The 144,179-nt window shown below is 38.0% G+C and overlaps 1 protein-coding gene and 1 pseudogene across 2 annotated transcripts; one reads left to right on the top strand and one right to left on the bottom strand.

The window, feature by feature from the left end:
- Positions 1-71,271: 71,271 nt before the first annotated feature.
- LOC309815988 (vacuolar protein sorting-associated protein 45-like) lies at positions 71,272-84,618 on the bottom strand (annotated as a pseudogene). The gene is made up of 2 exons: positions 84,610-84,618; positions 71,272-72,821 (listed from the first exon to the last, which is right to left on the bottom strand). The product of its transcript is annotated as a vacuolar protein sorting-associated protein 45-like (transcript).
- A 10,423-nt stretch (positions 84,619-95,041) lies between these two features.
- On the top strand, positions 95,042-143,702 carry LOC309808941 (transmembrane protease serine 11E-like; the record flags this gene model as incomplete). The annotated part of the gene is given in 11 exon segments (XM_082629503.1): positions 95,042-95,098; positions 95,102-95,124; positions 100,290-100,414; positions 112,798-112,919; positions 115,368-115,435; positions 118,923-119,086; positions 134,177-134,215; positions 135,711-135,888; positions 136,732-136,991; positions 137,598-137,740; positions 143,541-143,702. Coding segments are annotated over 11 exon segments (1,341 nt in total).
- Between the last annotated feature and the right edge of the window lie 477 nt (positions 143,703-144,179).

Raw genomic sequence — 144,179 nt, 5'->3', positions numbered from 1 at the left:
CCAACATGGTTAGATTTCAAACACATAATGTTAAGTGAAAAAGGAACTTTCAGATTTCTATGGTAATATTGTTTAAATGTTAAACACACACACAAAAAAATACTATGTATTCTTTTATAGAAATAGATATATATGTATGAAAAATACAAAATTATAGACCAGAAGTAATCTTCAAAACAGTGTTTATTTCTAGGAAGGGAGGAAGGAATAGAACTCAGAAGGGGTACAAAGAGGATTAAATGCTCATCAGATATGCTTTATTTATTTAAAGACAAGAAAGACCTGAAATACCTGGTAAAGCAATAACACTAGTGAGCACATGAGGATTACATTACTGTCGTCAGTGTCTGAAATATTTCATTTAAAAAAATTACACGAGAATTTCAGGCAAATTTTTAAATGGAACTTGTTGCATTATGCAATTGTGTTTAAAATAGTTGCTCAAAGCTGTAGAGAAACTGAGCCTCCTTTGTCTCTTGGCCTTCTCCACTAGAGTCCTTGTTTCTGCTCATTCTAGCTTGATGCAGACTTGACAACATTTCCTATTCCTAACCAAGTATATGTAGGTGAGAGGAGAGCACAAGATAGGACTCGTATCCTTTACTGAAATGGTTATCTGGATCTCCAGATGCATAAAGTCTAGCTTGCCTTCACAGCCCAGCCCCTCTTCTATTTACTGCCTGCCTGAGTGCCTCTGTAAGCTGCTATGTGAGCTAATGTGCTAGGGCCTGATTTGCTGCTCCTGACACTATATTTTCCCATCTTCACCCATGCCTTGTAAGGATGAGGTGTTTTTATAAAATAGCACATCAAGAAGTTTAACATAATAATGGAATACATTATTAAGAGAGCTACAAACTTTCAGCTTTAAGATGACTAAATTCTAGGATCTAACGTACAGCATGGTGACTATAGTTAACAGTACTGTATTGTATACATGCTTGCCATTGCTTAGAGAGTAGATCTTAAGGGTTCTCACCACACCAAAGGAAAAAAAAAAAGGTAATTATAACTATGTGAAGTGACGGATGTGTATATTAACTTGATTGTGGGAATCATTTCACAAATTACATGTACTTTGTACATGTACAATTACAAATACTTTGTATTTCTAAAGTACATTTTAGATCTTAAACATATACAATTTTTACTTGTCCATGATACCTCAATAGAGCTGGGAAAAAAATAAAGTAGAAAAAAAAAAAAAGGAGAGGAGTTGTTTGTACTGTAGCTGCTCCACTTTGAAAAAAAACATTCGTGAAGGACCTAGGCCTTTTAAGGGCAAGTGGGTCTCTCTGGGCTGACAGGAGAAAAAGAGGCCAAAGCGCTCAAAATCCTGAGGAGGAGAGCAGAAGGCTAGAAAAGAGAGTCTGAAGGAAAGCCTTAAAGAAGGGAACTTCCTGAACCCACTTGAAATAGGTTTATAGAGACTTAAAGATACCCCGATAGGAATCATTTAAAATATTTAAATATGTATTCTGTACCACCTTCTGGAATCTGACTGAATTCATGTTTGGCTCCTAGTAAGGACTTGGTCCTTTCTGGTATTGGACTTGCCTGAAGCTCTTCCAGAACTTCCCAAACATGAGGAAAGGTTACATTAAATATACCACAGTAAACATTGCTGAACTATTGAGTATAATGCAGCAGAGTCCTTGATATAGCACTGAACTGCTGCCTGCACAATTTAGTATATTATGTAGTCTTAAAATAAGTAACATTTGACTAGCATATTTACCGAGAACTTCTTTTTCACATATCTTATCCCATTTAAACTTCACAACCAGCTTCTGAGTTAGATTCAATAAACATTTATCTTAACAGCAATTATATTTTTAATTTAAAAAATCAATAAAAATAGGCCTGTTTAAATATTACAGGGTATTTTAAAATTTGGAAATGTATTAATCTTTTGATTTGAAACCAGGTACCTGAAACTGTTCTTCTACACTAAGATGTTAATGTCAAGTTTTCATTTAGTTTTTACATGTACCACAGTAGGCAGCCTTGCATTCTTTAACAGAAATTCTATTGGTTTAAGCCTTTTAATAGGAAATAAATGTTCAAAATATAAGTACTCCCAAAAAAGAATAGAATTTTGCTCAGCTTTTTCAAAAAGTATCTAATTCTGGGATATTTAAAGAATTCTGGAATTTCAAAGTTGTTCTGCTTCCTTTTTAACAACGTTGATAGCTGACATTTACTGAGCACTGACTATTATGGAGTCTGTTCTGAACTCTGCCTCTGTTTTACTTCCCTTAATCCATCTAACACCCCCATGAGACCTTATTGTTATATTTATTTTACTGCGGACGTAAATTTCTTTTGAGTAAACACTTAAGCTTTCAGGGTTTTCCTTCTTTTCTTCTTCTCTTTCCTTGGTAGCACCTTGGCACAGGGGTGTGCTGGATCTCTGTGGCTGCCCTGATCCATTTTTCATACACTCTATCCTGCTCTGTACCTTAGAAAGCTGATCCATAGAGACTGGCCAATTGGCTCCCTTCCTTGGTTTTGTTTGATTGCAGTCAATGGAAGGCACAAACAGAAGACCTGAGAGTAGAGTTGAAACATTTATTTTCATGACTACCTCCATGCAGGGTTACCAGAGGTTGGCTCTGTCCTTTTATCCATGGACCCAGTTCCTAGCAGTCAACACTATCTGTACAGTTATCCTAACTGGGCTCTAGTAAATCCAACCTTCATTTGCTCATCCTGGCTTAGGGTAGTACTCTGGACTGAATTGTGTCTCCCCAGGACCCTTATGTTGAAGCCCAAACTCCCAATGTGACTGTATTTGGAGATAGATCCTGTAGAACCCAGGGACAGCCCCTGAATACCAAGACAGATTTGTTCCAGTGTCACTCTTAGTCTTCTGCTCTTTTGGTGGGGACTGTAATGGGAATCCAGGCTGACAGACTTGGAGCAAGTTGAGGAGGATTCTGGGAGCTCTACAAAATCAGTAACAAGTGCTGTGAAAGGCACAAGCCAAAAAGGTAAAGGGAACCTGAGGCACTGAGTTCCTCTCTGACCTGCTTAGGGCTAGCCCAGTGAAGAAGAAAAACTTAGAAACTTAGAAACTCATGTTTACAGAGTTAAATCTGTCAAGCAGGAAGAACCCAGGGTTTGAAACCAGCTCAGTCCTTCAGGTCTGAGAAGTCCAATGCGCCTGACAGTGCTCTACTTTCTGGTTCTTTAAAGAATGCTGTTTTTGTTCCCTTCTCCCTGTTTGAATGGGTACAAACTTAGTTCTCTTCAGCAGCTGGAAGACATTCCTCCTACGCTTTTCCCTTCTTGGCCCAAGAAAGTACCCACAAGACAATACCACCTGGTTTCTCTGGTGCTGAGGACAGTCAGATCACTGCTTGGACTCTGCTTTGACTAGGGGTGGTAAATATCCTGCCTGAGTGGCTTTCCCCTTCCTTCTCCCCTCCTGTTCCCATGGTGAACTGCTCTGGTTATCACATAGTTTTATTGAACCCAGCTGCAGCTGCCTGGCCATCTGGATGCTGTCTGCTGCATAGCCATAAGATACACTGGAGATTGGAGCCTGTTCGCCTCCCCTCTACAGGATGTTGTGGAAATCAGGGAAGAGAAGGTGGTGAGCCTACCCTTATTTCTCTCTCCACTCCCTCTCTTCAATAATACATTCCCCATCTGTGTCTCTTCTGTTCAAAAGGAGAGGAAGCAGCATTAACGGATGGAGGAGACTATGTGTTACTTATCCACTTCTGAATAAATATTTGTTACTCCTAAAAAAAGGGTGAAAAGGATATACGGTGTTGGGAAAACTGGATATCCACATACAAAAGAATGAAACTGGATCCCTATCTCACATAATACACAAAAATCAACTCAAAATAGATTGAAGTCTTGAACATAAGACCTGAACCATAAAACTCCTAGCAGAAAACATAGGGGCTAAGCTTCTTGACATTGGTCCTGGCAATGATTTTTTGGATTTGGCAACTAAAGCAAAAATAAACAAATGGGACTACATCAAACAACAAAAGAGGGCTTCCCTGGTGGCGCAGTGGCTAAGAATCCACCTGCTAATGCAGGGGACACGGGTTCGAGCCCTGGTCCGGGAAGATCCCACATGCCACAGAGCAACTAAGCCCATGAACCACGACTACTGAGCCTGTGTGCCACAACTACTGAGCCTGTGTGCCTAGAGCACGTGCTCCACAACAAGAGAGGCCACTGCAATGAGAAGCCCGTGCACCACAACGAAGAGTAGCCCCCGCTCTCTGCCCATGCCCAGCAACGAAGACCCAATGCAGCCAAAAATAAAAAAATAAAATAAATTAATTTAAAAAAAACAGCAAAGGAAACCATCAACAAATGAAAAGGTAACCTATGGAATGAGAGAATCATATATCTGATAAGGGGTTAATATTCAAAATATATTTTACAAACTCACAAAAGTCAATAGCAAAAAAACTCAAACGATTCAATTAAAAATAAAGGAAATGAATAGACATTTTTCCAAAAGAGGATGTACAAAAGGCCAATAGGTATATGAAAAATACTCAACATCACTAATCATCAAGGGAAAACAAGTCAAAACCACAATGAGATACCTCAAATCTGTTAGAGTAACTATTATCAGAAAGACAAGAAACAGCATGTGTTAGAGAGGATGCGGTGAAAAGGGAACCCTGGTGCACTGTTGGTGGAAATGTAAATTGGTGCAATCATTATGGAAAAGAGAAGAGTAGAGAGGGGCCTCAAAAAAATAAAAACAGAACTACCATATAATCCAGCAATTCCACTTCTGGGTATTTATCCAAAGGAAACAAAAAACACTATCTTGAAAAGATATCTGCACCCCCATGTTCATTGCAGCATTATTTACAATAGCCAAAACACGGAAACAACTGGAGCGTCCATCAATGGGTGAATGGATAAAGAAAATGTGGTATAAAAAAAAGAAGGAAGGGCTTCCCTGGTGGCACAGTGGTTGAGAGTCCTCCTGCCGTTGCAGGGGACACGGGTTCATGCCCCAGTCCAGGAAGATCCCACATGCCATGAAACGGCTAGGCCCGTGAGCCGTGGCCATAGAGCCTGCGCGTCCGGAGCCTGTGCTCCACAACAGGAGAGGCCACAACAGTGAGAGGCCTGCATATGGCAAAAAAAAACAAAAAAGAAGGAAATTTTGCCATTGGCAAAAATATGTAGGGACCTTGAGAGCATTATGCTAAGTGAAATAAGTCAGACAGAGAAAGACAAATACAATAAGATCTCACTTATATGTGGAATCTAAAAAACAAACAAACAAAAAAAACTCAAAACCCAGAACCAAAACCAAAGAAACTGAGGTCACGGATATGAGGTAGGGAGGGGGGTATGGATGGAGTGGGCAAAATGGGTGAAGGGGGTCAAAAAGTACAAACTTCCAGTTGTAAAAAGAGTAAGTCATGGGGATGTAATGTACAGCATAGTGACTATTGTTAATAATACTGTACTGTATATTTGAAAGTTGCTAAGAAAGCTAAGTTTAAAAGTTTTCATCACAAGAAAAGAAATTTGTAACTATATGTGGTAATAGATGTTAACTAAACTTAATGTGACAATTGTTTCACAATACATACATACATCAAATCATAATGTTGTACACCTAATACTGATACAATGTTATATGTCAATTATGTCTCAATTAAAAAAACAACAACAACAACAATAGCAAGGTAGGCAGAAGTGGAGAGAAACAGGAAGAGAAGCCAGAAGCCATGAATTTTTAAAATCCATAGGGTCAAGAGCAGAAGACTACAGTATGCTGTTAGTGGCATAAAGGGCAAAAATGAATCAAAGCTAACTCACTGTAATGATGGACTGATTGCAGGAGAAGGAAATAAGAAATTCCCACTTCTGAGATGTATTTATTAGTATTGTTATTAGATCAGTATAACTTGTGAAACAATTAGAGCTATTTTTGTATCATAAATTATCTTCCAGTTGTTTATTTTTGGTGGCACTTGCCTAAAAGGCTGTGAATTGGGAAAATGGCTACTCCCTACAAGGGGTCCAACATACTTCCCAAATGTAACATTTTCTTTCTACTTTCCTTTAATAGAATTTAATTTTAATCAATGCTCTATAAGTGTGTACACCTTGTATAAAGGAAAGCTATGTATTTATTTGTATATTTCTTTTTTTTTTGAGATATCATCCAGCCTCAGTTAACCATTCCCTGCTCTGTAGTCCCATGACACTTGTTGTTCTCACTGTGGTTACTTGTAAACATGGCTATCCAAACTGCTATGTAGCTATCCAAACTCACAGTCATCTCTTAGCAGTAACTTATCCTTAAAACTGTCATCCTATATTTTGAACCAACTATACTTCAATTTTAAAAATAATTTAAAAAATTGTAGAAGAAGCAACTGTATTGTTATTGTGTTATAGCTAGTTTAAAGGAACCTATCTTCTAGTACAGTAGAAATAATAGATAGTAGACAAAAGGGTATTTTGACTCCTTTAATAGATAGTGAGATGATAGATATTTAACAACCAGCACTCCAGAAGGAAAAACCATCTTTGTAGCGTTTGACAATTCCTATGGTATAAGTACTTCCATATTATCATGACCTATTTCAAGCTACCAATATGACACCATATCACTGAACAAAGTTAAGAAGTGTCCAGTAACACAAAATTATATAGTATTTTCACCACACAGATGCAATAGATGTAAACGTAAATAACCTCAAGAACATAAATAATATTGGATTGGCTCAAGATGGCGGAGTAGAAGTATGTGCACTCACTCCCTCTTGTGAGCACACTGGAATCACTACTAACTGCTGAACAATCAATGACAGGAAGACACTGGAACTCGCCAAAAAAAAAATCCCACATCCAAAGACAAAGGAGAAGCTGCAATGAGACGGTATGAGGGACACAATCACAATAAAATCAAATCCCATAACCACTGGGTGGGTGACTCACAAACTGGAGAAAAATTATACCACACAAGTCCACCCACTGGACTGAAGGTTCTGAGCCCCAGGTCAGGCTTCCCAACCCGGGGGTCCGGCAACGGGAGGAGGAAACCCCAGAGAATCAAGCTTTGCAGGCTAGTGGGATTTGATTGCGGGACTTTGACAGGACTGGAGGAAACAGAGATTCCACTCTTAGAGGGCACACACAAAGAAGTGTGCTTGTGAGGACCCACAGGGAAGGAGCAATGACCCCAAAGGAGACTAAGCCAGACCTACCTGCTAGTGTTGGAGGGGCTCCTGCAGAGGCGATGGGTGGCTGTGGCTCACTACAGGGAAAAGGACACTGGCAGCAGAAATTATGGGAAGTACTCCTTTGTGTGGGCCCTCCTGGAGTCGGCCATTAGCCCCACCAAAGGCCCTGTAGGCTCCAGGGCTGGGTCAACTCAGGCCAAACAACCAACAGGGAGGGAATTCAGCCACACCCATCAGGAGACAAGAGGATTAAAGTTTTACAGAGCTCTGCCAACCAGACCAACACCCAGCTCTACCCACCACCAGTCCCTCCCATCAGGAAGCCTAAGCCTTTTAGATAGCCTCACCCACCAGAGGGCAGACAGCAGAAGCAAGAAGAACTGCAATCCTGCAGCCTGTGGAACAAAAACCACATTCACAGAAAGAAAAACAAAATGAAAAGGCAGTGGACTATATACCAGATGAAGGAAAAAGATAACATGCCAAAAAAGCAACTAAATGAAGTGGAGATAAGCAACCTTCCAGAAAAAGAATTCAGAATAATGATAGTGAAGATGACGCAGGACCTCCGAAAAAGAATGGAGGCAAAGATAGAGAAGATGAAAGAAATGTTCAACAAAGACCTAGAAGAATTAACGAACAAACACAGATGAACAATACAATAACAGAAATGAAAAATACACTACAAGGAGTCAATAGCAGAATAACTGAGGCAGAAGAATGGATAAGTGACCAGGAAGACAGAATGGTGGAATTCACTGCCACGGAAATGTATAAAGAAAAAAGAATGAAAAGAAATGAAGACAGCCTATGAGACCTCTGGGACAACATTAAACTCACCAACATTCGCATTATAGGGGTTCTAGAAGGAGAAGAGAGAGAGAAAGGACCTGAGAAAATATTTGAAGAGATGACAGTCGAAAACTTCCCTAACATGGGAAAGGAAATAGCCACCCAAATCTAGGAAATGCAGAGTGTTTCAGGCAGGATAAACCCAAGGAGAAACATGCCAAGACACGTAGTAATCAAATTGACAAAAATTAAAGACAAAGAAAAATTATTACAAGCAACAAAGGAAAAACAACAAATAATATAAAAGGGAACTCCCATAAGGTTAACGGCTGATTTCTCAGCAGAAACTCTACAAGCCAGAAGGGAGTGGCACGATATATTTAAAGTGATGAAAGGGAAGAACCTACAACCAAGGATACTATACCCGGCAAGGATCTCATTCAGTTTCAACAGAGAAATCAAAAGTTTCACAGACAAGCAAAAGCTAAGAGAATTCAGTGCCACCAAAACCAGCTCTACAACAAATGCTAAAGAAACTTCTCTAAGTGGAAAATACAAGAGAAGAAAAGGACCTACAAAAACAAACCCAAAACAATTGAGAAAATGGTAATAGGAACATACATATCAATAATTACCTTAAACATGAATGGATTAAAGGCTCCAACCAAAAGACACAGTCGGGCTGAATGGATACAAAACAAGACCCATATATATGCTGTCTATAAGAGACCCACATCAGACGTAGAGACACATACAGCCTGAAAGTGAGGGGATGGAAAAAGATATTGCCTGCAAATGGAAATCAAAAGAAAGTGGAGTAGCAATACTCATATCAGATAAAATAGACTTTAAAATAAAGGATATTACAAGAGATAAGGAAGGACAATACATAATGATCAAGGGATTATACCAAGAAGATATAACAATTACAAATATATATGCACCCAAAATAGGAGCACCACAATACATAAGGCAACTGTTAACAGCTCTAAAAGAAGAAATCGACAGTGACACAATAATAGTGGGGGACTTTAACACCTCACTTACACCAATGGACAGATCATCCAAAATGAAAATTAATAAGGAAACACAAGCTTTAAAAGACAAAAGAGACCAGATAGATTGAATTGATATTTATAGGACATTCCATCCGAAAACAGCAGATTACACTTTCTTCTCAAGTGCACATGGAACATTCTTCAGGATAGATCACATCTTGGGTCACAAATTAAGCTTTGGTAAATTTAAGAAAATTGAAATGATATCAAGCACCTTTTCTGATAATAACGCTATGAGATTAGAAAAAAATTACAGGGAAGAAAAGCAAAAAACACAAACACATAGAGGCTAAAAATACATTACTAAATAACCAAGAGATCACTGAAGAAATCAAAGAGGAAATCAAAAAATACCTAGAAACAAATGACAACAAAAACACGATGATCCAAAACCTATGGGATGTAGCAAAAGCAGTTTTAAGAGGGAAGTTTATAGCAATACAATCCTACCTCAAGAAACAAGAAAAATCTCAAATAAATTATCTAACCTTACACGTAAAGGAACTAGATAAAAAAGAACAAACAAAACTCAAAGTTAGTAGAAAGTAAGAAATCATAAAGATCAGAGCATAACTAAATGAAATAGAAACAAACAAAAAAAAACAATAGCGGGCTTCCCTGGTGGCACAGTGGTTGAGAGTCCGCCTGCCGATGCACAGGACACGGGTTCATGTCCTGGTCCGGGAAGGTCCCACATGCCGCGGAGCGGCTGGGCCCGTGAGCCATGGCCGCTGAGCCTATACGTCCGTAGCCTGTGCTCCACAATGGGAGAGGCCACAACAGTGAGAGGCCCGCGAAACACACACACACACACACACACACACACACACACACAAAACAATAGCAAAGATCAATAAAACTAAAAGCTGGTTCTTTGAGAAGATAAAAAAAATTGATAAACCATTAGCCAGACTCATCAAGAAAAAGAGGGAGAGGACTCAAATAAATAAAATTAGAAATGAAAAAGGAGAAATCACAATGGACACCACAGAAACACAAAGCATCCTAAGAGACTACTACAAGCAACTCTATGCCAATAAAAGGGACAACTTGGAAGAATTGGACAAATTCTTAGAAAGGTATAAACTTCCAAAGTTGAACCAGGAAGAAATAGAAAATATGAACAGACAAATCACAAGAAATGAAATTGAAACTGTGATCAAAAATTGTCCAACAAACAAAAGTCCAGGACCAGATGGCTTCACAGGCGAAGTCAATCAAACATTTAGAGAAAAGCCAACACCCATCCTTCTCAAACTCTTCCAAAAAATTGCAGAAGAAGGAACCCTCCCAAATTCATTCTACGAGGCCACCATCACCCTGATACCAAAACCAGACAAAGATACTACGAAAAAAGAAAACTATAGACCAATATCACTGATGAATATAGATGCAAAAATTCTCAACAAAATACTAGCAAACAGAATTCAACAACACATTAAAAGGATCATACACCATGATCAAGTGGGATTTATCCCAGGGATGCAAGGTTTCTTCAATATATGCAAATCAATCAATGTGGTACACCATAATAACAAACTGAAGAATAAAAAACATATGATCATCTCAATAGATGCAGAAAAAGCTTCTGACAACATTCAACACCCATCTATGACAAAAACTCTCCAGAAAGTGGGTATAGAGGGAAGCTACCTCAACATAATAAGGGCCATATACGACAAACCCACAGCATACATCATTCTCAATGGTGAAAAACTGAAAGCATTTCCTCTAAGATCAGGAACAAGACAAAGATGTCCACTCTCACCACTATTATTCAACATAGTTTTGGAAGTCCTAGCCACGGCAATCAGAGAAGAAAAAGAAATAAAAGGAATATAAATTGGAAAAGAAGAAGTAAAACTGTCACTGTTTGCAGATGACATGATACTATACAAAGAGAATCCTAAAGATGCCACCAGAAAACTACTAGAGCTAATCAATGAATTTAGTAAAGTAGCAGGATACAAAATTACTGCACAGAAATCTCTTGCATTCCTATACAATAACAATGAAATATCAGAAAGAGAAATTAAGGAAACACTCCCATTCACCACTGCAACAAAAAGAATAAAATACCTAGGAATAAACCTACATAAGGAAGTAAAAAACCTGTATGCAGATAACTATAAGACACTGATGAAAGAAATCAAAGATGACACAAACAGATGGAGAGATATAACATGTTCTTGGATTGGAAGAATCAGTGTTGTGAAAATGACTATTCTACCCAAAGCAATCTACAGTTTCAATGCAATCCCTATCAAATTTCCAATGGCAGTTTCTACAGAACTAGAACAAAAAAATCTTAAAATTTATATGGAGACACAAAAGATCCTGAATAGCCAAAGCAATCTTGAGGGAAAAAAACAGAGCCAGAGGAAGTAGACTCCCTGACTTCAGACCATACTACAAAGCTACAGTAATCAAGACAATATGGTACTGGCACAAAAACAGAAATATAGATCAATGGAACAGAATAGAAAGCCCAGAGATAAACCAACGCACCTATGATCAGCTAGTCTATGACAAAGGAGGCAAGGGTATACAATGAACAAAAGACATTCTCTTCAATAAGTGGTGCTGGGAAAACTGGAAAGCTGCATGTAAAAGAATGAAATTAGAACACTCCCTAACACCATACACAAAACTAACCTCAAAACAGATTAAAGACCTAAATGTAAGACCAGACACTATAAAACTCTTAGAGGAAAACATAGGAAGAACACTCTTTGATATAAATTGCAGCAAGATCTTTTTTGATCCACCTCGTAGTGAAATGGAAATAAAAACAAAAATAAACAAATGGGACCGAATGAAACTTAAAAGCTTTTGCACAGCAAAGGAAACTATAAACAGACAAAAAGACAACCCTCTGAATAGGAGAGAATATTTGCCAATGAATCAACAGACAAAGGATTAATCTCCATAATATATAAACAGCTCTTGCAGCTTAATATCAAAAAAAAAAAAAAAAACCCCAGTCAAAAACTGGGCAGAAGATCTAAATAGACATTTCTCCAAAAAAGACATGCAGATGGCCAAGAAGCACATGAAAAGCTGCTCAACATCATTAATTATTAGAGAAATGCAAATCAAACCTACAATGAGGTATCACCTCACACCAATTTGAATAGGCATCATCAGAAAATCTACAAACAGGGCTTCCCTGGTGGTGCAGTGGTTGAGAGTCTGCCTGCCGATGCAGGGGACACGGGTTCGTGCTCCAGTCCGGGAAGATCCCACATGCCACGGAGCGGCTGGGCCCGTGAGCCATGGCCGCTGAGGCTGTGCATCTGGAGCCTGTGCTCCGCAACAGGAGAGGCCACAGCAGTGAGAGGCCTGCGTACCGCAAAAAAAAAAGAGAGAAAATCTACAAACAACAAATGCTGGAGAGGGTGTGGAGAAAAGGGGACCCTCTTGCACTTTTGGTGGGAATGTAAATTGATACAGCCACTATGGAGAACAGTATGGAGGTCCCTTAAAAAACTAAAAATAGAAGTACCATATGACCCAGCAATCCCACTACTGGACATATACTCAGAGAAAATCATAATTCAAAAAGACAAATGCACCCCAATGTTCATTGCAGCACTATTTATAATAGCCAGGTCATGGAAGCAACCTAAGTGCCCACTGACAGACGAATGGATAAAGAAGATTTGGTACATATATAAATGGAATATTACTCAGCCATATAAAGGAACAAAATTGGGTCATTTGTAGAGATGGGGATGGACTTATAGACTGTCATACAGAGTGAATTAAGTCAGAAAAACAAATATATACTAAGGCATATATGTGGAATCTAGAAAAATGGTACAGATGAACTGATTTGCAAGGCAGAAATAGAGACACAGAAGTAGAGAACAAACGTATTGATACCAAGGGGGAAAAGCCGGGGGCAGAGGGTGGTGGTGGTGGTGGGATGAATTGGGAGATTGTCATTGACATATATACACTAATATGTATAAAACAGATAACTAATAAGAACCTGCTGTTGGGACTTCCCTGGTGGCGCAGTGGTTAAGAATCCACCTGCCAAAACAGGGTTCTTGGGTTCAATCCCTGATCCGGAAAGATCCCACATGGCATGGAGCAACTAAGCCTGTGTGCCACAACTACTGAAACCCGTGCACTTAGAGCCTGTGCTCTGCAATGAAGAGTAGCCCCAGCTCACCACAGCTAGAGGAAGCCCAAGCACAGCAACAATGACCCAACACAGTCAAAAATAAATTAAATAAATAAATAAATAAATTTATTTTAAAAAGAACCTGCTGTATAAATAAATAAATTAAATTACATTTAAAAAATAACATAGATAATATTAAATTTTAGTTGAAAGAATTAGAAAGTGTTGAGTTTTGAAATTTATTACTTTTGTTTTTAATATAGCTTACTTAACTACAGTTTCATATAATCCAATTTTTAATAATCCCTGTGTTTAACAACCTGTTTGTAAAATTTCTAAAAATCTCACAATTGACTCTTGTAAGTCATTATAAGCCACTTCCAGCAAACCACTGCCCTCAGATACACTGCTCCCAGTGGTCAAATCTGTACATCATTGTCTTTCCTGGCCACAGCTAATGAGAGTAATGCAGAATTTAAGTGTGAATTAAGACTGAGAATCATTTTCTATGTGTGACTGAAGCTATAACTAACACGTGAATATTTGAGCTAATCACTTTTTGACCATAATGTGGACTGAGTAGCAGATAAGGCTGATCTTCCAGTAAGAAGAAGAAATGCAAAGGGAAAGCAAAGGAAAACACCAATCTTGGTTTTCTTACAGTATTCTATTGTTAATAGTTTTCAGCTGCAATTTTTTCTGAGACTTGGCTGCATTTTATCCCTGGATTTGGACAGATAACCTTACATTCTGTGAAATTAATTAATCAAGGAGGCCATTATACTGAGATGGCTCTAATGCCACAGCAGCTGATGTAAGCAAACCAAAACCTAAGCCTGTAAATGCCTCAAGGCTATGAAATCAAACCACTAAGGACAACCCATCACAAATAGCCAACTAGGCTTGAAGCTATAGCCAGTCAAATATATTCCTTTCTTTGCTTCTGTGCTTTCTTATATAACATCTTTCCCCGGACTCTTGTCAGCAGAGTGCTCCTAACCACTTCCAGTTTGAATCCATTTTTGCTCAAATAAACTAAAAAAATTTAGTATGCCTCAGTTTATCTTTTGACACTGGTGACAATGCAAAATGGTACAGCCATTAGAAGGCAGTTTGGTTATTTCTTACAAATTAGACATACTCTTACTACAGGATCCGCCAATCATCCTTCTTGGTTTTTACCCAAAGGAGTTGAGAATTTATGCCCACAGAAAAACCTGCACATGGATGTTTATAGTAGTTTTATTCATAATTGCCAAAGTTCGAAAGCAACCAAGATATTCCTCAGTAAGTAAATGAATAAATAAACTGTGGTGCATCCAGACAATGGACTATTAATCAGCATTACAAAGAGATGAGCTATTAAGTATGAAAAGATGCAGAGGAATCTTAAATGCATCTTAGTAAGTAAAAGAAGCTAATCCAAAAAGGCTACAAACTGTGTGACTCCAAATATATTCGGGAAAAGAAAACTGTGGAGACAGTAAAAAGATCAGTGGTTGTCATGGGTTGAAAGTGGGGAAAGGATGAATAGGTGGATCACAGAGGATTTTTAAGGCAGTGAAACTACTCTGTATGAAACTGTAATGATGGATACATGTCATTATACATTTGTCCAAACCCAAAGAATGTACAACACCAAAGGATTACCTAAGATAAACTGTGGATTTTGGTTAATTATGATGCGTCAATATAGGTTCATCGATTATAACAAATGTACCACTCTAGTGGGGAATGCTGATAATGGGAAAGCCTATGCATATGTGTGGGCAAGGTTTATAGGGGAAATCTCTATATCTTCCTCTCAATTTTGCTATGAAACTAATACTGTTCTACAAAAATAAATAAAGTCTTAATATCATTAGGACACTTTTTACTTGGGTAAGTTTGGACTTAAATTGTTCCAGACTTTCTGAAACAGCTTTCAGATCAAATTTCCAGGAACATTTTAAAAATTCTGTGGGCTAAGTGGAACACAGATGTGCAGCCACTACTTTTGTGAATGTGTGACTAGGACGTCAACACAAGCTGTGCTCCCATACATCAGTGCTTCCATCTAAAATGACTCATTTGACCAGAACAACAAGTTCACATGCCAGTGCAAGGAGAGAAAGGTATAATAAAAAGAGGAAAAGAATGAAAGGCATTTAAAAGTTGAATAGTTAAAATTACACTTAGTTAATCATTGCATTTGTTTTTCAAGGGCTACAATCTTTTGGAGAAAGAAAAACAAGGCAGAAAATAGATTGAATGTTGGAATTAATATGTGCAGGATTTCTGTAAAGAATCTAGTCTATCTTCCTTATCTCCATCTTAAGCCTTAATTTTATCCAAAACTTAAGTAGCCGAACCTACTTCCTCACCTTCCTCCCCTTCTTGCCTCCTTGGGTTTTTTCCCACAAGTATTTATTGTACATCTATTACATGGTAGATACTGCCCAAGACACTGTTTTTTTTGTGCCAAAATAAGGAGTCTGGACTTGGCCCTCTTGATCTGGAGTTCTCAGAATATACTGTGCATAAGATTCATGAGGAAAATTTATTGAAAATGTAGATTCCTGGTCTTGAACCCAGAAATCAGATTCAGGGGTTTGTTATAAGGCTGGGAACCTGCTAATTTTTTTTTAATTAATTAATTTATTTATTTTTGGCTGCATTGGGTCTTTTGTTACTGCGCCCGGGCTTTCTCTAGTTACAGCGGGGTGGTGGGGGGGCTACTCTTCGGAGCGATGCACGGGCTTCTCATTGCGGAGACTTCTCTTGTTGCAGAGCAAGAGAACGGGCTCTAGGCACACGAGCTCAGTAGTTGTGGTACACAGGCTCAGTAGTTGTGGCACATGGGCTTAGTTGCTCTGCGGCATGTGGGATCTTCCCGGACCAGGGCTCAAACCTGTGTCCCCTGCATTGGCAGGTGGATTCTTAACCACTGCACAAACAGGGAAGTCCCAAACCTGCTATTTTAATAGGCATCTTGAGTGACTGGAAGGAATAACATGATTGGATCGTTTTAATGCGATAACTCTATCAAGTTCTCTATGCATCTAGTAATTTCATTTGCGACAAGCCTGACTCTGCAGGTTTTTGTCTCTCTTTAAGAACTCTGGAATCAGGCTCTCTGTTCTAATCCAGACTCTGCCACTTAGAAGCTATTGATCAAATTAACCTTTTTCAGCTCTGCATCCTAATCTGAGGGTATGTTGGAATCAGAATAGCTGCCTCAAAGAGTTACCTTGCAGATTTAGCAAGTAAAGCATGTATGCCACCTGGTATACAGCAGTAAGCACTTAAAAAATGGAAGTCATTATCGTTGTTGTTAGTGATAGTAGTTTTACCACAGCTTTATTTTTTAAGAGGGAAGAATAGTAGGACATACAGTTTTTGCCCCAATAATTAGTTGGGCTCCTGGGGCATGACTAGACAGATGATTGCTTCAAAAGAGAAAATGGTTCTGACTGATTCTATTATCTAGAAATAAGGCAGAGATTATTGTGTTAGCAAGAATTTTATTTTACACTTTCCACGTATTTACTTATTAAATCCCTGGATAGTATTTTCTACCATTATTGCTGCTCTGAAATTTTCTTCTCATTGTTTAATTTAAAAGAACTGAAATTATACCTAGCCCAGAGAAGGAAATATCATCTGCTCTTGACACACACCTAAAAGATGTCATTAACAGAGATAAGGAATATAAAAGAAGAATCAGGATTGTAAAGAAGATAAGTTCGGTTTGGGTCAACTTCTACACCACGTACATACACCTAAGGTCTTATATTCTTAAATGCTAAATTTAATTGCATACATTATCTTATTGATTCTTCATAATCACCCTATGAGGACAGTACATATGCAGAACATATGGGTGTGTCCTCAGGTTTACAAAAGTGTTTGCAAGTGAAAATATGGTGATTTAGAAGTCTTGCAGAATGGAAAAAGAAAAAATCATTTAAAATTAAAATTGACTCTTCTGCTTTTATGTTCTGTTAAAAGATAAACTGAGGCATAGTAAACATTTTAAGAGTTTATTTCAGCAAAAATCAAATCAGCCAGTACCAATCCAGAAGTAGTTAGGAGAGCTCCATCCACACAAGCTGGGGGAAAGACAGTGAAAGCTGAGTGCAAAGTAAGGAAATAACTGATTGGCTATAGCTTAAGGTCTAATTGGCTATTTGTGACTGACTGTCCTTAGGTTTTGATTTGGTAACCTTGGCATTTACTGGGTTAGGTTTTGGTTTGCTTACATAGACTGACATGGCATTTAGAGCCACCTCAGTCTAATGGCCTCCTTGTTTAATTAATTTAACACAACTAAGGGAACAAGCAGAAAACCACTAGATTAATTGTCCAGAAAAAAGTAAAACCTACCCTCCCACCTTCCCCCTCTTTACCAAGAATTTGCTGAGGAATAGAAACACGGAGGAGGGCAGGATTTCTACCATTTATGTGGGTATGAGCCAAATTTAAACAACACAGAACAGACTACTTTAGTTGATAACCAGATTACACTTAAAAACAAATGCCTTTGAGGGAAACTGGGTAGTGTAGCAACAGAATCGTGGCTTACCTGAAGAGCAGAAGGGAAATCTTTTTTTTTTTTAATCTCAAAATCTGAAGCTAAATTTTTTAAATTTTATTTATTTATTTATTTATTTATACAGTAGGCTCTTATTAGTTATCTATTTTATACATATTAGTGTATAACGGAAATCTTTTTAAGTGCTGTGTTAAAACATCATTTTTAATTTTCTCTACAACCAGGTTGAACTACTCACGTGTTCAATTGTTAGCTCTTAAAGATATAGAGGCTCTTTAAGAGAACAGTTTTTGGCGTAAATGATTAAATTATAAATCAGTGAAAAAATGAGCCAGTAAAAATAAAGTTACAGAATTTACTCCTATATCATTAAATATTCATTTTGACCATGTGATTTTTAAATTGATGTGTCGTATTCCATCGTATAAATGAGCTATTGGCTACGGTTCAGTTGCACACCATTGTATCTAGTTCCAGCAGGAAGGAATTTATTACCCGGTATTAGATGGCTTAAACTCCTTGTAATGGCAGGCGCTAAGGAGCTTCCGAGAACGACTTCCATTCGCCAAAATCACACCGCCAACCCTCACTCCCGAAGCAGCACTGCCACTAGGAAGTCATCATACCAAGAGGTTTCGGCGGACAGAACAATATTGGTTCCGCCTGGGTTCACAGCATCAAAAGCCGCCTCTGCTGATGTCCTGTGTCCACGGATCTCTTGTCCCTGTGTGGTGGAACCCACTCTCAACCCTAACACCTAGGGCATCTGGGAAATGTAGTTTTTACTTTCCAACCTCAAAGGCACAGAAAGAATACTAGAAGCCGACTGGAATGCAAGTAGAACATTGTTATAATTTACTTAACCATTCGTTAGATTTTAGATATTTAGGTTGTTACATATTTTTCTCTATGATACATAAATAAAAGAAATTCCTAAAAGTGGAATCTCAGTCAAACAGTATGAATACTTTTCAAGTTTTTAATAATTATTGCAAAATTCCCCTCTTGAAAACTTACACCAGTTTATATTCTTTCTGGCCATCCTGTTCCATATTGTCAATCATGATTAATGCATTTGCTCATATTTTTAAAAAGGAAAATGACACGTCATTTAAAAACTTCTAATTTCTTTTGCTAGTAAATTTGAACAGTTTAATTCTCACTGTAGGTGAAGTACCATCAAGTCCTTAGACTACCCATTTCCCCAGTATTTCTCAGCAATGCATTCATACATTATCTCAAATGATGGTAATCATCCATATATAATTACTATTAGTTAAATAAATAACTTTAAGATCTAGTGACCCCTTACTACAGCCCTGTGTTGGTAGGTAAACCATCCTCTTTAGGTCTTTCAACTAAACACCAAGGAAACTTTCTTCTTTTACTGTCTCCAAAATTAAATTAATTAAAAAATGAATTAAACTTAATTAAAGCCTGTAGACCATAACTTAGAAGTAAGATTATGTAACTTGATTATGATGCCATCACTTTAATTTAGGTGCAAATACTACACTTGAATCCTAAGCATCTGAATATCTATGGGTATAATTTTATGAGATTTGTGGGTTACACGTGCACGGGTCCAGGCTCTGAATTTCTTGCCACTCACAGTAAGAGCCATGGAAGGAAAGCTGCTCTGTGAGGAAGAGCTCTATAGCTCAGGGAGGTTGAAATGTCCAAACATAGAGTTGTCATTACATCTGCTTGAATCCACTGACAGAATCACTAGGTCTCCCTGATTTAATGCAGCTCCATGAATTCCCAGGGAACCCCTGGGCTGTCAGGATAACAGTTCCCACATCATTTTCTTCTAGTAGGTATCATGTGAAGCATCTACACTGAAATGGTAAGAGATTGATTGATCGATTGATTGATTTTTTACTATTCTTGAGGTTAAAGATCCTCTCTTTTCTTCCCAAAATAAGCATAGGGAGATTTAGGGAAGGCCTTAATGAATAAAGGCTTGTTTTATTCATATTTAGTGATTTAGAGGAGAAAGAACTTGCTCTAAATTCACCTTTGAAACTAGAATATTGATTTTTCACCAGATTAAGACCCCATACATATGTATTATACTTAAACAGCTATCTTTAGAAGCTGAGTTTACCACAAGACCATAAACTGTCATACTCTCCATCTAGTGGCAAGATAGGTTACCTGAAAGCAAGAAAAATTCTGACACTCGAGTACTAGAGCCAAATATTTAAAAATAGAACAGTAAGTATTATAGCATGGAATAAACCTCACCCCTGTTCTGTTAAATTTTGATATAAATAAAAACTCTATGTAAGGGCTTCCCTAGTGGTACAGTGGTTAAGAATCTGCCTGCCAATGCAGGGGAAATGGGTTCGAGCCCTGGTCTGGGAAGATCCCACATGCTGCGGAGCAACTAAGCCCGTACACCACAACTACTGAGCCTGCGCTCTAGAGCCCTCAAGCCACAACTACTGAGCCCGCATGCCACAACTACTGAAGCCCACGGACCTAGAGCCCGTGCTCCGCCACAAGAGAAGCCACCACAATGAGAAGCCTGCACGCCACCATGAAAAGTAGCCCTGTTCGCTACAATTAAAGAAAGCCCGTGAGCAGCAATGAAGACCCAGCGCAGCCAAAAATAAAAAAGTTTTAAAATACTTTATGTAAAATAATCCATGATTGTAATTTGGTATTGTGTCAAATCATCTAATTTGGAAATGAAAACCTTGCTGAATGATAACAACCACAGGCTTTTTCTTGAAAGCATTTCTTCTTAACACTTTAAACATTTTATGATCTTAAAAATCTTATTGTTCTTTAAAAAATGCCAAATTATATTTTAATTGTTGCAAGGAGAAGATTTAGAAAATATGTTGCCAAGCAATTTAGAGCAAATCAGAATCAGAATTGGGTCACTGGCAGGATATTTTTGGTGCAAGAACTTTGTAATCTGGAGGTGTTAATCAGAATATGATAGTACATATAATTAGCAAAGGTAGCTGATAGTCACATTAAGCTGACATTCAATATTGAGCCCATATGGGGTGGTTGCAGTGGGCATCTACTTGCTCCAATGTGTTCAACATTCTATTAGGATTAGTTCATGCCATCTGGTTATTAAATAATTTGGGTATTACTCCAGATCCTAAGGGACACAAGAAAAAATAACAAAGTAGGAGTAATGCAAATTGTATGGAAAGAAAGTAAACAAATTGAGAAATCTTTAGAGGAAACCAAGTAATGGACCAGACCAAACAAGAAATTTTTTTTTTTTTTTTTTTTTTTGTGGTACGCGGGCCTCTCACTGTTGTGGCCTCTCCCGTTGTGGAGCACAAGCTCCAGACGCACAGGCTCAGTGGCCGTGGCTCACGGGCCTAGCCGCTCCACAGCATGTGGGATCTTCCCGGGCCGGGGCACTAACCCATGTCCCCTGCATCGGCAGGCGGACTCTCAACCACTGCGCCACCAGGGAAGCCCCAAACAAGAAGTTTTAAAAGCATAATAAATAACCTTAGAAAGCTAAAGGAGGAAACTGGAAACATGAAATGAAGGACCAATTGGAGATATTGAATATGAAAACTCTACCAGATGAAATAGCATAGTAAGAATTGTATCAGAAACACCTTACTACTGTTTTGAGGATACTGTTTATCAGAATGAATATACTTGAAAAACAAATTAGTAAACTGAAAGATCAGGTTAATGAACATTTCTGAAGGAATTAGGAAGGGACAAAGTGGTACTAAAAAAAACTGAGAGAAAAGTTAAGACATAGTGACAGAATTTTGCAAGATTAAAGAATGATATTAGTATCTAGATGGAAAGAGTGCAGAGAAAGTGTTGAAATAGGAGAAATTTCAAGCTAGCATTTAAAAATCTAATTAATTATATGTAAGGCCCAAATAAGTTATTGTAAGGTGCACAAGGCCTGAGAAGGCTGACACAGAAAGATCCTATTTGAAAACATTGTGGGATGAAGTGTCTGAGCAAGAAAAGGAATGAATCCAAGACGTAACTAGGAGATGTGGAAAGTGTGGGAGAAGAACTTATGCTTGGATCAGAAGCTGCTGGAGCATCTTTAATTCAAATAGCTTCAGGGAGAGAAAAGATTGGACTGCATCCTTTACCCCAGAGATTTCATAGAGTATACATATGTGTGACATACGTCATTGGTATGTGTGTATATTTGCTGGAGGAACAAAGGCCAACAAAACCTCCCATGAGTTTATTTACAAGCTGTACATGTGAATATGTACTATTTCCTATAATCAGAGGTGATATTTAAAATATATAACATGTAATACAGCATGGGGCACTGACCCATTAGAGCAGACATCAGTCAAATGGCTAGAGTAGATTCCAGGAGGCTCCCACTTGGTCCTTCACCTGGGGATTAGGGGTACCTTTGGGACAGGCTGGGGCAGTGGGAGGCACAAGGATGGGGCTCAGGATAGCTTCTATTTACGAACAGATATAGAATTGTTCAAAAATTTAACAATTGGTATGGTCACGTATACTGGCAGAATAGCAATGTGCCTTCATGTTTGATGATCTCATGCAGTTTTCTAAAACACATTTTACTTGTTTTTTAAAACAAATCTTGGGTAGATGTTATATTCCTGAGAGATGAAGACAGTCCCTGAAGTAAAACGATTTGGCATATTGGAGTGCATTATCTTCTTTACATGGCAAGTCAGAAAAAATAAATAGGGGATATTAAGTTATAATAAAGAAGAGAGAATAATCAAATAATCTTACTCAAGATATTTTCCTGGCAAGACAGCTTGCTTGGGTTTTCATTAAGTTTTTCTGGGTTATAAATATCATGTACCATTTTCTTTCCTATATTTTAAAGAAAGGTGACTTAAGACATGAAACCTATTAAGCAAAGCTTTTAAAAAAACCTTTAGGATAGTTTCCTCTCATTGCATACCTAAACCAAACTGCAGACTAGTGCCAAGTCCAGAAGATCTGAGCAGAGTCACAACTTCCTTCAGACCAGTCGGCACACACGAGTGAGAAATAAACGTCGTTTATTCATTGAATTGTTCAGTGGTTTGTTACATAGCAAAAGACATTCCTTTGTCACTTATTAATGTATTCATAATTCATGTGTGCTAGGTATTGCTGTAAAAATCTAAAGCTGGTTTTTCTTGTAAAAGATTGATTAGTCCAGTTTCTGATAAAACTAATGAGGAAAAAGGGAAGAAGATGCAATAAATAACAGCACCCATGAAGTTTACATTCTGCTATTGAAACAGAAAATACACAACTAAACATGGAAACCCAAATGGCTGATAAGCAAATGAAGAGTTATTTACCATTACTAGTAATCAGAGAAATACAAATTAAAGCATCAATTAGAAAGTCTTATATCAAGTAGAGATGAGAATGTTGGGAAATAAGAAATCTCCCAGGGACTTCCCTGATGGCGCAGTGGTTAAGAATCTGCCTGCCAATGCAGGGGACATGCATTTGAGCCCTGGTCTGGGAAGATCCCACACGCTGCGGAGCAACTAAGCCCGTGCACCACAACTACTGAGCCTGCACTCTAGAGCCCATGAACCACAACTACTGAGCCCACGTGCCACAACTACTGAAGCCCTCGCGCCTAGAGCCTGTGCTCCACAACAAGAGAAGCCACCGCAACAAGAAGCCCGCGCACTGCAAGGAAGAGTAGCCCCGATTGCCGCAACTAGAGAAAGCCCACGTACAGCAACGAAGATGCAATTCAGCCACAAAATAAATAAATAAATAAATAAAATAAATTTTTTTAAAAAAAGAAGTCTCCCATAAAGCTTAAAAGAAAGTAAGTGCAACCATTCCAGAGAGCAACTTGGTATGTTAACTCTACTTATATTCTCTATAGGATGTAGCAATTATATCCTAGGTCTTCTGCACATGTCCCTAAAAATATTTTTTACAGCACTGGGTGTGGTAATAAGAATGGAAGAAGCCTAGATGCCCATCAAGAGAGAAATGAGAAGTACAGTGAGAGATAGACACATAATAAAGTTATATGCAGTAATCAGAATTAATGTTCCAGATTAATATATAGCTAGGTGGATCTTAAAATATTTTGGCAAGTACAAAAAAAAGAAACAATATGAGATTTATAAAAGAATATCTTTCAAGGTGATTAAACACACATACTCAGAAAACAACCTTACACTTATTTCTAAGGATACACGTGTATCTAAATAAACATGGAAGAGCATATATTTTAATATATGTATTTTTACACAAGGGTGGAAGAGAGATGAGGATGGTGGATGCATGGAAAAAATAGTAAAATGAAAGGAGGAAAAATAAGAGAAATTGGACAGATGCTGATAATGTACAGTGAAATGGGAGAGAGTGATTAATTCAACTTTGTGCACTCGATCATCTAAAAGTAATAATACATAGTAGAACCTGGAGTATGGGGTCTGGGGTAATTTGAGAGCATATGAAAGTCAGTGCTATCTGAGCGTGAGCATGTTGAATTCTCAGGCTTCTAATGATTCCCTTCTCTTATATTCTGTCTGGGGTAAGGGAAAGATAATAAATATCATAGCAGTTATACTTTAATTCTGTTTTGGCAAATGATAATAATGAGATAAGCTATAAAGCTCTAATTGACACATCTATGTATACTAGCAAACATAAATGTAGAAAATATATTTAAAAAGAAGATGATGTACCATGATCATCAAAAACTTCACCTTTCCATGTGAAAAATATGGTGATTTTTTTCATAGTGGGAATTTTTTTGCAATTATCTCATTAACTGGTATAATGTGAGGCTTAAATTGCATTCTCAGATTTTAATACATTATCATTAGAAATTACTTCAATTGAAGCTACCATTTTATCTTTCTTTAGTTATCATTCATGACCTTGAATGAGGAATATCTTTGGAACTCAGTGCCTCTAAAAATTATTTGTCTTGCACTTACTCTCTGCTCTATATTCTATTTATTGTCTCGCTTCCTTTGAAAAATCACAAAAGGAAAAGAAGGCAGTGGAGTATACAGCACAGCCTGTTCGAGGAAATAGATGAAATAATAGTTTCTTAACTGTTGAATGTGAATATTAAGAGGATATTATGCTTCCACGTAGAACATTTAATTATATTCAGTGTGTTTTAACATCACTGACTGCTCCTTAGTTGATGGTGTAGGGAAGGTTTGTCATGTGGAAAAATGCAAACTTTACATCTCAGGGAATCTGAAGAATGTCCTTGCTTGCTGATTAAAATGCTTCAAAAAGTTTAAAAAGAAGAGTATGTGTGTTTGTTTTTTGCGGTGAGAAATGATAGACATTACCATTTGAGAAAGAAAAAGCTTATTATATCACTCAGAGTTGATGATTACAATTCAGCTGTCATCTGTTTCTTTCATCTAACTAGTGAAGGTTAGGTTACTTAATTCTTTGACTAGGTGAATTGAGAAAGCATAGGTTCAGAAAGATTACCTAAGGAAACTGATAATTGTGGTAAATTGATTTATATTCACTCTGTAAATGGGTGGTGATGTAGCTTTCCTCTTTATTTTCATCATAATTATGCTTTTTTTTCCCGGTTATTTCATGTGAATGTTTATACATATTGCATTTCAAAATGATTTTGTAGTTGGAAAAATGACTATTTTGAAATCTAAAGACAGATGAACATGCTAATCCTTTGGGATCTGACTGTGTTGGAACTATAAGGTCCCGCTTATTTTTCTTAGCATTTGTCTTCTGGTTGTTGATTATTGTTACCATTCCTCATGATTTGCTCCCCAAAGAAGTAGGATCTGTGAGACCTGGTTCCTCCGCTTCTGATTTTGATCCATCCCTACAAAACAGGCTAAGTCACAAACTTCCTGGTTCATTGCCACAATAAGCAGGGTAACTGAGAATGACCTATAGCACTTTCTTTCAGAAGATCAATCATTCAGCTCATTGAACATTAATTAGTAATTTAACCCTGGAGAGGGACATTTCCTTTGTTATTCTCTGTAGGAAGATATATTCTTCAGAGATCCACGGTTCTTTTATATCATAATGTAGAAAAGGTAATATATTCTTTTATGAAACATCTGAAATTCCAGTCTCTACTTATTAATGGAAAATGAATAACATTAGTCTTTATTTCATTTACCCTTTTTTCTAAAATTGTTTGACATGACTCTATATGAAAACAGGTGATCCTTCTGCTAGATCAGGAACCAGAGCTTCAGTAGTTAAAGAGAAATCATAGAAACTCATCCACATGTACTGTATTTTTGTAACTTTGGAGTTGCTATCTGCTGATATTCATCAAAAGCTATTGGTTAAAAATTATACTGTGCATATGAGGTCAGATATCTAGGCTCCTATATCTTTGAATAGAGTCAGGTAAAATACTTTCTTTTATAGCTTTTTAGAGGCAAGAACTATTTCATTGACTTCTTTCCCTGGAACCCAGAAATTACCAGGCATAGCTCAGTAAGCGTCTGAAGTAAATGTTTGTCTTTTGTTGTTCTTTTTGCCCAGAGTACAAACTCTCTTTGTATATTTGGGGAATTCTCCACCATAGGCATCTTTGACAGAAGCCCCAGAGGCCATATACTCTGTATCCCAACTTCCTTTTCAGCTAGGGCGCAGGAACATGACCAGGGCTCAACCAATCTGCTGAACCCACTTGACTTTGCATCGGGAGCTAGTGGAGAATCTACTCTGATAGTGGTAGCAGTATGTAAGCAACAACCTGTGGCAGGGCACCAGTGAAAGTAGAACCGGTATGGCATATGGTGTCTGGTTGCCAAAAGTGAGTGGCTGTCCAAGTGAGTGGGGGTGGGGGGGTGGGGGGGAGTGGAGCTGGAGCCAGGGATGCTTGAAGAGCAAAGGGCTGGGAGACCCAGTACCTGCCTGCCTCTCAGCTCGGTGCCCTGCCCGCAGGTGGTGCTGCATCCACAGAGCTATAGTCCCTGCCAGAGGAGCTGCAAAGACAGTATGAGCTGCAGGTGCAGGAGGATCTAGAGGAGGCTTAGGTAGTGCCTCTAGGACCTGGAAGAGGCCCTGAATGAGTGAGCCTCTGCCACCATCCACCACCGCCCCAGGGGGACTACAGGCTCCTGGGGCATTCTGGCATTTCTGGGTCTCCAGATTCCCCCATGCATGAAATGGGCTATGATTATCAGCACTCCCACCCTGGGGCCCTCTGACCCTCCTTGGTTTTGACATTAGGGGCCCCAATCCCATCAGGGTCCAGGAGCTCCCCACTGCCCCTGCTTGCTGAGGCCCCAGAGCCCTCTGACCCCTTTCTGCCCCTCTCACCTGCAGGCCCTGATCTGTCCATTTGCAGTCGAGGAGGATAACAGACAAGGAGGAGCCTTCCAGAGGTTGAGAACATTGGATAATGGAGTTCTCCCCGGAAAACATAATCGGAGCCTAATCAAGAATTGTCCCTTCCTCAAGGGCCATGTCTGCCCAATGGGATTTCAAAATTGGTTCAAACCAGTGACTGCTTTTTTTTTAATTCTCCTTTGAAATGGAGTATTTATTGTGGTTATCTCATCGCTACTCCACTATTGTAATTAGATATGTTTTTGGGTGAAGATCACTTACTTGTCTCTTTGGTTCATTGGTCTCCAGAGCCTAGGGCCTCACATCTTAATTAGATGAGAAGGACTACATATCAACTGGAGAGCCTGGATTTTGAGTTGATACAGTTAGTGATGAAAGGTTTTGGGTTAGTGATGGGGGTGAAGGTGTTTCCTGTGTGGGAGGATGAATAAAAGGAATAATGAGTGGCCAGAAAGGAGGACTGTGGCAGAGACTGACTAGATGCTCTCTAATCTTATTTCCTCCTCTTGGGAATATGGGAATGCTATAGTTCAAAGTGCCTCCTGCAGTTAGATCAGCTAGATTGAAGCCATAGGACTTGTGAAATGTGAAACAAAACGGATTCACTTACATCAAGGGGTTTTAAAATGGAGCTGGTAGGCCATTAAGGAGATGGACCTTACACAGGTCCTCACTGGGTGGAGCCATGAACTTTTGAACTAGGCCAAACCACAAATATTCCAAGGACTCAGCAAGAATACTTGCAACTTGTCACAGTAACAGACTTTCCCTTCTCCCTAGGGATAGCCTGAGAACTCAGTCATGTTTAGCCAAGACTAGCTTCTGTCTCTAACTCCAACTAAAATTGTTTGTAATGCAAACCTCCCTTCTTTGCCTTTAAAAGCTCCTGATTTTACTCCCTGGCGGACACTGATTGAATTGAGTCTGTGTATCTGTGTGCCGGGAATTGTAATCCTTTGATCCTAAATAAACACTTTTTGCTTGATTATTGTTTCCTAGTTTTATTTAGGTTGACAGACTGGTAAAGAGGCTGTGGACAGAAGCCATTTGTGCCACTTCCAGACCTGGCTCCTTAAATGTCCTTCATAATTTTCTATGCACTCTCTTCATTGCCCCAAGACTGTAAGTGAAGAATTCTGAGAGAGTGGAGCTTCCCTGAATTAACATTTGGAAGATAGCTGCTGAAGAGAGCTGCCAGACCAACTTTGGATTGTGGCTTTGTCAAATCATTAAGATTTTGATATGGCAAATACAGTAACTGTCACATTCAAAGATACAATACAGAAGAAATTATGTAAGCAGAAATCTGAATTTTATCTGTTGGAATGTTAGAAAAGAAAGGGGATCTTATTACAGGGAATTCTTGGATTCTTTGGAATATAGCAGAGTATATTCTAAGCATAGATAGGATCGTTAGTGAAGAAGTAGATACGTGGACGAAGAATGTTGCCTGCCATTCCGGTAACGAGTGAATGTTGCCCTCCATCAAGCCATAAGCCACTGCAGTTGTCCCCGACTATGCACACTGAGGGGAATTCAGGATGGAGAAAAACAGGATACTGGCCCTACATAGTTAAGATGCATATCAAAGGAATAATTTCAATAAGCCCAGACTCTTTCATCTTCGCATATATGGAAAAGCACTAAAATCATTAACTTGAGGTGGTTTTTTTTGGTAATTAGCAGTAATCTTTTGATGTTCGACTACATTTTTTTTTTCCAGCAAAAACTCCTATATATCCTGGCTCTTCTCTTACCTCTTTGGAGCAGTTTCCTCAGAGCTATCTGAGTGGCTGCCTTCTCATGCTATAGTCCTCAGTAATCTCCCCAAATAAAATATAACTCTCAAATTTAAGGTTGTATATTTTTTCTCAATTAACAGAATAGAAAAATGGAAAAAGGTTATTAGCTCTTCAAAACAGAATAAAAGCCAGTAACAAGCAAGGGGAAGATAAGAAGTGGTCTTAGATAGTGATTCCCAGGACTGGGGATGGGATCAAAGGAGGAGATGGGGAGTTGCGTAAGTGACTTAAAAAAATTTTGGGGAGGTTAAGGTACTTTTAGTGAGCCCTATGGATGGGAATTATGTGTTTGCCTTACCCAAGGAACAGCTTCGGTGCCCAGGAGGATAAAAGGCTCAGAATTGCTCATCTAAGACGTGAATGGTTAAGAACTCCAAGGAAAAACTTTATAAGTGCATAAGATGATGGAAGTATGGTTTTAAGAGAAGTGAATTATTGGAGAGTTTGTTAAGGAGAAAGAAGAATCGAATTTTTGAAAAGGAGTCAGATTTGCTGACTTTTTAATCCTTAACAGATTCTGAAATAAATTCCATTTATATTTTAAATTTTACAGCACTTGCTACCCTTCTCTTTTAAATTTACCCTATTCATAAGGAGATAAATTCATCTCTTTATCTATGTTTATTTCTCATTCCTAGTGTGCAGAGCATTCAAAGTACACTGAATACTCTGAGTGTAAAAAGAATAAAGATTTTAGTCTGTAAGGAGTTTACAATTCATTTCAACAAAATCTATTAAGCTCAGCAGTGAGGATATAAGGATGAGAAAGTTATAATACCTACCCTCAAGGAATGAAAGTCAGTTCTTAAGGAGGACTATTATTCTTTACCCAGTTCCATTGTGTGGGTTGTTTCCCCACACCATCCAGCAATTTTCTGTCACCAGCTGGGTGTCCCATGATTCAATTCAGTTCTGACACTATCTATACAGAGATAGCATCAGATTGACAGTTCAGTCCAACAAGACTGCCTTCCACTTCATATGCCAATTGCAAGTCCAGGTTGTCCCCTGTTCTTCTGACCTACTGGCTATAAATCAGAGATTTCCATGCCCACCGCCCTTGGGTTTGACTGATTTGCTAGAGCAGCTCACAGAACTCAGGAAATGAGTATACTCACTAGATTGCCAGTTTGTTACAAAGGATATTTTTTAAAATATGCAGTAACAGTCAGAAGAAGAGATACATAGGGCAAGGTCCTAAACAAAGTAGCTTCTATCCTCATGGAGTTTGGGACCTGGAACAGACGATGTAGAAGTGTTTTGGTTCAGCAACATGGAAGCACTCAGAGCCCTTTCCTTTTCATTACAACAGGCTTGAATGATTAAATCACTGGCCTAGGATGATTGAACTCTATCTCTAGCCCCTCTCCTCTTCTTGGAAGTCAGGAGGTGGGATTAAAGGATCCAAACTTCTAATCATGTGGTTGGTTCCCCTGGCAACCAGACCCCACCCTTAGGTGATCTAGGGGCTTCCCAAAAGTCACTCATTAACATAACAAAAGACACTTTTATGGCTCTAGTCACTTAGGAAATTCCTAGGGTTTTAAGAGCTTTGTACAAGAAATGGGGATGAAGACCAACTATATATTTCTTATTATAAATCATAATATCACAATTACCTACAATGTAAAGAGACTTATAATCCAGTGAAATAGTTAGCATAGTGGTTAAGAGCATAGACTTTTTTTTTTTTTATGGCTGTGTTGGGTCTTCGTTTCTGTGCAAGGGCTTTCTCTAGTTGTGGCAAGCGGGGGCCACACTTCATCGTGGTGCACGGGCCTCTCACTGTCGCGGCCTCTCTTGTTGCGGAGCACAGGCTCCAGACGCGCAGGCTCAGTAATTGTGGCTCACAGACCTAGTTGCTCCTCGGCTTGTGGGATCCTACCAGACCAGGGCTCGAACCCGTGTCCCCTGAATTGGCAGGCAGATTCTCAACCACTACGCCACCAGGAAAGCCCCACGAGCATAGACTTTTAATCCAAATTGCCTGGGTTCCAAATCAGTTATTTCATTTACTGGGTGCATGACCTTTGAAGAATTCCTTAACATTTATTTGCTCAATGGGGAAAATAATAGAACCTTCCTCATAGAGTTACTTTGAAGTTTAAGTGATTTAATAGGTTCTTTTATCTAAAGAACCTAGAAAAATGTCTAGCACATAGTAAACACTATATGTATTAACTATGACTATAACAGAAGAATTGATGCCGAGCAGGGCCCTGTGCAACTCCTGGGCACAGAGGCCTTTTTGTCCCCCATTTCTCATAGGCAAGACTCCAGCCTCCATGACTTTTCCTGAGTTCCAAAGGGCAGATTCGAACAGTTGCTAATCAAGGGAGCAGCAGGCATGAAACCACCTGAGGCAAGATTAAAGGAACCAGAGAAGCTCATCAAGATTAGAAGACCCAGCCTTCCCTGGTGGCGCAGTGGTTGAGAGTCCGCCTGCCGATGCAGGGGACATGGGTTCGGCCCGGGAAGATACCACATGCCGCAGAGCGGCTGGGCCCGTGAGCCATGGCCGCTGAGCCTGCGCGTCCGGAGCGTGTGCTCCGCAACGGGAGAGGCCACAGCAGTGAGAGGTCCACGTACCGCAAAAAAAAATTAAAAGATTAGAAGACCCAACCACTTGAGACCCTGCACACCCCCTAATCTTGCCAGCAACCCCACCCTTTTGAAACTTTGTAGAAGAAAGAAGAACACAAGACTGTTACTCCCTTGATCCTTATCACATACCTCCGACCACAAGTCCTGACTCTATAATCTCTCCCTATTCCTCAGGGAAGTGGGCACAGTTCTTGAGTTGCTGGTTGTGTTCCCTCATTTTCTGGTAAAGAAATAATGCCACTCTTTCTTTCTCCTCCATAACTGTGTCTCATATTTCTGTTCGGTGCACAAAAAGCCAAGATTTTGGCAACAGAATTTGTTACCAAACCTAAGTTTGTGTGCCCAATGCACAGGGAGGCCAAACAAATGGAAACATTGGAGTTTGGAGCAGAGAAAGTTTTATTGCAGGGCCAAGAAAAGAGAACAGGTGGCTCATGCTCAAAAAACCCAAACTCCCTAATGATTTTCGGGGAAGAGATTTTATAGGCAAAATCTGGGGGGAGGGCTGCAGAGTATGTGACTTTCTTCTGGTTGGTTGGTGGTGAGGTAAAAGGGCAGTGTTCTAGGAATCTCAATCTTGAGCCTTCTGGTTCCAAACAGTCTGGGGTCTTAGCATGCAGTTACCATCCTCCAGCTGGGTGGGGGCCTTAGTTCCAGTAGAAGAACTCAAAGGTATATTGTTATGTATATTCCTTGAGGAGGAACTAGGATTCTGCTTTCTTGCTGCACTATTGTTTCTTGACTCCTTTTCCTTTGTTTCTGCATTCCCTTACTTCCCTGACTTGCAGCTGTTTGAATCTGCCCTTTGGAATTCAGGGAAGGTCTAGGAGACTGAAGCCTTTTTCCTACAAACTAGAAAAGGAAAGGCTTTTGTACCCAGGATGACTCCACAGGGTCCTGCTAGGTTTCAAATCTATGATGTACTATGGGGGCAAGGAGAAGGAAAAGGCTAATTTAGTCTCAGGCTGGAGAAGAATCTCAAAAGAGCTGGACTTTGCAGACCAAGGAGGAGATATGTGTATCATATCATATTTGAGAAACTTTACAGACATGTCAGTTTTTAGAGCATATAATCTGGATGAATCCTTTAGCATGAACTCATCATTCAGAGCATGACTCCCTCCCAGGTGAGTATATTTATGCTTGTTGGGGTCTTAAATGAATAGCTAGATCTGACTTGAAGCAGCTGTATTATATCCAGCTTAATGCTTACAACTCGGTTTATAATCCCCCCCTTTTTAGATCACACTTATAATTATTATACAGTTTAAGTCTTTATTCAGAAAAAAGAAGAGGATTGACTCACACTTTAGACATTTTCTCTCCATGTTACTAGTTTTAAAACTTGCTCAACTTAGTAATAACAACCAGTGGTTCCTCACCTGAGGGTTTCATGGTGGTTTCCTCAAACTGAAACCGAGCAGGACCCTGTGGAACCCTCCCACGTACAAAAGCCTTGTTGTGTCCCCACCTTCCCTACCCCTCATTTCTTGTTTGCAGGAAAAAGGCTTCAGCCTCCTAGAACTTCCCTGAGCTCCGAAGTGCAGATTCAAACAGTTTGTGATTAGGGAAATGAAAGAATGCAGAAACAAAGGAAAAGCAGTCAAGAAACAATAGTGCAGCAAGAAAGCAGAATCCTAGTTCCCCGCTCAAGGAATGCACATAACAATACACATTTGAGTTCTTCTAGAACTAAGACACCCCATCCAGGTGGAGAATGGTAAGTACATGCTGAGACTCCAGACCAATTGGAAGCAGAAGGCTCCTGATTGAGGTTGTGGGGACACTGCCTTGTTACCTCACCACCAACCAACCAGAAGAAAGTCACACACGCTGCAGCCCTCCCCCCAGATTCTGCCTACAAAAACTCTTCCCTGAAACCCATAGGAGAGTTCAGGTCTTTTGAGCACCAGCCACCTGTTCCCTTTGCATGGTTCTTTCTCTGCTCCATATTCTGACGTTTGGGTTTATTTGGCCTCACTGTGCATCAGGCATATGAACTTTTGGCAACAAAATGAGTCAACAGCATTAGCTCCAATGGCAGGAAAAAAGATGTCTAAATCACACATCAGTGTTCAGTTGACCAGTTGAGCTAAAAGAATATGAAAGATCAAACAACTTCTAAGAGGCCTTTTTCCAGATAAGAATGAAAGGATTTATTAATCCACTGAAAAATGACTGCCTTTTCTCTATAAGAAAGATTCTTTGCTCTTTGAAAATGAGAAACTGTTAAATTCTCAATTTCATTCCCAGGGATTTTCATAATTTCAGACTTTACTGTGAGTGAGTGTGCGCAGCATTTGGAAGGCTACAAGTAAAGGGAAGAAAGCTGCAGAAAAACACCAGCTTTTGACATTTGCTCCTGGGCTTTGCAACCAAAGTACCACCGCTTATTTTTGGGGTGACTACACCCTCTCTTCTCCAGGCACTGTGGTCTCTTCTGTATATATAAGAGCATTTGTCTCTCTGACAAAGTTTCATTGTCAGGGAGTTTCTAGGTAGGGATCTCTGAGTCAAAATTCTGAATTATATGTATCCACCTACCCTTATAGAATAATTACTCTTTTGGGGCTTTTAAAAAATAACTACAGGGCTTCCCTGGTGGCGCAGAGGTTGAGAGTCCGCCTGCCGATGCAGGGGACACGGGTTCGTGCCCCGGTCCGGGAAGATCCGACATGCCGTGGAGAGGCTGGTCCCGTGAGCTATGGCTGCTGGGCCTGTGCATCCGGAGCCTCTGCTCTGCAACGGGAGGGGCCACCGCAGTGAGAGGCCCGCGTACCGCAAAAGAAATCAAAACCATAAAAAAAGATACAGGCTGAAAATCCTGCACTCCAGCAATATTTACCATAGACAACACTTGGAGGCTACGAAAATGTCCATCAACAGAGGAATGCACCAAGAAGAAGTGGTCCATGTACGCAATGGAATATGACTCCAATAAAAAATATAAATTCAAAAAAAAAAACCTACATACATCAACAGTTTCACAACCGCTTAAGTGAGTGGTAAGATTAGTAGGCAAACTCCTAGAGAAATTATGCAGGTGACAACAGTTATTAATGTACACACTGTTAAAATGTTTGCATGTTGTCATGATGGCACCGAGGGACAAAGTTTGAAGATTTCATCAACATGATGTTATTGGCTTGGCACTTCAGAACAAAAATAAAGGAATTTCTAAGGGTTGTTGCCTTAGCTGAATGATGCCTACTTTGGAGTTTTCCCTCATAAAGAACATTGTGCAGTATTTTGGGTGGACATTAAAGATTTTTTCCTTTAAGAACCACAACTAAAATTACATTCTGATAGCTGCTTTATTATTTCTATGTGATAACTAGTCATCAACATTTTTTTTTCTCTATTAACTTTGAAGCAGGAGATACATAGGCTCTGGCTAGGAATTTAAAACTGCCTCCTGTTTACATTTCTTGGGGCAAGAAAAAGATGGGCTTCAGGCTGGACACTTACAACTAGCCTCCTGTTTGCATTTCTTGAGACAGGAGATACTTGGGCTCCAGGTTAGATATTTACAACCAGACTCCTGTTTACACTTCGAAATAGAAGTAACAACAGAAACAGGGTAAATAGCCAGGTTTGTCTTCTGAGGACACTTTAAGATAACAGTCATGGCAGGAACAGATAGGGACTAAACCTTGTTTTGAGTAAAGGATCAAGAGGTCATATATTTCCCATCCTTGGGGCAAGGGAGACACTGCACATGCACAGAAAGGCTCCTTGGGGGTCAAAAAGGAAGGGGCACCATCCCATAATATGTGATGCCAAGGGCCCCCCCATAGGTCTCTGGGCTGGAATCCATCTTGGAAAAAGTGGCACACCCATGTTGGGAAGGGTCCTAGGGCAGGTCAGGTGTGGAAAAAGAAACCAGATAATTGGCCAAAGGTAAACAAAGACCTGAAAGAACTTCCCTGTATAAATGACTTAATTGGGCTTCCCTGGTGGCACAGTGGTTAAGAATCCGCCTGCCAATGCAGGAAACATGGGTTCGAGCCCTGGTCCGGGAAGATCCCACATGCCGCAGAGCAACTAAGCCCGTGCGCCACAGCTACTGAGCCTGTGCCCTAGAGCCCGCGAGCCACAACTACTGAAGCCTGCGCACCTAGAGCCCATGCTCCGCAACAAGAGAAGCCACCGCAATGAGACGCCCACGCACCGCAACGAAGAATAGCCCCTGCTCGCCACAACTAGAGAAAGCCTGCGCGCAGCAACGAACAGCCAACACAGCCAAAAATAAATAAATAATTAAAAAAAAAATGACTTAACTGCCTCTTTACTGTGTTCCTCCTCATCAGGGAGGATGCCCACACTCTGTCTCTCTGGGTGTGCATCTCTGCCTTGTTTCTGTCTTAGCTAAACGAACTGTTTCTCTGTGTGCTCTCGCACTTGTTGTTGTACTGTGTCTCTAATAATAAACTTTGTACCTATTTTTTACAGTTTTTGCATCCTCGAGAAATACATTTTTCATGGGGGGCAAGAGCCAGGGAAAATTTGCTTCTAGCCTCTGCCCCTGCTGGTCTAGTGGTTAGGATTCCTGGTTTTCATCCAGGCCATCCAGGTTCAATTCCTGGGCAGGGAACTAAGATCTTGCTTCATGCCACTGCTCACTGCTGCCTCTCTGAGATCAATTTCACTTTGGTCAAATATTTCCCAGAATGAAATTAGAGGACAGGAATTTCCTCATATGAGTAAATTCATTTATTATGAAACAATACACATCATAGACTACTAGAATTGAGAAAGACCATAGAAATATTGATTTTACTAATGAATAAACAATTTGGTCCAGGAGATGAAGTGATTTGCACATTCTGGTGATGTAGGGCCTGCAAATTTCCTTAAGCTATTTCTGGGCCTTTTACCTTAATTTCTAACTCAAAATAACATTATATAAGTGATCAGACAGTTCATGGAACAGTACTTGATACTACGAATAAATTGGGCTTGCTATCTCCATTTCAAATGCTTTCTAGTTGTCTATCTTTCTGGCCAGATGGAGGATAGGACTTGGTCTAGCAGCTCACTTTAGTAGAAGTGGTGAATTTGCCTAAGCCTGAACTATAGCTTACCCAGCTGGGCCCAGAACATCCTTCTACACTGGTAAGATAATACTTCTGCCTTTGCTGATTCATCATTTTTAATAGAGTATTTAAGCCTTTGTACTGTGCTGGTCTCCTAAATTCCATCTTTTTATGCTCCCAGCACTCAGGCTAAAAAAATAAACAATTTCAACATGAAAGTCTTTTTAGAAATAAAATAATTATTACTTTTTTCTTATTCTATATATCTATTATAAACATTTGAAAATTTACATTAAAATAGAAAGAAGAAGAAAATCACTTGATATGGGATAATCTTTTTTTTTTTTTTTTTTTTGCGGTACGCGGGCCTCTCACTGTTGTGGCCTCTCCCGTTGCGGAGCACAGGCTCCGGATGCACAGGCTCAGTGGCCATGGCTCACGGGCCCAGCCACTCCGCGGCATGTGGGATCCTCCCGGACCAGGGCACGAACCCGTGTCCCCTGCATCGGCAGGAGGACTCTGAACCACTGTGCCACCAGGGAAGCCCCTGGGATAATCATATTTTTTGGAGGAAAAAGAAATTTTGTGTTTGTTCTTAACCTCCAGATAGTAAATAAATGCCCATTACAGAAACTTCAGACAATACTGATAATCAAAATAAGTTAAAAATTTAGAAGTCCTAGATAGTAGGCTCATGCCTACTACCATACATTAGGCATTGGTTGGGATTCAGGTCTCACAGTCTCTCCTTGGTCTGTAGAATCTATGAGCTGGGTCTCACCATGAGATCAACAAGTGTCTCTTTAACAGGCTACATTTCCCATCCTTTTCACTGTTGGAACTCAATGAGATTATCCATTAAAAGAATGACACTGAACCTGGCACACAGTAAGCTATTTTTCCTACCTTTATTGAGGTGTAATATTTATCTTGCATAACTGAAAAACAAAGAACACTTTACAAATTTATGTGTCATCCTTGGTATAGGCTATGCTAATCTCTGTATGGTTCCAATTTTAGTATATTTGCTGTGGAAACAAGCACTAGGCTTGCTCGGATTTTTATTTGGGGTGTTTGTATTTTTTTTAATTATTATTTTGATATTAGTTAGATCTGAAAAATCATCTGAAAAGTCTACAACTCCAACTAAGTACTAGTTTACAAGGAAAGACATCTGCTTATTTTTTTATTTGCATTTTCTATGTTACCTTTTAGCATAAGATCTTATATATATCATTTTTCAGTAATAAAACAATAAATACGTATTGAACTAAGAAGTCTAATCAAGGGAAAACTTAATTTTGAGACTTGGAGGCAGAAAAAAAATCTTACTGATTATTTCATCCTTAGTTTGAACATTGGCCATAATTTAGTTGAAATATATGCATTTATATAACCAGTATTAAAAAAGGTTATAGAAAGATCCCCCAAATGTCTCAGCTGTCTTTTCTAGGAAGACTGTATACAAGCATTATAGGAAGTATATATTCCTTTTAACCTTGTAATATTTATCCTTCTGCAATGTGAGGGGGAAACTTTTAGATAGTAGGCTGATCTAAGAAAAGTGATTTATTCTTTTGGCAAATATTTCTAAGGCAAATTTACTTTGACATACCTCTCTGGATACAAGTCTCTGTTGTGTGATGTAAATGACTATTTTCAAAGCACTTTTCAGAAGAAATAGCAAAATATATGTACCCGTAGCACTGTTCTTAAGGCAAACTCTCTAGTTGTGTACGTGCTGTGCTAGGCAAGTTTCCTATAATGGCACATGCCACATGTCAGGATTTTTGCCAAAGTTAGTTTCTACATATCATTCTGCATTTGTCATGCCTAATGTGAGCTTGTGTATACACAGGTGGATGTGTCAGGACCATTTGGCAATTAATCCATCAAAAACATTGCTATACTGCTTTTCAAAAAAAAGGAGGTAAGGCATAAATTATTAATGCATACCACTTTCCAGAAGAAATGAAAGAGATATCTTAAATTTTTTTAAAATCCAGGTAAGGATATAAATTGATGAACAAATAGTGGAGAACAGATGAAAGAGTTTTCAGTTAAGGAAGATTTGAATTCTTTATGTATTTTCTTTGGACAAGATTTATTAACTATTTGTCTGGTTCCTCGCTGTGGTTGATTTGAGAACAGAGGACATCTTGCCTTTGACTATTAATGCTTTCCGGTCATCCTACTCCTTTTTTAGTAGATTGAAAGTATCCTGGGATGGCTTTCTGGCTCATCTATTTCTTGGTTGTCATCACCCTCATTAATTTTACCTGTTGTTATTACCTCATAATGCCTCTGCCTCAGGCAGCAACCCTCACTTCAGCTGCCAGGGTCAGCAGACTACAGTTTGCCAAAGAGGGTGGTTCTTCTAGGCCCATACACCAAGTGTATCTAAGGGCCCAGCTGGGCTCTGGTGATAACTGGTAACTTCAAAGTTATCTTGTTTCTTCAGTTTTTCCAGTATGTATATATATATTTTTTTGCATACTCTCTAAATTTATACATGATAATTGGAACAATTTGAGAAGATAAAAACAAAACAAGAAAACTAGAATGTATATCAATTAGTTAAAAAAACAGACTGTAAAGAAAATAAAAAGAGAAAGGAATCATTTCAAAATACCATTGGATTAGTGTTTTCTTCTCCTCGTCCTCTTCCTCTTTCTTTTTCTCACTTCCTCCTCCTCCTTATAGTTCTTCTTTCCCTCTCTTTAAGTAATTTCTAAGATATCCAAGGGCAAGGCTATGCAGTTACAAAATATTCTACTCCTGACTAAGAAGACTATACATTCTCTCTCTCTCTCTCCCTCTCTCCCTCTGTCTCTGTCTCTCTGTCTGTCTCTCTCTCAATAGATAGATCTGTATATCCACACGGTAGCATGCAAATTTTTAAGATACATGTATAACATATTCTAGATTGAGTTCCAGCACAGACCATAGTGTTAGGTTTCTGCATTAGGAATACTTGTAGGAATAAATATTTGTTGCATGAATAAATGAATGAACCAACAGCTTACTGTGTGCCAGGTTCAGTGTCATTCTTTTAATGGATAATCTCATTGAGTTCCAACAGTGAAAAGGATGGGAAATGTAGCCTGTTAAAGAAACACTTGTTGATCTCATGGTGAGACCCAGCTCATAGATTCTACAGACCAAGGAGAGATTGTGAGACCTGAATCCCAACCAGTGCCTACTGTATGGTAGTAGGCATGAACTTGGATTTTGTAGAATAGGACTGATCAAAAATTCTCAATTTAATTCTGCATTCTATATATTTAATGTTTGAGATCTGTTACATTGTATTGATGGTACAAATGCTGTCCAATATTTCAGATATGCCCTATGAGTGCCAGGAAAGGAGTGAAGGTAGTGAATATTTCATTTGTCAATATTCCAAGAAACTATTGATTTAGGGAAATTTGTGAAAAAGCTCATAGTGTCCAGTCTTACAGTAGACAAATGAAGTACATATCTCTGAGTATAGCTAAAGTTCAAGTCCCTCAGTTAAATCAGCAATGCTTTCAGAGATAAGTAAAATTTCCCCCTTCATTAATTGATATTTATGTGCCTATTAAATATGGTTATGCATTGCACATTCTTTGAACTTTTTAGCATCAAATTAAAAATTAATGTGATCCAATTAAAGAATAAAATTTAACCCTATCTCTTCAGTATATAGAGACACTAGGGGATCACAAAGAAACAATGTTATGTTATATCCTTATTATAGGATGCATAGGACACAGATGGAAGACTGCGGACAATGTTATCATTTGCACTGTTTCACCATCATAATATGCTGTGACTGTGTTTTGACTTCCTGATACTGTGTGCCTACTTCTTTGGAAAACATAGTCCTAGCACTGTTGAAGTCAATGAATGTCGAGCCACTACTGTAGGTATTCTTTCTCTCAGAACTTTAGATAAATTTAGAATTCTTTTGTGTTCCCAATATCTGATCATCTTTTGGTTTCCCTTTCCCTTGTCATTGTATTGGAAAATAATCCTTCCTGAAGTAAGTAATACAAGGAAGATGATACAGAAATATCCCATAGACAATAAAGTGTGTGAGGAGGACAATCAATACTAGCAGATTAACTTGGAATAAACACGTCATTGGATTGAACTAAAATTGGGAAGCCACAATTTGGTGTTAAAGATGGCAACCAGGAGTAAATGACTGAATTACAAATCAGGAAAGATTAGACAGAGAAAGGAATGGAATACAAATGATGGCCGTCAGTGAGAAGGTGGCCAGGGTAAAATGAATTATGAACAGGAAAGAAATATTTTAAGATTGACACCATGGATCTTGAACTACAGCCAGAAATATATTGACATCTGTGAACACTGTTGGTCTAGGGCTGAGAATAAAGGCATAGATGGTCTGGCAGACCCACTCTGATTTCTAGCTCTGGGATTTTTTCTAGTTCCACTCAATGCCCCATCCTCCTTAAAGTCCTTTGCATCCTACTATCTTTCCCCCCTAAAAGCCCATAGTTTCTAGGATACTGCCTTCCAGAAACTGGGGTCTTGCCTTCAGAGTTAAGGTTCCCACTGGTAAGAACTCACTGAGGTAGTCACATTGCTGCCTGGATCTCTGCATATTGCCTACTGACAGACTGCCTACCTGCCATGCCTTGGCCATCTTCTGTTACATTTTTCTCACCTGGGATTTGATTGTTTTCTTGCCACTATTCTTTCCAGGTAGTATGTTCTACTTTGCTTCTCTGAGCAGACCCTTGTGTAATGCTGGCTCTGCCCCCACTTGCTTTTGTTGGAGCTGGTGCTGGACCTGTGTTTTGGACTATCCCAATGGTAAACAAACCATGGTCTTCATTTATTCATTCATTCATCAGACATCACTTATCCTCCTACTATGTGTTCAGCATTGTGCTAGGTACTTGAGATATAATGACAGAAATAACCATGGATGGACACAGGAACTCTCACATACTACTGATGGGGATGTAAATTGATAAACTACATTTGGGAGCAATTTGACACTATTTTGTAAAGTTGCACATGGACACTTTCTATTATCCAGCTATTTCCTCTCTCTGTTTACACTTATAAAAACACTTGTTTCTCTGCATGTGCTGCACTATCATTTACAATATACTTATAGATTACACAAAATTTATAATCAGTAGACATTTTGTATAGGTACTTTTCATAATTATAAAATGAATTAAAACCTCGTCACATCAATAGAATGAATTTGTTAAAAATAACCCAACACACAGAAGTCTTGTTATCCTTTGCTTGTTCTTTTCTGACATGTTGTAGTCTGTACAACATTGCACAGCTTGAGTTCACAATGACTCTTTAGTGACTTTCCATCAAAACTAAAATACTTCTTCTCCTTGGATAATGATGCGTAGCTGGAGTTTCACCTCTTGTGTTTAAGCAGTTCCTTCCAAACAGAAGATACCCACCCCACTTCCACATTACATCCAATCCAGATAGTTCACCTCCTGTCAAAATTCTCAGTCTTGAACTGCAGGGCAGCAGATCCTTCCAAATGCAAATACAAACATACAGACCTATACAATGTCAATTTTTTAACATACAGAATTCTCTTCTTCTTTGGCTGCGCCATGCAGCATGCAGGATCTTCCCAGACGAGGGATCAAATTCATGCCCCCTGCATTGGGAGCGTGGAGTCTTAACCACTGGACTGCCAGGGAAGTCCCAGAATTCTCTTCTATACAATTCTATTATACATGTGTGCAAAATATTCATACAGATTAAACATTCATGACAACAGAGGAAAGTATAAGTTTTAAGATGTGTTCTCTGTGAGAAGACGTGACCCATATCTGAATTGGTGGTACCCTGTAGCCATTAATTTTGTTACTGTTTTTATTTTTTTCCTCATTTACTGACTCCAAAGGAAAACTGCTTAATTTCTGTTCTTTTTAAAGCCAAAGCCTAGCAACATGCCTTCTCAAGAAGTTAAGACTGAGTGAAAAACAAGTGAGAAAATGGTTGTAGGTAAATGTGAAGAGGTGACTGTGAGATGACCTCCCCACCTCCTCCCCCAACATGTGCAGCTTCATCAGCTTGTCACTAAAAACGGAGGTTACCTTTTATTTTTGTGTCTGGATAATTATGGGAAAACTCTTAGTTGCACCATGTGGGATCTAGTTCCCTGACCAGGGATCGAACCCAGGCCCCCTGAATTGGGAGCACAGAGTCTTAGCCACTGAACCACTGATGAAGTCCCCAGAAACAAATTCTTAAACAAAAATTATAAACACAACTTCTAAGACCAAAATAATAATTTTCTGGTAGAGGATAGACTAAATTCAGATTTAAGAGAAACTATCTTCAGCTCTGTGGAAGTGGTCTTGCTAGTAAACCAAATTTATATTTTTATATAATTTTATGTTTATATTTATATACACTTAAGCCCAGTGTCAGACCTCTGATGGGGGCTGCTTCCCCACATTCAGGACTCTCCTCAAGAATAATGGAAAGCTACTTGTGTACAAGTGAAAAAGGGCCCACCTAATTTCCACATCAGAATGCGGAAAAGCTGCATGCCACTTTCTAATTGGAAGTTTCTCCTGATTCAAAATTTAAAGTTCACTCTTCATTACATAGTTCCAGAACCTTGATTGAAGGCAAAACAAAAGTAGAGAAAGAACAATTCAGCCACAGAAGCAGAAACAAGTAGAGTCCCAAAGTTGACCTCCCATAGTAAAAAGCAGCATGATGCTAAGGAGAAGGTGAGAGGTCATCTCTAGTTTTTGGATAAGCCAGCTATAGATATCCATTGTAGGGAAGAAACATTGGGTACACTGGAACTACATAACTAATGCCTTTTGTTCTGATTTCATGCTTGCTAGAGAATATTCTGATACTTTTATTTTCTCAGTAGATTTGCCTCCCAGAAGAGGATGTGCTGGTCAGGCCAAACTGAAAAATATATCCCACTTAACTATATTGACAATATTTCTCATTGTAAATTAACAAACAAGTGTTCTGGTTAAATAGTTTAGTTACACAACTATATTATATAACTATATGTATAAATATATTGGGAGTGTTTTATGTATGTTACATACTCAAATATTTGATAATTTGATTTTAAATAGGCATTCACAGATGGCAACATGGGTAAATTAAAATATCATCTTGTGTATTCATTTTAAACTTTATTCATGGACTTGAAAAATGAAATTTTATTTCTATTTCTCAAATTATTTTTCAAGGATAAATAAATTCACATTTCTCTTAACAGCAGAATTTGCACTGCTGTTAAGAGGGAGGAATTAGAGAAAATTCACATTTATTGACAGCCTAATATTGTCTGGCTCCTTAAATATATTATGTCATTAAATATATTATGTCATTTATTCTGCACAATAATCCTGGGGTAAAAAAGGTATTCTCATTTTATAAAAACAGGTTTAGGCACGTTTAGTAAAACTTGCCCTGGGTCACACAGCTAATAAATTGCAAGGTTAACATTTAAATTTAAAGAAATTAAGGATTCTTTTATTTCTTCTGATTTACTATGGACACATTATAGCCTAAAACTCTAAAAGAACATATAATCTTGTGTGTTTTACTAAAAGTTTCAATCTGTCCTAACCAAGGTTTAAGTGGTATTTGAATGAGCCAGATTGGGAGAGGTGGAGACTGAAGTCTGGCAGACATGTGAGGTTGTAGAAGGATAGGCTTTACAGACAGGAGATTCAGGCCAGAGACATTAGCCTTCACGTAAAGTTAAAACTTAGATCATTGTTTGTAAGTTGGTGGGGAAGCACAGGGGAATGGATAGAAAATCACCATATGAGCCAAAGGAACAAACTGAGTGTAGCTCCCAAAGAATCAATTTAGTTGCAAAGAAACAAATATATACATGCATACGTAGTAGGCAATTGGCAGGAGGCTTAACGGTAGGATCAGCTATATATTATATCTGAAATATATAAACTTACTTACATATTTAATGTTAAACCAAACTCATACAGAATTGGAAAACAAGACCATCAAATTCTCAATTACTGTTTTCTCTGAAAATGGCTTTGTTTATCCGTTAATTGGACCAGGTATAGAATTTCAGGTTCAAAGTTTTTTTCACTCAGTGTTTTGTTCTGTTGTGTCATTGCAAGGAGTATGCTGATGAAATCTGTTTTTATTATCCTGTAAGGAATCTGTCTTTTCTCTCTAGTAGCCTCAAGACTTCCCTCTTTAACTTGATATCTAAGATTTCATCGTCTAGTCTTTGTGTTTCTAATTTTGTGTGGCACTCGTGGCCCTTTTGAAGTCTCATGTCTCTGCAAAGTTTTGGAGAATGCTAGGTTGTTACCTCTTGAAATATTTCTTCTACCACATTCTCTCTAAATCTGCTGAAGGGTGTTATGCTTGGTGGTTACAACCAGAAAGACTTGATGAAGGTCTTCTGGGTTAAGAGTGCTCCTCATTCCTCTTAGTGTTACCAGCCCTCTAGCATGCTGCCCTATTTCTCTGCAATAAGTGTCCATATTCATCTTTCCTGAAGGGAGGTAGATACTATTTATCTTACAGGAGCGGAGGAGAGAGCAATGCTAGGGTTGACTTGCCTGGCTCCTCCCTTTGTGGTACTCCAACTAACCATCCTGCCAGTTGCACCTGGGTCTAGCTCTTTTTCCTAGATTTCATCTCGAGGCATGGAGTGCTTGTGCTGCTGGTCTTACCTCCTAGGTTAGAACTTTCCTAAGAGAATCCTGGACTGTGACCTTTCTCTTGTCTGCTTGTATTTTTGAAAGGTCAACTACTATTTCTGTAATTCTTTTTCTGTTTGTTAGTTTTTTACTATGGCTATTTTATTTATTTTTAAAATATATTTTCCTTAATTTCTATGATTTTAGTGTAAAAGGGGAGATCGTATCAAATGTTTACCATTTTGAAACTGGAAGTCTGCCCTCTACCCTTTTTTTTAAATTATTATGTTTGTTTTGTACTTAATAATATGGTCAAATAATTACTAATGGAATTATCTAAAAAAATAAATGAAAAAAACTAATTAGATTTTTCCCTTGTATTCCATATTTATTCCTTATAAACTTATCTCAGTCCTCATTCCCCAGATCTATTTTCCCCCAAACATACACATACACATCATACACTTATCATAATCATATACATTTATTACAGGTAGATCTAACTATAGTTTGAGGACATAACTCTTCACTAAAGGATGATGGAGAAGCAATGAAGGCAAATCTGGTGGGTATGGTTGATAGCATTAAAACAATTGACTTTTAACCTATGGTTAGTCATTACCATGGAACAAAGATGGGTGAAACATTCATTCAGATTTTAAGTTAGTTATTTATAGTTTGATAATATTTTTCCTTTTAATTTTTCCTAATGCCTAAATATTAGGTTTTAGGGGAAGAAATCATTTTCTTCAGTCAAAATAACAGTCCCAAAAGGCAAAGTTTTTCTTGTTTTCAAAAACATTTTTAAAGTTATTAATAGATTAGATCTATTATTAAAATATTTCTTTTTAACTGTAGGTATTTGGCATGGAGAGTTTAACTGTATTCAACCCTGTTGATTTGTTCCTGCATTTGTGTAATTTTATTTCTAAGTTTTCTTCAGGTCTTACATATCAAAAGCAAGTGAGAAATAGACTCTGTATGTGCATGTATTGTGAGTTTTTATTAACTGACTGCAAGAGGCTTTTATTTTAGAAAATAAATAGTATTTGTATTGTATCTATCCTCATAGCTATTATTCTATATCCAAGTAAGTACCTTGTTACAGCTCTTATCTTTTACCTCTCAAAGTAATGAAAATGAAAACGTTTATCATTTGACAACTGTCTCAAATCCTTAAGTATACCATACCCTAGATAAAAGGTCTACTACTGGTAAGAGGAATGAGCTTTTCATGGGTATGATATCAAGAACTGACAAACAATATGGAATAATGGAGAACACACAAAGAGAGTTCCCAGAAAAAGTTCTTAGGGATTTGTATTTTGTGTACTTTGAATATTTTGATAACTAGCCTAAAGGAAAGGATCTCAAATCTCAGACCGGTTTATGGAAGGGACCACTCACTGTCATTATGGCTCCATGAGTATTCATGGAAAGTCCTGTTTGGTGGGACTTATACCATTTTCTTACATACAAGACCAAGTTCAATCATGCTTCTCGTTTACTTAGACCTCTTACTTCGATCCTCCATGGTTTTCAGGAATGCTGCCCTGCTGCATCCTCAGCCATTACTTTCACTAATTTCTCATTTGTTCCCTATGCTCATCCCTGATATAGTGGTTCTGATTTTTTGAACCATGGTTCAAAACCTCCTACTTTTGTCCTCAGCATACTCACCAAACAACCTCTGCCTCACAGATCTTCTGTCTTGAAAGTCACTGCTAATGTTTCTTAGCCTGATCCAGCAATCTCTTTCTGATTCCCTTTATGGACTCAGATCTGTAGCCAGACGGCCTGTGTCCTAATCCAGCTACACTATTTACCAACTGGGAGACTTGTGGTACATTATTTATCTTCTCTAGGCTTCTGTTTCTTTATCTGTAAAATTGGGCTAATACTTGTTGTGAGTGTTAAGTGAGCTAAACATATAAAGAACTAGTATAGTGCTCAGCACACTATAGAAAGTTCTCAGTAATTGGTAACCATTATTGCTGTGGTTGTAAATTTTTCTCATTCATTTATTCAGTAATATTTATTGAATTCCTACTACATGCTAGGCACTGGAGCTATAGAGAAAGGGGTCTAGTCCCTGTGTTAAAGAAGATCATAGTCTAGTTAGGAAAATATACAGGGAAAGAGAAAATAATAATGATGCAAGATGAGAAATACATACAATGAACCACCAAAATTGACATTGGACCTAGATTTACTGATATGGAAAGATATCCATAAAATATTGTTAAATAAAAAATAGATAAAAACCCATTTTTATTACATATTCTATTATTTTTCCTCTAAGCAATGCTGAGCACCTGAAATGTTTCAAGTACATGGTAGGTACTGGGAATACAGAGGTGAGTAAGACAGACATACATATGGAGTTTGTAAATTTGGTGGTGGGGAAACTGATACTGAACACGTAATTCCAAGTAGTATGCCTGTTATGAAGTAGATGTAAGAAATGCTATACCAGCTTTTCCACAGCTAAAGTAGATTAGAAAATCACTTCTCTGAAAATGTAACGTTTAAACTGAGATTTGAATGATAAATACAAGGTACTTCCATGAAACGCTGGAGTAAAAGTGTTCACAGTGGAGCGAATAGAATGACAAAGTCTAAGGTGGACGGAGCATGGTATGTATAAAGAGGTGAGAACTCCAATGTGGCATGAGGAGCAAGAGGTGGGGAGAGTGGCATATAGTAAATATGGAAAGGTAAGTAGAGACCAGATCTTTCCTGGCTTTACAGGTTAGAGTAAGGTTATAAAATCTTTCCCTAAAGGCAATATGATATTTTAAAAGACTATTAAGGAGAGGAAAGGTTTGAATAATCTACAGTTTAAAAAAGATCATTGCCCGCATTGTGCAAAGTAAGAAGGGGCACAAACACACATAGGGAGGAGGATATATAGCAAAATGTGTTCACTTGTGGGCACAAAGTGAATATCTGGGATAGTAACAGATTTGACTAATTTGATTCTCTTTAAGCTTGTTTTCTATATTTTTCTGAAATATCCACAATGGATCAGTATCATTTTTTTAATAATAAAAATCAATAAAACATATATTAAAAATGCTAATACAATATAATAGGTGCTATAGCTAAGGAAAGTACAGATTAGGAAGGACATCTAATCTAGACTAATGGAGAACACCTACCTAGAAAAGGTGAAAGATGAATTAACTGCTGAGGGATGAGTCGTTCAGCCAGACCAAGAAAGGGAAAAGAGATCTTCTTAATCAAAAGAAGAGCATTTATAAAGATATGTTGATTAAAGGGAAGGTAGATCAGAGTGCAAAGTATGCCATGACCAATGATGTGGCTGAAGAGGCAGGCAGGGGAAAGGCATTAGATATTATGCTAATAAATTTAAAATTTATTCTTCAACTGGTAAATAGTAATTGAAGAAATTTTAGCAAGAGAGTGACATGGTGAGATTGGCATTTGAGAATGATCATCCTAGCAAGAAGTGGGATAATGTACTGCATGAGAACAAGATCAGATACAGAAAGACCGATTCGGAGTTTGACTCATGTATTCAATAATAATAGTATCAAATGCCTCATAGGTAATAACTATTAGATCAGGCATTGGAGAAACAGTGGTAAAAAAGGGAGCTCCAAGGTGCAGAATGGTTCATCAAGAATGTTTCCTCTACTTCCAAGAAAGCAAGTTAATGACATTTTATAGTACATGCTCTTAACAAAAGATCCTTTTTTCCCCCTTTCTTCTTTTAAAATAAGATATTTTATTATAGGTACTCTGTCTTTGGTGTGTTTTTATTTGCTCTTCTGAATCCACTGTCCATTCTTCACCCCTCTCTACCTTATTCTTATTCTTCTCTATGCCTTATTCTTATTCTACCTTTGTCCTAGGAGGCAGACCTGTTTAGACAACATTAATAGATTCTTACATCTTCTGACTTCCATTTAGTTTCAGCCAATAGGGAGGCATAGCAGTAAATCAGGGATGCGGGAAAGGATGAGGTAAGGGTACTTACCACCTGGATCCCTCCCTGCAAGTTTGCCTTCTGTGTCCCTCAACTGAAGGTCACTGCTCATCTCAAGCCAAATCACTCTATGTGACTCTTTCTCTCCTTTGACTTCTGGCCTAGGAGCTACAGTTTAGCTGCTACAAAACCTCGGGTTCCTACATTATACCTTATAATTCCCCCACATCCACACCTTAGAAAATAGTCCCTTTATAAACAATTCTCCCTGAAAATAATCTATTTAGTTGTGCCATCTATTTCTTCTTGGGACCCTGATTGAAAAAGAGTTAGTTCATTGTCTAATCCATGACTGATATTTTGAAACTTCACAGTAGAGTCTGACTCAGCTGTACTGAAGGATATCGTACAGAAAGCTTGGACTTGAAGAACACTGAGCTAAAAACATTTTATGAGGGAAGGTCTAAAAGACACGACTTTATGTAGTTTCCCATTGGGCAGGAGGTGGGTGTTTTTGGTGGCACATGAGTTATGCTTGGTGCAGACATCTTTAGAGCTACAAGCATGTCTCTGGATATGTGCTAAGCAATGGAAGAATAGATTGTAGTGAATATCCACTATGGTTCTATTTTATGCCAATAATTTTTCTTTTAATCTTGTATTCATAAAATAATCTGGATTAGGACACTTGCTAATTCAGCAAGACTTTTATTAGAACAAAAGAGTATGATAAGACATAAATTTACCTGTCTGGAGACTTCCCTGGTGGCACAGTGGTTGAGAAGCCACCTGACAATGCAGGGGACAGGGGTTCAAGCCCTGGTCTGGGAAGATCGCACATGCCACAGAGCAACTAAGCCTGTGTGCCACAACTACTGAACCTGCACTCTAGAGCCCACAAGCCACAACTACTGAGCCCATGCACTGCAACTACTGAAGCCTGCATGCCTAGAGCCCATGCTCCACGACAAGAGAAGCCACTGCAATGAGAAGCCTGTGCACTGCAATGAAGAGTAGCCCCAGCTCGCTGCAACTACAGAAAGCCCATGTGCAGAAATGAAGACCCAACACAGCCCTAAATAAATAAATCTATAAAAAATAAAAAAAAAATACCTGTCTGTGCATGAAATCCAAAATGATATGAGTAATTGAGTTGTGGTTTTTTTTTTTTTTTTTTGCAGTACGCGGGCCTCCCACTGCCATGGCCTCTCCCGTTGCGGAGCACAGGCTCTGGACACGCAGGTTCAGCGGCCATGGCTCACGGGCCCAGCCGCTCCACGGCATGTGGGATCCTCCTGGACCAGGGCACGAACCCGTGTCCCCTGCATCGGCAGGCGGACTCTCAACCACTGCACCACCAGGGAAGGCCAATAATTGAGATTTTGACAACACTCACCTTAAATTAAGGCAAGTAACCAGGGAAGTAGCACAGGTGCATTCAAATTTAGTAGAACACCAATATTTGCAATATTTATGGTTTAATCATGTTCTTTTTATCATGATATGGTATTTGATATGACTATTGAAGTAACTATTCATATTTAAACTATTGTCCCTTTTCACATTTTCTTCACCCATACTAGGAGTCCTTAATAATGAATAAGAATGTTAGGGTTAAAAGAGAAATTATTGTCTAGTCTCTTTAGATAATCCTAATCCTAATGTCGTAATACAATATCCTTTTTTTTGCGGTACGCGGGCCTCTCACTATTGTGGCCTCTTCTGCTGCGGAGCACAGGCTCCGGACGCGCAGGCCCAGCAGCCATGGCTCACGGGTCCAGCCGCTCCGCGGCATGTGGGATCCTCCTGGACCGGGGCACGAACCCGTGTCCCCTGCATCGGCAGGCGGACTCTCAACCACTGCGCCACCAGGGAAGCCCAATTTCCTTTTTGAAAAGATTTCACCTAGTCAAAGAATAATTGGTTAACATGACATATCAAGCTTAAAAGACCCTAAATGGGACCTTCTCAATACCTGTCTTTCCCTACAATAAGCAGAGTTTCTTAAGAGGTCACTATTTTCTGACCCTTCTGAATGATGCATGAGTATACCAGGAAGACAGTCATAACAAATCTCTTGGCACTGAACCTTCCTTTTCCTGCAGCTCAGTGAGAAGGAACTTTGCATAGCATCCTATATGACGTGGCAAAATTGTTCTAGTATTGGGTTATAGTAACCTTTTCCCTGATTAAGAGTGGAAAAGAAGACAGTACCATGTAAAACTTCCCACGGATTCATAAGAAATAACTGCTAGGGCTTCCCTGGTGGCGCAGTGGTTGAGACTCTGCCTGCCGAAGCAGGGGACACAGGTTTGTGCCCCTGTCCGGGAAGATACCACATGCCACGGAGCGGCTGGGCCCGCGAGCCATGGCCGCTGAGCCTGTGCGTCCGGAGCCTGTGCTCCACAATGGGAGAGGCCACAACAGTCAGAGGCCCGCATACCTCAAAAAAAAAAAAAAAAACAAAAAACACAAACAAAAAAAACTGCACAATGGAGGGGTAGTCCTGCCTTCAGAAAGGGTACTGATATTTTTTTTTTTTTTTTTTTTTGCGGTATGCGGGCCTCTCACTGTTGTGGCCTCCCCCGTTGCGGAGCACAGGCTCCGGATGCGCAGGCCCAGCGGCCATGGCTCACGGGCCCAGCCGCTCCGCGGCATATGGGATCCTCCCAGACCGGGGCACGAACCCGTATCCCCTGCATCGGCAGGCGGACTCTCAACCACTGCGCCACCAGGGAGGCCCGGTACTGATATTTAGATCATGTCTTTAATGGATTCATTGATAAAGAACTTCATGCATTTGATAGTACAAGAAGATTGCAATTAAACTTTGGAAACGTAGGAAGGGTATAAGTGCACAATAGAATACTGTATGGGTATTCAAAATGATGCTGTAAAAATGAATTTGTTGACATGGGCAGATGTTCATGATATATATACTTAAGTAGACAAAAAGACTAAACTGAATGTGTGAGTTAGGATAGCTTTGGCAGCAAGTAACAGAATATCCAACTCAAAATGAAGTTAAAATGATATATTTATTATTATAATTATTAGATGTTAATCCAATTGATCTAGTCCAGAGATAGGGCAGGCTTTACGGTTGGTTGATTCAGTAACCTAACAATGTTATCAAGGAAACCACAATAGGCAGAGTTTGTTTCTCTTTGCTCTATCACTCAAAATATCTGCTTTATCCTCCAGCTAGCTCCCCAAATAATTGTAAGATGGATTCCAGGTGCCATTTGGTATAACTACTTGATTCCTCATTAACACTCAGATGGCGAAGAAGAGAATGGCTATCACTTGCTGTAAAGACTGAAGAGGAACCTTTTTAGAAGTCTCTAGCAACCACCTCCTCATTTATCATTGGCTAGAATTGCATCATATTCAGATTTCTAAGCTCATAGTTGGCAAAGGGAATGTGACTCTCTTTAGACTAGTCAGGCTCACTCACTGAGCTAATAATGTGATGAAGTATAATGAGAGGGGAGACAAGGAAGGAGTGGCTTGGCTATATTTGAATGAAAACTTACTCTGGTTCAACCACACAGAATGGTTTCTTAGAAGTAAAGGGATAGTCAAAAGTGGCATTCAGCATGGGAAATTGTTTCCAGGGTTGCTTATTACATTGATCCAGCAAGAAGGCACTAGCACAAAGACTTTGATTACTTAAGGGGAGAAATTAGAAAAAACAATTGTATTCCTTTCAGACTGAACTTTTTTTGTTGACATCTTACAAGTGTATAGTGTATTTTATTCAAGTCTCAGAACTATTTACTCGTGCTGTTTCTTCTTCCCGGGATGAATTTTCTTTGTATCTTGGTGAAATCTTAATCATTGGTGAGTCTTTAGCCTTCCATAAAATCTCTGCCAAGCAGAATCAGTTGCTCCATTCTCTTTCCCCTTAACCCTTTGTTTCATAACACAGGCGGAGCTTCCATCCCTATCTGCCTCTCCTCCTATGCCCTCCTGCTTGCAAAAAGCAATTAATCATTCTACCTTCTAACCTCAGAACTCTGTATAGTATATTTTTTTATTTTATTTATTTATTTTTAACATCTTTATTGGAGTATAATTGCTTTACAATGGTGTGTTAGTTTCTTTTTTTTTCTTTTTTTTAAATTTTTTGCCTTATAACAAATTTAATCAGTTATACATATACATATGTTTCCATATCCCCTCCCTTTTGCGTCTCCCTCCCAGCCTCCCTATCCCACCCCTCCAGGCGGTCACAAGGCACCAAGCTGATCTCCCTGTGCTATGCGGCTGCTTCCCACTAGCTATCTACCTTACGTTTGGTAGTGTATATATGTCCATGCCACTCTTTCACTTTGTCACAGCTTACCCTTCCCCCTCCCCATATCCTCAAGTCCATTCTCTAGTAGGTCTGTGTCTTTATTCCTGTCTTACCCCTAGGTTCTTCATGACATTTTTTTTCTTAAATTCCATATATATGTGTTAGCATACAGTATTTGTCTTACTCTTTCTGACTTACTTCACTCTGTATGACAGACTCTAGGTCCATCCACCTCATTACAAATAGCTCAATTTCATTTCTTTTTATGGCTGAGTAATATTCCATTGTATATATGTGCCACATCTTCTTTATCCATTCATCCGATGATGGACACTTAGGTTGTTTCCATCTCCGGGCTATTGTAAATAGGGCTGCTATGAACATTTTGGTACATGTCTCTTTTTGAATTATGGTTTTCTCAGGGTATATGCCCAGTAGTGGGATTGCTGGGTCATATGGTAGTTCTATTTGTAGTTTTTTAAGGAACCTCCATACCGTTCTCCATAGTGGCTGTACCAATTCACATTCCCACCAGCAGTGCAAGAGTGTTCCCTTTTTTACACACCCTCTCCAGCATTTATTGTTTCTAGATTTTTTGATGATGGCCATTCTGACTGGTGTGAGATGATATCTCATTGTAGTTTTGATTTGCATTTCTCTAATGAGTAAAGATGTTGAGCATCCTTTCATGTGTTTGTTGGCAGTCTGTATATCTTCTGTGGAGAAATGTCTATTTAGGTCTTCTGCCCATTTGTGGATTGGGTTGTTTGTTTTTTTGTTATTGAGCTGCATGAGCTGGTTATACATTTTGGAGATTAATCCTTTGTCAGTTGCTTCATTTGCAAATATTTTCTCCCATTCTGAGGGTTGTCTTTTGGTCTTGTTTATGGTTTCCTTTGCTGTGCAAAAGCTTTTAAGTTTCATTAGGTCCCATGTGTTTATTTTTGTCTTTATTTCCATTTCTCTAGGACGTGGGTCCAAAAGGATCTTGCTGTGATTTATGTCATAGAGTGTTCTGCCTATGTGTTCCTCTAAGAGTTTGATAGTGTCTGGCCTTACATTTAGGTCTTTAATCCATTTTGAGCTTATTTTTGTGTATGGTGTTAGGGAGTGATCTAATCTCATACTTTTACATGTCCCTATCCAGTTTTCCCAGCACCACTTATTGAAGAGACTGTCCTTTCTCCACTGTACATTCCTGCCTCCTTTATCAAAGATAAGGTGACCATATGTCCGTGGGTTTAACTCTTGGCTTTCTATCCTGTTCCATTGATCTATCTTTCTGTTTTTGTGCCAGTACCATACTGTCTTGATTACTGTAGCTTTGTAGTATAGTCTGAAGTCAGGGAGCCTGATTCCTCCAGCTCCATTTTTCGTTCTCAAGATTGCTTTGGCTATTCGGGGTCTTTTGTGTTTCCATACAAATTGTGAAATTTTTTGTTCTAGTTCTGTGAAAAATGCCAGTGGTAGTTTGATAGGGATTGCATTGAATCTGTAGATTGCTTTGGGTAGTAGAGTCATTTTCACAATGTTGATTCTTCCAATCCAAGAACATGGTACATCTCTCCATCTATTTGTATCATCTTTAATTTCTTTCATCAGTGTCTTATAATTTTCTGCATACAGGTCTTTTGTCTCCTTAGGTAGGTTTATTCCTAGATATTTTATTCTTTTTGTTGCAATGGTAAATGGGAGTGTTTCCTTGATTTCACTTTCAGATTTTTCATCATTAGTATATAGGAATGCCAGAGATTTCTGTGCATTAATTTTGTATCCTGCAACTTGACCAAATTCATTGATTAACTCTAGTAGTTTTCTGGTAGCATCTTTAGGATTCTCCATGTATAGTATCATGTCATCTGCAAACAGTGACAGCTTTACTTCTTCTTTTCCGATTTGGATTCCTTTTATTTCCTTTTCTTCTCTGATTGCTGTGGCTAAAACTTCCAAAACTAGGTTGAATAAGAGTGGTGAGAGTGGGCAGCCTTGTCTTGTTCCTGATCTTAGTGGAAATGGTTTCAGTTTTTCACCATTGAGGACGATGCTGGCTGTGGGTTTGTCATATATGGCCTTTATTATGTTGAGGAAAGTTCCCTCTATGCCTACTTTCTGCAGGGTTTTTATCATAAATGGGTGTTGAATTTTGTCGAAAGCTTTCTCTGCATCTATTGAGATGATCATATGGTTTTTCTCCTTCAATTTGTTAATATGGTGTATCACGTTGATTGATTTGCGTATATTGAAGAATCCTTGCATTCCTGGAATAAACCCCACTTGATCATGGTGTATGATCCTTTTAATGTGCTGTTGGATTCTGTTTGCTAGTATTTTCTTGAGGATTTTTGCATCTATGTTCATCAGTGATATTGGCCTGTAGTTTTCTTTCTTTGTGACATCTTTGCCTGGTTTTGGTATCAAGGTGATGGTGGCCTCGTAGAATGAGTTTGGGAGTGTTCCTCCCTCTGCTGTATTTTGGAAGAGTTTCAGAAGGATAGGTGTTAGCTCTTTTCTAAATGCTTGATAGAATTCGCCTGTGAAGCCATCTGGTCCTGTGCTTTTGTTTGTTGGAAGATTTTTTATCACAGTCTCAATTTCAGTGCTTGTGATTGGTCTGTTCATATTTTCTATTTCTTCCTGATTCAGTCTTGGCAGGTTGTGCATTTCTAAGAATTTGTCCATTTCTTCCAGGTTGTCCATTTTATTGGCATAGAGTTGCTTGTAGTAATCTCTCATGATCTGTTGTATTTCTGCAGTGTCAGTTGTTACTTCTCCTTTTTCATTTCTAATTCTATTGATTTGAGTCTTCTCCCTTTTTTTCTTGATGAGTCTGGCTAATGGTTTATCAATTTTGTTTATCTTCTCAAAGAACCAGCTTTTAGTTTTATTGATCTTTGCTATCATTTCCTTCATTTCTTTTTCATTTATTTCTGATCTGATTTTTATGATTTCTTTCCTTCTGCTAACTTTGGGATGTTTTTGTTCTTCTTTCTCTAATTGCTTTAGGTGCAAGGTTAGGTTGTTTATTCGAGATGTTTCCTGTTTCTTAAGGTGGGATTGTATTGCTATAAACTTCCCTCTTAGAACTGCTTTTGCTGCATCCCATAGGTTTTGGGTCGTCGTGTCTCCATTGTCATTTGTTTCTAGGTATTTTTTAATTTCCTCTTTGATTTCTTCAGTGATCACTTCGTTATTAAGTAGTGTATTGTTTAGCCTCCATGTGTTTGTATTTTTTACAGATCTTTTCCTGTAATTGATATCTAGTATCATAGCATTGTGGTCGGAAAAGATACTTGATACAATTTCAATTTTCTTAAATTTACCAAGGCTTGATTTGTGACCCAAGATATGATCTATCCTGGAGAATGTTCCATGAGCACTTGAGAAAAATGTGTATTCTGTTGTTTTTGGATGGAATGTCCTATAAATATCAATTAAGTCCATCTTGTTTAATGTATCATTTAAAGCTTGTGTTTCCTTATTTATTTTCATTTTGGATGATCTGTCCATTGGTGAAAGTGGGGTGTTAAAGTCCCCTACTATGAGTGTGTTACTGTCGATTTCTCCTTTTATGCCTGTTAGTATTTGCCTTATGTATTGAGGTGCTCCTATGTTTGGTGCATAAATATTTACAATTGTTATATCTTCTTCTTGGATCGATCCCTTGATCATTATGTAGTGTCCTTCTTTGTCTCTTCTAGTAGTCTTTACTTTAAAGTCTATTTGGTCTGATATGAGAATTGCTACTCCAGCTTTCTTTTGGTTTCCATTTGCATGGAATATGTTTTTCCATCCCCTTACTTTCAGTCTGTATGTGTCTCTAGGTCTGAAGTGGGTCTCTTGTAGACAGCATATATATGGGTCTTGTTTTTGTATCCATTCAGCCAATCTGTGTCTTTTGGTGGGAGCATTTAGTCCATTTACATTTAAGGTAATTATTGATATGTATGTTCCTGTTCCCATTTTCTTAATTGTTTTGGGTTCGTTATTGTAGGTCTTTTACTTCTGTTGTGTTTCTTGCCTAGAGAAGTTCCTTTAGCATTTGTTGTAAAGCTGGTTTGGTGGTGCTGAACTCTCTCAGCTTTTGCTTGTCTGTAAACGTTTTAATTTCTCCATCAAATCTGAATGAGATCCTTGCTGGGTAGAGTAATCTTGGTTGCAGGTTTTTCTCCTTCATCACTTTAATTATGTCCTGCCACTCCCTTCTGGCTTGTAGAGTTTCTGCTGAGAGATCAGCTGTTATCCTAATGGGGATTCCCTTGTGTGTTATTTGTTGTTTTTGCCTTGCTGCTTTTAATATGATTTCTTTGTGTTTAATTTTTTTTTTTTTTTTTTTTTTCGGTATGCGGGCCTCTCACTGTTGTGGCCTCCCCCGTTGCGGAGCACAGGCTCCGGATGCACAGGCCCAGCGGCCATGGCTCACGGGCCCAGCCGCTCCGCGGCATATGGGATCCTCCCAGACCGGGGCACGAACCCGTGTCCCCTGCATCGGCAGGCGGACTCTCAACCACTGCGCCACCAGGGAGGCCCTTTGTGTTTAATTTTTGACAGTTTGATTAATATGTGTCTTGGCGTATTTCTCCTTGGATTTATTCTGTACGGGACTCTCTGTGTCTCCTGGACTTGATTAACTATTTCCTTTCCCATATTAGGGAAGTTTTCAACTATAATCTCTTCAAATATTTTCTCAGTCCCTGTCTTTTTCTCTTCTTCTTCTGGAACCCCTATAATTCGAATGTTGGTGCGTTTAATGTTGTCCCAGAGGTCTCTGAGACTGTCCTCTGTTCTTTTCATTCTTTTTTCTTTATTTTGCCCTGCAGCAGTTATTTCCACTATTTTATCTTCCACCTCACTTATCCGTTCTTCTGCCTCAGTTATTCTGCTATTGATCCCATCTAGAGTATTTTTTATTTCATGTATTGTGTTTTTAATCGATGCTTGATTTATCTTTAGTTCTTCTAGGTCCTTGTTAACTGTTTCTTGCATTTTGTCTATTCTATTTCCAAGATTTTGGATCTGGGAAATAGAATCTTGGATCATCTTTACCATCATTATTCTGAATTCTTTTTCAGGTAGACTGCCTATTACCTCTTCATTTGTTAGATCTGGTGGGTTTTTATCTTGCTCCTTCTCCTGCTGTGTGTTTTTCTGTCTTCTCATTTTGCTTATGTTACTGTGTTTGGGGTCTCCTTTTTGCAGGCTGCAGGTTCGTAGTTCCCGTTGTTTTTGGTGTCTGTCCCCAGTGGCTAAGGTTGGTTTAGTGGGTTGTGTAGGCTTCCTGGTGGAGGGGACTAGTGCCTGTGTTCTGGTGGATGAGGCTGGATCTTGTCTTTCTGGTGGGCAGGTCCACGTCTGGTGGTGTGTTTTGGGGTGTCTGCGGACTTTTTAGGATTTTAGGCCACCTCTCTGCTAATGGGTGGCGTTGTGTTCCTGTCTTGCTAGTTGTTTGGCATAGGGTGTCCAGCACTGTAGCTTTGCTGGTCGTTGACTGAAGCTGGGTGCTGGTGTTGAGATGGAGATCTCTGGAAGATTTTCGCCGTTTGATATTATGTGGAGCTGGGAGGTCTCTTGTGGACCAGTGTCCTGAAGTTGGCTCTCCCACCTCAGAGGCACAGCACTGACTCCTGGCTCCTCAATTTGGGATAATGTGTTGTCTATTCATGTATTCCACAGATGCAGGGTACATCAAGTTGATTGTGGAGCTTTAATCCGCTGCTTCTGAGGCTGCTGGGAGAGGTTTCCCTTTCTCTTCTTTGTTCTCACAGCTCCTGGGTCTCAGCTTTGGATTTGGCCCCGCCTCTGCGTGTAGGTCGCCGGAGGGCGTCTGTTCTTCGCTCAGACAGGACAGGGTAAAAGGAGCAGCCTCTTCGGGGACTCTGGCTCACTCAGGCCGGGCGGGAGGGAGGGGCACAGAGTGCGGGGCGAGCCTGCAGCGGCAGAGGTCGGCGTGACGTTGCAGCGGCCCGAGGCACGCCGTGCGTTCTCCCAGGGAAGCCGCCCCTGGATCCCGGGACCCCGGCAGTGGCAGGCTGCACAGGCTCCCGGAAGGGCGTTGTGGACAGTGACCTGCGCTCGCACACAGGCTTCTTGGCGGCGGCAGCAGCAGCCCCAGCGTCCCACACCCGTCTCTGGGCTCCGCGCTTTCAGCCGCGACTCGCGCCCGTCTGTGGAGCCCCTTTAAGCAGCGCTCTTAATCCCCTCTCCTCGCGCACCAGGAAACCAAGAGGGAAGAAAAAGTCTCTTGCCTCTTCGGCAGCTCCAGAGTTTTCCCGGACTCCCTCCCGGCTAGCTGTGGCACATTAGCCCCCTTCAGGCTGAGTTCTCGCCGCCAGCCCCAGTCCTCTCCCTGCGCTCTGACCGAAGCCCGAGCCTCAGCTTCCAGCGCTGCGCGCCCCAGCGGGCGAGCAGACAAGCCTCTCGGGCTGGTGAGTGCCGCTCGGCACTGATCCTGTGTGGGGATCTCTCCGCTTTGCCCTACCCAGGTATGTGGGGGGTTTCTTGCCTTTTGGGAGGTCTGGGGTCTTCTGCCAGCCTTCAGTAGGTGTTCTGTAGGAGTTGTTCCACGTGTAGCTGTATTTCTGGTGTATCCGTGGGGAGGAAGGTGATCTCCGCGTCTTACTCTTCCGCCATCTTACCCGGAAGTCTGTATAGTATTTAAACATAATAAATGTTTTAAAGAAATATGTGTATTAAATGGATTAAAATTTAGTTTAATTTTCATAGTCAACTGATTATTTTGATGACTCTATCATTAAGACTATACTCTCTCAGTATTCAAAAGTTTTGTTTATTTTTTCTTTCTTGTTTCTCAACAAAAGAATGAGGTAGTGGTTGTGACATTGGCATTTGTTTTGAAATCATCTTGATTAGGTGAATAGGATGTGAGACTAATTTCCCACTGAGTAATTCAGAAACAAACACACCCAAGCAATGGTGAAATCCTCTAAGGCGGAGATAGAGGGATAGGCCTTGTCCACGCAGTTAATCAGGGCTGAGGAATGGAGTCGAATGAGAAAACAAATGAAGAAAGGCCTGTGCCTACCCTTTCCATGTTCTTCTACAGATGTATAGTCCTGCACCTCAAGTTACTTAAGCAAAAGACTGTCCTATATTTGGACTTTTTCTTTTCCACTGTTAGCCCTCCTTTCTCTTCCATTTCAGGTATATATCAGACACAAAAATGCTATAGAGTGACTCTTGATACTGGATGTTACCCCTTAAATCTTTTTTAGACCATGAAAAAGTGGCATAGCAGTTCTGACAGCCTGTTCAGGTGTTCAATTTTTAATAATTTGTATCTCATACTTCCACATATTCCACACAGAGGGCAGATCTCATTATCACTTGTGTATTTTGTTATAACTTTATTAGGCCCAAACAGAGCCACTAATAGGTAGGAAAACATATTACTGTAATAAATTAGGATTTGGGATGGGGACAGGAAGTTGTGGCTTTCAGAGACCAAAATAGCCTTTTTTGTGATCTTAGAGGAAAACCAATAGTTGTTCACTTAGGGCCAGTTTTAAGCAAGCAGAACATTGTATCTTACAACAATATTTCTGGTAATTTTGTAAATGCTTTTGAGTGATCCTGCTGTACTAGGCACTGTGCTAGATGCTTTGCAGAATAAAAGATAAATAAAACAAAGTTATTTCCTTAAAAGAGACTGCAGTATCAATTAACCTTTCCATTCACTGTAATCAAAATCATTTGTAACTTCCAAACAGAGACATATGTGCCAAACACAACCTGCTAGAACTTATTTAAATAGCTATTCTAGATTCCACAGTTCAAGTTCAATTAATTTAGCATCACTTAACCTCATTTAATTTGGACACTTCTAGTATTAGAAAATATCTTCTATGCTATCATCCATCAAATTATTAATATTGTTAAATATCTACTCCTATCTCTTTTTTAGAATGAGGCTTACATAAAATTATAGGTAAATTTTAAAAAGAAACCAACTAAGACTTTGTATCTTTGGATGTTGAATAGTGAACTCCTCCTCTAAGGCAATTTAGATAATTTACATATATAAGTATATGTGTGTGTGTATATATATATATATATATATATATATATATATATATATTCTCCTTATGATTAGCTTTGTAGATTCAAAAATGGCAATACTTTTGGTCTTGAATTTAATGACTTATCAAACATAATTTAAAGCTGGAAAACCACCAATCTAGAAGGTAAAAGTGCACTATTAAATTATGGTAGTTAACTCAGCCTATAAACTAGAACTAGACTCATTTGGCTCAAATCCAAGATTAGACACCAGTGTGTCACCTAGGTTAAGTTACATAAGTCCTGTCAACATAACCAAAAATAAACAAGTGGGACTACATCAAGCTAAAAAGCTTTTGCACAGCAGAAGAAACAATCAGCAGAGTTCAAAGGTATGAGAGAAAATATTTTCAAACCATTTATCTGATACAGGGTTAACCTTCAAAATACATAAGGAACTCCTACAACTCAAAAGCAAAAATACTAGTAACCTGATTATAAAAATGGGCTAAGTATTTGAATACATTTCTCTAAAGACATACAAATGGCCAACAGATATACAAGAAAAAAAATCACCAATCATCAGGGGAAAGCAAATCAAAACCACAATGAGATATTAACTCACACCTACCTGGATGGCTATTACAAGAGAAAAATACATTGATTAGAATGTCAGGAAATTGGAACTCTGTGCACTGTTGTGAGAATGCAAAATGTTAAACTGCTATGGAAAAAAGTATGAGGTTCCTCAAAACATTAAAAATAAAACTACCACATGACCCAGCAATCCCATTTCTGGGTATTTATTCAAAAGAATTAAAATCAGGGTCCCAAAGGGATATGAGCACTCTCATATTCATTGAAGCACCATTCACAGTAACCAAGACATGGAAACAACTTAAGTGTCCATAGTCAGATGAATGGGCAAAGAAAAAGTGGTATATAAATACAACTGAATACTATTCACCCTTAAAAAAGAAGGAAATTCTGAAATGTGTGACAGCACGGGTAAACCTTAAGGACATGATGCTAAGTGAAATAATTCAGTCACGGAAAGACAAATACTTTATTATTCCAATTATATGAGGAATCTAAAATAGTCAAATTCATAGAATCAAAGAGAATAGTGTTTTCCAGGGGCTGGAGGAGATAAGAAGTTACTAATCAATTAGCATAAAGTTTCAGTTAAACAGATGAATAGTCTCTAGAGGTGTGCTGTACAGTATTGTACCTATAGTAAACAATAAGTTATTATACATTTAAAAATTTATTAAGAGGTAAGATCTCACATTAAGTGTTCTTATCATAATAAAATATAATTTCAAAAAATTACATAAATCTTTGTATCTCAGTACCCTTTTCTGCAAAATGGAGATGGTAATAATGCCTATTTTATAGGGTTGTTGTGAAGATTAAATCAATGAATGTGTGAAGTCCTTAGAAGAGGCTATGGCACAGGTAAACATGCCATAAGTGTTACCTGTTACTATTTTTACTTGAGTGTGTGGGCCTGCTCCTTAATTATACCAGTAGTCTCCCACTGTCTCCCACTGTGACACAAAGTGGCTTTGTGTCACTTAGGTGGCTTCCATGTCCTGGCTATTGGAAATAGAGCTGCAATGAATATTGTGGTACATGACTCTTTTTGAATTATGCTTTTCTCAGTGTATATGCCCAGTAGTGGGATTGCTGGATCGTATGGCAGTTCTATTTTTAGATTTTTAAGGAACCTTCATACTGTTCTCCATAGTGGCTGTATCAATTTACATTCCCACCAACAGTGCAAGAGGGTTCCCTTTTCTCGACACTCTCTACAGCTTTTATTGTTTGTAGATTTTTTTGATGATGGCTATTCTGATCAGTGTGAGGTGATACCTCATGGTAGTTTTGATTTGCATTTCTCTAATGATAAGTGATGTTGAGCATCTTTTCATGCGTTTCTTGGAAATCTGTATATCTTGTTTGGAGAAATGTCTACTTAGGTCTTCTGCCCATTTTTGGATTGGGTTGTTTGTTTCTTTTTGTTTTTATTTTTTGCGGTACGTGGGCCTCTCACTGTTGTGGCCTCTCCCGTTGCGGAGCACAGGCTGCGGACGTGCAGGCTCTGTGGCCATGGCTCACGGGCCCAGCTGCTCCGCGGCATGTGGGATCCTCCCGGACCAGGGCACGAACCCGTGTCCCCTGCATCGGCAGGCGGACTCTCAACCACTGCGCCACCAGGGAAGCCCTGTTTGTTTTTTTGATATTGAGCTGCATGAGCTGCTTGTATATTTTGGAGATTAATCCTTTGCAGTTGCTTCATTTGCAAATATTTTCTCGCATTCTGAGGGTTGTCTTTTCATCTTTTTTACGGCTTCCTTTCTTGTGCAAAAGCTTTTAAGGTTTATTAGGTCCCATTTGTCTCTAGGAGGTGGGTCAAAAAGGCACTTGCTGTTATTTATGTCATAGAGTGTTTTGCCTATGTTTTCCTCTGAGTTTTATAGTGTCTGGCCTTATATTTAAGTCTTTAATCCATTTAGAGTTTATTTTTGTGTATGATGTTAGGAAGTGTTCTAATTTCATTCTTTTACATGTAGCTGTCCAGTTTTCCCAGCACCACTTATTGAAGAGGCTGTCTTTTCTCCATTGTATACTCTTGCCTCCTTTATCAAAGATAAGGTGACCATATGTGTGTGGGTTTATCTCTGGGCTTTCTATCTTGTTCCATTGATCTATATTTCTGTTTTTGTGCCACTACCATACATACTGTCTTGACTGTAGCTTTGTAGTATAGTATGAAGTCTGGGAGCCTGATTCCTCTAGCTCCGTTTTTCTTTCTCAGGATTGCTTTGGCTATTCAGGGTCTTTTGTGTTTCCATACAAATTGTGAAATTTTTTGTTCTAGTTCTGTGAAAAATACCATTAGTAGCTTGATAGGGATTGCATTGAATCTGTAGATTGCTTTGGGTAGTATAGTCATTTTCACAATATTGATTCTTCCAATCCAGAAACATGGTATATCTCTCCATCTATTTGTATCATCTTTAATTTCTTTCATCAGTGTGTTAAAATTTTTCTGCATACAGGTCTTTTGTCTCCTTAGGTAGGTTCATTCATAGGTATTTTATTCTTTTTGTTGCAATGGTAAATAGGAGTGTTTCCTTAATTTCTCTTTCAGATTTTTCATCATTAGTGTATAGGAATGCAAGAGATTTCTGTGCATTAATTTTGTATCCTGCTACTCTACCAAATACATTGATTAGCTCTAGTAGTTTTCTGGTAGCATCTTTAGGATTCTCTATGTATAGTATCATGTCATCTGCAAACAGTGACAGGTTTACTTCTTCTTTTCCAATTTGTATTCCTTTTATTTCTTTTTCTTCTCTGATTGCTGTGGTTAAAACTTCCAAATCTATGTTGAATAATAGTGGTGAGAGTGGTTAACCTTGTATTGTTCCTGATCTTAGAGGAAATGGTTTCAGTTTTTCATCATTGAGAGTGATGTTGGCTGTGGGTTTTGTCATATATGGCCTGTGTTATGTTGAGGTAGGTTCCCTCTATGCCTACTTTATGGAGGGTTTTTGTCATAAATGGGTGTTGAATTTTGTCAAAAGTATTCTCTGCATCTATTGAGATGATCATATGGTTTTATCCTTCAATTTGTTAATATGGTGTATCACATTGATTGATTTGCGTATATTGAAGAATCCTTGCATTCCTGGAGTAAACTCCACTTGATCATGGTGTATGATCCTTTTAATGTGTTGTTGGATTCTGTTTGCTAGTATTTTGTTGAGGATTTGTGCATCTATGTTCAGTGGAGATATTGGCCTGTAGTTTTCTTTTTTTTGTGACATCTTTGTCTGGTTTTGGTATCAGGGTGATGGTGGCCTCGTAGAATGAGTTTGGGAGTGTTCCTCCTTCTGCTATATTTTGGAAGAGTTTGAGAAGGATAGGCGTTAGCTCTTCTCTAAATGTTTGATAGAATTCACCTGTGGAGCCATCTGATCCTGGGCTTTTGTTTATTTGAAGATTTTTAATCAGTTTCAATTTCAGTGCTTGTGATTGCTCTGTTTATATTTTCTATTTCTTCCTAGTTCAGTCTCAGAAGTTGTGGTTTTCTAAGAATTTGCCCATTTCTTCCACGTTTTCCATTTTATTGGCTTATAGTTGCCTGTAGTAATTTCTCATTATCCTTTGAATTTCTGCAGTGTAAGTTGTTACTTCTCCTTTTTCATTTCTAATTCTGTTGATTTGAGTCTTCTCCCATTTTTTCTTAGGCTAAAATTAGTCTGGCTAATTTTGTTTATCTTCTCAAAGAAACATCTTTTAGTTTTATTGATCTTTGCTATTGTTTCTTACATTTCTTTTTCATTTATTTCTGATCTGATCTTTATGATTTCTTTCCTTCTGCTAATTTTGGTGGGTTTTTGTTCTTCTTTCTCTACTTGCTTTAGGTGTGATGTTAGGTTGTTTATTTGAGATTTTTCATGTTTCTTGAGGTAGGATTGTATTGCTATAACCTGCCCTCTTAGAACTGCATTTGCTGCATTCCATAGGTTTTGGATCATCGTGTTTTTGTTGTCATTTGTTTTTAGGTATTTTTTGATTTCCTCTTTGATTTCTTCAGGCATCTCTTGGTTATTTAGTAGTCTGCTGTTTAGCCTCCATGTTTTTTTATTTCTTACAGTTTTTTTCCTGTAACTGATATCTAGTCTCATAGCATTGTGGTCAGAAAAGACACTTGATATGATTTCAATTTTCTTAAATTTGCCAAGGCTTGATCTGTGACCCAAGATATGCTCTATCCTGGAGAATGTTCCATGAACAGTTGAGAAGAAAGTGTATTCTGTTGGTTTTGGATGGAATGTCCTATAAATATCAATTAAGTCCATCTTGTTTAATGTGTCATTTAAAGCTTGTGTTTCCTTATTTATTTTCATTTTGGATGATCTCTCCATTGGTGAAAGCAGGGTGTTAAAGTCCCCTACTATTATTATGTTACTGTCGATTTCCCCTTTTATGGCTGTTAGCATTTGCCTTATGTATTGAGGTGTTCCTATGTTGGGTGCATAAATATTTACAATTGTTATATCTTCTTCTAAGATTGATCCCTTGATCATTATGTAGTGTGCTTTTTGTCTCTTGTAATAGTCTTTATTTTAAAGTCTGTTTTATGTGATATGAGAATTGCTACTCCAGCTTTCTTTTGATTTCCATTTGCATGGAATATCTTTTTCCATCCCCTCACTTTTAGTCTGTATATGTCCCTAGGTCTGAAGTGGGTCTCTTGTAGACAGCATATGTACGCTGTTGTTTTTGTATCCGTTCAGCCAGTATATGTCTTTTGGTTGGAGCATATAATTATTCATATGTATGTTCCTATAACCATTTTCTTAATTGTTTTGGACTTGTTATTGTAGGTCTTTTCCTTCTCTTGTGTTTCCTGCCTAGAGGAGTTCCTTTAGCATTTGTTTTAATGCTGGTTTGGTGGTGCTGAATTCTCTTAGCTTTTGCTTCTTTGTAAAGCTTTTAATTTCTCCGTCAAATTTGAACGAGATCCTTGTTGGGTAGAGTAATCTTGGTTGTAGCTTTTTCCTTTTCATCACTTTAGATATGCCCTGCCACTCCCTTCTGGCTTGCAGAGTTTCTGCTGAAAGATCAGCTGTTAACCTTATGGGGATTCCCTTGTGTGTTATTTGTTGCTTTTCCCTTGTTTCTTTCAATCTTTTTTCTTTGTATTTAATTTTTGATAGTTTGGTTAACATGTGTCTCGGCATGTTTCTCTTTGGGTTTATTCTATATGGTACTCTCTGTGCTTCCTGGACTTGATTGACTATTTCCTTTCCCATGTTAGGGAAGTTTTCAACTATAATCTCTTCAAATATCTTCTCAGACCTTTTCTTTTTCTCTTCTTCCTCTGGTACCCCTATAATTCGAATGTTGGTGTGTTTAATGTTGTACCAGAGGTCTCTGAGACTGTCCTCAAGTCTTTTCATTCTTTTTTCTGCTCCCTGGCAGTTATTTCCACCATTTTATCTTCCAGCTCACTTATCTGTTCTTGTTCCTCAGTTATTCTGTTATTGATTCCTTCTAGAATATTTTTAACTTCAGCAATTGTGTTGTTCATCACTGTTTGCTCTTTAGTTCTTCTAGATCCTTGTTAAATGTTTCTTGTATTTTCTCCATTCTTTTTCTGAGATTTTGGATCATCTTTACTATCATTACTCTGAATTCTTTTTCAGGTAGTTTGCCTATTTTGTCTTCATTCATTTGGTCTTATAGGTTTTTACCTTGCTCCTTCATCTGTAATAAATTTTTTTTTTAGTTTTTAGTTTTATTTATTTATTTTACATCTTTATTGGAGTATAATTGCTTAACAATGGTGTGTTAGTTTCTGCCTTATAACAAAATAAATCAGTTATACATATACATATGTTCTTATATCCCCTCCCTCTTGTGTCTCCCTCCCACCCTCCCTATCCCACCCCTCCAGGCGTTCACAAAGCACCTGGCTGATCTCCCTGTGCTATGCGGCTGCTTCCCACTAGCTATCTACCTTACGTTTGGTAGTGTATATATGTCCATGCCTCTCTTTTGCTTTGTCACAGCTTACCCTTCCCCCTCCCCATATCCTCAAGTCCATTCTCTAGTAGGTCTGTTTCTTTATTCCTGTCTTACCCCTAGGTTCTTCATGACATTTTTTTCTTCTTAAATTCCATATATATGTGTTAGCATACGGTATTTGTCTTTCTCTTTGTAACAAATTTTTTTGTGCTTTCATTTTTTTTTTTTTGATGGGTGGTGCTGTATTCCTATCTTACTGGTTGTTTGGCCTGAGACGTCCACCACTGGAGTTTGTAGGCAGTTGGATAGAGCTGGGTCTTGGTGAGATGAGGACCTCCAGGAGATCCAATTGATATTTCCTGGGATCTGAGTTTCTCTGTTAGTCCAGCAGTTTGGACTCAGAGCTCTCACCACAGGAGCTCAAGCCTGACCTCCAGCCTGGGAACAATATCCCACAAGCCAGTCACTGGAGGTTCTCCCCATCACCTTAGGTGTCCGTGGTCCCCTATCGGTGCCTGGTAGGTGCCCTAGTTGTCCAAAAAGTATTTGAGTGCTTATATTTCAGGTGCTCTGTAGGTCCTAGGGATAGAGTCAAAGAGAACAAGATAAAGATTTCAGCTTAAGGGCTTTCATTCTAATGAAAGAAATTGACAATTAAAAAGAAACACATATATAAATAATTTTAACAATTAATAAGTACTTTGAAGAAAAGGCAGGCTAATGGGATGAAGAGTGATGGGGGATATTAATGGGACAGACTGTTCCATATGGAATGGTCAGGACTCTTTTGAGGAGATGATATTTGAGCATAGATATGAGTAAAGTGAGAGAGTAAGTGCTAGGAAAATCAATGAGAAGAAAATTCTAGAAAGTGGGAACAGCAAGTATAAAGGTCATGAGACAGATCTGAATTCAGGGGTTCAAGAGCAAACAGAAGGCCCATGTGGTGGTAATGGGAAATGACATCTATATTTGGAAATGAGGTAGGAGTAGGCAAATAATTTTGGATTAATAATAGATATATTCAATGAATCAACAAAAATGATGGAACATTTTGATAAAAAATACCTCAAGAAGTATAAAATCTTATAGAAATTAAGGGACATAATAGATATACTTGTAAACAAGATTTTAGCTTTTTGAGTAGGACTTTTTCTGTTGCTTATAATTGAAAAGAATAGCTAAGTAATACCCTTTGTATGAAAACCTCCAAAGAGATGCCAAAAATTGGGGTTAGTCACTGCCCTCCACCAAGGGTAGGCACACTGTGAGGTAAAATAACCTGCTCTCCTAACAAGAACCAGCACTCAACTCCTCATATGTATAAGGAGAAAACTAGGGAGAAGAGTGGTAAGAGCCAGCAACTCCTGAAGATCACAGACCTCAGAGGAAAAGGTTTCTCCTCTTCCCAAGGGAAGAAAAGAGATTATTCTCTTCTATTCCTGAAGCCAAATGATGGCTGCCCATTGGGAGAATCATATGTAAAGAATGTTTGTGTGTGTCTTCAAGAAGCAAGAGAGGTCCACCTGGAGCTGTTATGGCAGAGCCCTGTTGTGAAAGTCTTCTTGGGGAAGTTAAGCATTTGCCATCTGATGTTTAAGCACCACCTGTGAACCAAAGACAGCTGCTCACTTCTAGTCTTCAGATTTTTGAAGAGGAGGAGCTCACTGCATTAGCTCACATTAACAAGGAAGTAAGGGACTATGGTCTGGAGTTTGTTCCTGAGAGGGAATACATAGCCCCCTCTATCCCATGCTGGTGTTCTGTGGCTCTTGGAGGGCTCAGAAGATGATGTCAGTGGTTACCTTGACTATGTGGTTATTTACTTTGAAGCAGCATAGACAAAAGGAAAGGGGTAGGATAGCTGCTCAGTGAGGCGAGGGAGTCAGGAGCAGAATCAGTGTCAAAGCCCAAAGTGGACATGGTTACTTTTCCCTGAGGGATTCCTCAGTGATTGGGAGGCTAGGATAAAGCTGAACACCATCCAAAGAAAATCAAGCACATCATCAGCAAAGAACTCTCAATAACAGAATCTATTAGTGGTAGACACAACTGGATTGAACCAGAGAAAGACCTGGGATGCTTTCCCACACTGACACATAGATGATTATGTAAAATTTCTACTACCCTATCTCCCCTGTTTGACCCCAAGCTAGAAGAAATAAGCAGTGAGGAGGAGGAGCCAGACCTCCTTCCAACTTCTTTACTCCAAGCAACCAGCATCATAGTTTATGCTTGTGTTAAGGGGAAAAGGAGGTGATCATATTTATATCAGATTCACTATTGAAGTTTTACACTAGACAAAAGTTTAAAATTAGACTATAATTAATAGAAAATGATCATATGTACCAAGATTTCTTTAAGAAATATGAAAAGGAGATTTGGCACATCATGGATAGAAGCTTTTATTGGAATAAAAATTAACCTATTGTGCATTTATGCACCTATTGAGATACATTATACAATTCATCAAACTATGAGACATAATAATGCAAACTACACAGGAGCTAATAAGGAGTCAAAGTGCACTAATCTAAAATCATAATCTCATGGGGTTTTATGTTACTTAAAAGTAAAGTTTCCTCCTGCTCCTCAGTTTTGATAAAGTATCGATATTGTCAATTGCCTCTTTGGTGTAACAAAGTAAATTAATCTTCCCTCAATCAGCAATGCATAATCCTAACTCTCCAGACCTTTGTCAAGGATATGAACTCAGAATCTCCTTTTCTGTTCCTATAAAGATCTTCTGAGAGAAGTGATATTTAGAAATGTTCATCTAAGGAACATAGTATCCCTAGTTAAGGTAATTCAAGTTCTACCTTTGGATCAAGTTAGACCAAAAAGTTTTTTATTTTCTATAATGAGAATTGTCTAAGTTTCTGTTGTTATCCTTACTGCCAGGAAGTTCAAAGCCAAATTGCCAGCTCTATCAAAGCAAGTATAAACAATATAGAGAGATAGCATATTTGCATTTGTAGTTTTTCTTGAATTTGATCCTTAATTTATCAATATATTTATACATCTTGGGGTGTCTATTTGTAAAGACATAGAGTGTAGATAAATAAATTCATATATCAGGAAGAGTCTGTTCAGAAGACTGAAAGGTGATCCCTCAACATGAAACTGATAAATCTTTTGTGGGTGTGTGTGTGCTATCAAATACAAGGAATACATTTATTTATTTGATAAAGAAAACATGAGAAAAGTAGGTTGGAATGGGCTCAGACTTATTCTCAACTCACCACTGGCGTCTTGGTGTCTGTGCCAACAGTTCAGGAATCAGCAGGCTACCTGGAGATGGTTTATAACAAGAAGCACAAAACCCAAGTCTCTTCTCCAACACCCCTCTGGTCAGTGGAGAAAGCCTGTAGTGAGGCAAGAGGGGAAGTTGCGCCATTCTTCTCACCTCTCCATCACCATTTCATCTTCTGCTTGCTAACCTTGATGTAACTTTAGAGCTGTCCTTGCTTCGGCTGTGCAGTCCAGAAGCCAGAACTTCCTCTAGGAAACTTTTCGTGTTATGCACAGTGGGTCCCCCCAGGACAATCCTCACTCCAGGAGTAGTACGGTTCAGGTTATAAACTGTTAGAGCCTCTTCATAGGTGGCCCCTCCAATTATAAACACAATGATGTCCTGAGGTCTGTCTCTGAGTGTGCTGGGGCCTAGATAAGGATACAGGTTTTCCTTGAGCTTTCCTTTGATGAAATGGTCCAGGGTCTCATGTAAGAAAGGCTGATGCTGAGTATATACATTTTCTACTCCTTTCAATCCTTTGAGGAACTGTTTGGTAATAGCCGCAACATCTTTGGGGCTGAAGAGGTCACTTCCTCTGACCTGTTTACCACCATATTCAACAACTGTAGACACAAGCTTTCGATACTTCTCAGAAACACCTTTATTCCTAAGGTCTATCATAATCCTGGTAGGCTATTGCTGCTGTGTCACTCATAATGTAGAGCATAAAGCATCACCAGGCACACAGCATCAAACTCTGTCACTTTGGGGTTCTGCAGGAGCCTCTTTACATTCTGGAGAGCACTAGAATTGTCATTTTGACAGGCCAGTTCTTGCTCAACCTCCGAAACCTCCAGCAGATTCCACTCACTGAACAAACGAGACAGCTCTCCAACCACTGTCATGTGCTTTGATACAGTCCCAGACATCTTCTTGAATTGTTGGTAATTCGCAACAAAGGTCTTCACATCTGCTATTGATTCTAGTTTTTGCTATTCTTTTGGTTTCTTCTTCTGAAAGTCTTCCATGAGATTCTTTATGTTGCTACCAATCTCAGCAAAGTTCAGGTACATATTGTTAGTGTAGAATTCATCATTTTCAGCAGATAGGAACACCTCTCTCAAGTCTTTACTGATCCCTGGCACTCTGGAAAGATCAATCCAATTGTTGTTTATGCCCAGTAGTTCATGGACCATGGCCTGATATGTCCACTGGTTTAGCAATGGGGTGATGGCATCATCGCAGCGATCTAAAATAAGTAACAGTGGAGGAACCTCAGTCCGCCGGAATTCAAACAGTTCATATTCTTTAGTTATCACTTGCTTAACATATTCTGCAAGTCTCTTTGCTGATGAAAGCTGGTAACGAATCATGGGACATTTCTTCAGAGATAAAAGGAGAGCTGTCAGTCCTTGAGTTGCTCTGGATAGTTGGACTGGATCCCAATTTCGACCCTGACAGCAACCCAGAATATTGAGGGAAAACAAATGTGGATTCACAGCAATGTAATCACCATAAAATTCCTGAACCTCAGCCACAACTTCCTGTTCATCAGGTTCAGCTAATGACTTCACATCACTCTTGCTGATCACATTACTGAAATAAATAAAATATATACTGTATTTGGGTCTTTGGAGCTCCTGAATCAGATAATCCACATTCTCCTGCTAGTGTGGGAGGGTCTCCTGCAGAGGCAGAGGGTGGCTGTGGCTCACCATGGGGGCAAGGACACTGGCAGCCTGATAAATCTTAAAAATGTTTTTAAAAGACTAATTAAAAAAAGTTTTAAAATTAAAATGGGTCCAAAAATGTTATCATCATTCACTCACTAGTTTAACGACATTAACTAGTCTATACTGTATATCCCAATACATTAAACAATAAAGATTGTTTTAGCATTGTTATTGTCTGTTAATTGTAAAAACCATATCTCTGGTTTTTGCTATATGTATCACTATGTATTGTAAAACTTAGCAGATCCTCATGTCAATGGCCAGGAAAACTATCCCTAGCATCATGGAGATAGTTACAGCAGGTGCAAAACATCTTATAGAGGACTTTGTTTTTCATTTTATAAAACTTTATTTGATTAAAAATTTGCCTTTTCTGTGTACACTGGAATGCTTTATTCCCTATGCATTTTACAGAGTTACAATCTCTCATTTTAAGTATTACCCCAAAAGTAATTTCAGAAAAAAAAAGGTTTTGTGAAACTAAACTTGACTTTTAAAAAATCATATGGACAAACAACTCTCAAACAAAACTGGATTAATAATATTTCTTGCCTGTTTAACTACATGACAGATTTCTTGTCCCAGTCCCCTTTCTCAAAAAAAAAAAAAAAATCATGTGGAAACTAATTTAGAGAAAAGATTCTTCCCTAAAGCAGTTAAAGGAAAGGGAAGGGCCAGAAATTTCTTTGGCAAAAAATTCTATCCATAGCCATTTGTGTGTAACTGTTTTGCTTCAAGTACAGTACACTCTTTGGAGGGAAGGCGAGATGTTGTTCAGAGTGAGAGTGGTACTCTCCAACTAGCTGAAGTGCAGGAAGTCATCTACAGCCTCTTCCCCATGCTTGCGGCTGCATCCTGGAACCAACTCTGCCAACCCTATGAGTGCAATACCAGATTAAAAGCCAATGCTAGTTTGGCTGAGATGGTCTCTTCCACTGCAAAACAATGGATAAGATGGGACTGAGAAACAACCACTACATGATGACACTCAATAAAAAAGGTTTAGGGGAGATAAAAAAAGGATTTCAGAGACAGGGACAGATAGGCTGATGAAAAACAAATCACATTTTTGCTAAGAAAATTAGATAAAGGAGAGTGACGGAATGGTGATAGCTTGTTCTTCAGAGGAGCTCTGCATGCTCTCATTTTGCTGAAATAGAGGCCAAAGGTCAATTAATTATATTAAGCTTCTGTTTTCTCAGCTTAAACAAACTAAGGTTCATGGGTACCTTCAAAATAATACATGATAGGAGGAAATGGATCCACAAATGACAATACAGCTATGTTTACTCTGATAACTAGCTCATTCACTAGTTTAACATTGGTCTGTTTGTCATGTACAACCCAATAAACTGGCCAATGAAAGGATTGCTTTAGCATTACAGAGATATAATCTAGGTATAACTTTGAGGGTTTCCATAAATTAATCAGATTACTATCCCTAAGCATCCATGCATTGATATTATCAGGCATAAAAGAACTTGGTTCAAGCCCGGGGACTTGAACCACCCATGACTAGCCACAATGGCACTATACCTCTTTAGCATACTCATCCTTGTGGCCATCAGATGCTTCATTGCTATGACATTGCTAAATATGTAAAGAACTATGGAATAGTTTGTTGGCTGGTAAAAATGCCTGTGGTCTAGTTGCTATTTTACTAGTTATGCATTGTGACATATCTACTGTGGGTTTCTAAGAGACTCGAATCCACAAATATATTCCTCCTGACTCTGCTTCCACATTGCACAGAAGGACACAGGTAAGACAGATTGTCCTATCTCAGAAACAAAGAGGTGGATAACCCTGAATATATTTTCTTCACACCATAGTTTAGGGCAAAGGATTGTAGATAAAATTTATGATTTCAGAAAAACAGTATAAAGAAAATAAATATTTGAATGAAAGACAAAATTTTGCTCTAAGATACTTTTTTTCCCTCTTAGAGATCAATTAATTTAAAACTGATTGACTTTGTTTTTGTATCCCATAACTCTAAGAATAACGTTTTTTCTTTTTTTTTAATTTTGAATTTAATTTATTTTTTTATACAGCAGGTTCTTATTAGTCATCAATTTTATACACATCAGTGTATACATGTCAATCCCAATCGCCCAGTTCAGCACACCACCATCCCCACCCCGCCATGACTTTCTCCCCTTGGTGTACATACATTTATGCTCTACATTTGTGTCTCAACCTCTGCTCTGCAAACCGGTTCATCTGTACCATTTTTCTAGGTTCCACATACATGCGTTAATATACAATATTTATTTTTCTATTTCTGACTTACTTCACTCTGTATGATAGTCTCTAGATCCATTCACATCTCAACAAATAACTCAATTCCGTTCCTTTTTATGGCTGAGTAATATTCCATTGTATATATGTACTACATCTTCTTTATCCATTTGTCTGTCAATGGGCTTTTAGGTTGCTTCCATGACCTGACTATTGTAAATAGTGCTGCAATGAACACTGGGGTGCATGTGTCTTTTAGAATTATGGTTTTCTCTGGATATATGTCAGTAGTGGGGTTCCTGGATCATATGGTAATTCTACTTTTAGTTTTTTAAAGAACCTCCATACTGTTCTCCATAGTGGCTGTATCAATTTACATTCCCACCAACAGTGCAAGAGGGTTCCCTTTTCTCCACACCCTCTCCAGCATTTGTTGTTTGTAGATTTTCTGATGATGCCCATTCTAACTGGTGTGAGGTGATACCTCATTGTAGTTTTGATTTGCATTTCTCTAATAATTAGTGATGTTGAGCAGCTTTTCATGTACTTCTTGGCCATCTGTATGTCTTCTTTGGAGAAATGTCTATTTAGGTCTTCTGCCCATTTTTGGATTGGGTTATTTGTTTCTTTAATATTGAGCTGCATGAGCTGTTTATATATTTTGGAGATTAATCCTTTGTCTGTTGATTCATTTGCAAATATTTTCTCCCATTCTGAGGGTTGTCTTTTCGTTTTGCTTATGGTTTCCTTTGCTGTGCAAAAGCTTTTAAGTTTCATTAGGTCCCATTTGTTTATTTTTGTTTTTATTTCCATTACTCTAGGAGATGGATCAAAAAAGATCTTGCCGTGATTTATGTCGAAGAGTGTTCTTCCTATGTTTTCCTCTAAGAGTTTTATAGTGTCCGGTCTTACATTTAGGTCTTGAGTCCATTTTGAGTTTATTTTTGTGTATGGTGTTAGGGAGTGTTCTAGTTTCTAAGAATGACTATTAAAGAAATACCTTGAGTGCATGAAAGTTTCCATTCAGTGGATAATTTTGTGTAATGTTTCATTCCTCCTTCTTTCCCTGTTATTCTTCAAATTTCTATTAAAAGGTAAGTAATATCATGAAATTTGATGACACACACTGTTAATGCTCTTTGGGTAGGGTGAATGAAGGCCTTTTATATAGGAAGGAAATCGTTATGAAAATATTTTGACTGACATCCACTCATCCTCTATTTACATATCCTTAGTCTCTGGTTTTCTGGGTTTCTATAATTTCTAACTTATATTCATAGGGTTTAAAAAAATTCATGAAAGCCCTCTCATTTTTTTTCATTTACATGTTCAGGTATAAATAAACTTAAGTAACAGGACCATATGAAGGATTTATTTGAGTTTGGAGTCTGGATTTTGGTAAAGAGAAAGAGTTATGGGGTTCTGTTAAAATAAGTCTGACAAGTCTTGGCCCAAAGTCACTCTGAGGAAGAATATGTCTTCCTTTGAAAGCAAGAGTATAATCAACATTTTCATAAAATATCAATATGAAGTAGAATATAGTATGTCAAGCCAGTATTAACATTTCATTAATGAGTATTTCATTTTTTAAAGGCTATATAACAAGAACAGATTAATCTCATAACCTGAAAGTTTTTACTTCATTATTGTTTCTTCTTTATTTCTGGCTAAATTGTACTTTCAAGTGAGTAGACAGAAACATGATGCTATATATTGAATAACTTCAACTAAATATCCATGCTATTCTTCAGTGTTAAGTGATCTCTTAGCTAGAATAAAAAGGGTAGATGTGATGCTCTCTCCAGTCCCAAGTACAGTGTGCCCCAACGTAGAGGTTTCTTGAGTTACTGTTAGAGAATGATTCCAATTCTTAGCAGCCTAATCTCACACTTCAGTATGGATCCCAACTTCTACATCTGTTCAGATGAGCCATTGGCTAAATGGCTGTGTAGTAGTATTCAACAGTATTTATTTGTCTTCTTTATGGTGATTTTTAGGACTGGTCATACATACCCCCTTCCTCCTCCCTCTCTATTTTCCATACATATTTTTGAGAGCCCATATGTCTTAGGAATAAACTTATTGTCTGTTAAGAATTCACAGTCTACTGGGGTTGGGATAAAAATAAAAAATTCTAGTACAATATGGTAAGTGTTATGATACCATGAGAACACAGAGGAGAAACACCTAATCTAGTTTATAGGGATTAGGGGAGGCAATTTAAAGATTATACCTGACACAAATACACAGATATTTGCATATACATGTGTCGGCACACATTTTAAAAAACTAGATTATTATCATTTCAGAAATAAGGTAGTAATGCTTCAGTGCTGGCTGATATGCCTGTCTCTACCATAGTAAAAGAAACACACTGTCTTAATTGGGGGTTAATATTTGCAAACTACTTGACTTTTCTAGTAGAACGGTGGCACATAATTTTGAGGTATTAATGCTTTTCTAATCTCTGCTGTATTTTCAACAGCTGACTTATAGTAAATACCAAAGTAAAACTTTTATAATATGCATGGTAGAGTGGAAAGCATGTCAGATTAGTTTAAAAAAAAATAGATGTTAGTCCTACATAGAGGCATTGACTATGTGATTTTGACCAATTTAACTTAATTAAACCTCAGTTTCTTCATTGGAAACATGAAGAAGCTGAGCAAGATGATTTAAAATAATTTTTTTTCTAGATTTAAACATCTGATTTTATTTTAAAAATCTGGTTTATATTAACATTTTGAAATCATTATAATCAGAAGACAGTAGATTTTAAGTTCCCACTCTTAGGAAGTGTTTGTATTGTTGATGTTCTCTCCCTCCCTATAAAATTTGACTTTATCTTACTAGTCACACCGTTCCCATCATACTAGCCAAGACCTGTCAGACTGGTTCTAGTTAGATCATCAGTGACTTCTTTCTTCACCTCAATTTAGCCTACAAAGTTGCTGATAGAGCCTGGATACACACACTTGGTGGCAGACCTCGGTCTCCACAGGAACATTCCTTGCTGGTCAGCAATGTATCGGTGAGTTTTCTTCTCTTTTCCTTTGTCTTAAGTTAACTTGTTTAAAATGGCATGAACCACACCAAGGAATGTGTAGATCTCCAATTTATTATTTGCTTAATGTGGGAAACTATTTTTTGATATTTAACATTAAATTATGTCAAGAAATAGGTTTCTCTTCTTTCTATACTAGTGTTCCCTGTCCTCTTGTGGCCCATCCCAAATGTTTATGTACTTTCAGAAGAGCTCAACAAAAGATAAAGGCACATGGTGTTTGACAACTGTCTTTTAGTTTGTTTTGTTTTGAGAAAAATAGAATGTGTTTTTAGCTTGGGTTTTTTTTGTCCCAAGTTATATTATATCGTATTATATATTATATTTAATACTCAAAATTATACATGAGAAAAAATTCTAAAACCATGAAGATCAAACTTACACTTCTTTCTGTAAGTAAATAGTATAAACTAAAAAAATTATATATGTTTTAAAAGAACAAGAAACATTTTAAGAAGACAATGTGATTAAATTATTATAGTTGGATTTTTAAAATAAATCCAATGATGTACCTGGCCACAATCAACTTCTCTAATAGAGAAATCATAATTATTCTGAGGTTGTTTTCTTTAAAAGTTAGAAACTAAACAGTAACAAGATTTCAGTGTACCAGTTTGGGCTCTGAAAATAATTTTATCTTCATGTTAAAAATTCATTTTCTCTGATTGAGATATTGGCATGCTCTTTTTTTGTTAATTTCTGTTTTGAGAAGAAAACAGTTTGAAAAGTATAAAGCTTCTAATGGTATCTTAATAGTGAAAAACACTCAGGCTCTGTAGTTGACAGGAAGAAAGTTCTACATAGTTCTCATGAGAAATTTAATACTCTCTATATTTGTTGATGAATCAACTAAGAGCTACAGACATCACAAATTAAATCAGACTTTTCAAGGCTTCCTGCCTTCTGCAAGTACTTCTCTATAATCCATGATGGTTTTGTGTCCTACCCTTTTTACCTGGATTATCTTTAAGAATATTACTATAGAAAACAGTGCTTTTATTTAAACATATAATTTCTATCAAACTCAAGATTCTAAATTGATTTCAGGCTTTGTCTACACTAAATCTGAGTGAGTCTGGAGTTTGTGTAGGAGAGTTATAATTTGGAGATATTGGAATGAATTTTTCTGAGTATAGTCTCTAATTGGAAGCAAAGATGTTTTCAGTCTTGCTTCAGAATAGATGGAAGATACCTCTCAAGGAAAAACAAACAAACAAAAAACTCCTTCCTGATCTAAAAATTGTATACAAAGTGGAGCATATCGATGTTTGAGTCGGCCTAGGAGATGTTCAGAGAATGGGCTAGAGTGAAAAGGGATTAAATTTATTAGCACATTTGCTGGAATAAGTGTACCAACAAGAATGCTTTGAAAAAAGAGGTATATTGAGATATATAGGCAATTTCTTTTTAAGGCCATTTGCTCATAACTGGGAAGGCATATCAGAAACATGTGGAGAGTTTTATCAAATGGCATGTTCCTTCCTCTTTGACCAAATTTTTGATAGCCCCTTCCTCACTCTACCTGTTCTAAATGAAAACCACTATGTTAGAATTTAAAGGTTAGAAGAAATTTGGACCAGGTAAACATTATTCTTCAGATGCTATCGTTTTCTTCACACTCTGATTTTATACTATCCTTTGAATATGAAGAAGTCAACACATTAATTTTATAAAAACACATACAACAGAGGGTTAAAGAAGACTTTTTCCAGTATAAGTTTATAGGGAAGAGATTTGAGAAGAGAAGAATATATTTATTAAATATATTTATTATTGATGGGAATGTCTGCCAACTCTATTCACCAGCAACCACTGAAAACCAGCAACCACTGACAGCAGACCAAATTTGTAGACATTAATATCTACACATGTTTAGATAGATGAAGGTAAACTGAGTAATATTCAAATGAAACAAAATGGACAACTTTAATTTTTAGTTGGTAGGGTAAGCATTATCTCTCAACATGTGACCCATGGACCCCCTCCATTAGATTCACTGGGTACTTATTAAAAACAGAAAAGTCCGGTTCTCATCCAAGGAATTCCCATGAATCTCTGGTTGAGGCATGGGAATTGTATTAAAAGTTACACAAGGTAATTCTTATTTACTGTACAGTTGGAGAAGAACTGATACAGTACAAAGCCATAAAAAAAGGAACTTGTAAGATAGAAAGAAATTAAAGTGGAAATGAAATAGGTCAGTTTTTGAAGTGATAGCTCTTTGTTTTATTTAAACTGGTATAATTATACCTCAATGGGAGGTATTCTCTCGCAGTTTACCTTTTCCTCCAAGGGAGAAGAGTAGTCATTTATGCAACATAGTGATGATTAAGGAAAAGAGGATAATTTCAGAATGTCTGGGAAACTGAAGGGAGGATACAGACATAATTTGGGTAGTTTGTGTCAGACAGGGAGGGTGGTCTTATTTGGATTAAGAATCTATTTGTTTACAGGGAAAAATGTCAATGTAAAATTAATCTATTGTAGCAACCTCTTCCTTTTTGCCCTGAAATTAGTCAATAGATAATGGTACTGAAGGGTCCCTCTACTGAGGTGCAGGTCCAGAGTTGCTTTATGATAGTGCCCCAAGTGTTTAATGCTGTGCCTCACTTCTCCTTCAGCTAAGATCAGTCCTGGTCCATGTAACAACTTTTAATGAGTTCTCATTGTGTACTAAGTTCTGTATGGAAGAAAACTTTGTTGAGCACCTATTATGTATTTTGTAAAATGCTTTCTGATTGAATTTTGGCAATACTTTGAGAAACCATTATTGTTATCTCTCCTTAAAAAGATGAAATAACTGCAGCTCAGATGGTCCAGGGTTAGTAAGTGTTGGATCTAGAACCTGACCTTGGCATTTCTGGCTTTAAAGTCTATGTTCTTTCTACTGTAACACACTGTCTTATCATGTGTGGGAAGCTAAAAGAAGAGTCTTTGGAAAGTTTGCCCTCTAACAGAGAAATGGAAAACGTGCACACATGCATATACACACACAGAGAAAATGTGTATGTATGTGTAGGCATACATGTTTATATAATGTATAGGCAGAGAAACAGGTCAATACAAGTTAATATGAAAGAATGCACTTATGCTGAAGGAGGAAGGGTGGTGGTATAATTTTACTTTCATTGACAGGTCTTTACAAATGTTTTGAAGAATGCACAGACTGCCATTGTTTAATTTTCTCAAAACTGTCTCTGTTTAAACAAGATAAGAACATGACCTAACTTTTCCGCACTATCTCAAAGGTGATCAGTGACTGAGAGTACAGCACTTCAATTTTATCCTCACTGTTTTCTAAAAAAGATTGCAACCTTTGCTATTGTGCGAAAATCAAGTTCATCTTAGTGCAGCATTTCATGGAAGGAATTCATCAGTCTCTAATAGTTACAACTGTCTAGTGAACCTTTGTTATTTTTTCATTATTGTCTGCTTTCCTCCAAAAATATCATTGCTTCAATATAATAAGGGAATAGAGACATTCAAGAAAAAAAGTAACATCATGTGCTTCCTTGTCAGCACTGAGATTTATAATTATGCCTGATGCTTTTGTGCTTGAGGATGGGGCTCTTGGGCAGTTGTGGAGCAGGTCTTCTAAGATGGTCGGTGGTGAAATGAGTGCTCTGTCTGCATTTCATGGCTTTATCAGGGTTAGATTTTAGAGGAACTCCACTAAGTATGTCTCAAAGCACACTCCTCTGGACATATTCTCATCGAAGATAGTGGATAAGAATTGTGAGGAATGTTCTCAGGGTTTCAAGCATAATTTGATAGGTTTGAAATGAGCGGATTAGAGGGTAGGAAAGTTTTAAGAGGTTGAGAAAAAAAAATGGGCTGCAGAGATACCAGGTCATGCCAGAACCTGCAAGCCGAACCTTCTCCCAGGTACATATATGGCCTGCATGGTTGAGCAATTTCTGAGATTTTTAGAATAGTAATTCTGAGATGATAGAACTAAGTTTAGGGGAATCCAAAGTATCAGTCACCATTAAATTCTATCTTGTAGTCTTTCAACCTTTTATCTGAAGATGTCAGATGATGTCTTTTGTTTGAAGCTGCAAAAGCAGATACAGAAGGATTTAGCACTCTGTTTAAAGTTGAGCTATGAGTCAGTGCAGAACAAATAATAATTGCTATCATTTGTTTCACATGTACTGTGTACCAACTACTGTTCTAAAATAACATGTGCATTTAATTTTTATAACAAACAATGGTTATATTATTATACCCATTTCACAGATGAGGAAACTGAGGCTCAGACAGTATTTGCCCAGAGGTGATAATGGCAGAACTGGGAATTAACCCAGGTCTATCTGACTCCCACCCATGCTCTTAATCAATGCTATATCATCCCCACAATTCCTCCTTTATCTACCTAGGTGATGCTACTGCTATGCTGTTTTAACTGTCTTATTGTGTTAAAAGATATAAAAGTTATATTTACAAGGAACAAAGTTATTATTCAATGGATAATCTTCTAAATAGACCTCCGAGGCTTGTAGACAGGAAGTATCTCTGTGTTCTATAAATTAAGGGATACCACAGTCAAAGATTAGGTAGTTTTCATGTGGTCACAGGAATGGGTGAGTCAGTCAATACTAAAGCTCGAATCTGTCCTCCCAGTTCACCTGTGTACCGATTCCAATGTTGTCAAGTAGAAGCGTTAAACCAACACAGGTGTCTACCTGACCCAGGAAATATTATTTTTACTGTTATTACTATTACCGTTTGAATTTGTATAGAATTATATGGACTTTTAAAAATTGGTTATTGCACATTAAAAGCTTAGCAGGTCACAGCAAAATTCAGAGAGGGTATATATAGTAGGATATATATGTATATACACATATATAATGTATGTTCTTTACACATAATTCTAACATATATTCTTATTTGATACCTATCAACAACTGTGAAGCAGACAATTTTAATACTATCATGATTTCACAGATAGGAAAACCAAAGATTAGGAAGACTGAGATTTCTAAACCTCTGAGTAAGTGATTGGTAGAACTGGAGTTTGACATACATTTCTAACTCTGGTCCTGAACTTTCTAATACTTCCTACTGTCTCCATTACATCATGATCCCTGGAATCACAAGTATTCCCCTTGGTTAAGCAGAGATAACTTTCCTTTCTCTTTAAACAGTTAGCTTAACCCTTGTGTCTCATCTTTTCCTAGTCCAGAAAATACCAAAGATAATAAATAATACATCTAAAATATTTCAGACCAATCTTTCAAACCTTAGAGTACATTCAAGTTGTAATTAAGCACTTGGATATATATTACTGGATTCAACAGCAAAGTTAGATTTGGGATTCTTTTTTTTTTATCATCTTTATTGGAGTATAATTGCTTTACAATGGTGTGTTAGTTTCTGCTTTATAACAAAGTGAATCAGTTATACATATACATATGTTCCCATATCTCTTCCCTTTTGCATTTCCCTCCCTCCCACCCTCCCTATCCCACCCCTCTAGGTGGTCACAAACCACCAAGCTGATCTCCCTGTGCTATGCAGCTCCTTCCCACTAGCTAGCTATTTTACGTTTGGTAGTGTATATATGTCCATGCCACTCTCTCACTTTGTTACAGCTTACCCTTCCCACTCCCCATATCCTCAAGTCCATTCTCTAGTAGGTCTATGCCTTTATTCCCATCTTACCCCTAGGTTCTTCATGACCATTTTTTTTCTTCCTTAGATTCCATATATATGTGTTAGCATACGGTATTTGTTTTTCTCTTTCTGACTTACTTCACTCTGTATGGCAGACTCCAGGTCCATCCACCTCACTGCAAATAACTCAATTTCGTTTCTTTTTATGGCTGAGTAATATTCCATTGTATCATCTGACACCAGTCAGAATAGCCATCATCAAAAATTCTAGAAACAATAAATGCTGGAGAGGGTGTGGAGAAAAGGGAACACTCTTGCACTGTTGGTGGGAATCTAAATTGATACAGCCACTATGGAGAACAGTATGGAGGTTCCTTAAAAAACTAAAAATAGAATTACCATACGACCCAGCAATCCCACTACTGAGCATGTACCCTGAGAAAACCATAATTCAAAAAGAGTCATGTACCAAAATGTTCATTGCAGCTCTATTTACAATAGCCAGGACATGGAAGCAACCTAAGTGGCCATCAACAGATGAATGGATAAAGAAGATGTGGCACATATATACAATGGGCTTCTTAAGTAGAGTTCTAAATCCTTGCACAAAACTGTACACATCATGGCTGACCATTGGCTTGATGTATAGATTCTTAGAGCTAGAAAGGTCCAAAGGTGAGTAGTTTTACACATTTTCTTTACCAGTTGAATCCCTTTCACACATAAGGCTAATGCAAACCCCTGCTGTGTGGAGCAGGTTGCTCCGGGTGGAGTGGGAATAAGACTTGGGAGCCTCACCTGTTCCATCTTCTCCTTATCCCCTCAGTCACATGAGGCAATTTGAGGGATTTCTCAACCTGTTTTGAAAACAAATTAATTCCTCATTATGAAGGAGGAATAATGACAAAGTCAACATTTGCTGTGCATGTACTGTGTACTTGGCATAATGCCAATGGCATAATGCCAATTGCTCTATAAGTGTTATTCCATTTAATCCTTAGAAGAAACCTATAGTTAGGTTCTATCATTATCCCCATTTATGGGAGGGGAAACGTAGACTTAGAGAAGGTGAGTAACTTGCTTGGAGCCATCTAGCTAGTAAGAGGTAGAGCCAGGGCGAAACCCAAGCTATTTGACGCAAAAGCCCAGACCTATATCCACTAAGCAAGAAAATAGAAGTCATTTGCTTAAAGTTGTAGAACTTTTTACAATGAGATCCTCGATGAAAACTTGGTCTCCTTATTTATTAGTATCAGATTTATTACTTGTATCTCTAAATTGTGCAGCTAGAAAATATTAAGTAAAAATATTTTATTAAGTAAATATATTTCTTGAATGTCCTCTTCTCCCAAAGGTAGTTACATAAAAAATCACAATTTACCTTGATTGCAACTAATCTGTTTTGCATATTGCAATAGTATCAGCTTAGATATGAGTGACAGGAGGCTTAGGATAAAGTGGCTTACATAAAATGTAACTTTATTTCAGTTTAATGTAAAACAAGTCTGGAGATAGTCAGGTAGGGGCTGATAGGGAGGTTTACCAAGTAATTAGGAATCTAGGCTTCTACTGCTGTGCTGTCCCATCAATATGAACATATATCCTCCCAATCTTGGTTTAGTATGGTTGCCAGAGCTCCAATTAGCACATCAGGATTCTACCCACTGGAATAGAGACTCCATTGGTCAGAACTTATATTCATAGGGAGAGTCATGGATAAAGGACATTATTCTATTTTCCAGGGGGCCATATGCTCAACCAAAAATCAAAGGTTCTATTATTAAGGAAAATATTTGGGACAGGCACCTATGAGTCTGTAGCACAGATATGCTTAGTTTGAATGATGAGAGGTATATCTTGTTGTGATGAACAGTAGGCAGATGAATATATGGGTTGGAAGTTTAGACAAGTGATCTGTATTTATAGATTTGGTAGCCATCAGCATTTAGATATGAATTAAAGACATGGACATTAGTGACTGAAAATATTTAGCCCTTTTAGATAAAATAATACTTTAAAAAATAAATTTATTATTTTTGACTGTGTTGGGTCTTTGTTGCTGCTCATGGGCTTTCTCTAGTTGGGGCGAGAGGGGGCTACTCTTCGTTGCGGTGCGCAGGCTTCTCATTGCGGTGACTTCTCTTGTTGCGGAGCATAGGCTCTAGGCACACGGGCTTTAGTAGATGCTGTGCATGGGTTCAGTAGCTGTGGCTCATGGGCTCTAGAGTGCAGGATCAGTAGTTGTGGTGCATGGGCTTAGTTGCTCCTCGACATGTGGGATCTTCCTGGACCAGGGCTCGAACCCATGTCCCCTGCATTGGCAGGCAGATTCTTAACCACTGCGCCACCTGGGAAGCCCTAGATAAAATAATACTTTTATAATTTTATAGTATTTGCACAGTAAATTCTACCTTATTCTAATATGAATCTGAGCATATTTCACTATGTTATTATTAAAATGCCAATATATTAAAGTATAATTAAGTAAATATATTTATATTAAGTAAATATATAATGATCAACTTCACAAATTTGTGTTCCATCCAAAAATTAAGACTCAATACTTCCATTATATTATAGGTCAGCAACTGAGGCAGGAAATTCATTAATCAAGAAATCCCTCTTTTGGAAGAATAATACAAACACTAACAAGAGTTAATACGTTTCTAGTTGTCCCTCATTGCTAAATTAATTCAGATAGGGTTTTATTATATACAGAAATTTCTAGATTATCTGAGGGATTCTTTGTGTATGGCTTACAGTACTTGCCAGGGAAACAGCAGCCAAGAGGACACTACACAGTCTAGCACATGTTGCAGCTGGCACACTCCAATTTTAAGGCCCATCAGTGGCTTGCACAAAATGCAGTTTTACAAGTCTAGGAATTTTAAAACTGGCTTAGGATGCAAGTAGTCAAGAAACTTAATGACTTCCTCAGATGAAACTTGGATTATTTCAAATAACTTGCAGACTCTTAATTTGACCATTCCAAATGATCTGGCATGTAGCCATCAGAAAAATAACATGTGAAAAATTATGTTAAAGTTGATTGTTTAAAAATGCTAAATTTTAATTATAATAATGCTGAGCATTTTTAGGTTATTTGAGGCATGGAAGGCGAGCTTTGGTGGAAACTAAAGAACAGCTAGATCAATTAAAATTCTCATTGTTTTCTAACAAATGAAGAAAATGAGAGCATACTTCATATCATTTAAGTTGGGGGTTACAGGATGCTGGAACTTCCGTGACGTTGAATATGCTCTCAGATTTCTCATCTGAGAAACTTAGGACTTAGATGAAAGGACTTAGTCTTTCAATAAAAGTTCTAAGATGGAGACACAGGTCACTGGTCTTCCAGTTCAGAGTTATTTCCACCATATCATGTCAACTTTCATAAGAGGCATCTAGACAAAGTCATGAGAAAGATTTGGTAGAAAGATATCTAATGTTACAAAAAATTTCTGAAAGGCAGTGTTATACATTAGCAGCTTCAAGAGTGTCTCTAGCTCAGGTTTCTCAACCATTTTTTCTTCTGATACAACAGCCACAACATAGTCACACACTCCCTGTTAATGCTTTTTTTTTCTTCCACATTTATTTATTTATTTATTTACTTACTTACTTACTTACTTATTTTTGCGGTACGTGGGCCTCTCACTGTTGTGGCCTCTCCCGTTGCGGAGCACAGACTCCGGATGCGCAGGCTCAGTGGCCATGGCTCACGGGCCCAGCCGCTCGGCGGCATGTGGGATCCTCCCAGAATGGGGTACGAACCCGCGTCCCCTGCATCAGCAGGTGGACTCTCAACCACTGCACCACAAGGGAAGCCCTTCCTCATTTTAAAGTGCATACGATTCCCTATGACTAGCTGCAACGGTGTCTCTTGTCAACATTTCTGTGGGAAACTGCTGCTTTTAAAATTGCTTACTCAGATCATTTTGACTTATTATCTTGAACTGCAAAGAGTGTGAAGAAAATAAAGCAAATATGTTAGTGTAATTAAGTGTTAAAGTAGCTCACTTTATAATTCTATAGACCCATACCTAATTACTTAATAATATCTTTAAATTTTTTGCACCCCATCTATCTGTGACTGTAAATTTCTAGACGTCAGGCAGAGTGCCAACCTAAATCTCAGTTTGTAGTTTCCTGTGCTGCATCATATCTGGCTGGGAACTTAACAAAGAGCTAGATGATAACACAGTGGAGATCAGAGACATTCGTTACAGTTGAATTGTCATTAATAGTTATATAACACACGTGTCCAATAAAAGCCTGATGATACCATATTTGTAATCACAAATTCCTTTTAAAGTAGGTGGGAGGAAACATATTATCACTTGAGTTTTATGGTTAGTTAAATATAGGAGTCGTTAAGCTATGGGTTTTACCTGGGTTAACAGTCAGTGGTAGGGTTTTCTTTCATTCCCAATATTTATTAAAAACTTACTATTGCACTAAGTAATCCTATGCTTATTAAAAACTTATTATGGTACTAAGTAATAACATATTTTTATGTCTATGATTTCAACTTTTAGGTACTTTATAATGTGAAAATGCCACACAGAGCCATTTCAATAATTCACAAAGTGTCAGATATTTAAAAGAATTATCTTCTAGTTTGGAATAAATAATTTCATACTGCTTCCCCCACATAAAATTTCTTTTACTGAATAGTCATTGGTGCCATTTTCCAGTATTGAGGGGCATACTAAGAGTGTTATAAAACAAATTTTTGTTTCTATGCTAAGAATATTGTGGAGAATAGAGTTCATGATATTACACAGTATTCTTTTTCTTAGAATCTAAAAGAATTGTATTGCGGCTAAGTAATTGCTCAGTTTTAATCTTATGGGTGATATGAAGAATGTACCTGAATAGAGTTTAGTTGTTTTCTTGTTTAGTTTTGTTTAGTTTTGCTTTTGAGTTGGCTGCTAGAAAGCTATAAAGTTTGTTGGCTGACTTAAGGAAATATCTAGATAGGAATTATGATATGTAGTTTTAGTACTATTCTCATTTTGTGTTTTCACTTATGTTTTGCTTTATTCTTGCATCTCTATGTTTAATTTAATACCATATCTATAAATGTAATTTAATACTATATATAATTTAATAATTATGTAAATGTAAATATATATCTTTATAAGCTACCTTAAATCAGTCTAGAACAAGGTAGAATATAAATAAAACATTTAGAATAAAAACAATGAGTTTTCCACCATTTGTCTTCGTGCATTAAAAGAAAATGGAAACAGTTGTCTGGTAATTAGACTACCACCTTGTTATGATTGTAACTTCTCTTTGAGAACTATTCATAGTTATTATGGTAGGGAATGCACACATAATTCGGTCCAAGGGCCTGGCTGATGCTATCAGACACTTTATAGGTATGTTTGTATAACAGTGGACACGACAGCAGTAGGTTAGTTGTAATTTATTTTTTGAATTGTATTTTATTTATTTTTTTATACAGCAGGTTCTTATTAGTCATCAATTTTATACACTTCAGTGTATACATCTCAATCCCAATCTCCCAATTCATCACACCATCCCCCCACCCCCCGCTGCTTTCCCCGTTTGGGGTCCATACGTTTGTTCTCTACATCTGTGTCTCTATTTCTGCCCTGCAAACCGGTTCATCTGTACCATTTTTCTAGGTTCCACATATATGCATTAATATACGATATTTGTTTTTCTCTTTCTGACTTACTTCACTCTGTATGACAGTCTCTAGATCTATCCACATCTCAACAAATGACCCAATTTCGTTCCTTTTTATGGCTGAGTAATATTCCATTGTATATATGTACCACATCTTCTTTATCCATTCATCTCTCAATGGGCATTTAGGTTGCTTCCATGACCTAGCTATTGTAAATAGTGCTGCAATGAACACTGGGGTGCATGTGTCTTTTTGAATTATGGTTTTCTCTGGATATATGCCCAGTAGTGGGATTGCTGGATCATATGGTAATTCTATTTTTAGTTTTTTAAGGAACCTCCATACTGTTCTCCATAGTGGCTGTATCAATTTACATTCCCACCAACAGTGCAAGAGGGTTCCCTTTTCTTCACACCCTCTCCAGCATTTGTTGTTTGTAGATTTTCTGATGATGCCCATTCTAACTGGTGTGAGGTAATACCTCATTGTAGTTTTGATTTGCATTTCTCTAATAATTAATGATGTTGAGCAGCTTTTCATGTGCTTCTTGGCTATCTGTATGTCTTCTTTGGAGAAATGTCTATTTAGGTCTTCTGCCCATTTTTGTATTGGTTTTTTTTTCACACACACACACACACACACACACACACACAGACTGTATTTTATTTTTACAAGAGATAAACTGACACCAAGCATTGTAAATGGATGACTACAACAAAAGCAACAATGATTGCACTTACCAAACATGAAACATACTCATACTATGTCATAATTGACATTCAGTCCAGTAATCCTCCACTGTAACAGCTCCTTTACTTTGCAGTGAAAATTGAATTGTATATTGAATTGAATTGTATATTTGAATTGTATATTTTTTGCCTCTGAGTCCTTGTGGGCTTTTTTTTTTTATTCAAACAGAAAGTCACAAAAATTATAATCATCCTCATCAGTTCACTCAGTCCCATGTAATTTTTTTTCATCTTGATCTTTTGTTAGCACTTTTATGAATTCATCAGTTTTCCATTAGAGTTCTGAAAATGCTTATTCATTCAGTTCAGCAGTATAGTCAGTTACCAGAAACCTGTACTGGTCAGAGTCTTTTCCATGAATTCCTTGAAGATGAAACCCTTTTATAGGAAGATATTTACAAAAGCATCACAGTGGGCTGTTTGTTTTTTTTAATATTGAGCTTCATGAGCTGTTTATATATTTTGGAGACTAATCCTTTGTCCACTGATTAGTTTGCAAATGTTTTCTCCCATTCTGAGGGTTGTCTTCTCATCTTGTTTGTGGTTTCCTTTGCTGTGCAAAAGCTTTGAAGTTTCATTAGTTCCCATTTGTTTATTTTCATTTTTATTTCCATTACTCTAGGAGGTGGATCCAAAAAGATCTTGCTGTGATTTATGTCAAACAGTGTTCTTCCTATGTTTTCCTCTAAGAGTTTTATAGCGTCCAGTCTTATATTTAGGTCTCTAATCCATTTTGAGTTTATTTTTGTGTATGGTGTTAGGGAGTGTTCTAACTTCATTCTTTTACATGTAGCTGTCCAGTTTTCCCAGCACCAATTATTGAAGAGACAGTCTTTTCTCCATTGTATATCCTTGCCTCCTTTGTCATAGATTAGTTTACCATAGGTGTGTGGGTTTATCTCTGGGCTTTCTATATTGTTCCATTGATCTATGTTTCTGTTTTTGTGCCAGTACCATACTGTCTTGATTACTGTAGCTTTATAGTGTAGTCTGAAGTCAGGGAGTCTGATTACTCCACCTCCATCTTTATCCTTCAAGACTGCTTTGGTTATTTGGGGTCTTTTCTGTCTTCCTACAAATTTTAAGATTTTTTGCTCTGGTTCTGTAAAAAATGCCCTTTGTAATTTGATAGGGGTTGCACTGAGTCTGTAGATTGCTTTGGGTAGTATAGTCATTTACACAATATTGATTCTTCCAATCCAAGAACATGGCATATCTCTCCATCTGTTGGTATCATATCTAATTTCTTTCATCAGTGTCTTATAGTTTTCTGCATAAAGGTCTTTTGTCTCCCTAGGTAGGTTTATTCCTAGGTATTTTATTCTTTTTGTTGCAATGTTAAATGGGAGTGTTTCCTTAATTTCTCTTTCAGATTTTTCATCATTAGTGTATAGGAATGCAAGAGATTTCTGTGCATTAATTCTGTATCCTGCAACTTTACCAAATTCACTGATTAGCTCTAGTAGTTTTCTGGTGGCATCTTTAGGATTCGCTATGTATAGTATCATGTCATCCACAAAGAGTGACAGTTTTACTTCTTCTTTTCCAATTTGTATTCCTTTTATCTCTTTTTCTTCTCTGATTGCCATGGTTAGGACTTCCAAAACTATGTTGAATAATAGTGGTGAGAACAGACATCATTGTCTTGTTCCTGATATTAGAGGAAATGCTTTCAGTTTTTCACCATTGAGACTGATGTATGCTGTGGGTTTGTCGTATATGGCCTTTATTATGTTGAGGTAGGTTCCCTCTATGCCCACTCTCTGGAGAGTTTTTATCATAAATGGATGTTGAATTTTGTCAAAAGCTTTTTCTGCATTTATTGAGATGATCATATGGTTTTTATTGTTCAATTTGTTAATATTGTGTATCACATTGATTGATTTGCATATATTGAAGAATCCTTGCATCTCTGGGATAAATCACACTTAATCATGGTGTATGATCCTTTTAATGTGTTGTTGGATTCTGTTTGCTAGTATTTTGTTGAGAATTTTTGCATCTATATTCATGAGTGATATTGCTCTGTAATTTTCTTTTTTTGTAGTATCTTTGTCTTGTTCTGGTATCACGGTGATGGTGGCCTCATAGAATGAGTTGGGAGTGTTCCTTTCTCCACAATTTTTTGGAAGAGTTTGAGAAGGATGGTGTTAGTTCTGTAAATGTTTGATGGAATTCACCTGTGAAGCCATCTGGTCCTGGACTTTTGTTTGTTGGAAGATTTTTAATCTCAGTTTCAATTTCATTACTTGTGATTGGTCTGTTCATATTTTCTATTTCTTCTTGGTTCAGTCTTGGAAGGTTATACCTTTCTAAGAATTTGTCCATTTCTTCCAGGTTGTCCATTTTATTGGCATAGAGTTGCTTGTAGTAGTCTCTTAGGATGCTTTGTATTTCTGCAGTGACTGTTGTAACTGTTCTGTTTTCATTTCTAATTTTATTTATTTGTGTCTTCTCCCTCTTTTTCTTGATGCATCTGGCTAGTGGTTTATATCTTCTCAAAGAACCAGCTTTTAGTTTTATTGATCTTTGCTATTGTTTTCTTTGTTTCTATTTCATTTATTTCTGCTCTGATCTTTATGATTTCTTTCCTTCTGCTAACTTTGGGTTTTGTTTGTTCTTCTTTCTCTAGTTCCTTTAGGTGTAAGGTTAGATTGTTTATTTGAGATTTTTCTTGTTTCTTGAGGTAGGCTTGTATAGCTATAAACTTCCCTCTTAGAACTGCTTTTGCTGCATCCCATAGGTTTTGGATCATCGTGTTTTCATTGTCATTTGTCTCTAGGTATTTTTTGATTTCTTCTTTGATTTCTTCAGTGATCTCTTGGTTATTTGGTAATGTATTTTTTAGCCTCCATGTGTTTGTGTTTTTTACGTGTTTTTCCCTGTAATTCATTTCTAATCTCATACCGTTGTGGTCAGAAAAGATGCTTGATATGATTTCAATTTTCTTAAATTTAATGAGGCTTGATTTGTGACCCAAGATGTGATCTATCCTGGAGAATGTTCCATGCACACTTGAGAAGAAAGTGTAATCTGATGATTTTGGATGGAATGTCATATAAATATCAATTAAGTCCACCTTGTTTAATGTGTCATTTAAAGCTTCTATTTCCTTATTTATTTTCATTTTGGATGATCTGTCCATTGGTGTAAGTGAGGTGTTAAAGTCCCCCACTATTATTGTGTTACTGTCGATTTCTTCTTTTATAGCTGTTAGCAGTTGCCTTATGTATTGAGGTGCTCCTATGTTGGGTGCATATATGTTTATAATATTTGTTATATCTTCTTCTTAGATTGATCCCTTGATCATTATGTAGTGTCCTTCCTTGTCTCTTGTAACATTCTTTATTTTAAAGTCTATTTTATCTGCTATGAGTATTGCTACTCCAGCTTTCTTCTGATTTCTATTTGCATGGAATATCTTTTTCCATCCCCCCACTTTCAGTGTGTGTCTCTAGGTTTGAAGTGGGTCTCTTGTAGACAGCATATATATGGGTCTTGTTTTTGTATCCAGTCAGCAAGCCTGTGTCTTTTGGTTGGAGCATTTAATCTATTCATGTTTACGGTAATTATTGATATGTATGTTCCTATTACCATTTTCTTAATTGTTTTGGGTTTGTTTTTGTAGGTCATTTTCTTCTCTTGTGTTTCCCACTTAGAGAAGTTCCTTTAGCATTTGTTGTAGAGCTGGTTTGGTGGTGCTGAATTCTCTTAGCTTTTGCTTGTCTGTAAAGCTTTTGATTTCTCTATTGAATCTGAATGAGATCCTTGCCGGGTAGAGTAATCTTTGTTGTAGGTTCTTCCCTTTCATCACTTTAAGTATATCATGCCACTCCCTTCTGGCTTGTAGAGTTTCTTCTGAGAAATCAGCTGTTAACCTTATGGGAGTTCCCTTGTATGTTATTTGTTGTTTTTCCCTTGCTGCTTTCAATAATTTTTCTTTGTCTTTAATTTTTGCCAATTTGATTACTATGTGTCTCAGCATGTTTCTCCTTGGGTTTATCCTGTATGGGACTCTCTGTGCTTCCTGGATTTGGGTAGCTATTTCCTTTCCCATGTTAGGGAAGTTTTCGACTATAATCTCTTCAAATATTTTTTCAGGTCCTTTCTCTCTCTCTTCTCCTTCTGGGACCCCTATAATGTGAATGTTGTTGCATTTAATGTTGTCCCAGAGGTCTCTTAGGCTGTCTTCATGTCTTTTCATTCTTTTTTCTTTATTCTGTTCCACAGCAGTGAATTCCACCATTCTGTTTTCAAGGTCAGTTATCCGTTCTTCTGCCTCAGTTATTCTGCTGTTGATTCCTTCTAGTGTAGTTTTCGTTTCAGTTATTGTTTTGTTCATCTCTGTTTGTTTGTTCTTTAATTCTTCTAGGTCTTTGTTAAACATTTCTTGCATCTGCTCGATGTTTGCCTCCATTCTTTTTCCGAGGTCCTAGCTCATCTTCATTATCATTATTCTGAATTCTTTTTCTGGAAGGTTGCCTATCTCCACTTCATTTAGTTGTTTTTCTGGGGTTTTATCTTGTTCCTTCATCTGGTACATAGCCCTCTGCTTTTTCATCTTGTCTATCTTTCTGTGAATGTGGTTTTTGTTCCACAGGCTGCAGGATTGTAGTTCTTCTTGCTTCTGCTGTCTTCCCTCTGTATTATTTGTAATTTTGTAAGTAGTAATTTATTTGTATTTCTTTAAAAAACATAACAATGAAAACAAATGATCCATGAGCATGTATTCAAAATTTTAGTTCCACTCTGGATATTTTAATAGTCTTGTTCTAGACTATAATAAGAATCTAATCTTATAAGATTGAAGATCTCACCAATGCCAGCTGATATGATTCTTCCACAAAGCACAAAGCATCTGAAGTGTTTGTGTGAATAAGACAAGCAGGCACAATCTATAAGGTTAAGAAATGAGCTAGTGCCAAATACTCAACAAAAACTGAATAAATATTTATTAACTAATATTTTAAAATGTAAACACTGGCTTAGTGAATTAGTAATGTCATGAGGTACTATGCTGTTACTTCATTGTGGTCTCTTTCCTTATACTTTTGTTTGGATATTGTAATTATATACAGACATTCAATGACTGCAAATAAGAAGTGTTCCTGAAATTAATGTCTCCTTATTTTCATTTATCACTTTCTGAACTATGATAACACTTTACAGTAGATATATAAAATCATAGTTGGAAAATTATATATTTTAAACAGGTGAAATAGACATATTAACCACAAAGCTTGATTATTATATAAAGTGTTTTATGGAAATCAGGCTTTACTTAAATTGTAATTATTCTTCACAATGTGTGAACTTTCTTTTCTTTTTGTAATATTCCAAGTTCTTTTCTAAGACTAAGGCAGAACAGAAGTGTTTTGAGAGAGTTTGAAACCCATATTGTGGTACTGACAAATGGTCAGTTCAATTTGGCTTAATCAACTTCAGTTCAATCCCCTCTGTGAATATATATTGAGCATCAGAGTGGTCAGAGAATAAAGAGATAAGTAAGGCACAGACATTATCCCCAAGGGGCTCAAGATGTATATTATGATGTGATACTTAGGAGTGAATATAGCTTACTGAAATAAAGGGGACTTTTCTGAACTGGCTCTTAAATGCACAAAGGCTTTTATGATGCAAGCAAATTACAGACTCTGAGTTACTCCATATAGGAGGCAGCAGGAACAAAGGCAAAGAGCTAGAAAGCTCATGGGGAAGAGGGGGAATGCCAGGCTAACTGAGGCCAACTTGGGTTTCAAGTGATCTCAGCCACTGGCTCTATCACTTCCAGAAAGCACTTACTGTAATGGACAATGATTCAGAGATTGGGGAGGCAGACGAGAAACCTGTTATCAAGCTGGACGATGAGTTTTAGTGACAATTATCAGAAAAAAGTTAGTGGTAATGGGATTGGAGACACACTAAATTAGATTTGCCATGCAGTTGAGACTAAAAAATGAAAAGACTATTATAACTTCCCAACACAATTATCATTGACTTGTAGGCTATTGCTTATGTCAGCCATCAGTAAACTATGGCCCAAGGGTGAAATCCAACCCATGACCTGTTTTGAGCTTGAGTTAAGAGTGATTTTTATACTTTCTAAATGGTTGAAACAAATCAAAATAAAAAAAATATTTCATGACAAGTGAAAATTATACAAAAGTCAAATTTCAGTGTACAGAAATAAAGTTTTATTGGAACACAGCCATGTTCATTTGTATATGTATTGTCTGTAGCTGCTTTTGCAGTACAATGGCAGAGCTGACTAATTGCAATAGGGAGTATATGGTCCAGAAAATCTAAAATAGTTACTATCTGGACCTTCACAGAAAACTTTGCTGACCTCTGGCTTAAGTAGTTAATGATGCATTAACATCACCAGCTTTATAGATATTGTGCACGTGTTCATTCAAAACAGCTCAGGTGGACTGAGCTGGTGAAACATTCCAATTAAGAATATCAGCACTGCTTACCATTACAGAGAATGGGCAATGAGTTGGACATCTACTATTAATCGGTTCATGGTGGTGGTGTTAGGAAAGTGTTTGTTCTGGTAAACTTTCCTCTGAAGCACTGTGAGCCTTGACTTATGGTTCTCCAGTGCTTGCCATGTGGTTTATTTGTGGTAGTATGTTTTTTCCTCTCCTCTTTTTGTTGTTGTTTCTGCTGCTTTTCTTTCTTATACTATTCTAGAAAAAGACACATTAAGAAGTGATAATGATAATGCACCTCTGGACTTGTCTTCTGGCAATTTGGAGCTTATAAAAATATAACCATATTTTAACTGCTATATTCACCTGCTACATTCACCGTCTAATTACACATCCTCAATTGAAAAGAAAAATCATAGGAAGAAATCTGATACCACTGAAGCTATTAGAATTTATCCAGTCTGTCTGAAGGTGGTTTTATAAGAGCAGGTTCATATAAGTTTCAACAGGCCCCAATAATGATTGGACAGGTGTTTATGTGCAGGAAGAGGTTAGTTACACAAGTGTCTGTTGATATGTAAAACAGATTTATTCCTCCATTTTACTAATTTTTTTTTAGCACACTTCTACTACATCTAATTTGGAACAATTCAGTATGGAATCACTTGCTGAGAAAGCAAACAAAAAAAGTAATTTAGAAACAGGGTGAATCAGTTTGAAAAGCAAACTCATATGGACTGGGAAGGGAAGAGATAATGTTTCAAATGAAAAATCTCAGTAATGTGGTCATTACCATTATTATTAATAATTAAAATAATGATGATAATAATAATAGTCCTTACTATTTGTACAATGATTTTCTCCTGGGCAGTTCAAAGTAATGAAATACTTCATCATTTTTGTCTCTAAGCGCTCATAAAGTTAGGGAGCATCTGGAATTCTTATCCTGTTTTTCATATGGAGAAAATAAGGGAGAGAAGTGAATCTTCTGGTACCACACTATACAGTAGGTTGGTGGTCAGAATCAGAAACATACTCTCTTAACTGTTTATTCGAAGTGTTTTTGATGGATTCTCTTTTTTCTTTATCCAATACTATCCCTATTATTTCCCTCAAAACCACCAAAGACAGAGCATCCCTAAAGTAGTTTTGAAAGGTGGGAGACAGGAAAAGAAGACACAGCAGTACCTCAAACAAGATAGTGATAGGAACTCCATGAAGAGACATGTATAACAGTCCTCATTACATTCTCTCTCTTTCTCTCTCCCTCATTTAATTCGAAAGCCATGATGTTTCTTTTTTTTAAAAAAATCCATCATAACATAAAAAAGTACATAAACTAAAATTAAAGTTGCTCTCTTACTTCTGTTATTCCACTTCTTACTGTTAAAAATTTTGTGTGTCTTTCTATATATTTCACTATGCACCTACACATATAGTTTTATTATGTACAAAAACCGGAACATAGTATGCATATTATTCTGCAATATTTTTTAATTAAAATATATCATTGACATTTTGCATGTTAATATGGGTAGCTCTACCTCATCAATTTTTTTTTTTTTTTCGGTACGCGGGCCTCTCAGTGTTGTGGCCTCTCCCGTTGCAGAGCACAGGCTCTGGCCGCGCAGGCTCAGGGGCCATGGCTCACGGGCCCAGCCGCTCCGCGGCATGTGGGATCCTCCCGGACTGGGGAACAAAACCACGTCCCCTGCATCGGCAGGCAGACTCTCAACAACTGTACCACCAGGGAAGCCCTACCTCATCAATTTAATGGCTGCATTGTTTTAATTTTCTGTCTTGATTAAGAGTTATTGTAGAATAAATAGAACTTCTGTCTTATATTTCACAGTTCTACATATTCTTTTGACGATTATATCAATATCAATTGTTTCCTACATTTACAAATTCATATTCTTCATCTGGCATGTGTTGAAACTAATTGAGAAGCCCTTCCCTCCCCATATTCCCTCCAAACTTTTGCTTATGTCTGCTATATGCATCGCCTTTCTTCTGCAACAAATGAATAGCAAGCATTCAGGGATGAAGGAACAGGAGTCAATTTATAAGTTTCTTACACATGCTTTCATGTAAGAAATGTGCAGAAGAGAAGTGGTGAAGTCTTTTTATATTACAGTAATTGTCATTCTAGGAACAGGTGCTTGGAATCCCACTCAAGGGAGAACTGGAGATGGAAGAGATTGGGGAGAGAAAGATAGTTTCCTCGGCTACAGCCCCATGGGGATATCACAGAAATAAGGGAGGAGACCAAGTAGAGTCCCTGGAGCCTTCCACTACATTCCAGTGACTTCAGCAGGGCAGAGTCATGTAGCGATGACACCGTTGACTTCTGCAACAGTGTTCCCACCAAACAGGACATTGAGACAGAGCCAAGATGGTATGATGGTGTGCCAGGGACCAGAATGATTATGTCACTTCCTGGTCTTGTATCATCAGAAAACAGAGTTCCCTTGATTTCTGTAAGCAACGATTATTTTTGTGAAATGCTTCACAGTTTCCAAGAAGTTTTCATATTCATGATCTCATTCTGGGTCCCACAGTCAACCATGTGCTTTAAACAGAATGCGTAGGCTGTCTCTTATTGATAGATGGACAAACTTAGTTCAGAGTCTAAATAACTTGTTCAAGCTGGTAAGGAAAGGTCTGGACTTGGAATTCTCTTTATTCTGAAGCAACCCCAGGTGCTCCTTCAGGATAACACTTCCCTTTCCCTCAGTTCTTGTACCAGACTGCTCTGGAGATAAGAACACATGCCTTGATTCTACCAACATGCTAAATACCTCAAGAAATTTAAAATAACAGCATCGTATTTAAACAACTTGACCAACTCTGACTTATTTCATTTTCTCTAACTTTTGAGTTTGTTTTAACTATTTTAACTATTTTAACACAAGGGAACAGCAACTTAACTAATCAAACAAAAATCAGGTTGATCAACATTTTTCAGTAACATGTATTTTTGAAGGCAGAACAAATGGGAGAGATTGAGGAAGTTTCATGCAGAAGGGATTTCCTGTAGCATTGCTGAAGTTTAGAGGTAAATATTAGCTCAAACACTCAGGTTCTTTAGAAGAGACCTCTGGTTATCTCTTATGTGTATCTTCTAAGTTTGTTTCAGAAAAATAGTAAGAGAATAGAATTAGAAACTCTGTCTTGAACCTAATATGGTTCAAACTGTAACATATATCATAGGCCATTTAAGAATCTATAGTGGAAGTGCCCGACTTGGTATCTTGCACATAGCTGGCTCAGCAAATCATAGCTAACTCTTAAATAGCACTTTCTACATGTGAGGCTCTGTTGTAGGCACTTTACATATAGTAATTCATTTAATCCTTACAATAATCCTATAAGATTGGTACTATCATTATCATCTTCATTTTTTGAACAAGGAAACTGAGATACAGAGAAGTCAAATTACCTGCCTAAGGTCAAGCAACCAGAGCCAGGAATGGCTTCAGCAGCCAGGGATTAGGGTGTGTTCTAAAACAAAACAGTACTCTTCCTTCTAACTGAGTGTCCTGAATTAGTTCCCCAGGAATATCTACTTCACCTAAGGAGTGGGTATGGGTGTGCATTGTAATATAATCCATCGTTTGCTTTCTTTCTCAGGCCAGCTGTGGTGAGGGCCAGGACGAGAGCCAGTTTGGAGCCCTGGGTTATTGGCCTCATCACCTTTATATCCCTGATTGTTATGGCAGTGTGCATCGGACTCATCATTCATTATGTGAGATACAGTAAGTATTGGTTGCCCTGGCATCATGTGATTTACCTCAAATATTTCCTGATTACATACCTGTTTTGATTTGCCTCAAGCTTATTCATTCATTACTATAATTTGTTTGCATAGCTGGTACAAAGAACTCTTCACCTGCCTTGTTACTCATTTAATCCTCACAAGCCAAGGAGGATTCTTTCTTTTATCTTTGATGTAGCAATGCTTTCTGCTGGGAATAACATGCTAGTTTTCATATTCATTAACAGCAATAATCAAGTCTTAATTAAGAGAAAACCATAGGAAAGCTACAGTCCAATGTTTGGAGTTGTTTGAGGTCATAGGACAATCATCTTGATTTAAAATAACTCCAACTCATTGAAATCCTGACAGCTCAATAAATTGTACAATCAGGGATCATAGGGAAGTAGGATCTATTTTGTACTAGTAAGTCGGGGAAATGCTTATAGTAATATATTGTTGAATAAATGCCTATTCGTTATTTTAAAATCATCTTGGTATATATTGAAAATGATTAAAGGAGATAGGATATGCTGAGAATATTAATTACAAAGAGGCTCACTCTATGGTAATCAGGTACCTCCCTGTTAGATGAACCCTGAACACTGCTATGTTATTAGAAAGGTCCCCAAGGTACTTCAGAACTGTTCTTCTAGGGCATAACAACTCTTCTGAAGTTTCCTTCTTACTCTGTCTCAGGTTTTAATTAGTTGACTCCACTTTGATCTATTTGTTTAATATCTCCCTTAGTGACTAGATAATGCTTTGATGTTCAAGACCCTGTAACCAAAGAAGCTAATCACTCAATTCTAATTGAATTGGGAATTTGCAGCAGTTGCTTTTTTGTAAAGAGAGATGGTGATCTGTAAATTGGTTATCTTCTACTAGCAGACACAAATCCAATCTTAATTTCTTAAACAAGGTGGATTATTCCTGAAAGAAAAAGTATTCAAAGATTTTTTTTGGGAGGGGGGCGGTTAGAGTTTGCCCACATGCAGGTCTTTGAATTTGGACTATCTGAATTTTGATAATTTCTCTGGAGTATGTTTTTTAATAAAAAAAGAACAGCTAAAATAACTTTATAATTCTACAGTTCTGTTCTGAATATATTAGGTCCCATTATGTTGTAAGCATCATTATTCCTCTCCATGGATGCCTATGTTTTACTCATTTTTATATTTCTAGAACTTATTAAAGAATTTATTAGGCACATATTAGATAATTAATGTTTACTGAATACTGAATGATAAAAATAAATGAATCATACCTACGATATTTTCTTGGCGCATATTTTGGTTTGTTTGACTTAACAAGGAATTCCTAGTCATGTTAGGGATCTTATTACTTCAGTGAGAGAAAATGTTCTTACTATTTCTCCTTTGCCTTTTCCCAAGCCAAGTACTATAAGGCTTACAAATCTTACTCATATGCATACAATAAAAACCTGGTAAGATTTCAGTAACCTGTTCCTGTGTACCCTATTGTTGGGATGATCAGCTGAGTAATATGGAACACACGATGTCTGCTGCCCACACAACACACCTGAATAAACAGCAATTGTTTATTTTTAAGTTTCTGCTTTATAACAAAGTGAATCAGTCATACATATACATCTGTTCCCACATCCCTTCCCTCTTGTGTCTCCCTCCCTCCCACCCTCCCTATCCCATCCCTCCAGGCGGTCACAAAGCACCGAGTTGATCTCCCTGTGCTATGCGGCTGCTTCCCACTATCTATCTACCTTACGTTTGGTACTGTATATATGTCCATGCCTCTCTTTTGCTTTGTCACAGCTTACCCTTCCCCCTCCCCATATCCTCAAGTCCATTCTCAAGTAGGTCTGTGTCTTTATTCCTGTTTTACCCCTAGGTTCTTCATGACATTTTTTTTCTTAAATTCCATATATATGTGTTAGCATACGGTATTTCTCTTTCTCTTTCTGACTTACTTCACTCTATAGGACAGACTCTAGGTCTATCCACCTCATTACAAATAGCTCAGTTTCATTTCTTTTTATGGCTGAGTAATATTCCATTGTATATATGTGCCACATCTTCTTTATCCATTCATCCGATGATGGACACTTGGGTTGTTTCCATCTCCGGGCTATTGTGAATAGAGCTGCAATGAACATTTTGGTCCATGTCTCTTTCTGAATTATGGTTTTCTCAGGGTATATGCCTAGTAGTGGGATTGCTGGGTCATATGGTAGTTCTATTTTTAGTTTTTTAAGGAACCTCCATACTGTTCTCCATAGTGGCTGTACCCATTCACATTCCCACCAGCAGTGCAAGAGTGTTCCCTTTTCTCCACACCCTCTCCAGCATTTATTGATTCTAGATTTCTTGATGATGGCCATTCTGACTGGTGTGAGATGATATCTCATTGTAGTTTTGATTTGCATTTCTCTAATGATTAATGATGTTGAGCATTCTTTCATGTGTTTGTTGGAAGTCTGTATATCTTCTTTGGAGAAATGCCTATTTAAGTCTTCTTGGACTGGGTTGTTTGTTTTTTAGGTATTGAGGTGCATGAGCTGCTTATACATTTTGGAGATTAATCCTTTGTCAGTTGCTTCGTTTGCAAATATTTTCTACCATTCTGAGGGTTGTCTCTTGGTCTTGTTTATGGTTTCCTTTGTTGTGCAAAAGCTTTGAAGTTTCATTGGGTCCCATTTGTTTATCTTTGTTTTTATTTCCATTTCTCTAGGAGGTGGGTCCAAAAGAACCTTGCTGTGATTTATGTCGTAGAGTGTTCTGCCGATGTTTTCCTCTAAGAGTTTGATAGTGTCTGGCCTTACATTTAGGTCTTTAATCCATTTTGAGCTTATTTTTGTGTACGGTGTTAGGGAATGATCTAATCTCATACTTTGATATGTCCCTGTCCAGTTTTCCCAGCACCACTTATTGAAGAGGCTGTCCTTTCTCCACTGTACATTCCTGCCTGCTTTATCAAAGATAAGTTGACCATATGTGCGTGGGTTTATCTCTGGGCTTTCTATCCTGTTCCACTGATCTATCTTTCTGTTTTTGTGCCAGTACCACACTGTCTTGATTAGTGTAGCTTTGTAGTATAGTCTGAAGTCAGGGAGCCTGATTCCTCCAGCTCTGTTTTTCGTTCTCAAGATTGCTTTGGCGATTCGGGGTCTTTTGTTTTTCCAAACAAATTGTGAATTTTTTTGTTCTAGTTCTGTGAAAAATGCCAGTGGTAGTTTGATAGGGATTGCATTGAATCTGTAGATTGCTTTGGGTAGTAGAGTCATTTTCACAATATTGATTCTTCCAATCCAGGAGCATGGTATATCTCTCCATCTATTTCTATCATCTTTAATTTCTTTCATCAGTGTCTTATAATTTTCTGCATACAGGTCTTTTGTCTCCTTGGGTAGGTTGATTCCTAGATATTTTATTCTTTTTGTTGCAATGGTAAATGGGAGTGTTTTCTTGATTTCATTTTCAGATTTTTCATCATTAGTGTACAGGAATGCCAGAGATTTCTGTGCATTAATTTTGTATCCTGCCACTTTACCAAATTCATTGATTAGCTCTAGTACTTTTCCGGTAGCATCTTTAGGATTCTCCATGTATAGTATCATGTCATCTGCAAAGAGTGACATCTTTACTTCTTCTTTTCCAATTTGGATTCCTTTTATTTCCTTTTCTTCTCTGATTGCTGTGGCTAAAACTTCCAAAACTAAGTTGAATAAGAGTGGTGAGAGTGGGCAGCCTTGTCTTGTTCCTGATCTTAGTGGAAATGGTTTCAGTTTTTCACCATTGAGGATGATGTTGGCTTGGGTTTGTCATATATGGCCTTTATTATGTTGAGGAAAGTTCCCTCTATGCCTACTTTCTGCAGGGTTTTTATCATAAATGGGTGTTGAATTTTGTCGAAAGATTTCTCTGCATCTATTGAGATGATCATATGGTTTTTCTCCTTCAACTTGTTAATATGGTGTATCACATTGATTGATTTGCGTATATTGAAGAATCCTTGCATTCCTGGAATAAACCCCACTTGATCATGGTGTATGATCCTTTTAATGTGCTGTTGGATTCTGTTTGCTAGTATTTTGTTGAGGATTTTTGCATCTATGTTCATCAGTGATATTGGCCTGTAGTTTTCTTTCTTTGTGACATCCGTGCCTGGTTTTGGTATCAAGGTGACGGTGGCCTCATAGAATGAGTTTGGGAGTGCTCCTCCTTCTGCTATATTTTGGAAGAGTTTGAGAAGGATAGGTGTTAGCTCTTCTCTAAATGTTTGATAGAATTCGCCTGTGAAGCCATCTGGTCCTGGGCTTTTGTTTGTTGGAAGATTTTTAATCACAGTTTCAATTTCAGTGCTTGGGCTTAGTCTATTCATATTTTCAATTTTTTCCTGATTCAGTCTTGGCAGGTTGTGCATTTCTAAGAATTTGTCCATTTCTTCCAGGTTGTCCATTTTATTGGCATAGAGTTGCTTATAGTAATCTCTCATGATCTTTTGTATTTCTGCAGTGTCAGTTGTTACTTCTCCTTTTTCATTTCGAATTCTATTGATTTGAGTCTTCTCCCTTTTTTTCTTCATGAGTCTGGCTAATGGTTTATCAATTTTGTTTATCTTCTCAAAGAACCAGCTTTTAGTTTTATTGATCTTTGCTATCATTTCCTTCATTTCTTTTTCAATTATTTCTGATCTGATCTTTATGATTTCTTTCCTTCTGCTAACTTTGGGGGTTTATTGTTTTTCTTTCTCTAATTGCTTTATGTGCAGGATCAGGTTGTTTACTCGAGATGTTTCCTGTTTCTTAAGGTGGGATTGTATTGCTATAAACTTCCCCCTTATAACTGCTTTTGCTGCATCCCATAGGTTTTGGGTCGTCGTGTCTCCATTGTCATTTGTTTCTAGGCATTTTTTTATTTCCTCTTTGATTTCTTCAGTGATCACTTCGTTATTGAGTAGTGTATTGTTTAGCCTCCATGTGTTTATATTTTTTACAGATCTTTTCCTGTAATTGATGTCTAGTCTCATAGCATTGTGGTCGGAAAAGATACTTGATACAATTTCAATTTTCTTAAATTGACCAAGGCTTGATTTGTGACCCAAGATATGATCTATCCTGGACAATATTCCATGAGCACTTGAGAAAAATGTGTATTCTGTTGTTTTTGGATGGAATGTTCTATAAATATCAATTAAGTCCATCTTGTTTAATGTATCATTTAAAGTTTGTGTTTCCTTATTTATTTTCATTTTGGATGATCTGTCCGTTGGTGAAATCGGGGTGTTAAAGTCCCCTACTATGAGTGTGTTACTGTCAATTTCCCCTTTTATGGCTGTTAGTATTTGCCTTATGTATTGAGGTGCTCCTATGTTGGGTGCATAAATATTTACAATTGTTATATCTTCTTCTTGGATCAATCCCTTTTTCATTATGTAGTGTCCTTCTTTGTCTCTTCTAATAGTCTTTATTTTAAAGTCTATTTTGTCTGATATGAGAATTGCTATTCCAGCTTTCTTTTGGTTTCCATTTGCATGGAATATCTCTTTCCATCCCCTTACTTTCAGTCTGTATGTGTCTCTTGGTCTGAAGTGGGTCTCTTGTAGACAGCATATATATGGGTCTTGTTTTTGTATCCATTCAGCCAATCTGTGTCTTTTGGTGGGAGCATTTAGTCCATTTACATTTAAGGTAATTATTGATATGTATGTTCCTATTCCCATTTCCTTAATTGTTTTGGGTTCGTTATTGTAGGTATTTTCCTTCTGTTGTGTTTCTTGCCTAGAGAAGTTCCTTTAGCATATGTTGTAAAGCTGGTTTGGTGGTGCTGAACTCTCTCAGCTTTTGCTTGTCTGTAAACGTTTTAATTTCTCCATCAAATCTGAATGAGATCCTTGCTGGGTAGAGTAATCTTGGTTGCAGGTTTTTCTCCTTCATCACTTTAATTATGTCCTGCCACTCCCTTCTGGCTTGTAGAGTTTCTGCTGAGAGATCAGCTGTTAACCTGATGGGGATTCCCTTGTGTGTTATTTGTTGTTTTTCCCTTGCTGCTTTTAATATGATTTCTTTGTGTTTAATTTTTGACAGTTTGATTAATATGTGTCTTGGCATATTTCTCCTTGCATTTATTCTCTATGGGACTCTCTGTGCCTCCTGGACTTGGTTAACTATTTCCTTTCCTATATTAGGGAAGTTTTCAAGTATAATCTCTTCAAATATTTTCTCAGTCCCTTTCTTTTTCTCTTCTTCTTCTGGAACCTCTATAATTCGAATGTTGGTTTGTTTAATGTTGTCCCAGAGGTCTCTGAGACTGTCCTCTGTTCTTTTCATTCTTTTTTCTTTATTCTGCTCTGCAGCAGTTATTTCCACTATTTTATCTTCCACCTCACTTATCCGTTCTTCTGCCTCAGTTATTCTGCTATTGATCCCATCTAGAGTATTTTTCATTTCATTTATTGTGTTTTTTTTTTTTTTTTTTTTTTTTTTGCTGTATGCGGGCCTCTCACTGTTGTGGCCTCTCCCGTTGTGGAGCACAGGCTCCGGATGTGCAGGCTCAGCGGCCATGGCTCACGGGCCCAGCCACTCCACAGCATGTGGGATCTTCCCAGACCGGGGCATGAACCCGTGTCCCCTGCATCGGCAGGTGGTCTCTCAACCACTGCACCACCAGGGAAGCCCTCATTTATTGTGTTTTTAATCGATGCTTGATTCATCTTTAGTTCTTCTAGGTCCTTGTTAACTCTTTCTTGCATTTTGTCTTTTCTATTTCCAAGATTTTGGATCATGGAAATAGAATCTTGGATCATCTTTACTATCATTATTCTGAATTCTTTTTCAGGTAGACTGCCTATTACCTCTACATTTGTTAGGTCTGGTAGGTTTTTATCTTGCTCCTTCACCTGCTGTGTGTTTTTCTGTCTTCTCATTTTGCTTATCTTCCTGTGTTTGAGGTCTCCTTTTTGCAGGCTACAGATTCGTAGTTCCCGTTGTTTTTGGTGTCTGTCCCCAGTGGCTAAGGTTGTTTCAGTAGGTTGTGTAGGCTTCCTGGTGGGGGTGACTAGTGCCTGTGTTCTGGTGGTTGAGGCTCGATCTTGTCTTTCTGGTGGACAGGTCCACGTCTGGTGGTGTGTTTTGGGGTGCCTGTGGCTTTATTATGTTTTTAGGCAGCCTCTCTGCTAATGGGTGGGGTTGTGTTCCTGACTTGCTAGTTGCTTGGCATAGGGTGACCAGCACTGTAGCTTGCTGGTCGTTGACTGAAGCTGGGTGCTGGTGTTGAGATGGCGATCTCTGGGAGATTTTCACCACTTGATATTATGTGGAGCTGGGATGTCTCTTGTGGACCCGTGTCCTGAAGTTGGCTCTCCCACTTCAGAGGCACAGCACTGACGCCTGGCTGCCGCACCAAGAACCTTTCATCTACCCGGCTCAGAATAAAAGGGAGAAAAAGTAGAAAGAAATAATTAGTAGAAGAAAGAAAGAGAGAGAGAAAGAAAGGAAGGAAGGATGGAAAGAAAGAAAGAAAGAAAGGAGGGAGGGAGGGAGGAAAGAAAAAGAAAGAGTGAAAGGAAGAAGGGAGGGAGGGAGGAAGGAAAGAAAGAAGGAAAGAAAGACAGGAGTGAGGGATGGAGGGAGGAAGGAAAGAAAGAGAGAAAGAAAGAAAGGAGGGGCAGGGGAGGGAGGGAGGAAGGGAAGGTAGGAAAAAAGAAAGAAGATAAAGTAAAATAGAATAAAGTATAAAATATAGTAGCATTATTAAAATAAAAAAGTAATTATTGAAAAAAAAAAAAGGACAGATAGAACACCTGGACATATGGTGGAAGCAAAGGTATACAGAGAAAATCTCACACAGAAGCATACACATTCACAAAAAGATAACAGGGGGAGAAAAATCGAAAATCTTGCTCCCAAAGTCCACCTCCTCAATTTGGGATAATTCATTGTAAAAAGAGGAAAAGGGGAAAAAGTCTGAAATCTTGCTCTCAAAGTCCACCTCCTTAATTTGGGATAATACCTTGTAAAAAGAGGAAAAGGGGAAAAAATCTTAAATCTTGTCCTCAAAGTCCACCTCCTCAATTTGGGATGATTCGCTGTCTATTTATGCACTCCACAGACGCAGGGCACATCAAGCGGCCCATGGAGCTTTAATCTGCTGCCTCCGAGGCTGCACAGAGAGATTTCCCTGTCTCTTCTCTGCTCTCACAGCTCCCGAGTCTCAGCCTTGGACCCGGCCCCGCCTCTGCGCGTAGGTCGCTGGAGGGCGTCCGTTCTTCGCTCAGACAGGACGGGTTTAAAGGAGCCGCTGATTCGGGGGCTCTGGCTTACTCAGCCGAGGGGAGGGAGGGGCGCGCAGTGCGGGGCGGGCCTGCGGCGGCAGAGGCCGGCGTGACGTTGCACCAGCCTGAGGCGCTCCGTGTGCTTTCCCGGGGAAGCTGTCCCTGGGTCCCGGGACCCCGGCAGTGGCGGGCTGCACAGGCTCCCCGGAAGGAGGGGGGTGGACAGTGACCTGCGCTCGCACACAGGCGTTGTGGCAGCAGCAACAGCAGCCCCAGCATCCCACGCCCGTCTCCGGGGTCCGCGCCTTTAGCCGCGGCTCGCGCCCGTCTCTGGAGCTTCTTTAAGCAGCGCTCTTAATGCCCTCTCCTCGCGCACCAGGAAACAAAAGGGAAGAAGAAGTCTCTTGCCTCTTCGGCAGCTCCAGACTTTTTCCCCGGACTCCCTCCGGGCTAGCCGTGGTGCACTAACCACTTCAGGTTCTCTTCCTGCCGCCAGCCCCAGTCCCCTCCCTGCGCTCGACTGAAAGCCGATACCCGAGCCTCAGCTCCCAGCCCCGCCCGCCCCGGTGGCCGAGCAGACAAGCCTCTCGGGCTGGTGTGTGCCTGAGGGCACCAATCCTCTGTGCCGGAATCTCTCCGATTTGCCCTCCACACCCCTGTTGCTGTGCTCTCCTCCTCCTCCGCTACTCCGAAGCTTTCCCCCTCCGCCACCCGCAGTCTCCACCCGCGAAGGGGCTTCTAGTGTGTGGAAACCTTTCCTCCTTCACGGCTCCCTCCCACGGGTGCAGGTCCCGTCCCTCTCCTTTTGTCTCTGTTTATTCTTTTTTCTTTTGCCCTACCCAGGTATGTGGGGAGTTTCTTGCCTTTTGGGGGGTCTGAGGTCTCCTGTCAGCGTTCAGTATGTGTGCTGTAGGAGTTGCTCCACGTGTAGATGAATTTCTGATGTATCTGTGGGGAGGAAGGTTATCTCCGCGTCTTACTCTTCTGCCATCTTCTTACGTCTCTCTTCACAAACTCCTGCTTGCGAGATGACCGGAGAAAGTCGGCCGCCCTTTCTACCCATCGGAGATCTTCAGACAGAAGCCGAAGTTGCCTTCAGGATCAGCAATTGTTATGATATGTGTTATTGTCATATTTGTGGCCTGTCTTTTGTTTAGAGATGTAACTTAAGAACAGAGTAGATATAACACATGAGAATTCAGGTACTGGCACGCCTAGATAACCAAACTGAGCCAAACAAATCTATTGTAGAAACAGGCAGATAAAGATGGAGGTGATCAGACTGCATCATTTTGGCATAAGACCCAGGACAGCATAGAACTGTGTGTTCAGTTTTTATCCAGTGGCCTTTGGGACTGTGTTTCTCTCCCTTTTGTGATTTGAATGACAGCAGGTGAATCTATTATGAACATCACTGTAGGTTATAGAATCACAAAGCTGTTAGAAAATTATCAGCAAACTCATGTTCATCCTTATTTTTCTTTTCTGTTAATATTCTCAATAATATTTTTCAACAACTGCACATGCCATATAATTCTGGTAACTGGAAATATGTTTTGACACCTAGCAAACTATTTGAGTCTATCAGGCAAATTAAAATATTGACTATAGATAAGTTGTTCATTTGGTTGAAGCATATAAAATTGCTGATATTTGACCATTTTTAACCTACATAAATGGCAATTTCAAATAATTCAATCTAATAACTGAAAAGAAACAGGTCTAAGGATGTAGAAGAGTATGTTTTCCTCCTCTTTAGAACCTTACTATTCAACATATGGTTAGGTACCAGCAACATCTGCCTCATCTAGGAGCTTGTTAGAAATGCAGAATCTCAGGCCCAACTTTATTTCTTTAATTAATTTTTATTGGAGTATAGCTGATTTACAGTGTTGTGTAATTTCTGCTGTACAGCAAAGTGAATCAGTTATACATATTCATATATCCACTCTTTTTAAAATTCTATTCTCATATAGGTCATTACAGAGTATTGAATAGAGTTCCCTGTGCTATACAGTAGGTTCTTATTAGTTATCTATTTTATATCTAGTAGTGATTATATGTCAATCCCAATCTCCCAATTTATCCCTCCCCCCATTTCCCCCTTGGTAACCATAAATTTGTTTTCTACATCTGTGACTCTATTTCTGTTTTGTAAATAGGTTCACTTGTACCATTATTTAAAATTCCACATATAAGCAATATCATATGATATTTGTCATTGTCTGACTTCACTCAGTATGACAATTTCTAGGTCCATCCATGTCACTGCCAATGGCATTATTTCATTCTTTTTTATGGCTTTCTTATTCCACTGTGTATATGTACCACCTCTTCTTTATCCATTCCTCCGTCAATGGACATTTAGGTTGCTTCCATGTATTGTAATAGTAAATTTACAATACAATACAATTTACAATACAACACAATTGCTATTGTAAATAGTATTGCAATGAACATTGGGGTATGTGTATCTTTTTGAATTACGGTTTTCTCTGGATACATGTTGGGCCCAACTTTAAAGCTAAAGTAAACTATTGGTCAATATTTAGATAAATTTAAAATGTTACTTGAAATTGTGTATATTGTGATCTGCTTGCATTTCAGGTCAAACAATCCTCAGGGCAAGGGCAAGGTCATTCAGTGAAAGAGAGGGAGGAAGGCAAATCCTCCCTAGACCCTCACTTAATTGGCTAATGCTCAGGAGACCCTGACCGTTCAGTGTCATCCATCTCCTTCATGATTAACCAACCCCTCCCCAGGCCTTGTCCGAGTCTGACCAGAGGTTTCCCTTTCTGTCCCAACAAATCCTCTGGATGTCTAGAATGTTCTTTTGGAATTTAATGGTAGTTTTTTTTTTTTTCTTATATAACTCTCATGTAAAACCAGAGATTTCTCTTATAGCCTCAGTGAGTGTATTTGGTTTTTTCCACTCCAAGAAGCAATATATAATGAAAATTTGTGCTTTGGGAGTTAGACCTTAGCTTGAAACCCAGTTCAGTCTTTTCTGGCCATGTCATGTTGAGGTTGGGCAATTTATTTGCACTTCTGAGACAGTAGTCCTTATCTGTTAAATGTGGATAATACTACTTTCTTATGGGAGTTATTTTAAATTGAATGAGATATGCAAATATGCTTGGGACACAGGTGTCTAATGTTAGTTTCCTTTCCCTCCGGGGTTTAAGTGAGGGAAAGGATGAGAAGCAAGAGAGCACCTGAGATTGATGAGGCACACTCCATTTTCCTATCATAACCATACACAACCATCATGTTCCAGATGCTTGGCACAGAGTCTCTCACAGAAAAGATAGTCAGCATGAATATTCATGGAATGAATCTTCTGAGCTCTGTGCTTACTTCATGTACAGGAGGGTAGAGGAAAAGCTGTGTTGCACTAATTCTTCAGCAGACCAAAAACATGGGCTGCTTGAACTAGATGCAGAAAGTGGAGACAATGGCTAAAGAAACAGACAAACCGATTCCTATGGCTGGTGGGAGAAAATAAATGGAGTGACAAGGGAACCAGGTGAAACTAAGTAGTGTCTCTGGAGGGTTATGTCTGGTGGCAACTCTACCTCCTTAAACTTCTATATACTGAGCTCCTAGCATTTTAATCCCCACCCTCATCTCCTTATCCAAAATAAATATTCTTACACTAGAGTCCCTATGGCAAGAATTGATGTGTAGTTTATGGAATTGGAAGAAATCTACTTTTAAAATATAAAAATGCATTTACTCTTGGGAAGCTTCTGAATCTATTCCTGTTGATATGCTCAGATGGGGTGACTTACTGCTTCTTGTGGCTTATTCAGGAATGGATAACACATGACTAATTAGCCTACAGGAACACCAAGCATTTCATATGGCTTTTATACTCTAAATCTTATGATGATGAACGTTGTTATCTTTTATTTTGAGATAACCATGAAGGTCAGAACAGGATGATGGAGATGATGACCAGGGTAGCACATTGTTTCCTATCTCAGTCTGTCTAGCAACTACCAAATGGGGAAATGATGGTGCTTTACACTATTTCCTGTATCAGTCTGTCTAGCAACTACCAAATGGGGAAATGATGATGCTTTACACATATCTGATAAAAAATATGATGAGTTTTTTCCTCTATCCTTGTAGATCAAAGGACAACCTACAATTATTATAGCACATTGTCATTTACAAGTGACAAACTATATGGTGAGTTTGGAAAAGAGGCTTCTAAAAATTTCACAGAAATGAGCCAGAACATTGAATCAATGGTAAGCATTTTATTCCCACTTCTAGGGTATTTGCTATCACATTTTACCGTAATTTTTAGTATCCTAGCTTCTCAAACATCCATTCAACTGATCTTGTATATCTTGAAAAATGGGGAGAGGCCCTACCTGAGAGATATAAGACAAAACTAACAATACATGACTTACAGGAATATGTCTTACAGGGCTAAACCTAGTGACTTTTAGCCATTTCTTTTTGTACCTCCTACTCACTCTTCCTTAGCTAGTGCTACAGTATTGATCAGCAGAGTCTAGAAATTCTGAGAATGTTAAGGTGACTCAAGATACAGTTGTTGTATCATTGATTTCCTAAAGAAGAGACCTTTAGCAAAAGGACACAAGATTGAAACTATTCAGACACATACTTGAGAAGTATCTTAATATTTAAAAATATCCAACCTTGGGGCTTCCCTGGTGGTGCAGTGGTTGAGAGTCCACCTGCCAATGCAGGGGACACGGGTTTGTGCCCCGGTCTGGGAAGATCCCACATGCCGTGGAGCGGCTGGGCCCGTGAGCCATGGCCACTGAGCCTGCGTGTCCAGAGCCTGTGCTCTGCAACGGGAGAGGCCACAACAGTGAGAGGCCCACATACCGCAAAAAATAAATAAATAAAATCCAACCTTGGACAAGTTTTTGGTACATAAGTCATAGGAAATCCTAGGATATTCATCTTTATCCTTAGGGCATCAACATTCATCCTGAGGAATGAATTGAATATTTTAAATAGTGGAAAATTTAGCAGTATAGGCCAAAAGAGCAAGAGCCTGGGTGATGACTTCTCTTCATTGTCAGACTACTTAGAGAATAATTTAGACTTTTCCTGGTAGTCTGTGAAGTAATTAGTGAAATGATGTGATGGAAAGCACCCTAAACTAGGAGTTGGGACACCTAGTTCTAGTACCATATACTAGCCAGTGATGTGTCATTGACATATCTCTTTATCATTCTGGAAAAATTCTCTTATGTGAAAATTAAGGCACTAGACTAGAAAATTTCCAAATTGTCTTCCAGTTCCAATATCCTGAGTGAGAACAGAATGGCAGTGGCCCACCTGGAAACTGCCTGGTAGACTAGGAGCCTGAGGATTTGGATACTTTGCTGAGGAGAGGGTCAAATCCTGGTTGTATTTGTACTTGTAAACACCAAACCAGGGAAATATCAAATAAGCTCTTTTTAAGGAGCTATATTTTAGTATATATATATATATATATATATATATATATATATATATATATGTATATATATCTCCTTAAAATATAACATATATTAAAGGAAAAGAAATGAAACTAAAGAGATCAAGTAAAGATGCAACTATTTTCATTGTTTTTTGTGCCATTCACTAAAATTTTTATAAGATCCAGACTGAGTTAAATATATAGGAATATAAATAGGACTCTAATACTCTTAAAAATTAATAATTTTGAAATTGTTTGATAAAAAAAATAAACCTTTAAATAAATATTTCCAAGTGAATGCTGTCATTAGATAACTCATTTGAATTGTGCTGATTTGTCTCATAATTGAAGTAACTTTCCTTGGGCACAAAGACTCAGAGGTCAAACAAAATGTAAGAAAGAATAAAAAGGCTCATTTTTTTCTGTCAGTCAATTACCAGCTTGTAGTATCTGTGTTTGGTAAATATCCATACAATGAAAATAAGAAACACTTGATGTGTTTATCTTGACTTTTAAATTTAATTGACTTTTTAAATCTAAAAATTTAAGTTGGCTAGAATTCTTATTTGTAGTAGTAAGAAATACCTCCACAAAATACATTCTTCCACCCTATTAGAATAAACCTTATAGGGGGTATTAGGCTATGTATCCCAGTTCACCTGGGCCTTCCTAAAAGCATCTTGAGTGCTGAATTGAGTGCAGATTATGACAGGATATTTGATAACTTTTTCACCAGGTTTGAGAACCATGTGACACCATTGTGCATTCATTTCCCCCTTCCAAGTACTAATCAAGCCCGACCCTGCTTAGCTTCTGAGATTAGATGAGATCCAGGATGTTCAGGATGGTGTGGCCATAGATTGTCCTTATTTTTATGATCTACCACTTGACAGAGTTTTTTCATTTCCTTTGTTTATCTACCGTAAAAGTCTGTATCTCATGGTGTGGATGCTTACTCTTACTTTTCAAAACCCAATCTGTTTATTTTCTTTTGTCTCTTTCTGAGTGTAATATAGAAGATGTCACTCCTGGCCCCCCTACTATGGTTCCCCAGCTCCTATAATTCCTAAGGCAGAGTTCAGTTGAAATCACTGAGTAGAATACAAAAAGAGATTCCTCAAGTTCAGCACATTGTGAAATGTCAGTCAATGTGTTTTGTTTTTAAGTTTTTAAAAAATGTTTTTAAGCTTTGAATCAATTTGCAGAATTTCAGAAAATTATCCTTGCTGACGTATTTTGAATATTTTTGGAACAGGTGAATGATGCACTTCATAAATCTTCATTGAAGCAAGCTTTTGTCAAGTCTCACATTATCAAGTTCAGGTATGTAGATCTAAAATGCTGACTTTTGAATATAATTTAAAGCTAAAGCTGTTAACCTGGTCAGTAATAAATACTGTCTGAAGTGTTAATGATATGATATAAGTCAATTCAACAGACGTTAATTTGGTACCTGCTCTGTATAAGTCATGGGTTACAATGTGCCTTACTCATTCTTTTAAATAAAAATAAGGCATTTGCAAGATGATTTTGAGGGACAGAAGTGTTATTGGTGGCTATGTTATAGAACTGTTTTTTTGTTTGGTTTTTTTGTGTGTTTTTTGGAAACCCTAATTAGCACAAATAGGGACCTAAGCCACATCCCTCAGTTTAATAGCAAATAAGTGTCCTATGTAAAATAGTGTAGTAGATGAGATTTTTCTTCTCCTCTTCGTTCTCCTTCCTACCAATTTTCTTTCCTTTCTTTCATTCCACTCATTTTTTCTACAAATACTTAAGATCTCAGATCTGATCACCAACCATCAATAAATAGAATCCAGAACATAACATTTTAAGCAAAATACTATACGAGGATCTTAAGTAATGTATTGTCTTAATACAAATTCTTTGTATTTTTCAAAATAAACAAGAGCTATTTCTAACATTATTTCAATGACAAAAAATCCAAGTTACTTCTCAGTCTATTACTTAGTTGACATCTCTGAGGTGTTAGTTTGCTCACTTTCTCCTGAAAATTCCATATTGTTTGATGTTTGAAATTTTACTTTTTCTTAGATCTGCTTCTCCAGTTCTTAAATTTTCACTCTCTCAAGGGGAATTCATCCACCCACATCATGGTTTCATGTGCTACTGAAACTCAAGTTTCTATTTCTAGTCTAAACTGTTGTCCTGATTTTTAGAACTATACACCTGCCCACGCACACCTCCACATGGAGGTTCCACAGAAAATTATTAAACTCAAGAAAAACCCAATCACACTAATGAGAAACCTGGAAGTCATCCCACACTCCTCCCTTTCCTGGGCCCCTCGCACTTTATAACTAAGTTCTACCAATTCTGTTTTCCAAATAACTTTCTATTTTATTTATGCCTTCATCCCAGAATTGTTGCTACTCATTATTCTTTCTTCTGTTACTACAATATGAAAAAGTGTAATTTGTTGGAAAGATATAGTCAGTCTTAGAGATGTTGATTTGAGGTACTAAGGGACCTTACGAGGCTGAAATATGTGTCTGACGTAGGGAGAAAATGGAAACTGATCTGAAGACATAAATTTGACCAACATCAACTCAAAGTATTAGAAAGTATGGGTGTCAACAGAATTTCTCAGAAAAGGGGTAATGCAAGGAAAAAAAAGGATGATGAAGAAAGCTTGAAGAACGACAGTATTTAAGGAAATAGAAGAAAAATAGGAACCTAGCAAATAGGGAAGGAACAGGAAAAATGAAGAAACAAGAGAGGCACCACTGAAGCTAACAACAGAACGTTTCAGGGAGTGAGTGGTCAGCATAGACAAGACTCCTGAGACGCCAAATAATGTGACTAGAAAGAATCCATTGGAAATTTCAATGAGGAAGTCATTAGTGTTCAAGCAGAGAAACAACTCAGTGGTACAAAAGGGGAGGATGCAGACTGCAATGAAGTAAATATGAGTAAATATGAGGCAGAACGTAATTTATCCATTTAAGAAGGTTTTCTGTGATATGAAGGTGTGAGATAAATTGTATAGCTGGGGTAGAGGGAGAGTTTTGTCTCTATTAGCCAGCCAGTATAGGAATAGTTTAAGAGAAAGAATAAAGAGTAAGTAATAGATTATAGGGTTGCTGAGGCAGTGAAATGGGATGAGATATATAACAATAATCTCTTTAAAGTCCTGTTTGTTTTTTTCAGATTACAAAAACAATAGAAAATCTTATAAAATTCAAATAACACAGTATTATAAAAAATAGAAAGCAAAAGCCCCCTCTCCAATAATTTCACACCCAGAAACGATATGTTTTGTTAACAACTTATTTAACATTTTCCCAATGACTGCATATAGATCTATTTCATTCTTTAGCTGGCTGTATAGTATTTCACTACAAGTATATGTCAAGATTGATTTAGCCAATGCCCTTTTGATGAACACTTGGGTTGTTACATATTTTTCTGATTTAAAAATAAGGTTATGACAACATATGTGTACATATCTCCTTGCACACAAAAGAGTATATTTGAAGATTAAACTTCTAAAAGCAGAAATGCTGCATCAAAGAAGATGGATAGTCAAATTTATAACAGATAAACTGCCTTCCAAAAATGAGATTCTAATTTATATTCACACTTACAGTTTGGGAGCATAGGAGTTGATGTAGTATACAGTGAGGAGTAAAATTGTTTGGGATTCTGGTTCAAGATGGTGAAGTAGGAAGAACTGAACTCACATTCTCCCATGGACACACTGAGTCTGCAGCTACATAAGAAACAATTTTCTCTTAAAAAAAAAAGTTGGCTGAGTAAATACTACACATTGGGAAAATGAGAAGAAAACCACATTGAAGCAGGCTGGAGACAATGGGACCCAATTTTGTCATAAACTCCACCCCAGCAGAGCAACCCACACCAGAAGAAAACTCAAAACCCAGAGATTCTCCCTGGTGACTGAAGGGTTCCAACCCCATACCAGGCACCTCAACTTTTAGGATGTGCACCTGAGAGATGAGCCTCCAAAACATCTAACTTTGAAAATGAACAGGGTTTGAGTCCTGAGAACCACAAAACTGTAGCCATCTGGGAGATGGCTCTTAAAGGGCCCATGCACTTGGGCTCACCCATCCTAGGGCCCAGTACTGAGGCAGCTTATCGCACCCAGACTAAAAGGGAACTGATTGCATTTGAAAAGAAGGGGTAGAGTAACTGACAGAGAATGAGAAAGTGTAATCAAGGATGATTCAAAAAAAAAAAAGGATGATTCCAAAGTAGTAATTCATTCAAATAATGCTAAAGCTAGTTAACACTCTATCTTGGAAATATAATCACATGAAGTCAAAACAACTTGCTCAAGCTTTCTAATGTCCTTAGGATTGGGAGTTGTTTAGGATAGCCTGAAGGCTGCTTAGGAGAAATCACTGGATTTAATTAAGCCACTGGAAATTAAGCCTGAAAGCCAAAGCCAGAATTGATTTCATATTTACCATACATTTTATTTGATAATTTTGAATGGTTAACAAGAGAATTGTTTTTTATATTAATAACCCAAGTATTTAACTAGATCCTGTGGTGGTAAGGGAGATCATGAGCATACTAGTTGCTTATCAGAGAGGCTGAGATGGGAGTTCTATATATGGCAAACAATAGGAGTATAGAAGAAAACAAATTAGATCTTTTAAAATTGCAATTATGGATTTGTTTTGTGTGTGTGTTTATGCTTCAAATGAATGATAAAGAAAAAAAAAGTTTGATATTATCATAAATCTTATTTGGAACTTTATCTTTAAAAATCATCTTTCTCTCTCTCTCTTTTTTTTTTTTTTTCCTTTTTGGTCCATAGCCAAGAGGAACATGGAGTATTGGCTCATATGCTGCTGATTTTTAGATTTCCCTCTACTGAGGATCCTGAAACCATAAATAAACTTATTCAACATACTCTACATGAAAAGCTGAAAGATGCTGTAAGACCCCGTGAATTAAATCCTGAATTAGTTGAAATCAAAAGTAAGTTTATTTCCTGTTATGTAGTTCAATTCTCTTACATAGAATAGCCCCATGTTAAGTTTGGTCTTGGGCACTGATTTTTTAAAAAGTTTTTGGATGTCTTTCATTACAGGGATCTTGCCACCAACAGAATATTTCTTTGGGACTAAATTGGTTCTAATGAAGTTTTAAATTTTTTAGTACTACATTAAACTTACACCACCCATGCAAGTCTGTCATTAACCCCTGAGCCTGTGTTCTTTTTCTGTATTGGGGCTTACACTTTAGCTATAGAATCCAATGATAAATGGAGAAAATGGCTTTGTGCGTTTATTCCTCTTCTTTTTCTTGCTGCTTACTTTTTATGTTCTGAGTGTGATGGATTGAAAGGTTCATGCCATCCACATATTTGCTTTCAAATGTCATTAATAAACCTTGTTAGCTTCTTTACTTAGGCCCTTTACTGATGAAAAGTTTATAATTTAGTTTTTGGTATAAATTATTTTTGGTATATTTTACAACTAATTTGAAAAATCTGAGGTTTTTGTTTTTGTCAGGGCAGGGGGACAAGTTAAACAGTGATAGGTCCTCATTACTAGAAAGTAAAAAAAAATAGGAGATCCTTAGGGGAAATAAAAGACTGGCTAAAGCTAAGTCATGTGCTATAGAACAATGTTAGTCTGTAGAAATAGTGTGCCAGCCACATTTATGATCTTAAACTCTCTAGTAGCCACATTAAAAAAGTAAAAGTAAACATGTGAAATGTATTTAAATAATTTATATATTTAACCCAATATATCCAAAGCAGTACTATTTCAGCAAGTAGTCCATGTAACTGAATACTGGTTGAAATGCTAATGTAATTTACATTGTATTCACAATGTAATTTATATTGACAAATAGCCCATGTAAATATTATTCATGAGATTTTTTTTGTAATAAGGTTTTGAAATCCATTGTATATTTTATATTTACAGCGCATTTCAGTCACATTTCAAGAGCTCACTAGGCGCATGTGGCTAGTGAATAGAATATTGGATATGGCAGCACTAGAAACTACAGAATAAGGGACAAGTAGAAAGAATGAATACAAGTGCTGATATAAAAGCTGACAGATGTAACTAGAGGCCTAACCTGGTGGTCAGCCCCTCTACTTGCTTAGAAAAGGAGGCTCACTTGTCAGGGCCAGCTACATAATTTGTGGGGCCCAGTGCAAAGTGAAAGTGTAGGACTCTGAAAAGCAATTAAACAATGCTGTTAAAGGTACTAAGATATAAGACTTTGCTTTCTTTCATGGTTTCTCTCGACTTATCATGGCATTTTTATTTGTTAATTAATGATATTCTAATTGAAAAAATCCAAACTTTAAATTACTAGCATGAGTTCTGCTATTCACCTTTATATTGTGAAATGTCAATTTCAAATGTAAATATAAAAGCATTTAATTTTTATGTGGAATCATGAAAATTATACAACTGTATTTCATAGCTCATCCATGCATGTATTTTGGTTCCATGCAATGGAAACACTACAGAAGTCTAGCTCAACATTTTTTTATTTCCCTTCTTTTTTTTTTTTTTATTAGTCTCTGCTTTACAACAAAGTGAATCAGTCATACATATACATCTGTTCCCACATCCCCTCCTTCCTGCGTCTCCCTCCCTCCCACCCTCCCCATCCCACCACTCCAGGCGGCCACAAAGCACCGAGCCAATCTCCCCACGCCATGTAGGAACCCCCAACATCCATCCACCCGACGCCCGGAGGTGTATACACGTCCATGCCTCTCCCCCACCCGGTCAGAGGCCTCCCCCCTCCCCATATCCCCAAGCCCACCCCCAGTAGGTCTGTGTCTCTATTCCTGCTTTACCCCTAAGTTCTTCATGACATTTTTTTTTCTTAAATTCCATATATATGTGTTAACATACGGTATTTGTCTTTCTCTTTCTGACTTACTTCACTCTGTAGGACAGACTCTAGGTCTATCCACCTCATTACAAATAGCTCAGTTTTGTTTCTTTTTATGGCTGAGTAATATTCCATTGTATATATGTGCCACATCTTCTTTATCCATTCATCCGATGATGGACACTTGGGTTGTTTCCATCTCCGGGCTATTGTGAATAGAGCTGCAATGAACATTTTGGTCCATGTCTCTTTTTGAATTATGGTTTTCTCAGGGTATATGCCTAGTAGTGGGATTGCTGGGTCATATGGTAGTTCTATTTTTAGTTTTTTAAGGAACCTCCATACTGTTCTCCATAGTGGCTGTACCCATTCACATTCCCACCAGCAGTGCAAGAGTGTTCCCTTTTCTCCACACCCTCTCCAGCATTTATTGTTTCTAGATTTCTTGATCATGGCCATTCTGACTGATGTGAGATGATATCTCATTGTAGTTTTGATTTGCATTTCTCTAATGATTAATGATGTTGAGCATTCTTTCATGTGTTTGTTGGCAGTCTGTATATCTTCTTTGGAGAAATGTCTATTTAAGTCTTCTGCCCATTTTTAGATTGGGTTGTTTGTTTTTTTGCCATTGAGCTGCATGAGCTGCTTATACATTTTGGAGATTAATCCTTTGTCAGTTGCTTCATTTGCAAATATTTTCTCCCATTCTGAGGGTTGTCTTTTGGTCTTATTTATAGTTTCCTTTGTTGTGCAAAAGCTTTGAAGTTTCATTAGATCCCATTCGTTAATCTTTCTTTTTATTTCCATTTCTCTAGGAGGTGGGTCAAAAAGGATCTTGCTGTGACTTATGTCATAGAGTGTTCTGCCTATGTTTTCCTCTAAGAGTTTGATAGTATCTGGCCTTACATTTAGGTCTTTAATCCATTTTGAGCTTATTTTTGTGTATGGTGTTAGGGAATGATCTAATCTCATACTATTACATGTCCCTGTCCAGTTTTCCCAGCACCACTTATTGAAGAGGCTGTCCTTTCTCCATTGTACATTCCTGCCTCCTTTATCAAAGATAAGTTTACCATATGTGCGTGGGTTTTTCTCTGGGCTTTCTATCCTGGTCCATTGTTCTATCTTTCTGTTTTTGTGCCAGTACCACACTGTCTTGATTAGTGTAGCTTTGTAGTATAGTCTGAAGTCAGGAAGCCTGATTCCTCCAGCTCCGTTTTTCGTTCTCAAGATTGCTTTGGCTATTCGGGGTCTTTTGTTTTTCCAAACAAATTGTGAAATTTTTTGTTCTAGTTCTGTGAAAAATGCCAGTGGTAGGTTGATACGGATTGCATTGAATCTGTAGATTGCTTTGGGTAGTAGAGTTATTTTCACAATATTGATTCTTCCAATCCAGGAGCATGGTATATCTCTCCATCTATTTGTATCATCTTTAATTTCTTTCATCAATGTCTTATAATTTTCTGCATACAGGTCTTTTGTCTCCTTAAGTAGGTGTATTCCTAGATATTTTATTCTTTTTGTTGCAATGGTAAATGGGAGTGTTTTCTTGATTTCACTTTCAGATTTTTCATCATTAGTGTATAGGGATGCAAGAGATTTCTGTGCATTAATTTTGTATCCTGCCACTTTACCAAATTCATTGATTAGCTCTAGTAGTTTTCTGGTAGCATCTTTAGGATTCTCGATGTATAGTATCATGTCATCTGCAAACAGTGACAGCTTTATTTCTTCTTTCCCAATTTGGATTCCTTTTATTTCATTTTCTTCTCTGATTGCTGTGGTTAAAACTTCCAAAACTAAGTTGAATAAGAGTGGTGAGAGTGGGCAGCCTTGTCTTGTTCCTGATCTTAGTGGAAATGGTTTCAGTTTTTCACCATTGAGGATGATGTTGGCTTGGGTTTGTCATATATGGCCTTTATTATGTTGAGGAAATTTCCCTCTATGCCTACTTTCTGCAGGGTTTTTATCATAAATGGGTGTTGAATTTTGTCGAAAGATTTCTCTGCATCTATTGAGATGATCATATGGTTTTTCTTCTTCAGTTTGTTAATATGGTGTATCACATTGATTGATTTGCATATATTGAAGAATCCTTGCATTCCTGGAATAAACCCCACTTGATCATGGCATATGATCCTTTTAATGTGCTGTTGGATTCTGTTTGCTAGTATTTTGTTGAGGATTTTTGCATCTATGTTCATCAGTGATATTGGCCTGTAGTTTTCTTTCTTTGTGACATCCGTGCCTGGTTTTGGTATCAAGGTGATGGTGGCCTCATAGAATGAGTTTGGGAGTGCTCCTCCCTCTGCTATATTTTGGAAGACTTTGAGAAGGATAGGTGTTAGCTCTTCTCTAAATGTTTGATAGAATTCGCCTGTGAAGCCATCTGGTCCTGGGCTTTTGTTTGTTGGAAGATTTTTAATCACAGTTTCAATTTCAGTGCTTGGGCTTAGTCTATTCATATTTTCTATTTCTTCCTGATTCAGTCCTGGCAGGTTGTGCATTTCTAAGAATTTGTCCATTTCTTCCAGGTTGTCCATTTTATTGGCATAGAGTTGCTTATAGTAATCTCTCATGATCTTTTGTATTTCTGCAGTGTCAGTTGTTACTTCTCCTTTTTCATTTCGAATTCTATTGATTTGAGTCTTCTCCCTTTTTTTCTTCATGAGTCTGGCTAATGGTTTTTCAATTTTGTTTATCTTCTCAAAGAACCAGCTTTTAGTTTTATTGATCTTTGCTATCGTTTCCTTCATTTCTTTTTCATTTATTTCTGATCTGATTTTTATGATTTCTTTCCTTCTGCTAACTTTGGGGGTTTTTTGTTCTTCTTTCTCTAATTGCTTTAAGTGCAGGATCAGGTTGTTTACTCGAGATGTTTCCTGTTTCTTAAGGTGGGATTGTATTGCTATAAATTTCCCCCTTACAACTACTTTTGCTGCGTCCCATAGGTTTTGGGTAGCTGTGTCTCCATTGTCATTTGTTTCTAGGTATTGTTTTATTTCCTCTTTGATTTCTTCAGTGATCACTTCGTTATTGAGTAGTGTATTGTTTAGCCTCCATGTGTTTGTATTTTTTTTACAGATCTTTTCCTGTAATTGATGTCTAGTCTCATAGCATTGTGGTTGGAAAAGATACTTGATACAATTTCAATTTTCTTAAATTTACCAAGGCTTGATTTGTGACCCAAGATATGATCTATCCTGGAGAATGTTCCATGAGCACTTGAGAAAAATGTGTATTCTGTTGTTTTTGGATGGAATGTTCTATATATATCAATTAAATCCATCTTGTTTAATGTATCATTTAAAGCTTGTGTTTCCTTATTTATTTTCATTTTGGATGATCTGTCCATTGGTGAAAGTGGGGTGTTAAAGTCCCCTACTATGAGTGTGTTACTGTCGATTTCCCCTTTTATGGCTGTTAGTATTTGCCTTATGTATTGAGGTGCTCCTATGTTGGGTGCATAAATATTTACAATTGTTATATCTTCTTCTTGGATTGATCCCTTTTTTATTATTTAGTGTCCTTCTTTGTCTCTTCTAATAGTCTTATTTTAAAGTCTATTTTGTCTGATATGAGAATTGCTATTCCAGCTTTCTTTTGGTTTCCATTTGCATGGAATATGTTTTTCCATCCCCTTACTTTCAATCTGTATGTGTCTCTTGGTCTGAAGTGGGTCTCTTGTAGACAGCATATAATATATGGGTCTTGTTTTTGTATCCATTCAGCCACTCTGTGTCTTTTGGTGGGAGCATTTAGTCCATTTACATTTAAGGTAATTATTGATATGTATGTTCCTATTCCCATTTTCTTAATTGTTTTGGGTTCGTTATTGTAGGTCTTTTCCTTCTGTTGTGTTTCTTGCCTAGAGAAGTTCCTTTAGCATTTGTTGTAAAGCTGGTTTGGTGGTGCTGAACTCTCTCAGCTTTTGCTTGTCTGTAAAGGTTTTAATTTCTCCATCAAATCTGAATGAGATCCTTGCTGGGTAGAGTAATCTTGGTTGCAGGTTTTTCTCCTTCATCACTTTAATTATGTCCTGTCACTCCCTTCTGGCTTGTAGAGTTTCTGCTGAGAGATCAGCTGTTAACCTGATGGGGATTCCCTTGTGTGTTATTTGTTGTTTTTCCCTTGCTGCTTTTAATATGATTTCTTTGTGTTTAATTTTTGACAGTTTGATTAATATGTGTCTTGGCATATTTCTCCTTGCATTTATTCTCTATGGGACTCTCTGTGCCTCCTGGACTTGATTAACTATTTCCTTTCCCATATTAGGGAAGTTTTCAACTATAATCTCTTCAAATATTTTCTCAGTCCCTTTCTTTTTCTCTTCTTCTTCTGGAACCTCTATAATTCGAATGTTGGTGCGTTTAATGTTGTCCCAGAGGTCTCTGAGACTGTCCTCTGTTCTTTTCATTCTTTTTTCTTTATTCTGCTCTGCAGCAGTTATTTCCACTATTTTATCTTCCACCTCACTTATCCGTTCTTCTGCCTCAGTTATTCTGCTATTGATCTCATCTAGAGTATTTTTCATTTCATTTATTGTGTTTTTAATTGATGCTTGATTCATCTTTAGTTCTTCTAGGTCCTTCTTAATTCTTTCTTGCATTTCGTCTATTCTATTTCCAAGATTTTGGATGATGGAAATAGAATCTTGGATCATCTTTACTATCATTATTCTGAATTCTTTTTCAGGTAGACTGCCTATTACCTCTACATTTGTTAGGTCTGGTAGGTTTTTATCTTGCTCCTTCACCTGCTGTGTGTTTTTCTGTCTTCTCATTTTGCTTATGTTACTGTGTTTGGGGTCTCCTTTTTGCAGGCTGCAGATTCGCAGTTCCCGTTGTTTTTGGTGTCTGTCCCCAGTGGCTAAGGTTGTTTCAGTAGGTTGTGTAGGCTTCCTGGTGGGGGTGACTAGTGCCTGTGTTCTGGTGGTTGAGGCTCGATCTTGTCTTTCTGGTGGACAGGTCCACGTCTGGTGGTGTGTTTTGGGGTGCCTGTGGCCTTATTATGTTTTTAGGCAGCCTCTCTGCTAATGGGTGGGGTTGTGTTCCTGACTTGCTAGTTGCTTGGCATAGGGTGACCAGCACTGTAGCTTGCTGGTCGTTGACTGAAGCTGGGTGCTGGTGTTGAGATGGAGATCTCTGGGAGATTTTCGCCGCTTGATATTATGTGGAGCTGGGAGGTCTCTTGTGGACCTGTGTCCTGAAGTTGGCTCTCCCACTTCAGAGGCACAGCACTGACTCCTGGCTGCAGCACCAAGAGCCTTTCATCTACCCGGCTCAGAATAAAAGGGAGAAAAAGTCAAAAGAAAGAATTAGTAGAAGAAAGAAAGAGAGAGAGAAAGGAAGAAGGAAAGAAAGGAAGGAAGGAAGGAAGAAAGAAAGAAAGGAGAGAGGGAGGGAGGAAGGACGGAAAGAGTGAAAGGAAGAAAGGAGGGAGGGTGGAAGGAAAGAAAAAGAGTGAAAGGAAGAAGTGAGGGGGGAGGGAGGAAGGAAAGAAAGAATGAAAGAAAAGGGCGGAGGGATGGAGGGAGGAAGGGAAGGTAGGAAAAAAAGAAAGAGAGAAGATAAAGTAAAATAGAATAAAGTATAAAATATAGTAGTGTTATTAAAAATAATAAAGTAATTATTTAAAAAATAAATGGACGGATAGAACCCTGGGACCTATGGTGGAAGCAAAGCTATACAGAGAAAATCTCACACAGATGCATACACATACACATTCACAAAAAGAGAACAGGGGGGAAAAATCGAAAATCTTGCTCTCAAAGTCCACCTCCTCAATTTGGGATAATTCGTTGTAAAAAGAGGAAAAGGCGAAAAAGTCTGAAATCTTGCTCTCAAATCCACCTGCTTAATTTGGGATAATTCGTTGTAAAAAGAGGAAATGGGGAAAAAATCTTAAATCTTGTCCTCAAAGTCTACCTCCTCAATTTGGGATGATTCACTGTCCATTCATGCACTCCACAGACGCAGGGCACATCAAGCGGACCGTGGAGCTTTAATCCGCTGCCTCCAAGGCTGCACAGAGAGATTTCCCTGTCTCTTCTCTGCTCTCACAGCTCTCGGGTCTCAGCCTTGAACCTGGCCCTGCCTCTGCGCATAGGTCGCTGGAGGGCGTCCGTTCTTCGCTCAGACAGGACGGGTTTAAAGGAGCCGCTGATTTGGGGGCTCTGGCTCACTTAGGCCGAGGGGAGGGAGGGGCGCGCAGTGCGGTGTGGGCCTGCGGCGGCAAAGGCCGGCGTGACATTGCACCAGCCCGAGGCGCTCCGTGTGCTTTCCCGGGGAAGCTGTCCCTGGGTCCCGGGACCCCGGCAGTGGCGGGCTGCACAGGCTCCCCGGAAGGGGGGGTGGACAGTGACCTGCGCTCACACACAGGTCTTGTGGCGGTGGCAGCAGCAGCTGCAGCGTCCCACGCCCGTCTCTGTGGTCCGTGCCTTTAGCCGCGGCTCGCACCCGTCTCTGGAGCTTCTTTAAGCAGCGCTCTTAATGCCCTCTCCTTGCTCACCAGGAAATAAAAGGGAAGAAGAAGTCTCTTGCCTCTTCGGCAGCTCCAGACTTTTTCCCCGGACTCCCTCCAGGCTAGCCGCGGCGCACCAACCCCTTCAGGCTCTCTTCCTCCCTCCAGCCCCAGTCCTCTCCCTGCGCTCCGACTGAAACCCGATACCCGAGCCTCAGCTCCCAGCCCCGCCCACCCCGGCGGCCGAGCAGACAATTCTCTCGGGCTGGTGAGTGCCGGTCGGCACCGATCCTCTGTGCGGGAATCTCTCTGCTTTGCCCTCCGCACCCCTGTTGCTGTGCTCTCCTCGGCTACTCCGAAGCTTTCCCCTTCCGCCACCCACAGTCTCCGCCCGTGAAGGGGCTTCTAGTGTGTGGAAACCTTTACTCCTTCACGGCTCCCTCCCACGGGTGCAGGTCCCGTCCCTATCCTTTTGTCTCTGTTTATTCTTCTTTCTTTTGCCCTACCCAGGTATGTGGGCGGTTTCTTGCCTTTTGGGGGGTCTGAGGTCTTCTGTCAGCGTTCAGTAGGTGTTCTGTAGGAGTTGTTCCACGTGTAGATGAATTTCTGATGTATCTGTGGGGAGGAAGGTGATCTCCACGTCTTACTCTTCTGCCATCTTCCTCTGGATCCCTATTTCCCTTCTTGATACAGGCACATTTTACCAATGCTCTCTACCTTCAGCTTATGTGAGAAAGAACCAAAAGATCCTTCTATGTCATTATTTTCAGCTGAAGCTTTTGGCTAATACAAAGAAATAACGGGAGCAAGAAAGGATATGAGAGGGTCCCTTAGTCATTCATGTTTATTAGAATGCCATTGCCTTCTTTTGTGTTCTAAGCACGTTCTGGTTCAAACAGAAAACAGCCTCCTGAGACTGTCACTGCCCTTTGCTTACACAGTGGTAGACATCACACACTTATACTCACTTTGAGATTTCTAAACATTGTGGGTCGACTGGAATTCTTAGTTTGTAAGATATTGTGCATGATATATACAAATGGGGTAGCAAGAATCCATGGGCACACCTATTGTGTATATCTCCTCTGCCCATGCCATCTCTATTATCCTGTCAAACTTCACTTCCAAACATGTTATGAGATAAAATTATTATGAATTTCAAGACAGTGAACATTAAACCAAGTGAGATGTCATGCTGAGAGCAGGACTCAGTGCAGATACACAAGTCACACACCCATGATGTCAGCCCTGTTAGTAGTATTGTAAAAAAAAAAAAAAAAAAAAAAAAAAGAAATTCAACTAAATAAATTTAAAGATTTAATTGTCTTTATTTAATGGTTCACAAATTGTGCAGCATTCCGCCTTAGCAGATAGATAGAAGCTCTGAGGAGCTGTACAAAATGGAAGATTTTTATAGCCAGAAGGAGGTGAGACAAGGAAGCTTTCTAATAGAGTGGACTGTGTCATGAAAGGGCAACTTCAATTGGGAGTAGGTGAGGTCTAGAAGACATTACTTCACTGGTGCCGACCAGGTAATTCCAGATTGACTGATTAAAGGTCACATTCCTGAGACACGCTGAAACTGCAATTAGGCTAGGTATTAGGTGGTTTGCTGATGTAGGACTTAGTACAAATCACTCCATTTTGAGTCCTTATTTCTTTTTTTAACAGTATCAACATGCAAAGCCATTTAAAGCTTGTGTTTCTATATTTATTTTCTGTTTGGATGATCTGTCCATACTGTAGGTGGGGTGTTAAATTCCCCTACTATTATTGTGTTACTGTCAATTTCCCCTTTTATTGTTTTTAACATTTGCCTTATGTATTGAGGTGCCCCTATGTTGGATGCATAAATATTTATAACTGTTACATCTTCTTCTTGGATTGATCCCTTGATCATTATGTAGTGTCCTTCCTTATCTCTTGTAACAGTCTTTATTTTAAAGTCTATTTTATCTGATGTGAGTATTGTTACTCCAGCTTTCTTTTGATTTCCATTTGCATGGAATATCTTTTTCCATCCCCTCACTTTCAGTCTGTATGTGTCCCTATGTCTGAAATGGGTCTCTTGTAGACAGAATATATATGGGTCTTGCTAAATGCTACAATAGACCAGATAGATTTAATTGATAGCTACAGGACATTCCACCCGAAAGTAGCAGAATACACTTTCTTCTGAAGTGCGCATGGAACACTCCAGGATATATCACATCTTGGGTCACAAATCAAGTGGTGGAAAATTTAAGGAAATTGAAATTGTACCAAGCATCTTTTACAACCAAAATGCTATGAGATTAGAAATCAATTACTGGAAAAGAAACTGTAAAAAAACAAACACATAGAGGCTAAAAAATATGTCACTAAATAATCAAGATATCACTGAAGAAATCAAAGAGGAAATAGAAAAATACCTACAAACAAATGACAATGAAAATGCAATGACCCAAACCTGTGGGATGTAGCAAGAGGGAAGTTTATAGCAATACAGTGCTACATCAAGAAACAAGAAAAATCTCAAACAAACAATCTAATCTTACACCTAAAGCAACTAGAGAAAGAAGAAAAAAGAAAACCCAAACAGTAGAAGGAAAGTAATCATAAAGATCAAAGCAGAAATAAATGAAATAGAAATGAATAAAACAATATAAAAGATCAATAAAACTAAAGGTTGGTTCTTTGAGAAGATAAAAAAAATTGATAAACCTTTAGCCAGACGCATCAAGAAAAAAAGGGAGAGGACTCAAATCAATAAAATTAGAAATGAAAAAGGAGAAATTACAACTGACACCACAGAAATACAAAGGATTATAAGAGAACACTACAAAAAACTATATGCCAATAAAATGGACAACCTCAAAGAGGTGGACAAGTTCTTAGAAAGGTACAATTTTCCAAGACTGAACCAGGAAGAATTAGAAAATATAAACAACCTATCACAAGTAATGAAATTGAAACTGTGATTAAAAATCTTTGAACAAACAAAAGTCCAGGACCAGATGGCTTCACAGTCGAATTCTATCAAACATTTAGAGAAGAGCTAGTACCATCCTTCTCAAACTCTTCCAAAAAATTGTAGAAGGAGGAACACCCTCAAAGTCATTCTATGAGGTCACCATCACCCTGATACCAAAACCAGAAAAGGTATCAGAAAAAAGAAAATTACAGACTAATATCACTGATGAATATAAACACAAAAATCCTCAACAAAATACTAGCAAACAGAATCCAACAACACATTAAAAGGATCATACACCATGATCAAGTGGGATTTGTCCCAGGAATGCAAGGATTCTTCAGTATATGCGAAGAATATTAACAAATTAAGGAATAAAAACCATATGATCATCTCAATAGATGCAGAAAAAGCTTTTGACAAAATTCAATGCCCATTTATGATAAAAACTCTCCAGAATGGGCATAGAAGAAACCTACCTCAACATAATAAAGGCCATGTATGATAAACCCACAGCAAATATTCTCAATGATGAAAAACTGAAAGCATTTCCTCTAAGATCAGGAAGGAGACAAGGAAGTCCACCCTCACCAATATTATTCAACACAGTTTTGGAAGTCCTAACCATGGCAATCAGAGAAGAAAAAGAAATAAAAGGAATCCAAATTAGAAAAGAAGAAGTAAAACTCTCACTGTTTGCACATGTCATGATACTATACATAGAAAATCCTAAAGATGCCACCAGAAAACTACTAGAACTACTTGATGAATTTGATAAGGCTGCAGGACACAAAATTAATGCACAGAAATCTCTTGCATTCCTATAAATGAACCACAAAGGATAAGAAAGAAAAATTAAAGAAACAATCTCATTTACCATTGCAACAAAAAGAATAAAATACCTAGGAATAAACCTTCCTAAGGAGGCAAAAGACCTGTCTGTACTCAGGAAACTACAAAACAATGATGAAAGAAATCAAAGATAACATAAACAGATGGAGAAGTATACCATGTTCTTGGATTGAAAGAATCAATATTGTGAAAATGCCTATACTACCCAAAGCAAACTACAGATTCAGTGCAATCCATATCAAATTACCAATGGCATTCTTCACAGAATTAGAAGAAAAAGTTTTACAATTTGTATGGAGGCACAAAAGACCCCAAAGAGCCAAAGCAATCTTGAGAAAGAAAAACTGAGCTGGAGGTATCAGGCTCCCTGACTTCAAAGTATACTACAAAGCTATAGTAATCAAGATAGGATGGTACTGGCACAAAAATAGACATATAGGTCAATGGTACAGGATAGAAAGCCCAGAGATAGACCCAAGCACATATAGTTATCTAATTTATGATGAAGGAAGCAAGAACATACAATGGAGAAAAGACAGCCTCTTCAATAAATGGTGTTGGGAAAACTGGACAGCTACATGTAAAAGAATGAAATTAGAACACTCCTTAACACCATATACAAAAATAAACCCCAAATGGATTAAAGACCTAAATGTAAGACTGGAGACTCTAAAACTCTTGGAGGAAAACATAGGAAAAACACTCTTTGACATAAACCACAGCAAGATCTTTTTTGACCCACCTCCTTGAGTAATGGAAATAAAAACAAAAATAAACAAATGGGACCTAATGAAACTTAAAAGCTTTTGCACAGCAAAGGAAACCATAAACAAGATGAAAAGACAACCATCAGAATGGGAGAAAATATTTGCAAATGAAGCAACTGACCAAGGATTAATCTCCCAAATATACAAACAGCTCATGGAGCTCAAATCAAAAAAACAAACAACCCAATCCAAAAATGGGCAGAAGACTTAAACAGACATTTCACCAAAGAAGACGTACAGATAGCAGTGAGGCACATGAAAAGATGCTCAACATCACTAATTATTAGAGAAATACAAATCAAAACTACAACGAGGTATTACCTCACACTGGTCACAATGGCCATCATCACAAAATCTACGAACAATAAATGCTGGAGAGGGTGTGGAGAAAAGGGAGCCCTCTTGCACTTTTGGTGGGAATGTAAATTGATATAGCCACTATGGAGAACAGTATGGAGGTTCCTTAAAAAACTAAAAATAGAACTACAGTATGACCCAGCAATTCTAGTACTGGGCATATACCCTGAGAAAACCATAATGCAAGAAGACACATGCACCCCAATGTTCATTGCAGCACTATTTACAATAGGCAGGACATGGAAACAACCTAAATGTCCAATGACAGGTGAATGGGTAAAGAAGATGTGGTACATATGTACAGTGGAATATTTCTCAGCCATAAAAAGGAATGAAATTTGGTCATTTGTAGAGATGTGGATGGACCTAGAGTCTGTCATACAGAGTGAAATAATCTAGAAAGATAAAAACAAGTATCATATATTAACGCATATATGTGGAATCTAGAAAAATGTTACAGATGAACCTATATGCAGGGAAGGAATAGAAACATAGATGTAGAGAACAGATATTTAGACACAGGTAAGGAAGGGGAGGGTGGGACGAACTGATAGATTAGGATTGACATATGTACACTACCATGTGTAAAATAGCTAGTAGAAACATGCTATAAAGCACAGAAAGCTCGGTGCTCTGTGATGACCTAGATGGTTGGGATGTGGGGTGAGTGGGGTGTGAACGAGGTCTAAGAGGGAGGGGATATATGTATACATATAGCTGATTCACATCACTGTACAGCAGAAACTAACACAACATTGTAAAGAAAATATACTCCAATTAAAAAAAATGCAAAGCCATAATTTTCTCTAGGAAAAGCTTGAAATAAAGAACAGGTTATTGAAATAGGGAGACTAGTGGTGGTGTTTTATTTACTGAGAATAAATGGTCACTTCTTCCTCATTTTTGTCCTTTTCCCCAAATATAGCCAGAATAGAGAAAGTCAGAAAGAAGCCTCTCAAGAATACAGATTTTTTTTTTGTGGTAAATCAATACTATTAAATACTAAAAGAAAAATTAACTTTAAATTTTTTTGCATTTAGAACTCCCATCTTACCAGGTTCTAAGAAAATAGGTTGGGCCATTGGAAATCTACTGAGTCAGGAAATTTGAGTTCTTAAAGTTTTATGTATCTGTCGGTTGGTTTAGTGTTTGGATAGGATTAGGGCCTGATTGTTGACAAGTCAACAAACTAAGGAGCCACTGGCTAGAGTTGAATGACAATTTGAGGGCAAACCATCTTGCTAAAACTTCAGCTGAAAGAAGACCTGGAAAAAGATAACATTTGCTTTTAAATGGGAGTAAGGACAAATTTATGGCCACTGGAATATGTTATACAGATGGAACTATGCCTATGAGTTTGGTAAAAAAAAAAAAAAACTGAAATAATGGTCAATAAAAATACCATCGCATCTGGGGAATCAATACTCTGGTTTAGAATAGTATGTCCCCCCCAAAAGGCTGAACTACCTGCATCTTATTTCCGGCTATAAAATTCAGATTCCTGGGTTTCAGCACAAAACTACTGAGTCAGAATCACTGGGAAGAGGAACAGGAATTGACAGTATAAAGATGCACTCTAGGTGACTTTAGCCACACTAAAGTTTAAGAAACACTGTTCAAATCTCCCTTCTCCCCAAGACAATGAACGTATTCTATCTATGATAAACTAACTGTGTTGCTTTTTTTTAACAACATAGAGATACTATCCAATAATGGAATTGAGCAACCTTTAGTATTTGAAGTACTCAGAGGCATTATGAAATTCTGATGTGCAGACCCTGTTCTATTCACCATTTCTGTGTGTTTCAGAAATCAACAATACAGAAACAGACAACTTTCTGAACAATTGTAAGTTTAATATATTTATTAAAATTGCATTACCTGAATGAAAAACTTTAACTCTGGATTATTTAGGCTTACTTTGTTGGTATTATAGGGTCAGAATAAAGTTTGATCTGTGCACAGCTCATGGTATTTTATCTTATTTCTGAGGCACATTTTATTGCAAAAGGAAAAAAACTGGGAGGACTTTGGAATGGATGTATGGGGCTTGTGGCAGATGTGTAGTGGAAGAGAGTAATACGGTTGTTAAAGAAAAGGCAAAAATACTTCTCAACGTTCTGATTGCAGATATCTACAATATACTCTCATGAACATTTTCTAAAGATTATATAAAAGTAATCTGTATGTTGCTATTAGTCAGCTAGAGGCAGAAATTTAGTGTTACTCTACACTAAATAGAATCTTGATGTTATTAATCCCTATTGTAAAAATTACAGACAATTATGGGGTTGGAGTATAGACTGATGAAATTATTGAAGGCCCAGATAATATCTTCACCCATATTTTAAAAAAATACTGACTCAAGGTTTAGTGCTTCCTTTCCCCTATAGCAGAGTACCCTACCACAATTTAGAGAATACATTTGATATTTAACAGAATTAGTACACAATACATTTATGTTAAAAGATGAAAGGAACTGTGTTATTCACCAGCTCAGAATGTTGGTTAATTCACAAACTTAACTAAACATAAAACCAAAGGATAATCCCATTACCTAAATGGCATATATTTTTGTCACCAATATTTAGTTGGAACTTGCTATGTGCTAGTGCTGTGTTAGTCAATAGGGATATAAAATGGATAAGATTTACTCCTTGCTTAAGGAAGCTCATACTCAAATGAGACTAGATATATGAGACTAATGCATAAACAGAGTTCTAAAATAATAGTTCTCAAACAGGGGTAATTTGGCCCCCAAATGACTCTGTCTTATTGTGGCATTTTGGTTATCATGATTGTGTGTGTGGGGGGGATGCTATTGGTACTAGTGTATATAGGCCAGGGATCCCTTAAACATCCTATTATGCATGAGACGGCCCCACACACAAGGAATTATCCATCTAACAGTGTCAATAGTGCCAAGATTGAGACATCCTGTTATAAATGATATCCTCATACTAATATTAGATATATATACATACAATAATATAAACTAATATATATTAATCTACTATATAGAGATATATATACACACAGAGTATTATTATTGTTACTATTATTGTTATTATTATTTTGATGTAAGCATCAAGAAAGTCATAAGTAATCCAGTGTGGAAGCAAGGGAATTTTTAGGGAAGGCATCCTAGAGAAGGTAATGACTGATTTAAATCTTACAAGATGAAAAGGAGTTAAATAAATGGAACACTACAGTTTAAGCAAAGGTAAGAACAAGAGAAAATACTTGATACTGTTGGAGCACAAAGTATATGAAATTTGAGACACAGTAACACAATTTGATACTTAAAAAACAACTGCTAACTAACGCATCATCTCTTTTGCAGGCTGTGGGACACGAAGGAACAAAACTACAAGACAGAGTCTGAGGATTGTTGGTGGGACAGAGGTACAAGAGGGTGAATGGCCATGGCAAGCTAGTCTGCAATGGAACGGGATCCATCGCTGTGGAGCAACTTTGATTAATGACACATGGCTTGTGAGCGCTGCTCACTGTTTTAGAACGTAAGTCCTGAACCTTGAGAATGACTAAGGGTAAGCAAAGTGCACTAGGGCTTGGCAGGAAGGAAATATCTCATGAGAGATGAGTTTAATACAAATTAAAGATCATATACATATGAGAGTGGGAAACTCATAAATCTTAGTAAGAGGTTTTATAGTTTAGAAATGGAAATGGTACCAAAGTACATGTAGATAAATTATCCATTGACAACTACACAATAATTTATCAAAGGAAGCAGGAATTTGAGAGTCATCTATCAGAGATGGAGGCCAGGTGGATTGTAGGTTTGAGCCTGATAGGGAAATTCCACGTTGTATGAAAAAATTAAATATGAAGAAATTTGGTAGTTACAAATTATACAACTGAATAGGTCGACTAGTTATATTTCAAGGAATTTCAATTCAATCTTCCAACCCAGTGCAAAATGCCTACAGTATACAGGATAAGTAATGTTTTCTTAAATTATTGTATAACATTTTCGATTTTCAGAGAAATGTGTGGATAGGCAACATGGTGCACATAGAATACATTCAGTTCTCTCATTCTGTACAGGATATGCTTTCCATATGTACCCTGGAGTCAACTGATGCCCAGAAATGTCAAAAGGTCCTAGGATCTGGAGTGGGTGACTAGTGGCGTGCATATCCTAAGAACCATGCCAAGGTGGAATTTCCACCTGATCTGACACCTGAGCCTTAGATTGGAAAGAGTTTGTATCTATGCATATAAACCATCATTTTAAAAAGAAAACTTACATTGATACTTTTACACTAACTTATTTAATATAAATAGTTATATTGGTAAAAATGGTAAAGTAGGATTTGTTCCTCATACTTTCTCCTCAGGTATAAGGACCCAGCCAGATGGACTGCTTCCTTTGGAGTAAAAATAAAGCCTCCAAAAATGAAACAAGGCCTCCGGAGGATAATTGTGCATGAAAAATATAAATATCCATCACATGACTATGATATTTCAGTTGCAGAGCTTTCTAGCCCTGTTTCCTACACAAATGCAGTACACAGAATTTGTCTCCCTGATGCATCCCGTGAATTCCACCCTGGTGATGAGATGTTTGTGACAGGATTTGGAGCACTGCAAAATGACGGTGCGCATCTGAGGAGAAAGTCAAATCATAGTAATTTAATTTGGTATTCTAAGGCATTTAAAAAATGGAATGCCATTATGCCAAAATATGTTTGTGGGTTGGTCATATTGACTGGGGCCAAGTCAGGACCTACTTGTGAACTAAGTCATTTAGAAGACACATAAATTCCTTCAGGCCTTAGGTTACTATCAAATACAACACTACCACTATAGTAATTGTGCTTGGTAAAGTGTCTGTAAGAGTAAATATGTCTGAAATTTTTACTAGGGTATTAACCACATAAGAGATTAGGGATCATTAATACATACACCCAGTTGTGAAGATCAGAGAATCATAAAGCCACCATTCTCCCCTGCTGAAATTATCTTCTAAGCTTAACAATGACAGAGAAATTACTTAAACAACTGGAGCTTCTTTCCTAGGCACCTAACTTCATTTAAAATAGTTAGAAAAGAATTCATTTCCCAAATTTTACTGTATCTGAAAAAATACATATCCTAAGATTCTATGCCACCATCTTATCTAATAATTAATTATAAAAGACTTTCTTCAGGTTTATAGAATATATGTAGATTTATAAATATGAAGTCTATTTTTTTCCTTTAGGAAGCAGTCAAAATCAGCTTCGGCAAGTACAAGTGGATCTCATAGACACTAAAATCTGTAATGAAGAGAAAGCTTACAATAACGCCATAACTCCTAGAATGTTATGTGCTGGCTTCTTGAAAGGAAAGAGAGATGCATGCCAGGTAAGTGATTTGCTACCTAATTTTTTGTTCACCTTTTATTTTAAAATAATTACAGCTTTACAGGAAGTTGCAAAGATAGTACAGAGGGGTCTCATCTTCTATCATCACAGAGGTCCATCTCCCTTTATAATAACATCTATTTCCCTCCCCCCAACACTTTACCATCACTAACACCTGGCAATCACCAATCTGTTTGCCCTCTATAATTTTGTAATTTTGAGAGTGTAGCATCGTACAGTAACCTTTTTTTAGAATTCCATTTTGATTTATTTATTAGTGTTTTTGACCAGACTCTCTCTTTGTAAGAAAATTGTGTGGTTCCTCTAAGTTAAATACACATAACTTATCACTGGCATTGAGATTTTACTAGTTTGAGTTGGGTTTAGAATAGAAAATGTACCTCCCTTTAAGTCTCTTTAACCCTCCCTCATTTATAATATTAAATATTAATAAATACAAATATTAAATATTTCCTCTCTATATGCTGAGAGCCACATCAAACAATGTTTCTGCTTCAAGTGCCAAATGTAACTTAGAAAACTCAAGAGGAGAAGGGAAGTCTATTTATTCATAATTTGTTCTTTCTATCCTTCTGGTTTTCTAAGATTCTTTTTATATCATTTCTCTTCTGTTTCAGAAACTTCCTTTAGCCATTCTTTTAGTGTAGATCTGCTAGTGACAAATTCCCTTAGATTTTGTTTGCAAAATTCTCTATTTACTATTCATTTCTAAATCATAATTTTGCCAGATATAGAATTTAGGATTGACAATTTTTTCCCCAGCACTTAAATCATGGCCTCTGTGATCTCTGATGAGGAATCTGCTGTTATTAGAATTGTTTTTCCCTAAAAGATGAGGTGTCATTTCTCTCTTGCTGTGTTCAAGGTTTTTTCTTTGTCTTTAGTTTTCAGAAGTTTGATTATGTATCTTGTCATGGATTTCTCTGGGTTATACTGTTTAGGGCTTGCTCAGCTTTTTAAAATGAAGGTTTATGTCCTTTGACAAATTTGGGAAATTTCCAGCCATTATTTCTTTGAAAACTTTTTCAGCCTTACTTTCTTTTTTGTCTCTTTCTGGAACTCTAATAACAGGTACGTTAGCTCTTCCATTATGGTCTCAGAGATCTCTAAGCTTCTGTTCTTTTTTTGTTCCACTCCTCTTTCTCTCTGTTCAAATTGAGTAATTTCTATCATTCTGTCTTCAAGTTCATTGACTTTTTTCTTCCATCATCCCCATTGTTCTGTTAAGTACTTCTAGTGAGGTGGTCTTTTTTTTTTTTTTTTGTAGATTATTGTATTTCTCAGTTCTGAGATTTCCATTTGATCCTTTGTGTATGCTATTTCTTTACTGAAACTTCTAAATTTTTTCATTTATTTCAAACATGGTGGTAGTTGCTCATTAAGACATTTTTGTGATGGCTGCTTTAAAATCTTTGTCAGATAACTCCAACATCTGTGTCATCTCAGTGTCAGTGTCTATTGATTGCCTTTTCTCACTCAAGTCAAAATATTCCTGGTTCTTGGTATTGAGTGATTATCAGACATATCCTGGACATTTTGGGTATTATGAGTCCCTGTATCTTCTGTTTTAACAGGGTTCCTCTGACATGACACCAGAGAGGGTAGGGAAGTGCTATCTTATTCCCACTCATTGTCCTCTGACACCAGGGTGGTGAATAGTGCTTTGTTACTGCTGGATGGAGGTGGAATTTCAGGCTCCTCACTAGGTGTGGGTTTTTTTGGTTGTTGTTGCTTTTTCTTTTAAAGGTTAGAGAAACTTATTAAATATAATTTTCATTAAATAGTTTCTTTTTCCCATCCTCACCAACTTGTTGGATGAACAGAAAAACCCCCACCCCTTCCATTGGGGGGATTCCACATGTAAAGCCTGAGATAGTGAGGATGAAGTATCAATATAAAAATACCACTCTGGATGGGGGTATCTTTTTACTGCTCCTCTTGTGGTCTCCACTGACCTCATGGGGTAGTGGCCTCATCACTGCTTGGCTCTCCACTAAGTCTCTTCTGACATCACCCTAGTGGGAGAGAAAGTTATGCCTCCTTACCATTGTGTAGTAGTCCATGCTCCCCAGCTGGTCACCACAGAGGAGGCAGAGGAGGGCTTCATCATCACCTGGCAGGGATGAAAGAGTGGCTCCCCACTCAGCCTTCTCTGACATAAGTCTGATGGGGGATTGGGTCTCATTAGATCCTGGTAAGGCTGGAAGTCTAGGCTCCCCAATTGGCCTTTGCTTATGGGGGTTGGAATGGGGCCACAGTTTTTTGTGTTATAGGCTGGAGTGTGTACTCATCAACCAGCTTCAACATTATCAACTCATGGTCGATCTTATTTCATTCCTATATATTTTAACCCCCCAACCTTCTTCTCCCCACCCTAAACTCTAGATCTATTTTGAAGTAAATCAAAGATGTATATGATTTCACTTGAAAATATGTCACCTATTCTACAATGCCATTTTGATAACAGTATTAGATGTGAATGTCTCATAAATTTGGGGAATTAAAGAGGAGGAACAAAGTTTAGCCTTGGTTATAATTATAATATCCTGCTTTTCTATTTCAGGGGGGACTGGGCACTCATTTTCCCCCCTCTTTTATGTCTACTCTCCACAATTTTTGCCACTTTACTGCCTCCATATATTTTACTATTTCAAAAATCATTAATAACTTTATATGCAAAAACCTTTACTTGGGTGTCCTACTCCTTCCCATCTCAGTGGCATGTGGCTACCTCCTCTTAAAATGTGATCTTCCTTTGGGTTCTATGATCCTGAAATATGGTGATTTTCCCCTCCCTCCTTCTCCAACAACTCGTTCCTGGTTCCTTATTTTGGTTTCTCTTTCTCTTCCTCTCTCCCTCTCTCTAAGCCTGGCTGCTCCTCAACACTCATTTTTTGTCCTCTCTGTATACTCACTCAAAGAAATGATCTTTTCTTTAAGTCAGCTGTCACTTTAATGACTTCCAACTCTACATCTCCAAAATTAACCTCTTGCCCAAATTCAGTCTCACATTTTCATGTACTCCAAAACCGTTTCCATTTATGTTTTAAGTTGTTAGTATAAGACTAAAATTTATGTACTTGCCCTCTTAAACTCAACAGCTGTCACAAAATGTTACCTGTTTTTTCATTTCAAGTTTCTCATTTATGTGGTTGGCTTTCATTATTCTTGGAATCTTCTTTTACTATTAAATCTCCTTCACATGTAATCAATTAAGTCATGAAATATTTTTCCTCTTTACTATTTCTTCCAAATTTATCTCTTTGTCTTTATTCTTTCTGTTAAGATCCTACTCTATTCTTTCATTACTTCATATCTTGATCACTAACATTGGTTTCTAGTTTGGCTTCTTCTAGGTTTAAAAGTCTCTGTTGTGATATATATATATATATATTCTTTCAAAAAAATTTTTTTATTGAAGTATAGTTGATTTACAATGTTGTGTTAGTTTCTGCTGTACAGCATAGTGAATCAGTTATACATACACATATTCTTTTATTTTTTCTTTGGCTATGTTGGGTCTTCCTTGCGGCGAGCTGGCTTTCTCTAGTTGCAGTGAGCAGGGGCTACTCTTCATTGTGGTTCACGAGCTTCTCATTGTGGTGGCTTCTCTTGTTGTGGAGCTTGGGCTCTAGGCGTGCAGCCTCAGTAGCTGAGGCTCACGGGTCCTAGAGCACAGGCTCAGTAGTTGTGGCGCATGGGCTTTGTTGCTCCACCACATATGGGACCTTCCCGGGCCAGGGATGGAAACTGTGTCCCCTGCATTGCCAGGCAGACTCTTAACCACTGTGCCACCAGGGAAGTCTCATACATATATTCTTGAATAAACTTCCTGTTATGTTTCTCACTAAACCACTCACTAAAAATAACTGAATTTATGGTAAAAATAGGGTTAGATACAGACCACAGACCCCTCAAAGGCTATGTAACTTTGTAACCAGAGAATTAACAACATCGACAACAACAGAAATAATTGTACCTTGAAAAATAACTTAGACAATGTAGGTAGACAGAATGCCCAAGGTGGCTGGTGGCTGACTTAAGGGAAGTTAAAAATGCACAGAAACAATAGAGTAGAAATACTGACTTGCTGAGGCTGAGACAATGCACATGGGAGTATAGCTCTGGGCAGAGGAGGAACTCCGACCTGCCAGGACCCAAGAATTAAGCAAGCCTGGGCTGTGCCACTCTGGACGGGGAGAGGGGTTCCTCGGCACAGACACTCTTAACATTTTCTTAAAATAGAGCCTCAAAGGCTTCCACCTGTGCAATAGCTGAGCTGAGGCCTCTTGTTCTGAAGATTGCAATTCTACTCCCATTATTCTGGCTCCACTGCCTAAGACAAAAACACATATAAGCCATGAAAACTTCCACCTTATCCTGATATAACTCCCCTATTCACCAATCGCATGTGAGCTAACTAATGTTAACAGAACCCACTATATCTTTCTCTATTTGATACTTGCTGGCATTACCTTAATTTTCAACTTGTAATGCTGTTAGACTCACTGCTCTCTTTTTTTCCTTAATTACCTTATTCTCAGACTCATTCACTCTTGTCTCTTAAACAAATTTAAGTTTTGTTGTCTCTGGCATCTTCTATTTCTTTTTCCTAATCTGCTACATCTTCACATATGCCTGGGTTTCAATTATCAAAATGATTTGTTATCAAATAGCTTCATATAATACATTTTATTTCTATAAGCAGATTGTACACTGCTTGAGAGGAGGGCTCATGTGTTTATACTCTTTTTACATCTCCTACCACATATGAGAGTATAAGTAAATACTTATTGGTTAATGGATTTAAAAATTACAAACACATTATTTCTAATTGAGTGATTATTACTATTAGTTAATATTTTTATATGGACAAAAGAAAATTCACAAGGAAGTTAGTATAATGTAGGAAAAAAATGCATAGTTTTCTGAGTTAGATCACTCTGGATATTGAATAGCATATGATATCAGGAAAATTGCTTAACTTCTGTTGGCTTCAGTTTCTTCACTGCTAAAATGGAGAAAATGAAACCTAACTCCATGTTTTGTTGCCAGAATTACATGGGTCAATGAAATAATATATTAATTAATAGTGCTGAACACTTAATGGGTGGTCAGTAACTAGAGATCCCAGGATTTTTCGGGAAGATCAGTCAGCACCTTGTTTTTATGACCTGTATAAAGAAACAGCCTGCTGGCTGTTTTTCACAAGGCACAAACAATTGGAATTTGTGGTTATATATAATATTTACTAAGTTCTGTTTTGTGCCAGGCTCTACGCTGAGCACATTGCATACACTGTCTTGCATAATCTTCAAAATTATCATTGAAAGTAGGTATTATTAGGAGCATTACAAATAAGCAAATTAAAGGTCTTAGCCAGCTTGGAAGGGCCAGACTTGAGATTTAAACCCAGGTGTCTGACCCTAATGTTCATATTCTTTATCAGTAATAAATTCTTCACCCTTCTTTTGGGAGCTGTATCAAACTGATAAAGAGTATGGGCAGTTATTTTGTCAGATGTATCAGACTAGTACTGTCCTGCCAAGAGATGGAGTCTTTAATCTCTGTGTACTGAACCCTGAGTCTAAGCTGTTCTCCAGGTAGGGGAGTGCCTCCTTTATGTGAATTACTGGCATAGTTAAAAAGCATTGCTTCTCATTTGAGCACACTGAAGATTTTTGAAAACCGCCCCTTTCATTAAACTCATGTTAGAAAAACAGCACATTTCTCTGTGATAAACTGAAATACTAATTGCCAATCTCTCCCTTCTCCTTTAGGGTGACTCCGGAGGACCACTGGTTAGTGCAGATTCTAGAGATATCTGGTACCTCGCTGGAATAGTGAGCTGGGGAGACGACTGTGGGCAACCCAATAAACCCGGTGTTTATGCTAGAGTGACTGCCTTCCGGGACTGGATCGCTTCCAAAACTGGTGTCTGAGAGAGAACAACCTAGAAGAATGGAACACATTTTTGTGTAGAGGCCATTCTTAGAGATATAGAATTGCAGAAGAAGTCATGCAGATCACCTGGATGTGACCGATCGAACTAAACTATCTGCTATTTCCTTCCTAGCTCTGCTTCACATAGCATCCTGTTTCTGCCAGATGGATTCTGTCCCAACTTGCAGTCACTTGTTTTCTAGGAGTTTTCTGTCATCAAATTTTGGCTTGTTGACATAAATTTCTCATGCATACGTACGATTTGAAGTGATCCCCTCCTTCATTTCCCCAGCTTCTCTCATCTCGGTAAATTTCCACTTTCACGGTGCAGGACAAAGAGTAAAAGAAAGTATGAAAAGGAAAGAACTACATTTTTACATACAGAAAAATATTAGGTGTTTTTTTTCTTAATGTAATGAGGAAAGTGATCTTAATCATTATGAAAGCTCAAGCACACAGACATCAGAATACTAAAC

Source organism: Mesoplodon mirus, assembly GCF_964341445.2.
Source record: "Mesoplodon mirus genome assembly, chromosome: 2".
Taxonomy (NCBI): Eukaryota; Metazoa; Chordata; class Mammalia; order Artiodactyla; family Ziphiidae; genus Mesoplodon; species Mesoplodon mirus.
The sequence above is the reverse complement of the archived record's forward strand: the minus strand, read 5'-3'. Positions and strand labels throughout refer to the sequence as shown.